The 144,179-nt window shown below is 43.7% G+C and overlaps 1 protein-coding gene across 1 annotated transcript; it reads left to right on the top strand.

Moving 5' to 3' along the window:
- The first annotated feature begins 58,093 nt into the window (after window positions 1-58,093).
- On the top strand, window positions 58,094-98,797 carry FGF3 (fibroblast growth factor 3). Its single transcript, XM_078684668.1, has 3 exons — window positions 58,094-58,385; window positions 95,381-95,484; window positions 98,465-98,797. Exons 1-3 carry the CDS (start codon window positions 58,094-58,096, stop codon window positions 98,795-98,797), a joined length of 729 nt encoding a protein of 242 aa, XP_078540794.1.
- The last annotated feature ends 45,382 nt before the right edge of the window (window positions 98,798-144,179 follow it).

Genomic DNA, 144,179 nt, shown 5'->3' with positions numbered 1-144,179 from the left:
ATCCCACCGTAGAGAGTGGACTGGGATAAGTTGACTGCATGTCGTCAGTAGAAGGATGAGAGTATGTCGGACTTCTTTACCAGATTAGAAGGGGTGTTTCTATATTTTAGTGGTCATGATTTGTCACAGAAGGGTGGTGTACGATTGTTCGTGAACAGATTTGTCACTAATTTGCTCCCTGAGATTGCATCACGGTTGCAGGCCTCGGAAAGTACCTGGACGACCTCCTCTCCATCGGTCATATTAAGTATGGCACGGTACTACGAGCATAGAGAGATGAGGACAAGGAAAAGGTAGAGAAGAAGTCGAAAGATTTGAAGACGAGGGTGTTGATGCAGTAAGTTGCGAGCGGCGGTAGAAGAAGACGAGATTCGGGTCCGGGCCCACGGCCACCCCGATCTAACAGGGGTGGTGCTTCAGGTGCACCTGTGGGACCCAATTAATGTGTGTACTGTAAGAAAGAGGGACAATGGCAGAACGAGTGTCCAGAATTGTTACAGAAAGGAGGGGCCTGAGGTTTTGGAGGACACGGAGGAGAAGGAGGCCGAGGAGGAATGCAGTCAGAGTACTCATTGTACAATAGGCAGAGCGGGAACTATTTTAACTACCCTCGAGGAAGGTGACTATGATATAGACAAAGTAACGGGGTTGTCTCACAGTTAGGACAGCCAGGGGCAGGGCAAGGGACCAGTTCCAGTGCCTGCAGATCAACGTGGAACCTACATAACTGCAGATCTACAAGGTACCTCCGAATTTTTTTCATTGACATAGGAGCTATGAATAGCTCTGTTTCCAATTCACTGGTCCCGGGGACAGCTATGTCTGACCAGAAAAATGTCTCGGTGGGTTTCTCAGCTGTGCCGGTTGTTAGCCCTATTTCCAAGCCTCTTGCTTTGACCATTGGCACCTTTACAGTTGACTCACCATTTTTACTGACATCAAACTGTGGGGAGAACTAACTAGGACTGGATCTGTTAGAAAGACTGCATGCGACAATAAATTACTACCCAGACGGTGTTTACATGACCGTTGGCCTGCAAGTGGCCCATGCAAAACAATGCTTTGCAATAGATTCTCCCCTCCCTACAGAGTTCAAAGTTGTGCCACGCACATTGTGGGCTATAGGGGACACAGATGTGGGGTTGCTTCAGATCCCACTGGTCTCTATCCAGATAAAGGACAATTCCAAATTGCCACGCATTCCCCAGTATAAGATTTCACAGGCCGGAGAAAATGCTTTATTAGAAATAATTCAGGATTTGATTGAGTCTGGTGTGGTTGAAGAGATAGTGGCGAATGTGTGTAATAGCCCTATTCTTCCTAATCTTAAAAAGACGCCCGTGGATTCTTCTGATGCTCACCCTGACGTTTACCGTTTTGTGATCGGCCTCAGAGTGGTAATGAAAATAGTGGTTCCACAGTGCCCTAGTACACGGCTCCTCAAGGCTACACAGAAAACCTTAGCATTTATACCCAAGCTTTGAAAGCTTAATTGGATTCCTTGGAGTTTCCGCCTGGTAATGTGCTGTTGCAGTATGTTGACAACCTCCTTGTGGCTATGGACACTGAGGATGGCTGCAAAAAAGCCACTGTTAAATTATTGTTGCATTTGGCTCATCATGGACACAAGGTGTCTCTTTCTAATTTTTTTTATTGTCGACAGGAGGTCACCTACTTAGGTTACGTACTGTCGAAGGAGGGTCGCAGACATTAGTCAGTCCAACACCCATCCTCCTCCAGACGTCCCGTCCTTTCCTCCCATATGGCCAGTCTATCTATAGTCACCTCTCTGTGAATCTCCCTAACGTTTTCCAATGTGTCCTCAAATATTTCATTGTCTGGAACCCACCTAGCGGGACCTGCCACAAATATCATATTCATCTTTGATCGAGCTGTCTCCTTAGCAGTCTGGTCTGCAAACGCATTTCCTCTCTCAACATCATCCGTTATGGCTTTATGAGCGATATATTTCACTATTGTTAACTTATTGGGAAGTGTCAATGTGGACAGCAATCTATGTATCAATGTGCCGTTCTGTATTCGCAGTCCGTGCAGAGTCAAGAACCCTCTCTCTGCCCAAAAGCTCCCAAAATTGTGGGCCACCCTGAAAGCGTACTAGCTGCCAGTGTAGACATTAACAGCCAGTCCCTCACTCAACTCACAGGCCCATAGGAGGGCTACTAACTCTGCATCTTGGGCAACATAATCCTGGGAAGGATACTCCTACACCTGAAGGTAACTGAGCACCGTCTTCTTTCCTTTTCGAGGTTCTCCAGATGGATTTCATCGAAATGGAATGAGTAAATAACCTGAAATATGTACTAGTGGTAGTTTGTGCATTCAGTAAAAGGATTGAGGCTTAGCCCACCACAGAGAATACTGCCATGGTGACAGTAAAGGCACTCTGAACGGAGAACTTTCCGCGCTATGGATTGCCAAGAGTGATCTGGAGTGACAATGGAAATCACTTTAATGCATAAGTCATTTATCTGGTGTGCAAGGGCATACAAATTAAGCAAATGTTTATGCTGCGAACAACCCCCTATCAGCAGAGGGTGGTCATTCCTGGACAGCGTAGGTAGGCTCAAAGAGAGAGAGAGAGAGAGAGTGCACAATAACTAGCTATCCAGTGCACTTACCACATAGAACAGTACAGGAGAATTCGCATAATAAGCACATAAGCCAAAGGAAAACATAAAACGCACAGTCTTTGTACAAACACATTACAGAATAGGACTCGACAATACATGTACCAAGCATAGAAACTGTAGAAAAACGCAGTGTTAGTTGCACAAAAGGACTTTTTCATACACGTCGTGCATCTCATAGTTCCCCCTTTTTGACAGTAGATGACCTAAGCAGGTGTCCTTCTTTTGAAAATACTTACTCTTTTTAATGGATGCATACAAGCACAGTCATACTAATACTCACAGTGGTGTCACCCAACATCTAGCAACAATAGTCCGAGTTGAGGTATAGGTGTAAAGTAGGGATGCCAGTCAGATGTGCAATGGTACAGCTCTTATGTTTCTATGTGGATGGAAGAAGAAGGGGTAAATCTGAAATATGATAATATCTCTAACTTCTGGGTGGAGGGAGATAGGATGAACCCCAGCCCAGGGAACCCTTCACTTCTCCATTTGGTCAGTACATAAATCAAATTCATCATTCTCACTAGTGTGTGTTACTTTGGTCTAAATAGGATAGAAAGTGTTCCTATGAAAAGTAAAAAGTCGCACACTTGTGATACCTGCTGGAGCTGGGCCCTTTGTACTGCAATAAACCTTCAGGCTCCTGATGTAAACTGCCCTCCCATTCACTGGCTTCCAGGAGACACATTTTTAGTAAGGGATGTGTCACATTTTAATAAAAATGCTATTTAACTTTTGCATGTGGGCACCATGTTCGGCCCTGTTTTTCACAACCCATTGGCCACCTGGTTAGCAACCCAGCCATACTAAAGCATTCTTATATTGACCCATATGCACATGACACGTACACATACATATTATACAAACATTTCACGCACTCATAGATAGTCTCTACCCACAATACACAATTTCATAACACTAGCCTATTTTCGCATTAAAGACAGTGTGCTAACCCTTTTCAATCTTCAGTTAAAACACCGCTATAACCTAAAGAAAAGGCGGGGCAGCATCTAAAGCACATCAATACGCGTGATGATGAAGATTTTTAACCCACCATGAATCAGACTCATCTCTGAGATGCAGTCCTTGGCACCTTGGTATTGAACCCAGAAAGACTGTTAGTGCGGCAAGGTTAACTAATGGCGAAACGTTCACTACATGGATCATTCAAGTGCAGCATTGCAGACCGCGTGGAGGAAAAGGTCAGATGCCAGAGGTATTCAGTATAAGGTAGGGGGATGATGGATTAATGCTTTCATTAAAAAAAAACTATCTACAGTGGTCTGGGGCTGTTACCATTCACAGAAAAGGGAAACTATAGGAGGTGGCAGGTTTCATTGGGTGCATATTTGTTTCTAAGGGTGTACATCTTGTCTACAGTGGCTAGACCACTAACTAACTCGTTTAATGTTTGCATGGAGATCAGTTTGCTGGCGGATGGGGGAAACAATGCAGCTCCAGTTCAAAAAACGTGGGGGCACAGCCTGGAAACCACGGATTTGTAACTGCCATGGCTGGCAGACCTACCCATGGAGTCCGGTCCAAACAAACAAACAATCTAGAGAAAACAGGCATGACGTATTTAGCGGTCAAAGTGAATATCTCAATTAATTTTAGACAAAAAGTCTGCACTACCTGTTCTACGCTGTCTGCAAAGAGAGAGAATATTCCTATTCTCTGTTGTTTGCAAGCAGAGAATGTCTCAAATAACTCAAAAAAGAATAATAGTATTCAATCAAACTATTCAATCAATCAATCAATCAATTTGTCGCTTTTTCACGACCTTACCCGGACCGTATGGACAGTTCTTCATCTTCCCCTTGAGGTTCTGTGAATTCTGAACCCATGGGTTCCATTTTGTGTATGGCAGCCATTTTGTGGTTGCCCTCACATAGGCCATGATTGTGGCTGAAACTAGTCTTTTGAGGACATGTACCCTTAGCTTGAGTTCATGCTGACTCCTGTTTGACCTGAGTGAACTGACCCTGTTGCCTGAAGCTGACCTTGTTGAACCAGTTCCTGCCCTTTAGCTGATCAAGATTGAGGATCAAAGCACAGGACATTGTAGAGTTTGGTATGCACACACACACCCCTTATCCTGCTTCTTATCTGTTTTCTGTTCCTTCTTTTATGGTCTGTTTATGATATGGGTTGTGGTCCTTTTTATTATGGGTTTGTCCGGCTTGTCCAAAGAAGAATGTTGGGTTTGTTCAAACTTGCATGTCCATGTTAGGCATTTTTTGCATGCTTGCAAAAGCTAGGACTGCCCCTTACTTGTATGCTGAAGTTTGTAACCCTAAGCATATAAAAGGCCTCTGTTTTCTGTATTCCTCAGACTACCTCATTCAGTTGCTACAGCTTCTGTGTGACGTGGCCTCACTAATTAAATTTAATAAAGATGTCTTTTCATATGTTCAGCTTCTGTGCCAAGTTCTTTTTTTTAGTAAGTATTCCCTGAGAATGAAGACAACATTTCTTCAAATGGCGCCCCACGTGGGGCTTCAACAGAGAAGTGACTTTCTGTGGGAGTGATCTTGTCATAAGACTGAAATCTACTGAGGAGGACAGGACGGGACTCTACTACTCTGTGCACAGGAATTCTGGAGATTCTTCGTCATTGCAGCCCAGTATATTTCTGCTCTTCCTGATTTTGATCCTCCACATGATGTCACTCCTGACTGAGAACCTTTTTGGCGTGAGTATTCTAAAAAAGACCGTTAGGTCATGTAGAACTTGACAGTTAGAATTTGGACAACCTTTTGATTAGTAAGAATAAGAAGTACAAGTGGGTCGCTCCCACGACTTTGTTTGGTTTCTTGGTTTTGATTTGGTTATTGGAATTACCAAAGCCGAGGGTTTGGTTTCTTGGTCTTGATTTGGTTATTGCAATTACCAAAGCCGAGGGTCTCGTATATTTGCGAGTATATCGTTTTTGATAACTCCTTGAAGTTTGAAGCTAGATTAGTGAGCTATAAGATGTCTGGTCTTAGCATATTTAGGACTGTAACTTTGGAACTTTGGAATTTGTGTTGGCCAACTTTGGATTTGTATAGGTTTGTATATGCGAATTGTAGTTTGTGTAGAACAGGTAATGAGGAGAATTTTCTCTATTTGGTTTAGTTGAACGGTGCATGTATGAAAAGTACATTAAGCACTACATTGATTATAATATTGTATATTTTGCAATATTTTTGGCATGCCTGTTTAAAAGCTCACATAAGAAGAATGTGTGGCTTTATTTGGAAGGTACCACAATGTGATGTGAAATTAATTAGCCGGCTCTCCTAGAAGGAATACTTAAATAGGTTTAAGTATACAAATATATTTCTTCCTTGGTGATTTTGTATCCCCAGGGAATTAAAATATGACATAATAAAAAACAAGGATCCTTTGTTCTGCGCAATTTTATAAATGAAGATATGCAGAGCGATTTTTTGGTGTTCTGCCAGCCACAGCTAGTGAATTAAGTGTGTTTTGGCTTCTTGGATATGCAGCAGTCTGTTTTTGCAGTCTTTTGGAACACTATTGAGAAGCGTTTCTTGTAAATATGACTTACAACTAGTATGTATAAATGGTTTGGTTTCAGTACAGTCTGTGGGCTGTCCTTTGTTTCAGTCCTAAGTATTGATCTGTGGGTTAAATGTATGTTTAAATGTCTATGTGGTTTTCCCATTAGTGCAATTTCTGTAAGTGAATAGCGTTGCCGCTATTTATGAAATGCATGGCTAAAGCGCGCCATATTGTGTGTCCTGAGTGTTTCACCCCTTTCTGTTTATGTCTGAAATAAGGGATGCAGCTTGCTTTTATATGTGAAATTAGCCAAAATGATTCGGTTTATTAAAAATAATTATGAAATTATGAAAAATAATTATTAAAAATAAGTGCTACAAAATTTGTTTTTTACTATTCATGAAGCTTAATGCTCATACTGTGACCTCCTAGCATTATAATTTAATTTGAGTTGTGTTGCACTGCATAATGAGGACATTAGCAAATGACATCTCACTTAGCGCAGGCGTAAAAACTAAGGATTTACATGAGATATGTCTAATGTCTAATATCTGCAATGTGTAAAGAACATTCTGAGGATGATTAATATGTAACATACTTATAGGATATTTATTTTTAAGTGCCCCAATTATCAAAGTCGAATTTAGGTATTTTTGCCATTTAAAATAGCTTTAAAGTGCCTTAGGCTTCAGTAAATGCATACATTTAGGTATAAAACACAAATTTGCAGGTTGTTCCCATTTGGGGATGCGTTTAATGGCTCAGTGAGCCAATGTGCCTGATGCAGAGGTTTGAGTTTAATATCAGGGTTGAAGGTTTTTAACTTTGGCTGGACCTAACTGATACCTTCATCTATTTAAGGTTGATGAAATGAGTATCATTGCAAACAAGCATTTGTTCTAAAAACTGGTATGTGTGTTATTATGTTCGGCGAATTATTAACAGTAAATGTTTTAATAATATAAGTATAGAAATAAATTATAGCCCCTAACAGGAGTAATATATATAACATGTGTTTTAAATAGAGTGAATTATTGCAGGTTAGGAGGAATCAGGAAGGCCTTTTGTCTTTGACAAACTTCTTAGTGAGCAGAAGCTGGGGGCTAGGACAGCTGCAGAGGCTGGCTCGAGTCGCGCTGAGGTGTTATCTTAAGTTTTCCTGTAAACAATCGAAGGAGGCTGTCATGTTGACATTTGTGACCTTTAAATAGGGCCTTGTCTCTGTGAAATGCAGAATGACCTTGCTAAACAGGCCTCTAAAAGGAGGGGTTTCTGGTTTCTCCACAAAATTAAAGAACTTAATTCCAAAGGGAAAATATGAAAAAGGTTTCTTTGAAAGTCCCAACACATGCTAAATGCTCTGCAGAAATGATATATTTGTATCTCTGCCTCTAAAAAATAATGTTTGCTAGTTGCTTTTATTTGACCAAAAATGAAGCATTGCATTAAGTCTTAGACAGTAAATAAGACAAAGCTTTTTATTGAAATTTTGAATGCTACATGCCTAAGTGAGAACGATTTTCCAATTAAGAATTATTTTTTACAGTGGAAATTGTAGCCCAAAGATAACATGGAGTGTCAGTGAAAGAATTTTACTTTTGGAAAGTTAAAATGGCTTAATGTTGCAAGCTGACTGACAAGATGGTAACAGTTAAGTAATGGAAACTTATTTTTGTGTCTGTTCATGTGTATTATGTTTTGTCTTCTGATTAAAAGTTATAATTGATGTCTGTTTGTTATGAGAAATGTCTCTCTTTTGTGTGTTGTGTATTTTTTTTTTGCTTCTGCCCACAGATCATCCATGGATTGTTCTGGGTGATTTTAAGGCTGACAAGACACGTGAGTTTGGTTGGTTGAAATGAGATGTGTTTTTGAGTAACTCCTTTGGAAAGAAATGTCCATGCGTTTTTCATGTTTGTGTATTTGGTTCTATCATGAATTGTTCTTGCTGGTTCTGTGTGTCTGAAAGTTGTATTTGACAGCAGATATCCACTAATTGGTGATCTACTGACAAACCGCTGATTTATATATGCTATTGTTTTGTCTATGCTTTTTGTGCTTGATATACAGCAAGTATATCTGATGGCTTGACATGTCCGTTTTGTGCGTTTTTTTGCATGTTTTTTGTTTTATGTTTCTGCTTATGATACTATTACAAGTTTACCTGTGTTGTGAAGGGATATATATGACGATGTGTATCCTGCAAACAGTTGGGTAGATTTGCTTTGACACTAAATTTCACAGAATGACAGACAACACTTCATCAGTGTATGTCAAATTTGGCTTTAATGGTATTTGAAGGAAAATAAAAAAGAGATATACAGAATCAAAGTGTGTCACATGCTGTTAGTCACGTACTGCCCCTCCCCTTAAGGAACAGGCAGCCCTAAATTTATGTATCCTGAATTGGATGTAAGGATAAATTATAGATCTGTGACTTTTGTGCATGGTGACCTAATTTTTAGGTTTCGCTGGAGGGCGGAGCTCTTAGCTCCGCCTCCAGAGAAATCTCTTGATTTCAGTAAGGAAAATGGAATACGCCCCCCTGTCCCATTGGCTAGCTCCATAAATGGAGGCTAGCCATTGGAACAGAGATCTGTCCGTCAAGGCCGGACCAGATTCGGGGGCGTTCCCGAGATTTTTTCCCAGGGCGGAGTTACGTTTTTTCCCGTTCCCTCCCCTTTCACTGAAAGTCTGTCCATTCCCGCCCCCTCCGTGTGCCTTTCCGCCCCCCCCTCGCTGTCCTGTGCACGTTTCCCGCCGTCCGTGTCCTCTCCCGCCCCCTCCCGCCGTCCGTGTCCTCTCCCGCCCCCTCCCGCCGTCCGTGTCCACTCCCGCCCCCTCCCGCCGTCCGTGTCCACTCCCGCCCCCTCCCGCCGTCCGTGTCCACTCCCGCCCCCTCCCGCCCCCTCCCGCCCCCTCCCGCCGTCCGTGTCCACTCCCGCCTCCTCCCGCCCCCTGGTCAGATGCCGGTCCTGCATACATAGTCTGCTTGTATTTTTTGCAAAGTACTGTCGCGCCACTGGTGTCCAGCCCGATGCCGCTTCTGGTGGATGGGGCGCACAGTGGAGTAAGTGCAGCTAGGGCAGGAGAGGCCGTCCGTGTCCTCTCCCGCCGTCCGTGTCCACTCCCGCTCCCTCCCGCCGTCCGTGTCCACTCCCGCCCCCTCCCGCCGTCCGTGTCCACTCCCGCCCCCTCCCGCCCCCTCCCGCCGTCCGTGTCCACTCCCGCCCCCTCCCGCCCCCTGGTCAGATGCCGGTCCTGCATACATAGTCTGCTTGTATTTTTTGCAAAGTACTGTCGCGCCACTGGTGTCCAGCACGATGCCGCTTCTGGTGGATGGGGCGCACAGTGGAGTAAGTGCAGCTAGGGCAGGAGAGGCCGTCCGTGTCCTCTCCCGCCGTCCGTGTCCACTCCCGCCCCCTCCCGCCGTCCGTGTCCACTCCCGCCCCCTCCCGCCGTCCGTGTCCACTCCCGCCCCCTCCCGCCCCCTCCCGCCGTCCGTGTCCACTCCCGCCCCCTCCCGCCCCCTGGTCAGATGCCGGTCCTGCATACATAGTCTGCTTGTATTTTTTGCAAAGTACTGTCGCGCCACTGGTGTCCAGCCCGATGCCGCTTCTGGTGGATGGGGCGCACAGTGGAGTAAGTGCAGCTAGGGCAGGAGAGGCCGTTCGTGTCCTCTCCCGCCATCCGTGTCCACTCCCGCCCCCTCCCGCCGTCCGTGTCCACTCCCGCCTCCTCCCGCCGTCCGTGTCCACTCCCGCCCCCTCCCGCCCCCTCCCGCCGTCCGTGTCCACTCCCGCCCCCTCCCGCCCCCTGGTCAGATGCCGGTCCTGCATACATAGTCTGCTTGTTTTTTTTGCAAAGTACTGTCGCGCCACTGGTGTCCAGCCCGATGCCGCTTCTGGTGGATGGGGCGCACAGTGGAGTAAGTGCAGCTAGGGCAGGAGAGGCCGACAGGCCGCCACGTTCCCTGTCTCAAACTTACCTGGAGGTGGCTGGCTCACCATTCTTATTTTTGGGGGTGCCTTGCTGGGGGGGCAGCCATTAGGTCATCCTCATTTCCTGGTGAATTCCGGGTCCCACAATTCCCACCACAGAAAATATCCAGCCCAATGTAAGCTGGCCGCCCTGCTTTCTTCTCCTACCAGATTATCCCATCCTAAAATGGCCATGCCCGCTTTGATGCAATTTCCTGTTTTCAAGAGTATACATTGAAGCCTGTCCATCCTCATTCACGTTGCAACGCTGCCTAGTGTTCGGTGCGTTTCTTTGCTGCTGTTTCCTGTCCAGACCACTGCGTTTCTTCCTGGAGATTTTGCTTCCTGCTCTTTCAGTTTCTTCTCCTGCGAGCTTGCTTCCTGTTTATGGCGTTGCCCTGCTCCTCCACCGCCGGATGTGTTGCTGTCACCTGGAGATTTTTTGCCTTTGGGCTTTTTCCTACGTCTGGGGCTCCTTCCTGGAGGCACTACCTGCCAGGCGCTACCTAGAGTCTCCGGTATCCTGTCTGCTGAGAGGGGTGGCTCTTATCTCTGGCAGACAAAAACAGCCAATGTCGGAGCCCTTCAGTCTCTTCATCGTAAACACCCCCCAGACACGCGTTTAGAGCCTGACAAGTGCTGCTTTACAGTGAGAATGATTGATGCTGGCTGGTGCTACTGCAGGTTTAAATGTTTCTCGTGTGTGTGTGTTGGGTCATATCTCTGGGCTGAGCGTTGTATGTCAATTGTTAGTGAGTCACCTTTCCCGAGCTACTTCGGGTATTTCTGAGGGACATGGGAGTGAAAGGTGACCTTGTAAGTTTTCTGCAAGGGGCGAGAGATGACCTGATTTTCTAGCGAGTGCCAATGTGAGATGCAAGATGGTGTGTGAGCAGATATGCCCTCTAAATATGTTTGAATGCATGTCTGAGAGATGCCCTTCTTGTATTGTTGTATGAGCATCTGCCAGATTCCCTGTTGTGTGTGAGGATGAGATGACTGAGTGATATTGTTACATGTGGGTTTGAGACACACCCTGCTGAAATGTATGCTTGTGGGTAAGAGTGGTGCCCTTTTGAAATTGTTGCATGCCCTCTTGAAAGATGCATTGATGATACTTTTGCATATTGGTACGAAAGATGCCATGTTCCTGTTTTTACTTGCGGGTACCAGTCGCGACCGGTGCAGGTGAGAGCTGTGGGGTGTGGTGGGGGAGGAAGTCAACAGATGACAGAATAGGAAAAAAGAAATTAAAAAAAGAAATAAAACTACTTACCACTCGGCCGCATCGCCGACTCCAAGTAAGTGGTTTTATTTATTTTTTACATTTTAATTTCCACATTCTGTTGTCTGTCGACTCCCCCCTTTGCCCTGCCTCACCACTCTTACCTGCACTGGCCGCGAATGTCAGGTACGCGACATACCCTTCCTTTATTGTTGTAGGCGGATATGACAGATGCCCTTTGAAGCTGTTGTGTGTGAGTATGAGATGCACTTTTGGTATTGCTACAAGTGTGTATTAGACACGCCCGATTGAAATTGCTACTTGGCCGTATGAGTGATGCCCTTTCATTTGTATGAAAGATGCTGGGGTATATTCTTGCATATGGGTATGAGAGATGCGATTTTGTTATTGTTACGTAACTGGTATGAGAGCCTCCCTCCTACTAACGTCGAATGCAGGTGCGACAGATGCCCTGTAGATATTGTTACGTGTGGGTATGAAAGATGTCTTGTTGATATTCTTACATGCCACTGTGAGAGATGTCGTAAACATGTTGTTGCATGCCACATGGCCTGTCGACATTGTTACATGCCAGTATGAGAAACTCCCTGTTGATATTCATATATGGTGATGTTATTGCAGACAGGTATGAGAGATACCCTATCCATATTGTTACATTCAGGAATGAGAGATGCCTTCTGACACATGTAGAAGTGATGCTGTGTCTATATTGTTACATGGGGATGTGAGAGGTACCCTATAGATATTGTTAGAGACAGAATCGGAGATGCACCTTGTGTGGTTGCATGGAGGTGTGAGGGCTGTCCTATGGATCTTTTCACCTGGCGGTATGAGATATCCCGTAGATATCATTACAGGTAGGTATGTTGGACACCTGATAATGTTATATTGTTGAATATAGTTTTATATATTGATGTATAGCGGCATGGTCCGGCCGCAATTCTGCACCACCAGCAAGTGCTCCATTACTACCTTTGAGGACCGCTTTTGGAGGAGAGTCGTGAAGCGACACAAGGCAGAGGAGCCGCCGTAAGTCACCGCGGCTTGGATCTATATAGCCCGTATGTTACGGAGCTGTGAAATAGAACGATATTGGGGCCGCTACCTTTCAAAAGTATTTTATGTGGCCCACTGGGGCTAAAAAACTGTTTAACACTACAAAGACCATCATGCACTTCAACCCACGAGGATAACCACAAGGGGGCGCTCATTAAATATGGAATAGAACTTTGGTGTCATTTAAATAAGAGTGCCGTTACTTGTGAACAAGGTCAGATGAGACCGAAATGCATCGGGTAATTACAGCTGGTGACTTGATTTAAATAAAAGGATTTCCATGGCCATATCGTGAGTGCAGACTCCTTTCTTCTTTTGGAGGGAAATTTGCTTGAGATATATCTATATATATATATATATATATATTTACCAAAGTTGCGCCGTCTGGACTGCTTGTGGCCCCGTGGGAGGTGGCGCGCACTCCGGCGGAGCACGCCAGAATTCAAATTCCAAAACAACGACGTGATCAAGGCTTGTCAAAGCCGAAACATGTTGTAGGTGTAATAAACACCCTTGGACTTTGATCTAGTGCGTGACGTTTGGATTTCTGAGAGCGTTGCTATTGGAAAAAAATTTTGGGAATATATATATATATATATATATATATATATATATATATATATATATATATATATATATATATATATATATATATATTCATATTCACAAATCCACATATATATAGTCCTGTAGGCGCGTCATGTGCTCAAGGCCTGCATAGGCCGAAACGCTTCATGGCGGCACAGCGCACAAAGCAAAAGAAACAATAAAAGGTTTGCACAAAATAAGAGGTGTCCGTTTCTGTTTCTGGTTCCGAAGGCATTGAAGCGATTAAGAACAAGCATTTACAATGCAACGGTTTCGCCTTTGGAAAAGTTTGAGCTATTGGCATTGTAAATGACAACATTTGTATTCATGTGTTGGTTTTGAAAACAGATAAATAAATGGCATTGTCATTTACATTGCAAATAGCTTTAACATTTCTAAAGGCGAAACCGTTGCATTGTAAATGCTTGTTATATTACTTTAGTCAGTTTTGTTCTGCTTCCTGAATAGTATAAGGCCTTGTACCATAAAGGAAACAAGGTTTAATTTTTTTCCCTGAAAAAGGAACTGGAACATTAGCTGAGATTACCGTATATGGTGTAGCGGCCAGCGGTAGAGCTAACATTCACTCAAGTAATTTCTTGTTCTTCCTATAGATTTTTCTTTCATCACTTCTCCCCTGATTGGTGTTGCATCGTGCCTAGTAATTGGGGATTTTAGCTGTGTCCTAGTCCCATTTTTCCTTTTCCATATTCCTTTCACCAGTTAGCCTTCTTTTATTATTATTATTGTATTAGGTTCACACTTCCAGATTACAGTAATGTACCAGAAACCCCTATATTATGTATAATTCCCTTTTGTATGACCAGACTGTTTTTAAGAATTTTCTTTAGGCCTACTTCATGTCCCTGATAATCTGGATTATGCGATTTTTCTTTTGAGATGTTCTAGATAAGGAATTTAGGAACACCTAGACTTAATAATTGAGAGAAAAAATGTGTTTACTCCATTAGACGATGTCACTATGTGTGAGGACATCCATTTAGATCAAATTCTCATATAGTTATCTACCCTTAGATGGTAGAGGATATGCTCTCACATGGAAACCCAATTGAAGAAATTAGAGGCACTGTTTTGCTTATTGCCTTTGTCTTTGTACTCTATGAGAATGATAGTGTGTTCTAGACCAGAATTGTCTCATGGCGTATGGCCACTCCCTCGCAGATTGCAGGCCACCTGCTGGCAATCCTCTTGTTAAACACAAACTGTTTTGTACTAAATTGAAGGAAAATAACAAATGCGTCCCATTTCCTACATCACTAGGTTCTGTGGGATTAAGTCATAATAACCTGCGGACCTTTGATGAAAAGCTAATTCCCATCAGTGACAGTTCCAGCACCCAGACAGTGATCGCCAGCGTGTCATCAGTGATATCTCCAACGTATTGCACTTGCTTCATCAGAAGGCGTTGAACATCAGAAAAGAAGGAGGAGCTGGTTTTGCCACAGAACCAGAGTTTCAGTGCAAAAGAGCGAAAGAGAAGGATTCCAGTAATTTTAAGTTTTTAGTTTTTCACCTGTCATGTGCTGGTAACCTCTGAAAATAGGCAGTCCATTGAGCCCCTTGGCCTGAGTTTTGGCCACACACCCCCCCTTTTCTTTGCTCCAACGGAAAGGCAGTGCACCAGAGATTCCAGGATTGGAAAAAGGCACTACATTGTGGTACCTATGATTAAATGGAAGAGCAGCCCGAGCATCCTCTGACACTGAAAAAAGCGAGTGTTGGAGTCTGAAAGTGTTGCTGAGTATGAAAGCCTGTTGCTCTTTCCTGATTAATAGTACTTGGGTCTGCATGAGATGATATATGCCCATGATCAATGGAGAGCACACTAACTGTAATGCCTGCCGCAGAGGAGAGATATTGGTGCACTGCCTTGAGACATTGAGACTGTCAAATAAGCTGCGAGTGTTTGCCAGGAGGGCACTCCAACGGATACTGAGAAGGACCATTTTTATGAAAGGCCTGAACGAAGAGGCCCATGCGGAAGAAAACAACAGAAAAGGATTTGATGAACAATAGTAGCTTGCCGGAGAGGCTTGGACGGACTCTGGGTATTTCCCGTGCGATTGCATAAAATGGGTATTAGGAGACTGATTTTTGCTGTTTTGCTGGCATTTTTTTAAAAGTAGTATTCTGTTTAGTAAAAGCAGAATAAAGTCCATTCTCTGTGGAAGAGTTTCCCTTTTCATCTGAGAGCATTAATAAGGATCACCACTGTTTCACCTGAACATATAATAGGTTACTGAAATGCATAGGAGCCATAAAAAATGTTACTAGATAATTTTAGGATTTGCTTTCTGCTTAGAGTTGTGAAAAATTATAATTTTGTTTGTAATAGTGGTTATTATTTTCTCCTGTTGTCCATATGTTCTTAATAACATGTTTTCTAGTATTTTTAAGCATGAAGTTGTCTTTTGTGGGTTGGATTGTTTTCACTACCCAATTGACTTCTGCACCCACCTCCCAACCTATGTCTTTTCCTACTACTACTTCTTTGCATTCTTTTCATATCTTACCTGAACACGAGCAGATTAGAAAGTCGGAATTTGTGAATAATTCCTTTGTACAGTTTCAGCATCAATACCAGTTAGTAATGAACACTACTAATTGTTGGGTGTGTGGTCTTATGCCACATACTACAGATAGAGGTATTCCCTATTTGGTTCTGTCATTTAGTTACAATGGGTCTGTATGGGCATATCAGACGATGTTTATTTATGCCAACGAAGTCTATCCCTTGCGTTCCATGAAAGATAACTCAAGTAATAATGCCTTAGTGAAGGGAATAACGGATAATATTGACATCGATTCAGATACAGACTGAGTGATTGCCTATGTAAGGGCAAAAGGAGGGTCTGAGGTGCTGTGAATTCTGAACCCATGGGTTCCATTTTGTGTATGGCAGCCATTTTGTGGTTTCCCTCACATAGGCCATGATTGTGGCTGAAACTAGCCTTTTGAGGACATGTACACCTTAGATCGAGTTCATGCTGACTCCTGTTTGACCTGAGTGAAGCTGACCTTGTTAAACCAGTTTCTGCCCTTTAGCTGATCAAGATTGAGGATCAAAGCACAGGACATTGTAGAGTTTGGTATGCACACACACCCCTTGTCCTGCTTCTTATCTGTTTTCTGTTCCTTCTTTTATGGTCTGTTTATGATATGGGTTGTGGTCCTTTTTATTATGGGTTTGTCCGGCTTGTCTAAAGAAGAATGTTGGGTTTGTTCAAACTTGCATGTCCATGTTAGGCATTTTTTGCATGCTTGCAAAAGCTAGGACTGCCCCTTACTTGTATGCTGAAGTTTGTAACCCTGAGCATATAAAAGGCCTCTGTTTTCTGTATTCCTCAGACTACCTCATTCAGTTGCTACGGCTTCTGTGTGACGTGGCCTCACTTATTACATTTAATAAAGATGTCTTTTCATATTTTCAGCTTCTGTGCCAAGTACTTTTTTTATTCGTAAGTATTCCCTGAGAATGAAGACTACATTTCTTCACCCTTCCAGCACCTGTTTGTCCTCTCACTCCAATATCAATACAGCACTCCTCTAAGGACCCAGTCAGGACCGCAGGTCACTTGAGAGAGGTCCGTTCGGAACCTGTGAAGTTCAGTTGATCAGCAGCCAGACGAGGGTCTTATCAGGGCAGGTTAACTCCACTCGTTAGATGTTCACTCCATCATTAGGACCTCTTTCACCGGACCCACTTGTTGCTGATAGTCCCCACATTTGGGACGCCAATTTGTGAAAAGCAGCGAGTCTCCTAAGACCCCTAATGCTGCCCAGCGCAGGGTCACCTTTAATTCACTTTGGATTCGCTATCAAAATAATGAGGCAGGCGCTGGACACTGGAAGACAAGAAAAAGGTTTATTTCTTATGAGGAGAACCTGTCAACTGACACTGTGGCAATCTGCTGAGGAGTTCTGCTGGTAACTGCTTTGGCTCTTCTTTGGAGTCTCCGCCCTGGGCAGGTTGTCACACAAGCCCAACATTGTTTCATGAACATGGTTACACAAGCCCAACATTGTTTCATGAACATGGTTACACAAGCCCAACATTAATTCTCCTCCCATTCAGGTCAAAACAGACAATTTTATCTTGCAGCTGGACCTTGCTTCAGGGTCTAAAACATGTGAGACCGGCCAAATCTAAGAGTCAGTTTTGTTGATAAACACAGGTCCCATTGTTGGCAAAAACAAGTCTTGCTGTGTGCAGTGCAATAAACCATGTTTGCAAGAGTCTGTTTGGTATTTGGAACCTGTTTGTGTAGGAGTATCCATGGGTTTGTCTGTAAACAGAGATGAGAGGAAAAACGAGTTTGTGGCAGCAGGTGGTGTTGATGTTTGTCGTCACAATAGTTTTTAGCCCCCAGCACAACTATCAGGTTTGGTCAGAGAGTCAGAAGGATGCTAACAAGGACAGGGCAAAACGAAGGTGACCAACAGAGTACAAAATGGCTGAGGTTGGTCAGAATGACTGAAGTTTATGTGCATGTAGGAACTTTCATCAGACAAGATGGCGCAGACAATGTTCATGATTGTCGTTTTGCTTTTAACAGTCTGGTACTTAGAGGAACAACACCCTGTGCATACTCTGCTAGGGTCTACCCCAGCTCCAGTTGAGCATTCATATATTACATTGTCCCCGCATAAAGAAATACATAGACAGACATACCCAAAATGCATTTATCCAGATGCTCCACCCGGTACACAGCACCATTAATGTCACGAAGTGTTGGGTGTGTGGGCTACTCCCCTCAGTTATGCATAAAAACGACTTACTGGTGTCATTGCCCTAATCATATTTAGGTAGATATGAAGCCTAGTTTCAACTGCTTTCTATGGTCTACATGCATTACTATGCTGATGCGATGAAAATGACACAGGCTGATTATGAGGCAGTTTTAGAATATATAGTGATACATCAGGGATATACGCCTTGGGTGAAAGCAAAGGAGGGTACTGGCGCATGTATGAATGTATTTATAACTCATGAAAATATTACTTGATTGCAAAATGAAGTACTAAACTTCTAAGTATTCAATGTCACTGAATATTTTAAATTTTTCCAGGAGCGTAATATTACTGAAGAAAAACTATGCCCGTTCCAGTGATAAACGCAACAGCTAGTGTTTGTGTTTAAGGGTAAGGTAATGTTTCAGTAGGACAGAGTTATTGTTACTACACATATCTATTGAATACTACCAGTAGTCCATACTTACTTACACCACCGAATGTATATTTCATCTGTGTAAAACAAGCTTATACTAGGCTTCCAAGTGGGTGGTCTGGCCAATGTTATATCTCCTTCCTCTTGCCTCCCGTTTATATTGCACTGGCCAATTAGCATAAAGATCAAAAATTGCACCGTATGGATATTCATGTACATCAAGTTAAGAGAGTTGTTAATCCACATGATATTGATCAAACAGATACCTCCCTACAGCTATTCACTTATATAAGGAAGGGTATTGTACCGTTTTTGGGTCCCATGTTCAACAGCCGCAACATTCGTCGTCTTGCAAGAGTAGTTCAGTGAGTCATCAATACTACTGCCGGTATATTAACTAATATTACAGTTGAGCTCCTAGCTACAAGGCTCGTTTCAGTTCAAAATCAGTTGGTTTTCAGCGTCATCCTAGCTGATAGGGGTGGAGCTTGCCGCGTCATCGGCAGCAGTTGTTGTGTTTACAAACCAGATAGTGCCCCTACTGTATATTCTGCAATACAGAAATAGCACAAGTTTGCTTCAGATATTCATCAGGATAACGGTTCATGGTCCGCGTAGGGTGGCTCTGGGGTCTACTGGCTACGTGGGGTTAGAAAATATTTCTTGTCCTAATAGCCATCGCAGAGGTCATATTTACCTGTTGTTTGTGCATCAATTGCCTCCCAGCCTGTTGCGACTATTGTGTGAGTAAACTCACCCCTAACATTACACTGCCCAACCAAGATAATAAGAGTTCCCCTAAGATAATGCAGGAAATTTAGTCCATTATGTAGATCGATGAGGATATCTTTGAATATTAACTAAATTTGTTTGATGCTCGCATTTTGCTCTGTTTTACTTTGCAATATAATTGATTATGCAATTCCTCTCCTCCCAATTAGAATTGTAAAGACCGTGCTGGATTGCAATAAAGCTTTTAGCCACATATACTAAAAGAAGGGTCTGTTAGGTTCAAAATACCTCTCTCTATAATTCACTTGTCTATGCTATATTAGATTAGCAATATATGGCTAAATAGATGTCATTTGTGTTCACGTTATGCAACCCACTGAGGTATCCCTGTAACATATAAGCTTTCATAAGCCCGTGTGACTCCATTTTGTATTTCATAATCGGTATTAGACTACTAGGACTCTGCTCGTACTAGGTCTTAGTATTTAGAATTGCCTGCCATCCGCAAAACTCTGTACTACGTTATTATTTTCTCTCTGGTTCAAGGTTGCTACCTGAGCAATTATTCTGCTTCTGCATACCAATCTCAATGTGCAACTCTGCTCCCACATTAGGAGATGCAGAGACTCAGTATAGTGTCCTTGGACTACTGAAAGAATGTACCTATCAGGCAGCTGTTAGCTCATCTCTGTGCCTCCTTTGTCTATGCCCAGCCCAGGATGGTAGTTTTCCACTAGAGGCGTGGCCGAAGTCTCCATAAGAGGGTTTATCATGTATTAGCATACGTAGGGGAGTTAGTCCCTCAGCAAACACCTTAGGTTGCAGGTCATGATGGACTCCTCCGCAGAGTATTGCCAATAAACGTTAGTTTGTATTCTCTACCGGCTGACCGACTCTTCATTTTGGGAAGGCAGAGCAGGTAGTTGTAAGTAACCTGTGTGGCCGTAGAGGGCCCCGTCCTTCACTACTTAGAAGTAATAGCCAAATCTATCCTTTAAACCACATATAAAAACTACCAGTCATCTTAGTAACTACACTAAAGTCCACCAAAAAATGTAAATACTTTTCTCTAATGCAAATAAAATATTATTAAATCAGTATGAAATAATACTTCATTTTCCATACTCACTGAGTTAATAAAAATATTAATACTAACATTTAAAATCTATTATTGAAAAAATAAAACTCCCAAAGTAACTACACAGAATTAAATACATCACATACTTCCAGTAAAACAACATAATAAATATATCAACATAACATTATTTTAAATATATCACATTTTCTACCCACATTAAATTACTAAAATGAACTTACGAGTTTGTGGCTGCACATTTCTCTCCAAATCCACATAGTTTAAAAGAGTAATGTACCAAAAAGTAGTTTAAATTATAGTAAAAAGCGCCTAAAAGAAAACATTCCCTTGAAGCAGTCCATAGTCTGTGGGTTTCATTAAAAATCAGAATTATTCTGTTTTTTGTAGTACTTCTCGAGTAGATGCAAAAAACTAGGAAATCTATTTATAAAAAATTCCATGAAAAAACAGGACGTCTGACTTTTCTTTGAAACGTCCCGTAAACAGAAACCTGCAACAAATAGATAAAACACCCACCTGCACAAAACACTACTTTCCCAGCTTTATAAACAAATAACATTAAACTACACAAAAATAGTTATCAATAAATGTACTACACATAACTTACAAAACAAAACACTATACTTGCTAAAACAAATAATAAAACAATGCAACACCAATTAGCATAAAAAAATAAAACACACAATACACTTTCCAATGACACCACACTCATCATATACACAACCTTCCTACATCCCCCCAACCTTACAACCACCTTAAAAATCTGTAAAAATTAACTAACCTTTACCTATGAGCAGCAGCACCCATCAGTGATTTCTTTCTACCAGAAACGATCCAAAATAACACCAATAGACTATTAAATTTAGTTAGCTGTAGAAACAAATGGTCGCATAATAACGGTAAAAAAATAAATATCTCCCCATAGGATCGAATGGGAAAAATAGAAAACATGTTATACAAATGTTTAATAAAATGTTTAAAAATTTTAATAAATATTACACATGTACTACAATGCTTAAAAAAGTTCATATAAAAAAGTATGTATTAAACAATATTATAAAATACATAAAATTATGTTATATATTAATATTATTAATGTTAAATAATACTATGAAAATGGCTGTAAAATATGTTTGTAAAAAATATTTTAAAAATGTACAATGTTAAAAAATTATTGTAATGTATTTTACTGAAAAACATTGTTTTTTGTATTTGTTTAACAACTAATAAAAAATATGGTATATATTCAATACAAAATTGACAATTTTTGTACCTACTAAATAGATTTAAACATTTTAAAAAAATAGCAATAAGTATTATTTTTAAAGATAAAAATATAAAAATATACAAGTGTGTTGTGTTCGTCTAATACTTATTAACATCGAAAATAATGATGAATTACAAACATTAAGCTATTTTACCATACCAATACAAACATATAGTTTTACAAAGTATTACATTCTACAAACATAACACATACTAATTCCACCTCACTACAAACAAAGTAAACACATATCTGTAACGCTAAGAGCGTGATTATGAGTTTGGCAATTCCACCGTCATTGTTGCATTGAATTAGGTTGCCGTCTGCCATATTACGATATTATCAGATTGCTGTTCGAAAGACTGCCAGAGCACCACCAACACCAACAGCACTTCACAGTCTGCCTCAACGGTGGTCGGGGGAAAGCAGCTGTCATAGGGTGGTACAGAGAAGTTCCACCACCGACCGAATTATGAGTTGGATTTCCGACGACCCGACCGTGGCAGTGGTGCCGTCAGCTTTGGATCAGTGAACTCTAAGGAAGGGGAGTGCATTTTTACCTATTTCCTTTTCTTCCCTTCAGTCTCCAACATGGATCCCTTTCTCAAGTTCCCGCTTCATAGCAGCATCATGACCCCATAAGAAAATTACACTTTTAACGCCGAAAATCAGGTAAGTCCGTTTTGTACTATTAATCCTTTGACTGGACAGCGCACATATAGTCCAGACTCCAGCAATGGGAGAGTAATCGCAGTAGGTATTTTTTCACGTGTCATGTATATGTGTACACTGCGATCAACATATAAACACCAGCAACAACATATATGTAAAAATACACACCACCTCCAGAACCAATGCCACGGGGCCAGCAGTTACATTGTGTATATTTTGATCGCTAATCAGACCCACAGCCCAGCTGTTTTCTCTCTAAATTGATACCATGTACTTTAGGTACATACCTGATTGGGTATTGGGTCACCTCTGTGAGCCCCTGTATAGTGTACCATAGGTACCCAGGGCATAGGTGCATCCAAGTACTACCAGGGGCTGCAGCATGTATAATGCCACCCTTGGCTGGCCATCCAAACTGACACCACAGGCTGATCACTCAGCTTGGGTAAGGTGGTGTAATCACCCTTTACTTAGATATAGTATATCTATATCTACCTTATATATAGACACATATAACCTATAAGTCATTCCTATGGCAGGCCTTAACAATCCTGGAGGAAGAGTGCTTGGTTTTATGTGAGAGGGTGCCCTAGCATGAGCTGAGTCCCTCTGCAGCTTTTGGAACCATGTCCTTATAGCTGTTCTATGATATAGCCATACCATATACTCTTAAATTCAATATAATCCTCGCGGTTAATGCTAACTTTGGTTTGGCTTTATCAAAACATGTCGTGTAAGGTGTCAAACACTTTGGAATACTACGCCCACCCCCCGCCAATTCTGGCAGCGGGGGTAGCATTCCACCCTTTTAGAGGGAGAAGACATGTAGTTACTGCTTTACACGGTTAAAGTTAAACAGAGCCTCAGCATCACAAAATGGATGCTGCTGTCACAGACACGAGTTTGACCTCCTACAGCTGGACGAAACTCCAGCAAGGGAGGCTTGGACAATAGGTTTCCTGTCAAGGGAGGTGCTAGCACCTCCCAAGACAACCTGTAGTGCATTGGGGCAGGGTGGGTTGAATGGAAAGATGCTTTTCCGGACACTGCCTGGGGCACACAAGGTGCTCCATTCATAGCCCGGTTCAAACCAGTTGCTGGGGCACTCCAGCCCTGCTCTGGCGTGAAACTGGACAAAGAGAAAGGGGTGTAACCACCCCCTGCTCAGGGTCCACCCATAGGAGGGACCTAGCAGGTAATCCAGGCCCTAGAATCAGTATAAAGATAGGAGCTGTGTCTAGAGACATTAGATTATCCTGGACTGAAACTCTGAAATGAAACTCTTGGACCTTCGACGTTCTATACCTACTAGAAGACTGAAGACATCTCCCTTGTGGTCAAGGAGTGACCACCCTTTGCAAACAGGCACCACCAGTAACTTGCCAGTGTGCTTTGTCGATACTCCTGCAAGAACCCGTAGACTCAGGGCCAGATGTGGGTAATTCCGATTTACCTACTCTTAAATACCGAATCATACCGATTCGGTATTTAAGAGTAGGTAAATTGGAAGTAGGCAGATGTAGGTAATTTTTATTTTTCAATTACCGAATCTCTGACCTCATAACGAGTTCAGAGGGGTTGTGTTAGAAATAAATAATATATATTTGATATATACCTTGTGTGGTGTCCTTTCATTTGGTATTCAAGGGATTATATTTGGTAAGACAGCTGGCTTCACATGCTCTCTGAAGTTTTAGCCTAAGACTGCTGGTCCATGCTACCACTAGGATAGCTTGTCTATAAGGTTGACTTTACAACCACCATCAATAAGGGTCGTTTAGACTGGTGCAAGGTGCCCACTAGAATAGTGGACATCATATGCCAGGCTAACTTCTCACATTCACTATTCCCACACCAATATAAAGTAAGTCATGGAAATTGATAGACACTAAAGGTGCAAAATGTACTATCTCCATTCAAATCTTTCTTATGACTACGGTGGTCCATCAGCCTGCTACGGTAGTGGTGCAGGCACTGCCGCACCAGCAGTGCGACCGTCCCATTACAACTTGGGCAGCCGTATCACATTGGCACAGCTGCAATCGCCAGGAATCAGTGATCTCTGGCGGTGTTGCGGCAGACTTGAGGCTACAATATGCTTGGTAGGACGTGCAGCCCCGCCAAGCACAATACGAGTTTCCTCACCACAGTGCTACCGCCATGAAAAGTGTGGCAGTGTGGAAATAAAGGGTGCCATACAGGACCTCCTTGTGCCTCTGTACCATGGGGTGCATGCAGAGTTGCACATATTGTGCCCCCCTGTCTGCATGCACCCCCAATTCTTGTGGGCAGGGACTAAATAGTCCATACCCTGCAGGCACTGCCTGCCAGAGACTTTAAAAGTCATAGGTGGTGGGCCCGCTCATAGACCGGCGAAATCATAATAAGGCACTAAAGTGGCGAAATTGACCATTTCCAATTCAATACAACTTATCGCAGGGAAAAGTTTGGACATTTTTATTTATTTATTTATTCGTTGTTTTATAAAGTGCGAACATGGCCCTTTGGGTATCAGAGCTGTAGAAATCAAAAATCCACTTCTCAGAGGTTCCACTGATACTTAGTCCTTTTAAACTCACAAAGAAGAACTTGACACAGAAGCTGGAATATAAAAGTACATTTTTATTAACCTCAAATGAGTGAGACTACGTCACACAGAAGCCTTAGCAACTGAATGAGGCAGTCTGCTAGAATGGTCTTACTTCACGTCTTATATACTCTTTATCCTGCCCCAGGCATGTAATGGAGTTGTACCAATTACATTCCTAAACAAATGGAAAATCTGGAGGGTCAGCAGGATATGGGCAAAACATTATAATTATATAGTTCACAAAAGTTAATATGATTAGATGGCACTGCTTGGCATGGCATGATTACATGTACAGTATCCCAACCCAAAAGTTAATCATTAGGAATGTCCCAAATTCAATCTCCAAAAGCCGGACAAACCTATAATTGAAAGCATAACCCATGTAATGGAGAAACATAAAAAGAAACAGTAACAGATGATGAACAAGATAAGGCATGTGCAAGGAAACTAAAAGTTAACGATGTCCTGAACATTGATTGGCAATCTCAGACAAAGATCGATCAGGGAAATTGGCTTTGCGAGGTCAGTTTCAGGTGAAGAGGTCAGTTTCTTACAGTTCATTCCAGAGTCAGAAAGAAACCTTAGTTAATGTATACATGAACTAAGAAGGCCAGGCCACTTTATTCGCCAGGCTTCCTTCACAGGCCTACATGAGGGCAACACAAAATGGTGGCACAGAACAAAATGGAGTCAGACTCGAGAATTACAGAACCTCAGAGCTCTTCACGATTACAAAGTATCAAATGTTGTGACAATCATTGAGAGAAGGCATCCAACACGTAGATTAAACTAATAATTTGAGCAGTCTGAGTAAAACCGCTACCATCCACATGTGACATGTAGACTGAATGACAGTAATAATATTAAAGTTCACTCAAATGTTCTTAGAAAAGACACAATAATATATAATAATGACGTACTGGGCATATACTACTTACTGGTTATTTTGTGAGTAACTCCCCGATAAATTGGAAAGTTCTGTTATGCTCTGTTATGGGCTCTTCTATTATGCTAGAACATGGCCACTGATGGAGAGAGCAGATTCCATTAGGAGGCTGATGCACTAATAGGCATCGAGTTCATTAAAATACCGTTGGCTATGTTAGGAATTTACTCATTAGAAAGATCTTTGCTACCTTCTTGAAAACTGATGTGGTTGGAATTCTTCTAATGTTAGGAGAAAGCAAGTACCAGATTCTCTGTCATACATTTTCTTCTTCTGAAAGATGGGTGGTTTCAGCAATAGGTCCATGGTGCTCTGAGATGGTCTGCCTCCCCCAGATATCTCAATTCAATTCAATTCATTACTTTATATCGGTCTACTTTGGACCATAAAGGTGCATGAGAAAAAAAATACAATACATTGTTTTGTTTTTTTTAAATTATTTTTATTGGCATTTTTAAAACAATGCGATACAGTGTCATATAGAAACACAAAAGAAGTTAGGCACAGTAGTTCGGCAACAGAAACCAGCGAGAGTACTTCATTAACACAGGAGCATTTTTGTCTACCAATCAGAACATGGGTTGTTAACCAAGATTGAGGTTCCAAAGCTCTACTCCGTATCAGAGCTAGAGCTGTTCGTATCGGAATAATACATTGTTTTTTAAAAATCATCAATACAACAATTTACAGAGATTATAGCATTCGTGGTGAATATACCGAGTAACGATGAAGGGGGAATTATTTCCATATTTCATTAATAAATTACATGTAAAATCAATTATATATATATTTTTTTTAAAAAGGAATACAATAAATTATTTAAATAATTGTTAAAATGATCAGAGATATAAAAGTTAAGGGGATACATTCCATAAAAGATTTTTTAGTATACAAGCAAGTAATCACAGCTTAACTTCTTTAGTGCATACTCAAGAGAAAAAAAGAAAGTGGCGAAAAAACATTAAAGATAGAAGTTAGTTTTCCTTCTTATAACAGTTCAGATAAAATACTGCTGCTGCTACAACTTTAAGCCTCTTTTGGCTCTAAAAAGCTTCACATTCATAAGAAAACTAGACACACAGAATACTATCAATTGAGTAGTTTCAGAGCGTAAAATGCGTTTTGCCTGTCTGAAATGCCTAAGGTTAAGATTGTTACATAAGGGTTAATCCATCTTTCTCTTGTGTACCGATATGCCGGACAGAAAAATAAGATATGTGTATCATTTTCTGTAGCAGATGTGAAATTTTTGCAGAAACCACATTTATCCAAATCTTTATCATGTGTATTATTGTCCCATCTAGCTTTCTTATCCTTTGTCTGCAGAACCCCGTATCTGAATTTAAGATATAAAGATTTTGCTACCCCGGGGTTGATCTCATCCAAAAATGTTTCGAATTTAGGAGTATCTTTAAATTGGAGAAATCTTATCGTCAACTAACCTAATTTGGAATCTTGCAACAGTACATTACTTAAATAGTTCCAAAACAAGCATTTTACTATTTTATTACAAGTTTTTGTTAACTCATGCGGTTTTTCCCAATAGTTTGGCAGACCAATTTTTTTAAACCAAGAGGCAATGTGTTTAAACCATAAAATATTTTTTTGAATTCCAAAGGGCATTATCTCTTGTAATGCCGTTCTGTAGTGGATAAGTTCTTCTGTAGTCCAAATTCTTATCCAATACATAAGAGGGCGTAACGCAGCAAGATTATCAGTACGTTTTAGATTAGTATCCAAAAAGACCGGTGTCATCGGTGACCGGTGTCATCGGAGTTCTGTTGGGTAAGTATATTAATCTACGTAAAAAATTGTTTTCGTCCACTTCAAAGTTGCACTTACAATGTGGACCCCAAATTTCTGCTCCATAGAGGGCCTTAATTTTAAAGCCCTCAATAGCAGGTGATGCAGCCTTAGAAGTGCTCTCTCTATGTTTCTTTAAAATAGGCATAGAGTTTTGGAGCAGTACTAATTTTGTTTTTAGCAATTGGGGTTTCCATGATAATTTGGAGTCCAGCGTGATACCTAAATAGTTAAAATTATTCACATATTCTAATCTTTCCCCTTGTAATTCCAGTTTTTTCCTGAAAGTTTTACAAGGGTTGAGGGACATATATTTTGTTTTACTAGGGTTGATTTCAAGTCCTTTTTGGTACAATATGAGTGGAAGCTATTAATCAGATTTTGCAGCCCTCCCGGAGTCTGAGAAATTAAAATGGCGTCGTCAGCGAAGAGCAATGCGGAAATCACATCACCTCCCAACCTCGGCGAATCATTCTTACTTCCCTCGAGGAAGGAGGGGATGTCATTAACGTATAAAGAGAACAAGGTTGGTGCCAGCACGCAACCTTGTCCTACTCCACGCCTCACTGGAATTTCTCTCGTAAGTTCACCCCTTGGTCCCCATCTTACTTTCACATAGTTGTTTTCATGCATCCTAATGAGCTGAACTAACAATTCATTGGGTACCCCAAGTTCTTTCATGTGGGTCCAAAGGCTAGTTCTGGGGACCAGCTCGAAAGCAGCTCTAAGATCCATGAATGCTACATACAGTGTTCTTTGTCTGATTGTAATGTTCATTCCAGCATAAACATTGAAATCTAAAGACCTGGTCAGTAGTGCTGATCTTTTTTCTGAACCCTGCTTGGAATTTTGTTAATATATCTACTTCTTCCATCCAAGATCAAAGACGCAACAGTATATGTCTAGCAAATATTTTCTGTGGAATGTCTATCAGACTGATCGGTCGATAGTTAGCCGGATCAAGTCTGTCCCCCTTTTTAAAAACCGTAGTAATTTCAGCCCCCTTCCATGTACTAGGAATTTGTTCAAAATTTGCTATAGCATTACATAAAGCATTCATATAAGGCGCCCAAACTGACAAATCATGTTTTAGTAAATCACCAGGGATTCTATCAGGACCAGGGGCCTTATTTGGTTTTATTGTTTGTAATACGTAATTAGTTTCTTTTATAGAAAAACATAGATTAGCTGTCTTTGCTAACTTAAATCATTTTGCACGTAAGTGTTGGGCCATTGATATTAGGTTCAGTAATGGGTTTAGAGAAGAGCCCGGAGAAATGATCAACCCAGGTATCTTCATCCAAGTAAAGATCTCTTAGTTCTGTACCTGTCCTGTTACCTTTTGAATATAAATTCCAAAATTCTACTTGATCCTTTCTCTTAGCAGCATTTATAAGTCCTGTCCATATTTCCTCGTCCAAGACTTTCTTGGCACCAGCAAACTATAGGCACGCCTTTTTTCCCTAGTTTTGTCTATATCTTTACTTTTTATCGCTTTTATTAACTCGATTTTTGCAGTTCGACAGTCCTTGTTAAACCATGGTTTTCCATGGTTCACCCTTTCTGTTGGTTCTCCCAACTTCCTATGAATTGTTTTACTTAGTATAGGACCTAGAGCTTCAACCAATTTGCCATGGATCTCTGTAAATGCAGATAACGGGGCATTACTTTCATTATACGGAGTTAAAATATCTGTGAAAGTAAGATATATATTAGTCATGGCCTTTTTGTCCTCCAAAATTTGTGGCCATTTCACTACTCGATTATTTCTTTTTAACACAATCTGATCATCTATAGGGTCATAATTCGCATTTGCTAATTCTGATGTAGTAAGAATTTCTATTGAGGCCCTCAAGCACAAAGGCAAGTGGTCACTCTCTGTTCTGGAGATTATTTTAAGATCGCACAGAAAACTCCAGCTACTTAATGACACCATTATATCATCTATATAGCTTTGTGAAGTGTTGTTTCTCCGAAACGTATGGGCTTTAGGTCTATCAGACGGAAGACGTCCGTTACATGATCTCATACTATGTGTCAACGTAAAACCTAGCAGTTGAGTCACAGCGATTGTACATTTCACTTCTTTATCGCTAGCCAATTATCGTATATTATATGCTTGGTCTTGCGACTCCATCAATTCTCCAAAACCTAGTACTGGCTCATAGTTACAATTAAAGTCACCAGCTATAAGTATACCTGAGCTGTGGGCCAATGTTTTAAGGACATTGTCCAACAAATCAATAACTGGTGATAGACCTTTTTTAGAAGATGGTCTATTATAAACATTAAAAAGAAGTGTAACTTTATCATCTTTTCCTTTTAGTTTTAAGCCCAGTATATCTAATGGGGTGATCGTAACTTGTAGGGAGACACGGATCCATATAATCAGTCCTCCCGACGGTCTTCCTTTGACAGATGGAGATGCCCCCACCCAGTATGATTTGTAACCTACTCTATGGGCACATTCTAAAATCCATGATTCTTGAAAAACAATTATATAATAAAGTCCAATAAATGTGTGCCAAGTAGGGTCGGGGAGATTTCTTTTTAGACCTGTGATATTCCTGGAGATAATTTTTAAATCATGATCATTATTATATTGGCCCGGACAAGGAGAATCAGTTCTTGGTACTTCCACATTTGAATGTGGATTTAATTTTATATTGGAACCTGATGAAGTGTGATAAACCTGGGTATCAGTCATTTGTTTAGTCTCAGGGTTTTCTGCCCCGCCTATATGAGATATATCCAGATCACTTCTTTCTATGTTATCCTCCCTCAAAGGTTGGAGTGGGTACGATTTGTGATCTCTTTGGGAGTCATATTTCTTGGATGGCAGTCAATCAACTCCCTCCAGCCCCATGAGGGAAGAAAAGCGATTTGAAATAGGCATATTAAACATGGGGGGCAGAAACGGGCGAGATCTAAAGTTCCCAGGTATCCAAGGATTTTCAATTAAAGTTTTCGGGTAGAAGTAACTTAGATCTCTAGGGGTGATACCTCCCTCAAAACCAGCAGGGAACAAGTCTCGTATATGGTTAATCACTCTTCGATCTCTAAAGTTTATGACAATTATATCTCCCGGGATATCCTTTGGTCTTTTCCCGATCCAGTCTAGCCTTCTAACATTGAGAATTACTCCATCTAAATGTGCGGGTAATGGTCTAATTGCTCTCAGCCAGTACATGGCTTTGTTCTTGACGGTCTGGTAACTTTCAAATCTCCCTGGTGGCAACTCAGGGACCCCTGTTAACACAATAACAAGTGGTTCTGCTTCTGATGGAAGATCGATGTGTTTTGCTGGACCCATAACCTGTTTGTCTTTATTTGGAGTCCTTTGTGGAATAGCCTGTTTCCCCAGAGTCTTCTCTTTTGGTTGCCTATTTTCTAATGGAACTTTTAGGGTATTAGAATCAATATCTGTGTTCTTTGACTGTGTACCTGTTAAATTATTGTGAGCTGTTGATGTCAACTTATTACTAGATTCCTTGTTAGTTTGTATGGACTCTGTCCTTGTCTCAGAATTGGTTAAAGGAAGCGTCTTAGGTATCACTTCTTTCAATAGGTTGGAGTTGGTAGTTCCAATATTTATAATGGACCCTAATTGTTCATTTATACGCTTGACCCTCTCTACTATTGGTAATAGCAAGGCAGTAATCAAATGTTCGATGTTTGTCATTAGAGTTTTTTCAAGGAATGCAGCAGAATAGCCATGATTAACCCCATTGGTTTGAGGACCTTTAAGTATAATATTTTTGGCTTATAGCAGGCCTGCGACTTTTTGCTCGATTACCCTTTTGTGTCACACCACTTCTCTTTCTTTTTGCTGAGGTGCATAGCCCTGGTACTTTGGTGTTGGTAATAATTTTCTCAGGAGTGGAATTAAGGGAAGTGGAAGGTAGTGATATTTCCGAGGACAGTTCTAATTGGCAATCTGAACTGGTGTCAGAAATAATTGGATTCTCCTGGGTCGTTAAGTGCGCTGATAGATCCTGGAGCTGTGGGGGAATACCTATGTCATCTAATTGTTCATTAGTAGTACTTTTCAATGAATGTGTTCTTGCTGATTGAATGGCCCCCGTGGATGAGCGTTTGTTTTGCCATTCTGAAGAGATACGTCTCTAAGTTAACGCAATTTCCTTTTCTAAAACTGAAGCGTCCCTTGTAATAAAAGCATCTAGAGTCACTCTCACAGAGCCTCCCACTGATGATTTCCGTCCTAGGCTCTGGATGTTATTCATATTTAGTTAACAATGGACTTTAACAAGTGGACAAAGAGGAATTGCAGTGGGATGCCTTTGATAGTTTTTGCCTTACTTCGTTTCTCGTGGGGTCAATCAAAGGGGGATGGCCCAGCCCAGCCTTGGCCGGCCCCGGACGGCCACAGACGGCCCGCCCTTTGCCCGGGCTTAGCCCGGCGTCGCAGACGTGCGTTCCGTGACGCGGAAGGAGCTCTGCTCTTTTCAGCGCCTTCCGGGCGCGTCAGTGGGCGGGAAGGGGCGGAACCAACAAGCAGGGGATTGTGGGGCTGGAGTCCCCCTGCTCGGCAGACGCGTGGTGTTCCTGTCGCCATGGCGGGGGGGACCAACAGCCGGTAAAGATACAAGCGCTGAATGCACTATTGCCAGCAAATTTCCCCAAGTCAAAAAGTTCTGCTGCCCAAGGTGAGTTTGTGCCGATTTCAGTAAGGTCGCCCTATCTCAATTGTTTGAGCTAGGTACATCAGCATTTTGTAGTGGAGCACTCTGTGTGTACTACATGCCATTTTAAGTAGAAATCTGGCTTCATATGGTAGCCAGTTTGAGCCTTCAGTTGTGGGGAGATGTGTTCGAATTTATTATATACAACATGATTATCCTCTACTTAGACTCCTTCCAAGATTGGTACGGTGGATCTAGAGTCAGAGAGCCCTGCTGATCCTAGTGTAACAGTTATGGTCACAGTTGTAACTCAGTTATCGGTGAATCAAACTTTTAGATTCCTCTTCAACCACTTCAACTCCAGTACTCACATCTTTCAATATTCCAGCTACATCTTCTACATCTAATGGCCAGGGAATTGAGATGTTTGGGCTCAAGGAGTTAGGTTACTCGAAAAAACTAGCATATGGCCTACAAGCTACCAAAAATCAACTATTTCACCATATTCCAAGCACAATCTCAATTTCAAAACTTCGAAAAAATGGTACCACTGTTCTTTCAATCCTCAGACTGTGGTGACCTTCGTTCTATGTTAGAAATATTTTATTTAGAAAAAATGAAACATTAAGAATTTTCCTATCTTTGTTTGTATCTTACCGCCCAATAAGTAAGGGAGAGAAAGCAACAACAACTACAATAAGCAAATGGGTTAGGCAGGCAATCACCCAAGTTTATATTGCAGTAGGGCAGGATTTCTCTGAAAAAGTTGTCAGTAGATCAATAATAGCAGCGCCAACTTCATGGGCAATTGCAGCTGGTGTGTCTCTATAAGTAATAAGTAAATCAGTGACATGGTCAACAGCAAACTCTTGTTTGTCTCAATATTGTTTGGATTTGTTTTCTAGTAAGTGGAAAATGTTGGAGCTACTGTTTTAAATGATCAATTAAGTAACTGCTGAAATTAAAATTCAGCTTTAACATAGCATAATATAATTGTATTTGGAGTCAATTTCTTGGGTATACCCTCATGGCTAATTACTGTGATGAGGAGGAATGAAGAGGTAATGAACCTATTACTTATTGGTAATCTTCATTACTCAGGCTAAATCCTCCTCATCATAGTTACATCCCTCATCCCTCATTCCTCTTAAGATTATTCATGCCACCTGGAACCCAGTTATATCAACTTTGATGTAAGCAGGAATTACGGCAGGTAGTAGGGCATCTTAAAGGAATGACATAGAATTAATAGACGAAAATAGTATAAATAGTTACAAAATATATTTGTATTATTGCGTACCAGTTCTGTCTGGGCCAGCTGCTGCCTCACATGTAATTAGAGTGAAGAGGAGGACATAGCCTAGGGTTAAAGAACTCTTAAACCTCTTGAACCTTTCTCCCCTTCCAATCAAGCTCCTTCCTCACTACAATTCTGGCACCCCTTACTGTTCCCTTCTGACCAACAGTGCCGGAAATCCTCCTCAGGCGGCAGCCCCCTCCTCAACATCCCTTTTCTTGTGACACACCTACCTCCACCCTAGTGAATGACCCTCCTCCTCCGCTCCCCAAGTGCTATGTTCCTCAATCCGGTCCAGGCTCTATACTCATGGAAATAAACCAAGAGCTTCTAAATCTCAAAACAGACAAACAAAACATCATAAACATCACCTTGGAGCTGTCCCTTGACCTATCTTCCAACAAGACCTCGTGGGTGATCCTGCAAATGAACAACCAATACCCTAAATTACCAACTCCTTCCACTATGTTATCGAGTGACCTTTGGCATAATTCGCCTGTCCAGAACTGGAGTGCCACTCTCTACCCTAGCGCCTAGACACACCAGATCCAAAAATCGACTATCAGAACCTGACATTCTCTCCTTAATCTGTCATCCCAATCTCTTCTGGATCCTCGCAAACTTCCCCTCTAAACTCTCCTGAAGCAAAGCTACCCGTCACAAGCAAAGCATAGCGGAGACTATACAAACTATTCCATCTAACCCTCATAGCGCTCCCAGGCCCAACGCTAATGCCTTAAACATTGCTAACCTTCTGCAAGTCCCCATTACACAGCCTACTCTCACTGACCATGAATCACACACGAAATGCATGTTGCTTAACTGTAGATAAGCTGTGAAACATGCCACAGACCTTGCTGATCTCATCCTAGATCAGGAACTAGACCTCCTAATCCTCACTGAAACTTGGCATAGCAACTCCTTAGATCCTATCATTGACATCCTAGTCTCTTTGAGCCACAACATTATCAGACTCTATCAAATTAGGAGAACGGTGGGAGGCATAGCCTGTATTTACCACAACAGCCTCTAAGCAAAACAGTCCCCTTCTGCAATTCTCGCATCCTGTGAATATTTGTGCATAGACATCATTAGCACACATAGACCCTTATGCAACCTGCACATCTTTTACCACCTTCCTGGAGACAACCTCCCTCTGATCGTATAAACTATGGAAACCATCTCGTCCAACCAAGAGTCTCCACTGCCCCAGATCTTCCTTGTTGACTTCAATTTTCACTGGAATTACCCTATTGATCAGACGGTGAACAGTCTAAAAAAATCATAATTGACCTCAACCTGACTCAATTCTGTGACAGTCCAACGTACAACTTAGGCTCGACCCTCGATCTAATCATCTCCAATCCCAACTCCATTCAGCTTGACTCTATTGTCTCTTGTGACTGATCGGATCATCACTATATCACCTTCAGTAGCCTAGAAAGAAGGAACTACAAAAGATTACTGCCAGTAAAACAAAAACATTTGAAAGGAACGCTCCAAAACAAAAATGTAAATTAGCTCATATCTTAATGAAATCTGTGTCTCCTGCCTTCATGTCCGACGTTCATGAACTCACTGAATACTACAACAACTCCATGTTGACAGCCCTGAATGCAATTGCCCCTCTACAACTAAAAAGAAAGTGCAACAAAGATTCAAAACTATTGTTCAATGACAGCTAAAACGCAGACAGACGCAACCTGAGACTAACTGAACGCTCTAGTAGATTCGCTCCATCTATTGATCTCCTTAAGATTTTAAGACTGAAAAGGAGTAGGTACAACAAACTCATCAGATCAGCCAAAGGAACCTTCAAATCCCAACATGACAAAGCCAAAAATCGTCCAAAAAGGCTGAGCTGATTAAGCTTCAATCCAATAACAACTCTATCCAATCACCTCTCATCTTCTGCCCTCAGCCAAACTGCGATGACTTTGCTGACTTCTTCCTTGAAAAAGCGAGCAACATTGTATCTGGTCTAAGGTCTGCCCTGATCGACCTATCACTCTCTCCTGACTCCTCCTAACCCTCGCTCCATATTATTATTATGCCCTCTGTCTGTCCCCTAAAAACAGTGCTGCTTGGAGTCAATTCACACCCCTCAACAACACATCTATCTTCAACATTCTCTTGACCCTGAAATCTTCATATCAAGATGATCTCCTTCCCCACAACTACTTTAAAGAAATGATAAGATCACTTGTCCCGCTACCAAAATTAGAAGCAGTGAGTACTAGTACCTCACATTAAAGGGCGAGCCACACACAACAAAAGAAAGTTGTTCTGTTATGTTATAAGGGAATTTATGAAAGTGCACGTACACCAAAGGTCTCTTGGCGCTAAGTTAAGAACCACCACAGAAGTTATATCTAGCAATAGGCCTGAGTGAAAAGCCAGGTTTTCAGTTTTTTTCTAAAACACATATAATCAGTCGTCTTTCTGTTCTCGATCGGCATGGAGTTCAGGAGTTCGGGACCCAATTTACAGAATCGTGAGCCGCCCATTCTTTTGCGTTTAAATCTTGGGACTGTCAACAAGTTCATTTGTGCTGATCTGAGATTCCGTTTTGGGTAGTAAGGATGAACCTGGTGTTAATTGCCTTGAAGATAATACAGCATGTCTTAAACATTGACCGTTGAACTACGGAAAGCCAATGGAGCTACTTCATTAATGGCTTCGTATGACAGTGCCTGGGTTGTTGGAAGATGACTCTGGCAGCTTGATTTTGTATCAACTGAAGCTTATAAGTATGATTACCATGCTTGCCTCCCAAGTGAAAATCGTACTCATCTTTCTGAAGTTTCTCACTTGAAAAAGGCAGGATCATATAACCATGTTTATCTGTGACTTCATAGAAAGGGTAGCGGCAATTTGGATGCCTAGGCTGTTTACAGTCGATGGCGGCATAGAAAAGTTGAGCAACATGTGCCTCAAGAATATTTGCAGGGTAAGGCAGAAGCGAGATTGGTCTATAGTTACCTAACAGTAAGGGATCCATACCAGCTTTCTTTTGAAGTGGGATTATAACTGCTTCTTTGAAAGCACCACACTTTGCATAAGTGAAAGATTGAGCAAGGTGAGGGAGCATGGCAGCATCGTTCAAGATGCAGAGCAGTGAGTCGAGATGCATATAAACACAATTGTATGGGGCAAAAATAGTGTGGGGCGAGCTACGTACAACAAAAGAAAGGGTTGCAGCAGCCATTGTCAAAGATGACCAGACAAAAACTGAAGGTTGGCTCGCACGCTAAGCAACGAAAACCAATTAAAAACACAACCACAATTAAACGAACAACGTAACTGATTATACAAACAATGTGTCCAGAAAGCACGTAGCTGTCCTACCTGCAATACCAGCTGCTGCAACACCAGGTACAAAAAAGTGATCAACAAAAGACTGCTGAAATACTATAAAAAAACATAAGGAATAACATTACATATAACAGGGGCATTTCTCATGGGAGGTTACAACAGTAGAAAGGTAGGGACTAAGGAGAAACTGCTAAACCTATTAACCAATGAAAAAGTAGCATTTACAAAAGACATTCAAAGTAACCAATTGAAACATGGGTGGGAAATGGGTGGAGCTTAAAGCCAACATTCTGAACACAACATGTCTCAAAGAGAAAGCGCAAGCACTGCCTACGCGAGACCTAGAAAATTGTACCGATGCTCTTCTGCCTCACTTTGCTGCGACACTCCTGCAGTGAGAGATCTTCTACTTCAAGTCCTGCAAGCTGACTGCCCAGAGAAGGCCTCCACTTTCCTCATTGCGGTCGCTATCTTCAGGAAAGCTTCTTCTCTTGTAGCTGTACTACATGAAAAAGACTAAAGATATGATGACTCAATAAACTAAGAGTTTGGTTAGACTTTTTACCGCTTATGAAGCATCTCACCTGCAGTGCTCCTGAAAGCAAGGAGAAAAGAAAAGTTTGTGAACATACCAAAATCAAAGTAGGTATTTGATGGCAGGGGATTGCTACCAAAAAACTCAAAGACTTGGTTATTGTTATAGCAGGTAAAGAAAGTAAGAGACAACATATAAACTTAAAGTGTAGATCGTCTTTTCAATTCACCCCTTAGAGAAAAGATGTTTCTTGTTGCTCCCCAAGAAACAACTCTAGCTCCAAGGTAATGCCAGGGGGAGTAAGGGTGGGTGCAGAAGGGAATAGTTTTTGGTTTGCTTAGTAAATGTCCTAACTGCTCATGTCCCTAGATTTTTAGGATAAGGAATACTGGCACATATTACCCATCTTTGCAGATCAAGATAACCCTCCCTGTAGTAATCCCCATCCAGGACTGAAGTAAAAGTACTGTAGCACCATACACTGAAATGTAAATCGTGGTTATGACTTAGAACATAGAATATAGAAAAAGGAGGAATAAAAAAGAATTATAGAGGGGACAGACCAAGGCATTATTCTCTCCGTGGTTTCTCCCTCGAACAGTGCTCTGCACATGTCAACCTCTACTCGCCACACAGACCGGGCAAGATCAGCACATTGAGAGCCTCCAATGGACGTCAGTCAAGACTTAGTCTCTCTCTCTTCTCTGTTTTTCCCCTTCCCCTCAGAGACTTCTGGTAATGCATACTCTTTTGGCTACTGCAGTGAGCGTTTAGTCAACAGGGGTATCAGTGGTATACTCTTTGTCTCTTTCAACTACCTTTATCCCAGGTTAGTGGAAACTGGTTCTAACACTTGAAGTGTGTTGTAACTTGCTTGCCCTTTTATCCACATGTGAATACTACCATGTCAGCATCAGAACACATTGACCTCATTAGATGAGAGTCATCTGTAGCATCCGACTGCTGGCATGGACTTCTCGGTGGGTGTACAAGAAAACGATCTTGAAGTTCCCATGGAGATTCCTCATTTTATTACTGGCGACGACTTGAAGAACACCGTATACCCACCAAAAGAACCCTGCATGAGTTTTCAAGCTTCACCAAGTCTCTTTCCAGATTTCCGACATTCAAGCTTTGTCAAGATTTACTTTCATATTACCAACATTGAATTTGCGCAACATAGGAGCTTTGTGCTGCGCAACCTTTTTTTGGACTTTGCCTTTGTTAAGAATTTATATTTAATAAAATTTGCCTTTACAAGAAGTTGCCTGTTACCGTTGTGGCGCTCGAGCACACTATTTGAGTAGAAACTACTCATCGCGTGGCCATCAGCATTGTTCTAGCGCATGAGTCTCTTCGGCTCTGTCACGTAACTGGAACTGCAGCATCTTATGCGACGATGTTACATGTTGTCACACGTCTGTGCCAGTGTTAGACAAAGACTAGAGTGAGAACTGTCAAACCTTCATTTCCGCAACCTCCGCTAGCACACAAACTCAGTCTATTCAGCTGTTTGTCTTCCCACTACAGTGTGTGCAAGGTGTTTTCCTGCACTCAAGCCAAGAGGGAAAGAGCTGGCAACTATGTGGCTGCATAAAAATTACCCACCCAGTCTTGTGACTTCGAACAGTTGACTGACTCTCTCATTTGTGACCAACTGGTGCGATGCACGAATGATCCGAAAATTCAGGAAGAACTGCTGGCCAAGAACCCAATCTTAAGGAGGCAATCACCATCGAGGAAAGCATAGAATATACTACCCACTGGGTGAAGGTAATTCGTATCTCTAGTGCAACCGCAGATAAGAGCACTAACACTATTAGAGGTGATTCTGATGATCTATATAGAGAAACTGCAATTGCTCCTGTGTCCAAGCCCTCTGTGAAAATTGAAAAGGGCATCAGCAAAACCAATAAATTAAAATTTGTTTAGAGCTGGAACAGAGATGGTAAGACAAAATTCCCGAGATGTGGAGGTATCAGCCATGGTCCCAACTGTCCGAACTATTTTGCCAGAAGCACCAATTACAATGAATGTGGAAAAAAGGTCACCTCTGGCTGCATGTGTAGGACTGGAAAAATTTGCATGTTCGAGGTTGATGAACTGTCTTCACAGACCATTTATTGCAACACTGATACCAATGACTAACCAGTTTACGACGTTAAAGGTGTTGACACCGACAGTATCTCCATGTCAAAATGTGACATAGTTGTTGGGAATGTGTTAGTTCCTATACTTGCTGATTCTGGTTCGCCTTACACCTTAATTATCGACAAATTTTGGAATGCGACGCCTACCTACAAAGATGTTAAACTCTTGCCTCCTGACATTAACCCAGTGAGTTATGGTGGCCAGAGTATAAATCTTTTTGGATTTTCCGTTCATACCATTTCATTCAAAGACAGAGAGACTGTTGGCAAAGTGGGTGCAGTGGGCAGGTTGCTAAGCGTAGTGACAATCTTTTGGGCTGGGGTCACCAACGTGATCTAGGAATCATTCTTAATCCTAATGCTCCCAACCAAATGTTGTTGCTGACTACCCACAGTGATCAACCAGATATTATAGAAAAGTATCCGAAAGTCTTCAGTGAGAATTTAGGTCTTCTTAATGGTTTGAAACATAAGATAATCCTAAAAGACACTGCAACTCCAGTTGTACACAAGGTCAGGAAGGTCCCAAATCTCATGGTCAAGCCACTACAGGAGGAACTAAACAGATTACTCCATTTAGGTGTCATTGAGGAGATTGAATCTACAGAGTGGTTGGCCCCCATCGTTTTGGCTCCAAAAGCCAAAGGCACCAAGATTCACATGTGTGTGGATTTGAAAAGCCTCAAAACTGCATCTGGGTCGATAGGCAACCTTGCCTGACATCAACGAAGCTCTGACTAAGTTAGGTGGCGCCTGTCTCTTCAGTGTAATGGACTTGTCGTCAGCCTATCATCAGGTCATGCTCCATGAGGACTCTAAGGCCCTTACTTTATTTGTAACACCATTGGGTGCCTATAGGTTTATTAGGATGCCTTTTGGGTTAGCAAGCGCTGCTGCATGCTTTCAGAGAATCATGAAGGATGTACTTTCAGGTATAGATACAGTCCTATTCTTCCAAGATGAAATTCTGGTTTTTGGGAAGAATAGAAACAAGCATCACAAAGTTCTATGAAAAGTATTGTCTATATACTCTAGGAACGGGGGCTCACTCTCAAGAGAGAGAAATGCAAATTCAGAGTCAACTCTGTATTGTATCTGGGTCACTCTTTATTGTATCTGGGTCACTCTATTTCTAGTGAGGGCATCAGTCCCAAAATTGACCTTGCTGAAGAAATTTTGCAGGCTACAGCTCCCTCAAACAAATACCAAGTCAGACCTTTCCATGGTTTGTCCGAGTTTTACTCAAAGTTTATCTACAATTTTGCCAGTGTTTACATGCCTTAAGTTTAATACTTAAAAAGGGGGTTGATTTTGAATGGTCTGAGGATTGTGAAATTGCGTTCAAAATTGTCAAAGGTGAGATTGCTAGCATGCCTAACCTAGGCCATTTTGTTGTACGGAAGAAAACCATTCTAACCACTGATGCCAGTTTACGAGGTTTGGGTGCTGTCCTGTCCCAGGTGGTTGGTGGCAATGAGAAGGTCATTGGGTACACCTCGCGCTCGCTCGAAGGGAGCTCAAGAGCTGCTATTCAGTGATTGAACACGAGGCATTGGCTTGCACATGGGCCATCAACCATTTCAGGTGCTACCTGGTGGGTTTACCGTTTCTGTTTCGCACTGACCATAAACCCCTGGTAGATATGTTTGCGTGCAGGAATGGCGAATGGCGAATGCACTACCCCCAGAATCAAAAGGTGGATTGGAGGCCTCTGGGAGTATAATTTTACAATTGAATATTTTCCTGGGCTCAGGAATGTCCCTACAGATTTTCTTTCCAGGATGCCGCTTGAAAAAATACACATGCCCATTCTTCCGGGTTGCAGACCGGGTTGCAGACCGGAGGAGCTGTGAATACATTTAAAACACATGCCCATTCTACCGCGCAGTATTCTTCATAGGAATGATTGGGAAATAACGATTTGGTAAATGCCTAAATACCGAATCGGAAAAAGAAGAAAAGTGAAACTTAGGAGTCAGCCAATCAGGTGCTAACACCCACCCCCTCCCAACCAGGAAGTGGCTACACCCAGGCAGCTAGTAGTAATTAGAAGCTTCTGGAGAGGCTGTGCAAGCGGAGCTGAGTCCCTGAGCCACATGAAAACTCTGAAGAAATGAAAATCTTCATTCTCAGGGAATACTTACTAATATAACAAAGAACTTGGCACAGAAGCTGAAATATGAAAAGACATCTTTATTAAATTTTAATAAGTGAGGCTACATCACCCAGCTGCCTTAGCAACTGAATGAGGCAGTCTGAGGAATACAGAGGACAGAGGCCTTTTATATGTTTTAGGGTTACATGACGCAGCACAAAGGTAAGGGGCAGTCCTCGCTTTTGCAAGCATGCAAAAAATCCAACATTCCTTCTTACACAAGCTGTACAAACCCATAATAAAAGACCACAACCCATATCGTAAACAGGTCATAAAGAGAAGGAACAGAAACAGATGAGAAGCAAGATAGAAGGGTGTGTGCATGTACCATAAACTCAGCAATGTCCTGCTCTTTGATCTCTATCTTGATCAGCTAAAGGGCAAAAACTGGTTTGGCAAGGTCAGCTTCAGGCAACAGGGTCAGTTCACTCAGGTCATCAAAGAGTCAGCTAAAATCAACGGCCTATGTGAGGGCAACCACAAAATGGCTGCCATGCACAAAATGGAACCCAAAGGTTCAGAACGAAATCTTCAAATACACAGTGAATCCATCGGAGTAACATAACGAAAACACTCATGGTTGCTGAGCTCACTGTTTACGGTTCGCTGTTACCAAAATCGTAACAGAACCACGACCTTTATGATCTAGGTTCAGAATTCATGGAACCTCAACTCTTGTGCTTTTAAAGTTTGAAAATGGCAAGCAGCAGTGAAAAGGAACTTCCAGAGAGGAAGAGAAAAATAAAATTTAGCACCATGGAACAGCAGGTCCTCGTGGAGGAGGTGGTTAAAGAACACCAGAAATTGTTTGGATAGCAGTCCCTGACTGTGGCTAAATCTGCCAAAAGAAAGATTTGGCTGGAAATACAGTCGAAGGTGAATGCTGTAGGAGTGACTCCAAGGGACATAGATGACCTGAAAAAGAGATGGTATGACCTCAGGAGCATGACTAAAAAGAATATTCCAGAGCTCCACAAAGAGGCAAACAAAACTGGAGAAGGGAAGAACCGTGCTCCTCCCCTGACTGAGCTGGAGGAGCTGTTGGGGTCCACCATTGAACCAGAGAGCGTCTGTGGACTGGCAGATGCAGACAGCTCAGCCAGAGCTGCCACCAGAAAAGATAAGATGCATGGATAGCAATCATCCCCACCCCATCACCTTCCCTTTTCCCTATGTGGCAAAGTTACCCCACTCCAGTAGAGGTAGCACTATACAGGAGCAATGCATTATGGGACATGTAGTCATTGAAAGACCTACCATGTCATACAGCCCAGCAAGCAACAAGTTAGGCAAAACATATCAGTCATAATCAAGCTGAGGCAATATGTGCAGTGTTTCAGTGTGATTAATTTAATTGTAGAAGCAGTGAAGCAGGAGCGCAGAGCTAATGTATGCTTTTATGTCCACAGATGATACATCTCGCAGGCGTACCAGGTAGAAGGAAGGCACTGCACCACAGAGGGATGACAGCCAGGAGGCAGGCACAAGTGCAGAGAATGTCACAGAGGACACTGGTGCATCAGCACCACTGCCACCATCCCAAAGATCTTGAAATGGCTCCACATTTGCAGGCATCCCCAGAACGTTCAGGATCCCTTCTGCTACTGTCCTCACCTGCACTGCCTGCGTCACTGCCGCAAACAACACCTGCACCTCAAAAGAGCAGGAGGCAAGCAGTAGCTCCACTGGTAGAAATGGAAACTTCAGCAGGTGAAATGGAGGGGGGTGACACTCAAACCTTAGCTGGGGAAGGAAGCACTGCCACACAGCAGTCCAGTGCAGAGGATGCCCGTACAGGTACCAGACGCCGCAGGCCCAGAGATAGCAGTGCTGCACAACATGTGGAGGGTCCCAGTGTTTTCCGTGGGCTGGAGGGTAGCATGGTGAAGATCCAAAGAATGCAGGGGAAGGCCATCCAGTCTGTGCAACGCCAGATGAGGCACCTGAATTCAAATATGGAAAACATAGGGAAGGGCATCAGTGCACTGGCTGAGGAGAACAAAGAGATGGGATCAGGTATGAGGGAGAAGGCTGCAGGGATGCGGGAGATGGCCTCAGGTGTGCGGGACATGACACAATCGGTACAGCTTCTGTGCACTAATCTGGGCCAGGACAGGTTAGCAAGGCGCAGGTACAGGCAGCAGGCGCAGCAACAAGCTAAGGCAATGAACCACCTGGCCACAGCCACTACCCTTCTATGCAGACAATGCATCAACATGTAAGAGGGACTAACACACAGCAGCAATGAGGTGTCTATAGGCCTTGCAAGGGTGACCAGTGCTGTAGAGGTGCTGATTAATGCACAGACTGCACAAACAGCTGCTCTGGATGTACCAGAAAGTGAGGTAAGCACCAGTAGGAGCAGCATGACAAGCCCCCTTGTTGTTGAGGCACGGAGGAGCAGCAGGCGCCATGGTGAGCCAACAGCCTAAACACCCAGTGAAGACAGCCAGCCACTTTCATCTGGCACTGGTAGGCGTGGCCGGAAATGACTTGTACAGCCCACACTCCATGACCTTAAATGGGGAAGTGAGCCAGGACTACCATTATTAAATGGATGACATTTGTGTTGCACATTTGTGCTTTGGAGTACCTGCGTAGTGCCAAATAATAAACTACGTTGGGTGCATACTCCACCTGCTTGTGTCTCTTTACTTACTCACAAAAAGTTCCTTGTGATCTCTGCCCGTCTCTGTCTGCCATCTGTTGGTGTCGCAACTCCTGCTGTGTTTGGTTCAGGCAGTGCATGTTCATCATCGTGGTCCTCATAGTCGCTCAATTCCACCTCTGTGCCCTTCTTTGTAGCAAGGTTGTGCAACTTGCACAAGTTGCAATTATCTTACAGCAGATGATTGGCGAGTACTGCCGTGCCCCTCCACTTTTGTGGAGGCAGCAGAACCTGCTTTTTAACAACCCAAAGGTGCGCTCCACAACGTTCCTAGTGGATTTGTATGCCACGTTGTATCGTCTCTGGCTGGGGGTTGAAGGGTTGAGGTAGGGTGTCAGGATGAATGAGCGGACGGCATATACACTATCCCCTATTTGTAGATGAGAAAGCCATTACTCACATGCACACATACACGTACATCGGCAATATCTATCAGGGTGTGTCACAGTGTTTTACCTAGCAGGTATCCTTCGCTGAATTCCCCCGCTGTCAGGCGTGTGTAGATCTCACTGTTCTGAAAAATGTAGGAGTCGTGGGTACTTCCTGGGAACTTGGCCACAATGTCTGTGATTATGTTGTTGGCATCACAGATTACCTGTACATTGATAGAGTGGGTTGACTTCCTGTTTCTGTATTTGTACTCTGTGGCAGCAGGTGGACATATAGGGATGTGGGTGCCATCGATACAGCCGATGACATGTGGGGACTATGCAAATTGATTAAAGTCAGTCTTGTTCTTCAGCAGTTCCGTGTGTGTGTTTGGGAAGCAGATGTAATGATGCATCCTCTGCATCATAGTCTCTAAGAACTTACTGAAAAATGGGACAGGCAGCTCTGTGACATACCACTTACCACAGCAATCACCCCCTGGTATCTCCCAGATGCAAGCAGGTGTGGACTACAGAGCACCTGCACATGGGGTGGGATGGCATGCGCCCTTGGGGTTGGGTGCTCCAAAAGTGAGTGGAGGTCCCTGATCAAGTCTAGGATGGTTTGGGGTATAGCCTGTACCTTTGCAGTATCTCTGGCTCAGTGAGTTGAAAGAGAGTTATCCTCTGTCTGTACACTTGCTCCTCCCTTCTCCAGACCCTCTCTCCTGCTGCCTGTAGCCGTGGCTGCCTTGCTATCACGTAGAATGCCACCATTCTGGTCACACTGTTGCATTTTGGGGCATCTTTTATAGCCTGCACCTGGTTACCACCTACTTTCAATACTGACTCTTAAATACCGAATTACATGAAATTCGGTATTTTAGAAGTTTCCTACATCTCAAAACTCATTTTTTACCATTTCTTATTTACTGAATCGGTAAATAAGAATTTGGTAATTTCCGACTCGGTAATTTACGAATCGGTAAATTCCGAATCGGTAAATTCCGATTCGGTAATTTTCGATTCGGTAAATTCTGATTCGGTAAATTACCGACTCGTATTGACTGAATCGGTCTTTTTTGGACCCCTACATCTCAAAAGTCAAATACCGGTCGGTAACGGACGAAATTCAATATTTTCGGCCGTTACCGACCGGTATTTGGCTACCTACATATGGCCCTAGATCTTATAAACTCGAAATTAAACTGGCCCAAGCTATCTTCTATGAAGAAAAAATTAATTCAGCTGCTAAATTCCCCAAAGAAATTTTCCGCATCGCCAAAACCCTTACTTAACTGCCTCAGAAACAGCCCTCGTTGGATGGTGCTAACTCTCGCTGTAATAGCTTGGCGGAATTTTTCTCTCACAAGGTCCAAAACATTTATGTTTCATTCCCAACTCCTCCGAACTATCCTGTGGTGTTATCTATGCCAGACTCCCAACTTGGAATCCAAGTTTCCTTGAACAATTCCCCCCTCTAGATTCTGCACCACTGGGGTCAATTATTCCGAAACTCAAATCTGGTTCCCCGACAGACCCTGCTCCCCCGTAGATCCTTACGTTAGCTAGTGATCTCATCTGCCCGGTCATTCTGGACCCTATGAACTCCTTCATTTCATCGAGCATCGTTCCCTCAGTCTGAAAGTGTGCCATGGTTACAGCTATCCCAAAGAAACTCAACTTAAATCAGGATGACCTTTCCAACTATCTGCCTATTTCCCTTCTTCCCTGGGTGAACAAGATCCTCGAGAAACACATCAACACTACTCTGGTGGATCACCTGGAGTCAAACAATTTACTCCATCCCTCCCAGACCAGTTTTTCCCCCCATTTTGGAACTGAAACTCGCTTGCTCGTAGCTACTGAGGAGGCAAGGAGGATTTTGGATGGAGAAGGTAATGTTGCACTTATCCTCCTCGACCTCAGTGCCGCTTTCGACACTGTAAACCATAATACCCTCATCCTCCGACTTAAAGAACTGGGAGTATCCGGTACTGCTCTAACATGGATGCAATCCTTTTTAAATGAGCTGTCATTTCAGGTTTTTGAAGGCGATGCGGTGTCCAATCAATGGCCTCTTAACTGTGGGGTGCCTCAGGGCTCCTCTCTGAGCCCTACACTGTTTAACGTGTACATGAAGCTCCTTGAAGAGATTGTCTATCCATTTGGTATAAAAATCATCACCTACGCTGATGACACTCAACTTGTGGTGGCGTTTAACCACCACAAGCAGTCATCCAGCGCCCTAGGCAGCTGCTTAGAGGAGGTTGCCAAATCAATGGAGCTCTTACTTAATGGGGACAAGACGGAGCTTATGCTCCTGGGCAACTCCACCACAGTTAACATTTAACTCTGCCCTCCTCTGGCCCAAATGCCTCGGACCCGCACCAGACCCAAAAGAGCAGATTAAGAGTCTGGGCATGTGACTGTGAGCGTAATTCGTCTGTGTCAGGATGCAAAGAGGGGACCACCTATATGTCCATCTAGGAGAAATCCTTGGTCAGTATTGAAAGTAATGAAGAACCGGGTTTTCAGAACTCAGCGGCGCCAGGGGCACGCCCAAAGTCTTCGGATTCACCTGTCTTGGTATACAGAGACACGGAATACTTCTAGGTAGCGTCAGAGATCAAATTTATTAGCTGCAGCTAGTAACAGTAATCCCAGCAATACAACACGGTGTACAACTCAGGAAACTGCTCAAATTCGTAGAGCAAGACATCACTTTTTATCCACATTTTACTCATTATAAATGCACACCCACTGCGACAAATACTGACAAATGAAATACATTTTCCCACACATTATCACATTGCAAAAAGCTCAGTTTACATTGTACCAACCCACAAGTTAATTATTAGGAATGTCCCAAATTCAATTTCCACAGGCCGGACAAACCCATAATTGAAAGCACTACCCATGTAATGAAAAGTCGTAACAAAAGAAACAATTCAGATGCTGAATAGGATAAGATATGTGCAAGGAAACTAAAGTTAACGATCTCCTGAACATTGATTGGCAATCTCAGACAACGAACAGCTAGAGAAATTGGCTTCGCAAAAGGGTCAGTTTCAGGTGACGAGGTCAGCGTCCTGCAGTTCACTCACAAGTCAGAAAAGGCCTAGTTAATGCGTACATGAACAACGAAGCCCATGCAACATTGTTAGTTCGGTTACCTCCACGGCCTACGTGAGGGCAACACAAAATGGCGTCACGAACAACTCAAACAAAATGGAGTCTGGTCCCGAGAATCACGGAACCTCAGTAATACAAACATTTATCCTCAATGTAAAAGTAAATTTGTTAGCAAAGGCTGTGTAGCTTGAAGACCATGTCCAGTGGCATCTTGTCTCGGCGAGAGGGTGTATTCCTCTAATCTTCACGTCCCGACATGGACGGATTATGCTCACAGCGTTCTACAAATATCAGTACACTTAGTGAGACAACAGTAACCTTACCTTTGCCCTGAAGAAGCCCTTGTTTTGGGAGAATGTCTATTTCTGTAACTCAAGCATACTTGAAATAAAGACTCACAAAGACAACTACAACAACGTCTACTCATTGCTTTCTCAAATCGTAAACATTAATTTTCTTATCTTTTTCAGTATATATTGCATCTCCTATCCCCCCTGTGCATGTTCAACCTTATGACCAAGTAGCAGCTGACCATTTGCGGCGTGCAATAGCCAGTACCTACGTGACTAAGCCAGGCAGTGCAGTCTTCTCTAACCTAGCTGCCATCTCTTTTCTGATTAGCATTTTGAATTCTATCTGAATAGTATTTATTGTTAGCTTTTTTGATTGCTGACTTGTAAAATCTGTTATGTTTCTGTAGGAGCAGTACGTCTTGATTGGTGTTTGTTTTGAGCCAGGCCCATTGTAGCACTCTAATTTGCTGTTTTATCTGTTTTAGCTCAGTATTTCTCCAAGGTGCCTTTTTTCTTTTGTTCTGTTGTTATGTTCTTAGTGGAATTTGGATATCAGAAGCTTCTTCTAGCCACTCACATAGTTTCTGAACGGAATTTATTGTGTCTAGATCTGTACTGGATGTTTGTTGTGTTTCTAAGTGTTCATAATTGAATTTTTTACACGCTCGAAAGGTGGATGCATGTAAGGTGGTGTTAGGTGTGTTGCTTTCTGTTGTTTTATGTTGGAAAGCAATCAAATGGTGGTCTCGCCATGTGATTGGAGTCATTGTTTGAAAGGTAACTAGTTTTGTATTTGCAAAAATTACATCTAAGATATGTCCAGCGATGTGTGTGGACTATTGGACGATCTGATGCAGGTTCAGTGCGCCTAGTCCAGTGATGATATATATATATAGGAATATTGGGTGTGTCAAACCAAAGGTTTAGGTCACCCAGAATGCATAGGCTGTGGTAAAGTGTAATCAGGTTTGAAACTGTGTTTAAACGTGTGTCTGGGAATGTAGCATCGCTAGGTAGACTTCTATAAAGGAGCAGGAAGTTACAGAAGGAAGATAGTGTAGGGTTGCATCTAGTGAAAAGGGTCTCACAAACTGAGAAACATCCTTTACAACGCAACTTTTACCACGCAGTGCCTTTACGACGCAACTTTTACAACGCAAACCATTACAACGCATTGCGTTGGGGGGTGCTCTAGGATAGGGAATAAGTTTAATTTACTATCCAACACCTTCCCTAGTGTCCACGGGGACTGGAGTTGGTATAGTAAATTAAACTATTCACTATCCAGCACCCCAAAGCGCTATGCGTTGTAAAGGTTTGCGTTGTAAAAAACGTGTTGTAAAGGCATGCGTGGTAAAAGCATGCGTTGTAATGTCATACATCCCACAAACTTGTATGGAGACGTCGTCAGCTTTAGTGAGATTTAATGTTTGCTTGAAAACAACAACTATGCCACATCCTCTTTTGCCTATACCATTTTGAGTGATAGTTAGATAGCCTAGAGGAATTGCTACATGCAACACTGGTGTCATGTCACCTCCTAGCCATGTTTCAGTTATGAAGAGTAAGGGTTACGAATAGTACGCTAGATGGTATGTCAGTAAGAAGGTTGTAGTTGTAATGCATGATTTTGAGATTGATCAAGCATTTATTTGTAGACAGTTTAGAGAATGTGCTTTGGTGATGGTGTGACTTTGTTTTGTAGAAGAATGAGCAGTATTTTGTGGGCATATAGCAACTGTGTCTGCAGTGCTGGTATTAGCTGTATGATGATAGCAATAGGGTAGCTGTTCTGTATCGTGTTCCTCATCCAGCATCCTAAGAAAGCAATTTGATGGGTCTGCGTGTGTAGGTCGGGGAGATGGTGGCTTAGAGTAAGTTGGTGAGCTATGTTATTTTTGTAGAGGCTTGCTGTGCAGTAGAGATGCATAGTTGTGGAGTGTGGCTTGTTGCTTTTTTTGTTTGCATCTGTTCAGGGTGGTGGTGCAGAATGTGTGTCATGTTCTAAGGGTCTAAATTGTCCAATGGATGAGAGGCAGTTAAAAGAGAGCTGCTGTGTTGCTGTACATGTGTTAGGTGTGGTGGAAGAGAGAAAGCTTGCCAGTGGAGTTAATTTAGGGTGTGTATTATGTGTGTGGTCAGGAAGGGGAGAGTGTGTGTATGTTTGTAATTGGTCATGGAAAGTATTATGAGGTGTTGTATGTATGAGATTTTGATGTGCTGGTTTCTGTGTTATGTTTTGTTTTTGAGGAGTAGTGAGAGGAGGTGATGACGTATTTGTTTTCTGAGAAGAATCTGCATGTAACATGTGAAAGCTGCAAGGTAAAGTGGGTGGTGATGAATTTCGGAAAAGAATGTATGTGTTCTGTGAGAGGGGATGGACAAGAGTTAAGAGTGTTTGACATATCAGACAATAATCCTGTGCCCAATAGAAAACCAGGTAGAGCCACCAATCAGTGCACTGATTTAACGTCCAATAGCAGCGTACATAAGGTGTGTGTAACCTCAAGCACAGGCTGCAGGGCAGGGGGCTAGGAGCTGCTCCTCAATTGAGAATCTCCTTTGAGAATGGTGCAGACTCGTTTGGCGCACATGTCGGGAACAGGGAGACCTGTTTTCCAACTAGCCTGCTGGATTTGAGCAACGATTTGAGATAGAACCACCGTCTTACGCAAATGATAAAGAAACTCCCAATACATAGACCCCTACTATGGTATAACTCTACCAGACAGACTGAAACCCTATTTGGGTTGGAAATATCACCGAAAATAAGAAACTACAAAAGATAGATTGTAGCCCTGTGGAAGCCGCGGGGTAATCCCATGTAACAGCGACAAAACACGTGGTGGCTAAGAAACTGACTACGTAAAGCACACGACGGACTTCAGGTGTAGAAGAAACCGAATAAATCCTTTGAAAAACACAAGACAAACCTTATTGTGCCTTATAAATGCAACTACATGTACTAATATTTCAAACGTGTGCAGAGGAATGGTATTTGTTTGAGACAGACATGTACAGATTTTCAGTTTACGTGTTTTTAAAGCACGCCATCCCACATCAGTCACGCCCCTATGAGACACCCCACAGTTTTTTCATCCCACTTAATGCCCTGAATATAATGTTGTCTTGCTTCCTCCTATTGGCTGACTGATGTTCATAGGTTTGTTAACACATAGGTAGCAGCCTATTAGGCATTCTCCTATTGGCTGACTGATGTTCATAGGTTTGTTTACACATAGGTAGCAGCCTATTAGGCATTCTTTGGTTTTAAGCACTGTGATGTCATCATTGTACATGATTAATAACTAGCATATTCTTGGGTGTGGGCTGGGTGTCTATTTGTCATTTCAGGACGTATGGGGTGCATGTCCCTACACCTTTTGGTGGCATCCGTTATAGTCCACATGGCAGGGGTACAAATCTAGCATAGAGCATTTAGCACTAATGCCTGCCTACACTGCCCCTAAATAAGCACTTAATGCCAGTCTCGGCACTGGATCCCAGTTTGCTGATGCATTATAATTTAGATTATAATTTTCTTGCTGAACAGTACATCGGGTATATGGATTTCTTTGCAATTTTGTAGAAGTCAATATTTCATAAGTGATAAGTTTGGGGTTTCTGGATATACTGCTGTGTAATCACATTTATATAGTGCTTACTACCTCTAACTAAGAATTGGAGGAGCAACCCTTGACCCTGCGTGCAGGCCAGGTCGCTCCCACGCCGCACAGCACCACCGGTGTGTCTGGGCCCTCCCGCGTGCTGCCGATTTTGCCGCGAGTTCGCAGCTGCTGTCCCCTGTGCCCATGCCGCCTGGTTTGCACTGTAACTGCTTTTTCTGCCATTACTGTACTGTAACTGTATTTTCCACTGTACCGCTCTGCCCCTTCGTGTTCCCATTCACCACCTCGCTCCCGCCTCCCTGCTGCTCCTCCCTCCCTCCTCGCCCTAAATGGCAGCCGCAGTGCGGCCTCGTCGCTGGCGCGCCAGAGGCGCGCCAGGGGCAAGCCCATCTGTGCCCATCCCCACCTGGACCGCGCCTAGCGCCAGAACCCTTGGACTCCGTGAACTCCACGCCACCAGACTCCGATACGATGCCACCACCCTCCTCGCACTCAACATCAGCCAATACCACACCTGCTTCCAGGCTGCCCCGAAACGGACCCATAGACCCTTCTCCTGCCACACCTGCAGCTTCACCTGCAACAGAACCTCCAAACCTCCAAGGACTGGACCCAACCACCTCCGCTGGTAACAGGGAGATTGGACTATACTTATTCAGGCAAAGATGGTCTCACTTTGCCTTTTTTAGAAGGAACTTGACCACCGCATGCTTCCATTGTGGAGTGACCTGTTCACTGGTGGGAGAATGAGTCAGCAAATCCACCAGAATGGGAACAATGCTGTTGGAACTTTGACAAAAAATATGAAGGGGGCTGGGTCCAAAGGGGAACCTGGATTTGCCCACTTAATGAGATATGTGCAGTAAGATTAGGAAAGGGTGAGAGGGTTCCTTCTGACTTGTGCTTACCATAACCATTTAGGGGAGAGCACAGAAACTGGGGTTCTGGATAACAGGATCTCAGTCAGACTAGTCAAAAACAGCTTAGCACCAGGCACTAAGTGGGGGAAACCATAAAAGCAGCTCCTACTTTCAATACACAACCCCCTCAAACTCCTCAACACCCGCTCCGCACGCAAACACGCCGTCGAGCTCTGGGATCTGATCGACACCTCCGCCCTAGACGCGGCCTTCCTGACCGAGACCTGTTGGAATGACTCCTCGGCACCCGACATCGCCATAGATATCCCGTACGGCTACAAGGTCACCCGCAGGGAACGCGCCAATGGAACCGGAGGTGGAATAGCCATTGTCCACAAGTCCACCCTCAAGGTCACCACCCACGCAGATGACACCCTCAACACCGCCGAACACCGGCACTTCCGGATCCACACCGACCCCTACACCACCCTCAGAGGAACACTCATCTACAGACCCCCCCAGACCCCGGGCTCAGTTCAGCGACTCCATCGCCGACCTCGCCAGCACCCACGCACTCGCCTCCACGGACTACATCCTCCTCGAGTACCTGAACTTCCACCTCAAGAACAACAACGTCGCCAACTCCGCCACCCTGGTCGACAACCTCGCCAACCTCGGCCTCAGACAACTCGTCACCGCACCCACCCAGCCGCCGGCTACACGCTGGACCTCGTCTTCTCCACAGGCTCCTACGTCACCTTCGACCACACCACCAAACTCCACTGGACCGACCACCGCTGCAGCCATTTCACCTTCAAGAAACCAACCACGCACCACCGCACCCAACAGCCAACTCACCGCTGCTGGAGCAAAGTCACCGAAGACCAGCTGATCACCACCCTCACCCAGAACCCACCAACCGACCCCACCAACCCAGACGCCGCAGCCCGCAACAACAGACAGTGGATCGACGACTGCGCCAACACCCTCGCCCTGCTCAAGAGACCCTCCAACAGCCACGCCAGCAAGAGAGCCACCTGGTTCACCGACGAGCTCCAGACCTCCAAACGCGCATGCCGGAAACTGGAGAAGATATGGCTCCACGATCGCACACCGGACAACCACGCAACACACAAGGACCCCACCCGCAGACATCACCACCTCATCAGACTAGCCAAGAGTTCCTCCTTCAAAGACCACTTGGATAACAATGCACACAACAGCAAAGAGCTCTTCAGCATCATAAAGGTACTCTCCAACCCCTGCGCCAACGCCAATGACATTCCGCCCTCACAAGAACTATGCGACTCTCTAGCCATCTTCTTCCACCGCCGACATCCACGACAGCTTCAACATCACGACTGCCCCAACCACGCCAGACTCCACCTCCCATGTCAACACCACCAGCACCGTCCGCCTGACCTCCCGGTCCAGCGTCAACGACGAAGAGACGCGCACATTCATGTACTCCATCCACTCAGGATCTCCATCAGACCCATGCCAACACAACATATTCAACAAAGCGGACGCAGCCATCGCACCCCAACTACGGAAGTTCATCAACATCTCCTTCCAAACAGCTACATTCCCAGAAAGCAGGTAGCACGCCGAAATCAATGCCCTCCTCAAGAAGCCCAAGGCGGACCCCAAGTACCTCAAGAACTTCCGGCCCATCTCCCTGCTCCCGTTCCCTGCAAAGGTAATCAAGAAAATCGTCAACATGCAAATAACCTGCTACCTCGTAGAAAGCAACATCCTGGACCTGTCCCAGTCCGGATTCAGACGCAACCACAGCACCGAGACAGCCCTCATTGCCGCCACAGACGACATCAGGCGCCAACTAGACAACTGCAAAACATCAGTCCTCATCCTCCTAGACCTGTCGGTCGCCTTCAACATGGTCTGCCATCGTACTGTAAAGACACGCTTCCTAGAAGCCAGAATCCAAGAAAAGGCCCTTGACTGGACCACATCCTTCCTCTCCGGGATAACCCAGAGCATCCGCCTCCCACCCTTCCGATCCGAAGCCTACAACTTCATCTGCGGCATCCCCCAGGGCTCATCCCTCAGCACGACGCTGTTCAACATCTACATGGCCCCCCTCGCACAAGTGGCCCGCCACCACAACCTCTACATCATCTCCTACGCTGATGACACCCAGTTCATCCTCTCCCTCACCAAGGACCCACACACCGCCAAAACCAACCTCCACGAGGGAATGAAGGCCGTCGCTGACTGGATGAGGAGCAGCTGTCTGAAGCTGAACTTGGACAAGACGGAGGTCCTCATCCTCGGACCCACCCCCTTCGCATGGGACGACTCCTGGTGGCCAACCACACTGGGAACAGCACCAACACCCACCAACCATGCTCGCAACCTAGGATTAATCCTTGATTCCTCCCTCTCCATGTCCAAGCAGGTCAACGCCGTCTCCTCCTGCTACAACCCCCTCCTCCTGCTCCGCAGGATCTACAAGTGGATCCCAACTGAAACAAAAATAACGGTGACACAGGCCCTCGTCAGCAGCAGATTGGACTACGGCAACGCACTCTACGCAGGAATCCCAGCCAAACATCTACAACGCATCCAAAACGCCTCCGCCCGACTGATCGTCAATATCCCCCACTGCAGCCACATCACCCCCCACCTGAGAGACCTACACTGGCTCCCCGTCGACAAAAGGAGCACCTCCAAGCTCCTCACCCACACACACAAAGCACTCCACAACTCCAGACCAGCCTACCTGAACTGCAGACTCAGCTACCACACCCCCACCCGCCAGCTCCGCTCCGCCAGCCTCGCTCTCGCCGCTGTCCCCCGCATCCAACGTGTGACATACGGCGGCAGATGCTTCTCCTACCTCGCCGCCAAGACCTGGAACACCCTCCCTACCCACTTACGGCAGACCCAAGACCTACTCGCCATCAGAAGACTCCTCAAGACCTGGCTCTACGAAGAGTAGCAGCACCCCCACTCCCCTCAGCGCTTGAGACCCTCACGGGTAAGTAGCGTGCTTTACAAATACCCTGATTGATTGATTGATTGATTTAGGAGCTATAGGGCATGTAGCACGCAACTCCAAATTCAGTTGTTAATATTTTTGTGTGCTTTCTGCATCGCCTATAGTTTTACCTGTGTTTGCCTAGCTGTGCAAATTATAGGCCTAATTTTCGTTTCCACACACGTCACTGTATAAATACAGTTGCTTTGTGCTACATTGTACTTTCACAAGGAAACTGCATTTGTTTTTGCATTCTATTCTTTTCCTGGGATTTAGTCTGAGCACCACTAACAACGTCATACAACAGTGTCCCTTGTTATTCTTTCTGGCCAGGCACTAGGACCTAGTCATAACACAAGATTTCACCTATTGTTTATCTACACACGTCCTGGTATATAGATGAGTAGATGAGCCACAGACCAAAACATGGAACGAGAGTTCTAAGACAAAAGCACTGAGTCTGCTGAGATGTGGAGCGTCTATCTGTGAATGCTAAGGTACGGTGTCTGCCGATAATCCCAGAACTCTTTTATATATTAATTTGCCTTCACTCACAGGGTAGAGGGTTTAGGTTACTCTGTCTTATAAAATGACAGCACTTTTCATGGTATATGGTTTAATTACTATGCTAACAGTATTTCTATTATGCATTTGTTTTCTAATTTGTCACGTTTACCACACTTCAGAGCACATTAGTGTAATAAATATTCTAAACTCTCTTGGCTATCTTGTTGTGGGCAAGTACGAGTGAGAGAGCGAAAGGGTGTGTCCTGTTTCCTTGATCCCTGAGAGGATTGAGAGTGCTGAGTTCTGGGGTGTCCATTCCCTTGCACCTATGGTATGGTTAGGAGGACAAGTGAGGCACTATAGCTAGTCGGACTCTGGCTCACCGATAGGTTGTGGTATGGTTGCTTACCCTCTACATGCAGATGTGCTATGGTCCCAAGCATATTACTGCTCCAGAACACAATCTCCGGAACAATATTAATGTCATAAAATCTTCATGTTTCATACGTTTGATGTACAATATGTGCGGCCCAAACCTTCACCACAAAAATGACGTGGTCTGTAAGGCCGTATTTTCATCAGCCCACGGCCTGCAGGGGGACTGGCCACTGCTTCAGTTCAAGCACGGAAACTACATGAAGCTGGGCATGAGACGGCGTCCCCCCACTTATTTTACCGGGAACTCGATAACTATAAACTGCAACTGAGTGCAAGCCACCTTTAGTGACGTCACATCCTGTTGTGACGTCAGCGTAACCCCACTTCTTTTTTTAGGACTTGTGCCCTGACAGGACGTAACCATTATCTGTACCTCCCATTCCAAAAATGTGCTGCTCTAACTTCCGTCCTGGCAAAATGAGTGTCCGAGGCAATGTCCATGTGCGAAGTAAAAGTAAGTCTCAGTTATGGCTCGTCGATGCAAAGGAGGTTCTGTCCTCTGTGAACTGACACTTTTCACCTGTTTACTTATTCTTCTACTTAGCATTTAGAACACATCAAAGGAGTACCAAGCCTGTCTGGAACAATGTAACTTTGATCAACACTTATTCAATGAGCACCCGCTATTTATCTACTACATCGTTGTGTGATAGCCCATGAAAATCGATCCACGTTGCTGCTGAGCACTTTTCTACCAGAAAATTGTCTTTGTTGTCAGAAAAGACAGAAAAGCTATCTCAAGAATACTTGGGAAAGAAACAAAAGGTGTCCTCTTGTGTCCACACCTCCAGTAAGGAAAGCAAGGGTATCGTTATGGTACATATGAATCTGTTAAAGGCATTTAACAAATAACCGAGTGTATCAAAAGGACAATCAGAGTAGGCTGCGCTGCAACGACCACTATCCTGCATTATAGAGCGCGGGACAGAAGCGTCACTCGTGTGGAAGCTTGCGTCTGAGGTCTCAGCCGAACGGCAGTGACAGGACCTGTCTCCTGAAAAACGCACTCGCTGTGCGTTTGTTTAACAAAAGGCGCCCACTACAGGGGTGTGAGTAAATCACTTTCCAGAGCCAACTTGAGTTTTCAGCGAGCCCCAGAGGGTCGAGCCGGCCCCTTTCATATGTGCATATGAGGTGGAAGTCGCAACTCCGAGGTTGCATTTCGGGCATCGCTCAGCCCAGGCTGGCAGGTACTCCGCAGCCGGGTGGGAGGGGGCAGTGGCAGGGGCCGTCTGGTGATTGCCACATAATTGCCCTCTGCGGCTCCCTCCTATGAGGAGGCCGGGCCCTGCCCCCTCGGAGGGTCCCTGCGCTCTCTTTGTATTCCGCCTCTGTAATCCTAGCCATGCTCTCTGGAACTTCACACGGGCCGGATACCTTGCCGGGCTCCCTTTATCAATTGGTCGGGAGCGGCGCATTGTTTTAGGAGGGGAGGCGCCCTCTCCTCCAGCGGGCGCTCTCTATCCACCTCCAGTGCCCGGCCGGTGTCCTGGGTGGCAGTCAGTGGCGCTCCAGCCCTCCCCTGCTCTTGGTTTTGTTGTCTCTTTGGCCTGTTGTTTTCCCGGAACGGCCTGCAGCCCACCCCCTGACGCTGCGCGGGTCTGGTGGTTTTGGAGATGCGGATGAGTTAAGCAGGAACTCGGACCCCGCCTGGCAGAGCCGGCCAGCGCCTTCTGCGGAACCTGCGACCGGGCCACGCGTCTTTGATGGGACCCCTTGCGCGCCTGGCCCCCCGCGCTGACCCGCCCCGAGGAGCCCGGGGTCCGGCCATGCCACAATGCTCATAGTGTGGATTCTGCTGCTGGGGCTGGTGTGTTCCAGCTGGCAGGGGGTCGCCCCATCCGTGCCCAGGACCAAGGGGCAGCGGGGAGCCGCGTCCAGGGTGCCCTGCGTCAAGGGCCAGTCCTGCGACCCCCGGCTGCGCAGGGACGCCGGCGGCCGCGGGGGAGTCTACGAGCACCTGGGGGGCGCGCCCAGGCGCCGGAAGCTCTACTGCGCCACCAAGTACCACCTGCAGATACACCTGAATGGGAAGGTCAACGGGAGCCTGGAGAAGAACAGCGTATTCAGTGAGTACCAGGGTGGAAGCACCTGCCACCGTGCACTCTTAGTAGTGATAGCTCGGTGGGTTGCGCGCGCTGCTGAGATCCGTACATGGTCTGAACCCTAGAACAGAGAGTGGTTTGTCTAACATTTAACCTCCACCTTTTCAGCGCTCCATGTCAGTAATGTAGCTCAGCGAACAATAGGTGCGCACACGATAATAGTTATCTCGAATTTCACACCCTCCATCAATTCCCTGTTCTATTTGTCATCATCTATGTCAGCAGGGTAGCGCAGTGGGTTTGTCGCGTACTGCAACCCTCTAAACACAGACATGAACAGTAGTGCATACTGTCGACCATTTTTCATATATACCTACGCGTTCAAAATTGCTTTTCTTGACAGCGTCAGGATATCTCGGCTGGCCCTGCTGAAATCTATGTGCAACATACAAGACTCGGGTATAAAACCCAGAAATATTTGGTAGGACTCAGGGCCCCTTCCCTCATTCTCTGAGCTTTTAGCACCCCTATATCTAAGAGTGGGTCGAGCTCCCATCTAGTCACCCCTTCACCTTTTCACTGCGCACGAACGCTCAGTGGGTTAAGCGCCCACCGCGGAGGATGGATCCTGGAGTCCGTTAAGACTTTCATCCTTCCGGTGTGGATGAAACAACAGCGGTACCAAGCGCCACTGCTTTCCTAGTGCATGTCCCACCATGGTGTCCGTAGAGGCAGCACCGCAGCCCAGACTAGTGCATCCTTAGAGACAGCACTGCAGCCCAGACTAGTGCATCCTTAGAGACATCACTATAGCCCAGACTAGTGCATCCTTAGAGACATCACTATAGCCCAGACTAGTGCATCCTTAGAGACAGCACCGCAGCTCAGACTAGTGCATCCTTGGAGACAGCACTGCAGCCCAGACTATTGCATCCTTAGAGACAGCACCGCAGCGCAGACTAGTGCATCCTTAGAGACATCACTATAGCCCAGACTAGTGCATCCTTAGAGACAGCACCGCAGCCCAGACTAGTGCATCCTTAGAGACATCACTATCGCCCAGACTAGTGCATCCTTAGAGACATCACTATAGCCCAGACTAGTGCATCCTTAGAGACAGCACTGCAGCCCACACTAGTGCATCCTTAGAGACAGCACCGCAGCCCAGACTAGTGCATCCTTAGAGACATCACTATAGCCCAGACTAGTGCATCCTTAGAGACAGCACCGCAGCCCAGACTAGTGCATCCTTAGAGACAGCACCGCAGCCCAGACTAGTGCATCCTTAGAGACATCACTATAGCCCAGACTAGTGCATCCTTAGAGACATCACTATAGCCCAGACTAGTGCATCCTTAGAGACAGCACCGCAGCCCAGACTAGTGCATCCTTAGAGACAGCACCGCAGCCCAGACTAGTGCATCCTTAGAGACATCACTATAGCCCAGACTAGTGCATCCTTAGAGACAGCACCGCAGCCCAGACTAGTGCATCCTTAGAGACAGCACCGCAGCCCAGACTAGTGCATCCTTAGAGACAGCACCGCAGCCCCGACTAGTGCATCCTTAGAGACAGCACCGCAGCCCAGACTAGTGCATCCTTAGAGACAGCACCGCAGCCCAGACTAGTGCATCCTTAGAGACAGCACCGCAGCCCAGACAAGTGCATCCTTAGAGACAGCACCGCAGCCCAGACTAGTGCATCCTTAGAGACATCACTATAGCCCAGACTAGTGCATCCTTAGAGACAGCACCGCAGCCCAGACTAGTGCATCCTTAGAGGCAGCACTATAGCCCAGACTAGTGCATCCTTAGAGACATCACTATAGCCCAGACTAGTGCATCCTTAGAGACATCACTATAGCCCAGACTAGTGCATCCTTAGAGACATCACTATAGCCCAGACTAGTGCATCCTTAGAGACAGCACCGCAGCCCAGACTAGTGCATCCTTAGAGACATCACTATAGCCCAGACTAGTGCATCCTTAGAGACATCACTATAGCCCAGACTAGTGCATCCTTAGAGACAGCACCACAGCCCAGACTAGTGCATCCTTAGAGGCAGCACTATAGCCCAGACTAGTGCATCCTTAGAGACATCACTATAGCCCAGACTAGTGCATCCTTAGAGACATCACTATAGCCCAGACTAGTGCATCCTTAAAGACATCACTATAGCCCAGACTAGTGCATCCTTAGAGACATCACTATAGCCCAGACTAGTGCATCCTTAGAGACATCACTATAGCCCAGAATAGTGCATCCTTAGAGACATCACTATAGCCCAGACTAGTGCATCCTTAGAGACATCACTATAGCCCAGACTAGTGCATCCTTAGAGACAGCACCGCAGCCCAGACTAGTGCATCCTTAGAGGCAGCACTATAGCCCAGACTAGTGCATCCTTAGAGACATCACTATAGCCCAGACTAGTGCATCCTTAGAGACATCACTATAGCCCAGACTAGTGCATCCTTAGAGACATCACTATAGCCCAGACTAGTGCATCCTTAGAGACAGCACCGCAGCCCAGACTAGTGCATCCTTAGAGGCTGCACTATAGCCCAGACTAGTGCATCCTTAGAGACATCACTATAGCCCAGACTAGTGCATCCTTAGAGACATCACTATAGCCCAGACTAGTGCATCCTTAAAGACATCACTATAGCCCAGACTAGTGCATCCTTAGAGACATCACTGCAGCCCAGACTAGTGCATCCTTAGAGACATCACTATAGCCCAGACTAGTGCATCCTTAGAGACAGCACCGCAGCCCAGACTAGTGCATCCTTAGAGGCAGCACTATAGCCCAGACTAGTGCATCCTTAGTGGCAGCACTATAGCCCAGACTAGTCCATCCTTAGAGACATCACTGCCACCCAGACTAGTGCATCCTTAGAGACATCACTATATCCCAGACTAGTGCATCCTTAGAGGCATCACTATAGCCCAGACTAGTGCATCCTTAGAGACAGCACCGCAGCCCAGACTAGTGCATCCTTAGAGGCAGCACTATAGCCCAGACTAGTGCATCCTTAGAGGCAGCACTATAGCCCAGACTAGTGCATCCTTAGAGACATCACTGCCGCCCAGACTAGTGCATCCTTAGAGACATCACTATAGCCCAGACTAGTGCATCCTTAAAGACATCACTATAGCCCAGACTAGTGCATCCTTAGAGACAGCACCGCAGCCCAGACTAGTGCATCCTTAGAGGCAGCACTATAGCCCAGACTAGTGCATCCTTAGAGACATCACTATAGCCCAGACTAGTGCATCCTTAGAGACATCACTATAGCCCAGACTAGTGCATCCTTAAAGACATTACTATAGCCCAGACTAGTGCATCCTTAGAGACATCACTGCAGCCCAGACTAGTGCATCCTTAGAGACATCACTATAGCCCAGACTAGTGCATCCTTAGAGACAGCACCGCAGCCCAGACTAGTGAATCCTTAGAGGTAGCACTATAGCCCAGACTAGTGCATCCTTAGAGACATCACTATAGCCCAGACTAGTGCATCCTTAGAGACATCACTATAGCCCAGACTAGTGCATCCTTAGAGACATCACTATAGCCCAGACTAGTGCATCCTTAAAGACATCACTATAGCCCAGACTAGTGCATCCTTAGAGACATCACTGCAGCCCAGACTAGTGCATCCTTAGAGACATCACTATAGCCCAGACTAGTGCATCCTTAGAGACAGCACCGCAGCCCAGACTAGTGCATCCTTAGAGGCAGCACTATAGCCCAGACTAGTGCATCCTTAAAGACAGCACCGCAGCCCAGACTAGTGCATCCTTAAAGACATCACTATAGCCCAGACTAGTGCATCCTTAGAGACATCACTATAGCCCAGACTAGTGCATCCTTAGAGACATCACTATAGCCCAGACTAGTGCATCCTTAGAGGCAGCACTATAGCCCAGACTAGTGCATCCTTAGAGGCATCACTGCAGCCCAGACTAGTGCATCCTTAGAGACAGCACTGCAGCCCAGACTAGTGCATCCTTAAAGACATCACTATAGCCCAGACTAGTGCATCCTTAGAGACATCACTATAGCCCAGACTAGTGCATCCTTAGAGGCATCACTATAGCCCAGACTAGTGCATCCTTAGAGGCAGCACTATAGCCCAGACTAGTGCATCCTTAGAGGCATCACTGCAGCCCAGACTAGTGCATCCTTAGAGACAGCACTGCAGCCCAGACTAGTGCATCCTTAAAGACATCACTATAGCCCAGACTAGTGCATCCTTAGAGACATCACTATAGCCCAGACTAGTGCATCCTTAGAGACATCACTATAGCCCAGACTAGTGCATCCTTAGAGGCATCACTATAGCCCAGACTAGTGCATCCTTAGAGACAGCACCGCAGCCCAGACTAGTGCATCCTTAGAGACATCACTATAGCCCAGACTAGTGCATCCTTAGAGGCATCACTGCAGCCCAGACTAGTGCATCCTTAGAGACATCACTATAGCCCAGACTAGTGCATCCTTAGAGACATCACTATAGCCCAGACTAGTGCATCCTTAGAGACAGCACTATAGCCCAGACTAGTGCATCCTTAGAGGCATCACTACAGCCCAGACTAGTGCATCCTTAGAGACAGCACTGCAGCCCAGACTAGTGCATCCTTAAAGACATCACTATAGCCCAGACTAGTGCATCCTTAGAGACATCACTATAGCCCAGACTAGTGCATCCTTAAAGACATCACTATAGCCCAGACTAGTGCATCCTTAGAGACAGCACTATAGCCCAGACTAGTGCATCCTTAGAGGCATCACTGCAGCCCAGACTAGTGCATCCTTAGAGACAGCACTGCAGCCCAGACTAGTGCATCCTTAAAGACATCACTATAGCCCAGACTAGTGCATCCTTAGAGACATCACTATAGCCCAGACTAGTGCATCCTTAGAGACATCACTATAGCCCAGACTAGTGCATCCTTAGAGGCAGCACCGCAGCCCAGACTAGTGCATCCTTAGAAACATCACTATAGCCCAGACTAGTGCATCCTTAGAGACAGCACCGCAGCCCAGACTAGTGCATCCTTAGAGACATCACTATAGCCCAGACTAGTGCATCCTTAGAAGCATCACTGCAGCCCAGACTAGTGCATCCTTAGAGACATCACTATAGCCCAGACTAGTGCATCCTTAGAGACATCACTATAGCCCAGACTAGTGCATCCTTAGAGGCAGCACTATAGCCCAGACTAGTGCATCCTTAGAGGCATCACTGCAGCCCAGACTAGTGCATCCTTAGAGACAGCACTGCAGCCCAGACTAGTGCATCCTTAAAGACATCACTATAGCCCAGACTAGTGCATCCTTAGAGACATCACTATAGCCCAGACTAGTGCATCCTTAAAGACATCACTATAGCCCAGACTAGTGCATCCTTAGAGGCAGCACTATAGCCCAGACTAGTGCATCCTTAGAGGCATCACTGCAGCCCAGACTAGTGCGTCCTTAGAGACAGCACTGCAGCCCAGACTAGTGCATCCTTAAAGACATCACTATAGCCCAGACTAGTGCATCCTTAAAAACATCACTATAGCCCAGACTAGTGCATCCTTAGAGACATCACTATAGCCCAGACTAGTGCATCCTTAGAGGCAGCACTATAGCCCAGACTAGTGCATCCTTAGAGGCATCACTATAGCCCAGACTAGTGCATCCTTAGAGACATCACTATAGCCCAGACTAGTGCATCCTTAGAGGCATCACTATAGCCCAGACTAGTGCATCCTTAGAGGCAGCACTATAGCCCAGACTAGTGCATCCTTAGAGACATCACTATAGCCCAGACTAGTGCATCCTTAGAGACATCACTATAGCCCAGACTAGTGCATCCTTAGAGACAGCACCGCAGCCCAGACTAGTGCATCCTTAGAGGCATCACTATAGCCCAGACTAGTGCATCCTTAGAGACAGCACCGCAGCCCAGACTAGTGCATCCTTAGAGACATCACTATAGCCCAGACTAGTGCATCCTTAGAGACATCACTATAGCCCAGACTAGTGCATCCTTAGAGACATCACTATAGCCCAAACTAGTGCATCCTTAGAGGCAGCACCGCAGCCCAGACTAGTGCATCCTTAGAGACATCACTATAGCCCAGACTAGTGCATCCTTAGAGGCAGCACTATAGCCCAGACTAGTGCATCCTTAGAGGCATCACTATAGCCCAGACTAGTGCATCCTTAGAGACATCACTATAGCCCAGACTAGTGCATCCTTAGAGACATCACTATAGCCCAGACTAGTGCATCACTATAGCCCAGACTAGTGCATCCTTAGAGACATCACTATAGCCCAGCCTAGTGCATCCTTAGAGGCAGCATTATAGCCCAGACTAGTGCAACCTTAGAGGCATCACTATAGCCCAGACTAGTGCATCCTTAGAGACATCACTATAGCCCAGACTAGTGCATCCTTAGAGGCATCACTATAGCCCAGACTAGTGCATCCTTAGAGACATCACTATAGCCCAGACTAGTGCATCCTTAGAGACAGCACCGCAGCCCAGACTAGTGCATCCTTAGAGACATCACTATAGCCCAGACTAGTGCATCCTTAGAGACATCACTATAGCCCAGACTAGTGCATCCTTAGAGACAGCACTGCAGCCCAGACTAGTGCATCCTTAGAGGCATCACTATAGCCCAGACTAGTGCATCCTTAGAGGCAGCACTATAGCCCAGACTAGTGCATCCTTAGAGGCAGCACTATAGCCCAGACTAGTGCATCCTTAAAGACATCACTATAGCCCAGACTAGTGCATCCTTGGAGACAGCACTATAGCCCAGACTAGTGCATCCTTAGAGACAGCACTGCAGCCCAGACTAGTGCATCCTTAGAGACATCACTATAGCCCAGACTAGTGCATCCTTAGAGACATCACTATAGCCCAGACTAGTGCATCCTTAGAGACATCACTATAGCCCAGACTAGTGCATCCTTAGAGGCAGCACTGCAGCGCAGACTAGTGCATCCTTAGAGACATCACTATAGCCCAGACTAGTGCATCCTTAGAGACAGCACCGCAGCCCAGACTAGTGCATCCTTAGAGACATCACTATAGCCCAGACTAGTGCATCCTTAGAGGCAGCACTATTGCCCAGACTAGTGCATCCTTAGAGACATCACTATAGCCCAGACTAGTGCATCCTTGGAGACATCACCGCAGCCCAGACTAGTGCATCCTTAGAGACAGCACCGCAGCCCAGACTAGTGCATCCTTAGAGACATCACTATAGCCCAGACTAGTGCATCCTTAGAGACATCACTATAGCCCAGACTAGTGCATCCTTAGAGACATCACTGCAGCCCAGACTAGTGCATCCTTAGAGACATCACTATAGCCCAGACTAGTGCATCCTTAGAGACATCACTATAGCCCAGACTAGTGCATCCTTAGAGACATCACTATAGCCCAGACTAGTGCATCCTTAGAGACAGCACCGCAGCCCAGACTAGTGCATCCTTAGAGGCAGCACTATAGCCCAGACTAGTGCATCCTTAAAGACAGCACCGCAGCCCAGACTAGTGCATCCTTAGAGACAGCACCACAGCCTACCCTAGTGCATCCTTAGAGACATCACTATAGCCCAGACTAGTGCATCCTTAGAGACAGCACCGCAGCCCAGACTAGTGCATCCTTAGAGACATCACTATAGCCCAGACTAGTGCATCCTTAGAGACATCACTATAGCCCAGACTAGTGCATCCTTAGATACATCACTGCAGCCCAGACTAGTGCATCCTTAGAGACATCACTATAGCCCAGACTAGTGCATCCTTAGAGACATCACTATAGCCCAGACTAGTGCATTCTTAAAGACATCACTATAGCCCAGGCTAGTGCATCCTTAGAGACATCACTATAGCCCAGACTAGTGCATCCTTAGAGACATCACTATAGCCCAGACTAGTGCATTCTTAAAGACATCACTATAGCCCAGACTAGTGCATCCTTAGAGACATCACTATAGCCCAGACTAGTGCATTCTTAAAGACATCACTATAGCCCAGACTAGTGCATCCTTAGAGACATCACTGCAGCCCAGACTAGTGCATCCTTAGAGACGTCACTATAGCACAGACTAGTGCATCCTTAGAGACATCACTATAGCCCAGACTAGTGCATCCTTAGAGACAGCACCGCAGCCCAGACTAGTGCATCCTTAAAGACATCACTATAGCCCAGACTAGTGCATCCTTAGAGACATCACTATAGCCCAGACTAGTGCATCCTTAGAGACAGCACCGCAGCGCAGACTAGTGCATCTTGACGGTGTCCCTGCACCTCCCCATTACTTGCAGGGTATCATTGTGCCCAGAAGCATCCTGTGTTAATTTACTTTATGCAACCCTGCCCGGCAATGTGTCCTGCCATGACGCGCGCATCTTCCATGGCGCTGGAACAAGTGTGCGCGAGAAGACGTTGGCACTGCACAGACGGCAAAGACGTGCACGCACCGGCCTATTGGCCGTGCAGGACAGACACCTAATGGAAATATGTTGTATTGGGAGAAAGATGCTCACTGCCCCCCCCCCCCCCCCCCCCGCCAACACACACACACACAATCCATGATGAAATGGAACGCGTCGACCTCAATAAATGCATAAACATTTAAAACAACGTGAAATAAAACAGGTGCTTAAGTAACAGGTACATTGCAAAGAAAGGCTATCTAGCCGCCCCCCAAAAGGGCAAGGCGCCGATCAGACCAGGAGAGCAGAGATTTGAAAGCATCTGTAGAGAGCGATTGGTTTAGTTTCTGTTGGGTTTAAACCATATATGTATTGGGCATCAAAAGACGCGAGAAGGCCCCTAAGAGGAAAACTCAGCTTTGAGAAAAAAAGAAATGGAGAACAGCGCAATAAAATGTGCGATTAAACATATATTTATGACCTGGCACTTTTTGTTTATTTTCCCGGATACATTTCAAATACTTTGGCTAAGATCACATGCATATACCCCCTCGCCCCTCCCCGACCCTCCTTTTGACACACTGCACAATGTTTCACGGTTTTGTCTTTTTTTTGCAGAGCAGGTTTCTGGGCTCGAGTTACCCGCGCCCCAGCTCAGCATGTGCACGGCGCGCTTTGAAGCGAGCCCGCCAGGCGCTAAACTTGAAAGCAGCGCAACGCGGGAGGGGGGGTGCACCTGAACCAGGACAGAGTGACGCCCCTATAGTCTCCGCATGCCCTCCTTCCGTGGCTACCTCAGCCATTTTGGGGTGCACGTAAAGACACCCCTCTAGCCCCCCTCCGCCAGAGGTGCATAGAAAGACTCTCCACCAGCGTCAGCCTCTGCCGTCCAGGGGTGCAGGTAAAGACCACTCTGTAAACAGGGGGGCCTGTACGGCCACCCCTGTAACTCCCCCCCCCCCCCCCCCCCCTCAGTCTCTGCAGTCCAGGGGCGCACGTGAAGTCCTCTTTTCTCCTTCACGTGCGTGCCGCAGAACAAACAGCGGGGCTGTCTGCGGCGGTGAGCGCCGGGACAATAGGAGCGCATTTTCCATCAGCTACAAAGGATGGCGAGCGCGGCGTTTCAAGTTGTCTCTGGTTTCAGGAAGTTCAGGGGATGAATGGGGCGCCCCGCCTAGGGAGCCTCGCGTGGCCACAGAGCTACGAGATAAAGCACTCGAGGGGTGTGGGGGCGGTAAGTAGTGAGGGGGCATCCTTAACCCCCCCGCCTTGTACCCGCTACTACCATTCCTACTCAGGCCGCTGAAAGTATGCATGAGGTAGGTAGGGGGGGGGGCTTGGGGGAAAAAGCCCCCACCCTCAGCAAACTGTCACTTTGGTTAACAATCCGGGTGACGGTCGCAGGGTTTATGTTCACACGCGTCACTTCCCTTCAAAGGTCACTCATCTCGGCCAACTCGTCCTCCACCCCGAGGTGGGGGGAGCATGGACTGGACACACTTCTCTGTGTTTGGGAAACATTTTAAACACATTTTATATATTGCTATTCCGTGTGTGTACATTCACGCACTGCTGCTGGGGATGCCTGGAACCTTCTACAGGGTGGTGGCAGGTCAGAATATTGTAATAAACTGCTCACTACTACCCGCTATTGCCTGCAGCACACTGTCATAAATAACACATGCATCTGTAGACGGTCGACTACCACATGTAACCATCCGTTTATGAGCCACGTTTGACCCCCTCCCCCTCCCCCAAAGCAGATCTGTGAGTTAAGGATGTCTCCTCACACATCCTCTTTTGTACGGAGGTTGAACGGGCGTTCTCAACACCCAGCTAAACAGCACTCAAGTTGTCCAATTCAGGAAGGATGAAAGGCGGAGTTGTTCCTGCAACAATCAAAACAAGGAACTTGCTACTCGCTCAGTGATCACAGCAGCGGGCGTTTAGCACAACAGGCTGTCTTTAAGAATGTAATCTGGCCTATTGGTTAAATGCGTCATGTAATTATGAGATGAACCGTGTATACATGTTTGTATCATATACATATATGTCATGTGCCTGTTGGTTCAGATGCTTCCTATATTTAAGGTGTGAACCCCACACACACACAAACACATGTCGGGCGCCATACAATGTCACTTATTCACACACAAACACATACATACAAATTAATTGTTTGGATTTATGCAGCACTTGTGAAGCCAGATGCTGCTATTTCCTAGCACATTGAAAAGCACTTCATACAGTTAGTTGATGGAACTTGTGAAATGATTCCCAAAAGGAAAAAAGATTGTGTGTGTGGACATATGTGTGTGTGTATATATATATATATATATATATATAAAAATATATATATATTTATCTTTTTTATACATACAAACATGCATAGTACTAGAAGGCAGCGTAGCGCCACATTTATATGTCAGACCCCCAGTGGAGCATGCGGCATGCAACTTGCACGGCATTTCACTGCTGAGTCAGTGTTGATAGTTCTCTACGAGCAGTGACGTGCGGGTGATATTGCACTGTCGCTGCCTCCTACGTTTCTCCCGTCGTTCGAGGCGAGCAATAACTTTATTTGTATTTCACACCCCATATCCCAGCCTCAGAGTGATTGCTTATAGTCGAGATGTGTATATTTATTCCTAGAGTAACCGATCGTCGTTTCGCAGCAGTGTGGTGTACATATCCCTATCGGCATACTATGTAAAATTATGTGGCATACCCACACACGGCTACTTGGCCTTTGTCACTTTAGCTATGCACTTCATTTGAGGTACCTCTGTAGCGTTATAACTGCATTGTATTGTAGAACTTGTATAGCGCTTCCTAAACTTATTTGAGGCACTATATCGCGTAACCACAAGGCATCATTGCGTTGCAGCGCTCGGAGGACCCGGGTGAGAAGGAAGGCTCAGAGATCATATTTGACATTATTGTGTTATATGGTTACATCTATAGCGCCTCATACCTCTTACGAGGCGCCGTAGAGGATTTTGGTGGATGCCTCGCAGAGGCTGTTTGTTGGAAGAGTGACGTAAGATAGGAGTGTTGGGGTATCGCGCATGTTCACCATGGTGATAGGGCGTCGAGGCGCTAGCTGGCTGGGTGAAGATAACTCCGCCCGTGACGGCGCCTTTAGCTGCCCAGACGAGCCGGGTGTAGACAGTTTGTTTACCGCCAGTTTATCACATAGCGCACAGAGGACCTCATTCCTTACCGCGGGCACTTTGCATCTATGGGTCATGAATATATTCGTGGGAGCAACAGCAGTTTGGCACAGGAAAAGGGGGCGTGGCTACCGCACCAAATTCCGAATGAATACCCAGATGATGCGAAATTAAAATTCTACACGAATATTATGGGGCACAGGAACGGAAGGGCACGTGTCACTGTAGTGCCACGCGGCAAGGAAAGCGCCTAGATCCGAAGAAAATAAAGGGTTCTCTGCATCTGTTCTGGGTCACGCACCTGTCTGAATCCTAAACCCGGGGCTCCTTGTACCCTACGTCCACTCTAGTGAGACTCCAGACACACGCATAATCCCTGTTACAATAAACTACTCTGGATAGCCCTGGCTTTGTCAATTCCAAAAGTGTAAAACACTGCATTAACCCACGGGACTATCGCGTGGGTGTCTTAGAAAGGTGGGCGTTAGATGTAGATATGCACGTGCAGAGCTCTCGTGGCTGGGAGCGGACTGCACGCGCATGCATGCGTCTGTGAGTCCAGCCCGTGGCCGCATCTCCTGTCTATGAGGCTGGTGCCGTGAGCGCGAGTTTGATGAATACACGACTACCCACGCATATTCAGGCGAGAGACTTGCACCTGCTAAATCAGGTATTTAAAGTTGAAAGGACGAGGGTGGCACATGCTGAATGTCTGTCGTGGCATTGGCCGTGGGCAAGGAGTTGAAAGGGACAGCGTGAGAAGAGGCTGGGCCAGCTGGACCCTGTGACAGTGTATGAAACGGAGCCATCAGAAGAGCTCCATAGTCTGATGTATATAAAGGACCAGAAACGCTTAGAGTTTGTGGGATCAGTCAGTCAGTCCGTCCAACCCACCAACCCATCCATTCATCCATCCATCCATCCATCCATCCAACCCCATCCATCCATCCAAACATCCATCCATCCAAACATCCATCCATCCATCCATCCAAACATCCATCCATCCATCCATCCATCCATCCATCCATCCATCCATCCATCCATCCCATTCACCCACTCAGCCACCCACCCATCCATCCACCAACCCATCCATCCATCCATCCATCCATCCATCCATCCACCCATCCACCCACCCAGCCAGCCATCCATCCATCCACCCACCCATCCATCCATCCATCCACCCACCCACCCACCCACCCACCTACCCAACAACCCATCCATACAGGAACTTTGTTAAAACCATACATCTGAAAGCTTTTGATGGACAATGAAGATATAGGTATCCTATGGGTATGTCTGACTGTAAGCTCGGAGTGAGACTATAGAAATGGCGCCTTGAGAAGAGTCATAATGCCCATATGTACAATTGTGTTACCATCAATTCCCGAGTGATGGTACCAGGGGATGTTTCATGCACCCGCAGAGGTGTCTGCCACAAGGCAGACTTGGCATCAATGTTCGGTCAGTTGTAAGGGCCATCCTCTCACTATGATTCGGACATAGGAAGTGTAGGTGCGGGAGATGTGCGGACACTGCTTTCCATATTCAAGGTGCGTTTCATAGAAAGGTGCTTGAAGGTGGATTTTTTTTTAAAGCATGTGTGAGAAGCAAATGCAAATCGGAGTCTTAAGCGTCTGTGTTTATCGCTGGATTTCAGTTATTGTGTTAGGTAAAGAGAGGCGGGCCATTAAGTGTATGCCTTGTGTGTGAGACTCATTGTCTGCTAAGGTGGGTGAGTTTCATGTGCGAGCCATTTTACAGAGTTTGGACCACAAGTAATTAGGTCAGATTTTCTTACCTCAATCAATAGGGCAGCAGAATTATTTTTTCCGGTTTACCCCTAGACGCATATTTGAGATACAACAATCTACCCACCCACCCATCCATCCATCCATCCATCCATCCATCCACTAACCCACCCATCCACAAATCCATCCACCCATCCACCCATCCCCAATCATCCTTCCATCCATCCTTTCATCCACCTACCCGTTCATACATCTACCTACCCATTCAGCCATCCACCTACCCATTCATCCACCCACATACCCATCCATCCACCCACACATCCAACCACCCACCCACCCACCCATCCACACACCCATCCACACACCCACCCACCTATCCACCCACCCACCTATCCATCCACCCACCCATTCATCTGTCTGTCCGTCCATCCTTCCATTCATCCATCTACCTACCCATTCATCCACCCACACACCCATCCATCCAGCCACGCATCCACACACCCACCCATCCATCCATCCATCCATCCATCCAACCATCCATCTGTCCGTCCATCCATTCATCCGCTCTTGTCGTAGATGTGCATTTCTATGTACTAATCTATCCGTATAGTCATGAATTTATAGAAAACTACCCGTGGGACACAATGCGTTCATCTAGTGGGGAAGTGTTGTAAAGCATTCAAGCCCAGCACTGTGCTCCTGCCTGCATTATCTGATAAACCAGTCCAGTGCACACCATATATTGTCTGACATGAAATAGGGAACGCTCTTTCTTTAAGTTAATTGTTGTTTTAATTTAGAGTTTAGGCAGCCGAGTGGCTGCTTCAGAGCACTTTTCGAGAGAGGGGTGATTGTCCACCGTTAGACAGATAGTGGGCACACGAGGGGGAGATGCAGTCCAGTCTGAGCAGTAAGGCTCTTTAGTCCTAGTTACATTTCTTCAAACTAAGGATTACATTCAAATGGATCAGTTAATAAATGCAATGAACACTTCTCGTTCTTTTCAACCATTTATTAGAAGCATACCATAAAATGAAACAATGTCTTCATAAAGTGAGACTTTGCGGTGTTCTTAACATTAGGTGCCAAACTGGTATGGACATGTACTGTGTACAAAAAAAACGGGTTACCAAAACACATAAAATGAAAAGAAGCTAAAAAGCCAAGGGGGAAATGATGAAAACAAACCAAATGACAGACAAAAGCCTGATGAATAATCAAAGAGCAGGAGAAAGAACAGGAAGTGTCTGTAGACTACTGAAGAGGTCATCCTTTTGAGTATGGGCAACTCTAGGGGACGAAGCATTAACATTTATTCATACAAAGTTTTGGAAAGTGCTGGCACAACTGCCAGACACTTTCCAGTACTGACAAGCAAATACAAACTAAAGGAAAGATGGGTTAGAGATGAGAATCCCTGACCCAGCCCCCTTCAATCTCTACCCTGGTACTCATGCTTCGAGCTCAGAGCTGCTCTGAACACCTCTGTTCCCTACAGTCTCCTGAGTTGGAGGGAGCTGCCTTCTGCTCGGACCCAGAGGCGATGGTGGCCCCTAGTTTTAGGCCCTTAACTAGGATGTTCTGTCGTGTTTGAGTCTCTTGAAGGGGTGTTGTTGGTTCAGCTGAGGCAAGTGATGGGCTGGCACATAGCAGAGGCCACTGTCAGTAGGTACTCAGGACCCGTGCCCTCATAGTCTTCATGTCTGCATGGATTTTGATTTTACCTGGGCTTCACCCTGTGCGCTGGGCTCTGTCAGGACCAGCTCCATGTGCTTGTGAGAATGAGGCAAAAGATAGCTGCCTGGCTCTGTACTAGGCTCTTCTAGACGACATTCCAATAACCCAGCCATGCCACCGCCGGAGCCTGCATGAGCTCCCTGCTGGCATCAGTCTGAACCTAGGAATGTCCACAAAGACTTCTCCACTCCCTTGCCTGGCTTGAAGTCGTGGACTAGAGGGGTCCGCTTAAGCATGGGTACCACGCAGCTCATGTCCTCATCAACTTTGGGTCCGGTTATGGGTTTCATATAACCCTACCAAAGAGCCATGCACATATACAACCACCTGCAAGCCATGCCTACCGTACATATGTGTAGAGTCTGTTCGATGAAGGACTCAGAACCCTTCTACTCAAAGATAGCAGCATAAACCAGGAACTAGGACATTTCTCTTGCACCAAATCATTAAATCTGAGCGCCTGGGGTCCTTTCTTTGACCACAGGCGTTCAGACATCCCATTAGGACACGTGATTTATGGCTAACATGCCAGGACAACATAACACAACAAAGCATAAATGAATCTAGATAACATCAGATGACATCAGTTCACTTCTCCGAGCCAGTTTCACTTTAATCCTTGCAACGTTTTTCTTTTAAATGTGTCTCTAACATGGGTTTAAGAAGAATATATCTGCTCTTCCTTCCAGATGGGGCAGTATTTTCAGTTTACTGTTTTAGTGCTGGTCCAGAGATAGATTATCTGCTCTTTCTAGGTAAAAATTTTTCCTTTTCTGTAAGTTCATAAAACTGCTCACATAGGGTTGAGGAATGTGAAGAGGCAGAGTTCCCACTTTGTTATGTGGGGTTCTGTGCCCTAAAGCATTTTAAGAATTAGCTGAGGTGTCAGTTTTGTAGTTCCATGGTACAAGATGCAATGTATGTGCTACTTTTTGTCTGGGTCTTATATATATATATATATATATATATCCAATTTAGGGGAAATGTGCATAAGCAACAGCTGAGGAAGCATTAATCCTTAAAATGAAGCCCCACTCTGTAAATGTTAGCTATAGGCTGAAGGTTTTTTTTTGGGTCCTTTCTAAAATTGTAATAGGACATTTATGGTTTTATTGAAATTGCTCATGGGAGGTGCATTTCCACTTTTTAAAATTGTGAGATTATCATTGGTATTTTTTGTTGTTGATGTGTCTTTGTTTTTTGGGACAGTAGTCTTTCAGTAGCATTCCTGTGGATTCACTATTGAATTTAATGCATAAATAAAATAATAAAATCCCTAAAAAATTGTGTACCATTTAGATAACAGAGAGCCTATCATGGGTAGTTACCATTAGGTGTAAGGCAGTATTAACAGATGATCACTTTTTATCCTGCCTTGCTACTCCAACGTTCCTACTCCTGGGCAGATCACAAGGAGTGAGCGTGACCCAACCTTTCCAGTCTTGGCATGCCATTTCGTAATTCCACGCTTTTTGGGGGTTCTAGCTCGAGTTTGACTAGAAAGAAGCAACTGGACTCATTCACCTGCAAACAATGATTTGGAAAAGAAAGTCAAGAACTAAGTGACAGTGTGTCCTGCCAACATGGAGCAATCTGCCAACATCACATGTGCCATTGCAGATTCTGCCTGCATTGAAGCGCCAAGAAGCTTTTGCCTACTTCCAGTCAGGACACTTGATCTTGCCTCATAGCCATCAACAGAGATTGATACAACTCTTCTGTAGTAAACACACATGGATGATTGACAGCTGTCGGGCAACCCCTCTCTTGGAGATGTCACTGTGCAGCCTGCAAGTGACAGCAGCGCCCCCCCAGAGGACCGACCTGTTATCCTTGCACCTGTGGGACTGAGAGCTGGGCTCCAGGGCCATTGAAACCCAATCTGGATTCCAAGTTACTAACATTGAAGTTGGCAAATAAAAATGCACTAAGGAATAGTTTCATTAAGGATAATTATTATATTAGTTAATAGTGCTAAAGCCCTGAACGTCTGGTACTTGGTGGCCTAACGGTGCCTAGAAGGCTGTCTAAAGGCAGTCTTTGCAGCAACTAGTATTTACAACAGAGGAGAGACTGAAATAGTTTTATGACCAACAACACATAGTGCTTTTTATCGAAATACATCCAAATGGAACATGGGACAACAATGTAAGCATTTAGGTTAGCAACCAGAGGTGAGCAACTCACTAACAATATGTATGGTAGTGCTTAAATCTGGGTTCCTAGCACTTTATTCTGGGTGGATAGGCAACCAAGGCACAGGGACAGGGTGTTATTTACTAAACTGCATATTTTGGTCACAGCTACAACTGCTGGCTCTTTAGCCTCTGAAATACTGCACTACCATTAAATAGAGGAGGAGACCAATATTGTGATTTTAGCACCCTGTGTGATACTAGTGACAGGCGCAGGTAAAACCTTCACCCTCAAACACTGGAAATTGGAAAAGTTCCTCTGAGCTGGACTGAGTTTTCTGACTACTTACAATCTCACCAATGGAACGCTTCTCACTGGGTGACCTGGTCAAACAAGAAGTTTTGCCATCTGCAGGAAGTCCCACCCACAAAGGGCGGGACATCCTGTGTCAGTTCCATATCTAAAATTGGAATGATGGTTGAGTGGTAGATGGAGTCTGAAGTCGTGGGAACATTGCACAGCCAGAAGGCGTCCATGAAAAAGGAACCTAGCTAGTGTGGATGGTGCCTAACACTGTAGGTGAGGATGTGTGTGTGTGGGGCAGGAGACGTGCAGGTGAAAGGTTTTGAGAGCCTAGCAGCACCATCTCTCCAGCTGCTTGTCATGGTCACTCGCTGCAGAAGCAACGGATGCAAAAAACGCAGAATCTGGCCATCTATGGTTTTTTTTGTTAGCTTTGCACTTCTGTAACAATTTGAAGTTGTAATTTGCTAATTTTGTGACTGCATGCATGCATGCCTACTAGATGCAGTGTGTGATCTTGAACTTACATAGTTGTCCAAAGTACCTTGTTCCAAATTATGAATACTGGAATTGTTGGGAACAAGTGCCCCGCAGCCTATGTCAAGCTCCACATTATATAAAATCAAAGTGACGTTTTCAGCTCCAGCCTGGCATCTTGCTAAAGGGCAGAATTGTTGAAGGTTTGTAGAGCCAGTTACAGGCCAGGCTGTGTTTCTGAAAAGCTGAATGTGTTCGGGAGAAACAGCCACCTGTGTGTGGGGCCTGTGCCTCTGAAAGACTGGTTGGGTTTAGACAGTCAGTCCCACAGGGGCACGTCACACCCTCCATAGACAGCAGCACAGGGGTTCTTGACCCAGACGGTGGGCCTGCTCTGGCCCAGACACTTTGCCAAACCTCGGCCCCTCCGGCCACAAGGACTTCGGAAGCGCTGAGGCCGTGGCTTGCTTTGATGGCGGCGAGAGATTTGCAAAACATCGGAGGTTATTGATGTCGATTGCGGAAGCCGCGATTTCCTCCTGGAGGGAAGCGCTGCTTATCAAAGGCCCTGGCAGGCCCTCTCAGGCCGCGACGACCAGCGGAGGGGGCGTCATTCCAACCAGCTGACCCTCGTTTGGCTAATTGTCCGGGGCTGCTTGGAAGTGGCGGCCGGGGCAGAGGGGGCACGGATGGCCCCGACAGGCCAGGAAGCCGCCGCTCTGCCCCAGGCCCTGGGATTAGAGCATGGCCGCGGTTACCCATCACTGAGGCCGCTGTCCTCCTGGCGGGAGGTTCACACGGCTCTCGGCGGGACCCCTCTACTCTGGGCTGACTGGAGGCTTCCTGACGTCAGCTTCGGACGAAACACGCAACCCACCCCCTCTCGGGTTCGCAAGCAGTGGGCGGGCTGCTTCCTTCACCTTAACACAGGTCGGGAGCGTTGTGACGTCACTACTCACGTGTAATACATTATTACAAACGTTTAGAGAACTGCTTTTCATATTGCATCTGAGTGAGATCCTACAACCCAACAGCCCTGAAATAAGAAGATAATATATGGGACTTTACACAGAAAAGTAATAATGACAACAATATTAATAGGCATTTTTATAATAGCAATAACGATAACACTTTAAATTCTGAAAACCACAGAGTAGTTACAATACAACCAAAAATACACATTTTATTATCAGCATTGCTGTTAGCAATACTACTACTATTTAAACTCTGATATGAATAATAAAAAAAAGTCTACGAGCAGGAGTACTTATACAACTACTCCCAGAACTGAAGTCATAAGTAGTAATAAAAATAGCACTACAATATTTCAAGAATTAGTAGTATAGGTAGCGGTTAAATGGTAATATTGCAATGACTATTACTAATAGAAGTACTTAGACTAATAACATGTACACAGTAGTACCTGTAATATTGCTAATATTATCAAAATATTGTAAAAGAAATTTCGATAATAACAAAAATAATGGGTCATATTACAGTACTTGAACTTAATACTCTCTCTTCTAATTTATTCAATATGTGCGTAGATAGAAATATATGTATACATATATCTATATATTTATTTATATATTAAATATATGCATGAGTGTGTCTCTCTGTATATATATATATATAGAGAGAGAGTATATGTATACACACACCGACACACACACCGACACACACATATATATATATATACACACTCTTTCTTTTTTTCACTCATTCATTTCGGAAAATGTGCTCAGCCACATTGGACAGGACTCGACTGATTGGTTCAAGGAGAGCTGTGAAGTCTTTGTGATATACATCACCAAACACAACAGTAACTTAGGCGAGCCACTCCATAGTTGCTTGAAAATACTATTTAAGGTTACATAGTGCTACACTGAAGATGTGACACTTTTCAACCAGGAAAGGTGTTCACATGATTGTGCTTGCGTTTCCATAGTGATTTATGCGAACTTCATCATAGAAGCAGAAAAAAAGTTTTTAACCTATGGAGAACCATTGCCATGGACATTTTAGTGTGCAAGAACCAACCACAAAGACCAGAAAATAAAAATATATGTAAGGCATACCTTGCGTCTAAATGTCAACTTAATCACCAACATAGATTGTTCCATGTCTTTTTCTTAATTCAATGGTGGAGGTAACTTTAGAGTGCCTCGAAAATATATGTCCAATCCCACTCTATTGCTTGCTCCCCATCGTGTACTATATATATATATATATATATATATATATATATATATTACCTACTGGCGGTCGCCAGTAGGTATATATAGTTAGGATTTTTTCTCTATGGGTTTTTTGAAAATTCTATGTCTAATAACTTTGGCGTTTGTGGACGGAATCGGCTGAAATTTTCAGGAAAATGGCACATTTTGTTTCTGAGCAGCCCTTGAAAATTTGGGGGGGGTTCGTCCAGTGGGGGCCGAGAAAAAAGGGGGGTCCCAAAACGTGTTTTTAACATTGAGTTTTCCATAGGGCGGTTGGCCTCACTTTTAGCCCGAACGGCTGAATGGATTTGCACGAAACTTGGCAAAATTGTAGGGACTGGTAGCCCGATGTGCCTTTTGTAGGTCTCAATATATGTGCTCCAGTGGATTTTGAGAAATTAACGTTTAAAAAAAGATATATATCTGTAACAGCGGACCGGTTAGCGCTCTGGTTCGCGGACTTTTCGCGCAACGGAGCTTTGTGAAGCGAAGCTGATTGGTTCTCCGGCGTCTGTCAACATTCCAAACAGTCCGTAGCGGCCGCCATCTTGTCTCTCGGTAGGATCGAGAGACAAGAGGAGGTCAAAACAAAGGGGGAAATAACTATAAGGGGGCATAGTAGATCCTCGCTGACCCCCTAGGTTTGATGTGGAGGTTTTAAAAGGGCCCCGCGGGGCAAAAAAAAAACAAAATAATAATAATCGAACGGCTGAATGGATTTGCACGAAACTTGGCAAAATATTAGGGACTGGTAGCCCGATGTGCCTTTGCTAGGTCTCAATATATGTGCTCCAGTGGATTTTGAGAAATTAACGTTGAAAAAAAGATATATATCTGTAACAGCGCTCCGCTTCGCGTACTTTTCGCGTTACGGAGCTTTGCGAAGCTGATTGGTTCTCCGGCGTCTGTCAACATTCCAAACAGTCCGTAGCGGCCGCCATCTTGTCCCTCGGTAGGATTGAGAGACAAGAGGAGGCCAAAGCGAAGGGGGAAATGACCATAAGGGGGCATAGTAGATCCTTCCTGACCTCTTAGGTTTGATGTACCATTTTGCCAAGTTTGGTGTAATTCCGTTCAGCCATTCAGGCTGTAGACGTATGTAAATGTCCTATGGAAAATTGCATGGGGAAAACACATTTGAAAGTGTTGAAATTTAGAACCAATTAAAATGTTACTTTGGTTTTGTATTTGTGTGTGATGAAAGTTAATTGGTTATGTATATATGTCAAATGAGAGGAAACCACAGCCATTTTGTGATACTACTGTCTGAGGTACATTTGTGAGGAATTTTTGGTGGTGAATTTCTGGTGTTTGATTTACACAGTACTAACACTTCTGCTACTTTTAAAAAGGTGAGTTGTTAATTTGTAAGGGGAACTATGTTGTACACTTGAAGATAATTTGAAAAATGTTTTCTGTTATTTATTTGCAGTCCTTCTGTTATACTAAATACTTGATGAAGTTAGTTTTATATTATGTATTACTAAAAACGATAAATGAAAGTGATTATTTTTTTCTGCAATTTACAGCAAGCAATTTCAAAATAAAATGGCTCACAATGAAGAGACCGTGGCAATTTCTTTTGAATTGTCCACTACATTGATTGAAATTGAGAGCACCAATAATGAAATATTGTCACAAGGAGGACATGACTTGTATGATTCCATTAGATTGATTGAAATGGACAGCACCAAGAATGAAATATTGTCACAAGGAGATGACTTGAATGATTCCACTACATTGATTGAAATTGAGAGCACCAATAATGAAATATTGTCACAAGGAGGAGATGGCTTGTATGATTCCATTAGATTGATTGAAATGGACAGCACCAATAATGAAATATTGTCACAAGGAGGAGATGACTTGAATGATTCCACTACATTGATTGAAATTGAGAGCACCAATAATGAAATATTGTCACGAGGAGATGACTTGAATGATTCCACTACATTGATTGAAATGGACAGCACCAATAATGAAATATTGTCAGAAGGAGGAGATGACTTGAATGATTTTTTTGATCAATCTCTTGATGGCGAATTTATCGAGTGTTTGGAGACCATAGAGTTACAAGAATCATCATTGCAGACTTTTAATGAGGAGATTCCAGATGAGATGATTGAAGAGGAAATTACTGATGAGGACATGTTACTAGTTGTTTCAAATTTAGAAAATTCTGAAGAATAAATTTATATTTAGAAATCAAAAATTGTTTGAGACATTATTTATTTTTATTTTTAATTTATGAGGTTGTAGCGAAGTGATTGTAGTATAAAATGAGACTTATAGTATAGAGTGCAACATTTTTATGTTACATGGTAAGTTTACTCATATTTACTTCCCTTCTGCCACTATATTATCTCCAATGTGTATTTGACATCTCTTCTTCATCTCCGGCCTCCTTTCTCTCACTGTGTGTCTCCGATGCATCTTATCGCTGCTATTTTGTGTAATTACAGAAGAGAGTAAAATAAAATAGTTCGGAACGTGAAAAGGGGGCAAAGTAGAGTACTCCTCACCCCCTAGGCCTTTTTAGGCGGTCCCAAAAGGATCAGTTTCTGCTTTCCTGAGAGATTATGGTATGAGTTCCATATACCACAATAACTTGCATTACAACATGCAAGATATCTATCTCCTATTACCAACTTTTGGAGATATTCGCGCTAAGCGCGAATATCTCCAAAAAGTAACACCTGCCCTGAGCAGTTCTTAGCCATGTTATCCAATGGGAGGTGGATAACATGGCTAAGAGTATTAGCTCGGTAATGCATGAATATCGCTGAGTTTTTAGCGATATTCATGCATTGCGGCCGTTTATTATCGCATTTGCGATAAACCTTGATAATAGTAAGGTTTATCTTCGATAATTTCTGACGATGCTTAGTGGTATAAAATTGGTTGGTAAGCATCGTTAGCGATAAATATCGCTTAACTTTGGTAATATGCCCCAACGTCTGTTAACGTTCGATTCGAAGGAAATGAGGAAGTGTTGAAAAACATTGTCTGCGCCATCTTGCCTTTTTTGAAATGCCACACTTTTGTCGTGCACGGCAGCCATTTTAGATGTCTTGACCAGACCCACTCTCTGCACGCTGTCGATTCGTAGCATGGCTCCTCACCCTCGTAAGCATCTCCCCCAGGCACTGGTCACCACCGCTCTCTGTCTTATGCATGGGCAATAAACCTTCCCCCATCTGCGCTGCTCTTCCCTGAGAATCACACTCTGTGCCCGCCCGACACCTCCCTTTCGCCCTATTCACTACCGCACCCTCTGACACTCCTCTTCCTCTGTGTCCGAATGTCCAGGCCGGTCCTAGGCTATCAGCTAGCCCTGCAGATGTAGTTTATGGCCCCAGCTGTAAAGAATCACCCCTCTTCAAAGGAGTTATAGTAGATCAAGGCCCACACCCGATGTGATCCGTCACAGCACACGCGTTCCTACTATCTGAAAACCATCCTGTATTGTGATTGGGGAGGGGACCGAGCCTGAAGCGGAAGATTCCAGGAATGACTCTTTGTACATCAAAGTTTTTACAATTATGTGTCACATTAAAAATATATAGCACTCCAACAAAGTAGTAGGAATATAAAACTTTAATAACATATAAATATATACAACAAAACAAAAACAGTAAAAACATTTAAACAACGAAGAGACCGTGGCAATTTCTTTTTAATTATCCAATAGATTTATTGAAATTGACAGCACCAATAATGAAATATTCTTGTCAGTAGCGGTCTGTTGTGCGAATAGTTCCAAGGCAGCAGAACGCGCTGAAATCTAGATGGCACGAAAGTGATGTCTAGTAAGTTGCCGCCCAGCAAAAAACGGCGTGGGGCGCCGCGGGGGTGAGTGAGTCCAGTAGGCACCACAGCTATTCTTACCGGCATTGCAGAATTACTGCTGGGGACAATGCCTGTGCTGTAGCAGGGTCACAGCAGAAACAAAAAGGATTCTGTTGAAGATGTTGTTGGTTTCAATTTGAAAACAGTTCTGGTGTCAACTGCTATGCTAATGTAGTGGTTAATGTTTTGTTTTCTCTAGAAAATGTAAAAGAGGGGGAGGCAGTCCAAAGTTCCGTTAAAAGGGCAAAGGAAAGGATCGGTGGTTTGAACTATCAGTCAAAAAGGGGAGGGGGTGCAATAATTTTTCCTACCGGGTCACACTGTGCTTTCACCGGAAGTGAGGTCTGCAGGATTGTAGTAATTCAAAGTGAGGCTGGCGCCAGCATGGGAGCGCCGACGTCCCGCGGATACAGTTTCGTCACTCCACGGGCGATCATGGCAGTCATTCCCCATCGGGGGTCGGAGACTCCCGCGGCTCCTCTAGAATCTTCAAGGTCGTGGAGGACTACGGTGGTGGAGTCAACCAGTGACCGGGCCATTTCTTTATGTTGGGCCCGCTCTTGCCAGGTCGACAGCCATTTTGAGAGTTCGGCAGCTACCGGCGATCGCGGGGTCACATGAGCGGACGGGCTCCACCCTGCCGGGCGAGACGTTGCAGCATGGCCACAGTGGAAGAACCGTTATCTAGGTCGTTCCGAAACTGTGCAGCACTGTAGTTGTTAGGATGCCACCGCCTGGAGCGCTGAGGGTGCAGCTGGGAAGCCTCCACCTGGGGAGGCGGGAGAGGCCTGTTCGCACCGTCTCTCCCTCCCAGTGCACCCCACGGCGTCTCGCTTGAGATTTGTTATGGCCGGACCAGGCGATGAGGACGAGGGGGGGGTCGGAGGCATGTGCAAGACATCCCCCTCCAGTGTTGTCGCAGCCATTATAAAAGAAAGAAGTGTCCCGTCCGTCTTCGGGCCGGGCTTCCGGTGGATGTCAGCCGGACGCCCCTGGCTCTGGCCCCATGAACGGGTTTCTTGGTTTATCGGCTGCAGCCGGATCCCGTCGGCCTCGGCCCCCCGACCGTTGGTGGTCGGACCGGAAGAGCATGTGGCGGGACTACCTGCAACTCTCAAGGGCCACCGCGGCCGGACTGGGAGAGAGAGGGGAGGGTCGAGGAGACATTCCCCCCCCCTGCAACTGTTCAGCGTTGTAAAGGCAATCCCCTGGCCGGGTCCCGCTGGTCTCGGCCTCTCCTCCGGCTACACCCTACGTTAGGATCTCCTGGCCGAGGCGTGGCAGCAGGACCTGCCTTATATGGGCTGCTCCCGGCTGGGCGTAGCCGGAACCCTGCCCCACCTTGGAAGTTTCCAGAGTGGGGGTGGATGTTCTACTGACTTGCATTTTCCCTAGTCTATCGATTTTTTTGGCGTGGCAGGCGGTGGGACAGCGAGGGGTGATTTGGTTTCTCTTACTGTTTTTCTGGTCTCTCACCACTGGCATATTTTAACGTTTTCTTGTTTCTAGGACATTAATAGGTTTTATCATTACGTTATGTTATCGTTTCTTTGTTCGTTGTTTAATAAAAGTTCATGTTCATCAGTGGCCTACTGATTTTCGTTTTCCTATTTTTTTCTTTCCAGGTTGTTTCATGGTAAAGTTTCTGTTAACAGGATACAGTGATCACTTCGTTATTATTGCATATGTCCTTTTCACTAGGGGTGCTCTCTGGTCGGGCCAGATGACGTATCTCTAGTAAATGGTCCGGGTGAAAAAGGTGCATCAATCAGTGGGGAGTAGATAGGCATGACAGATTACAACGGGGGAGAACGGTCCGCATTACGTACCCTTTCACTACTTGCAAAGATTTTCCTACGTTTATTTGCAAACAGGGAATACCTCCAAAAAGAACTAATTCCCAAACAGTCAATGTTCGGACAATCAATCAATCAATGAGGAATGAAATAGGTACGACGTGTTAAAGGCTTGCGTTACCTACCCTTCACTATCTGCAAAGGGAGATAGAATATTCCTATTCTTCCTCGTTTGCAGGTAGAGAAGATCGTTAAGAGAATTAACTTCGAACAATTCAATGCTCGATTGAAACAATCAACAAGCGGTACTGTGAACACAAATGAACGCCGCTTATATACATACGCATTGCTATTTTCAACAGGTTGTTCCTAATGTTTCTATTTTAGCGAGGTCAAAAGAGATCCCATTAGTGGCCTACTGATTTTGCTCGATTCCTTTTGTTTTTTTACACGATTTTTCGCTATCTGCAAAGACTAAACAGAGTATTGCGACTCTGTGCTTGTTTGTAAATAGAGAATGAACCAAAGAGAACAATCAATCAAATGGAGAGAGAAGCAGGCACGACGGATTACAAAGGGGGAAAGGGCTGCGTTAACTACCCTTCACTATCTGCAAAGAGAGAGTACTCCTAATAGAAATGAGGGGTGGGGGGCAGCAATCAAAGCAGATCAGTGTGCATAAACACGAAAAAAAAAAATCTTACCACGTACTTGACATTCGACAGCTTATGATATTTGCTATTAAAAAACCATTGAAATTCACTGAAAAAACCATAGGTTATAGACCATATATAGTTAGGAATTAGCATTTACAAAACCTTGAAAATTCACTGAAAAAACCATAGGTTATAGACCATATATAGTTAGGAATTAGCATTTAAAAAACCTTATTTTACTCACACAAAACCATTGAAATTCCATATATAGTTAGTTGCACTAACTATATATTGCGCACCCGCAATCCACTGCTGATGATGTCACATATTACATCATTCATGACATGGTCAGTGACATCACTGATGACATCACTGATGACATCTCAAATGACATCACTGATGACATCTCATTTGACATCAATGACCACATCACTGATGATATCATTCATGTGACAATACAATGCATCTCCTCACATTTTAATATAACCTCTGTTTCACCCAGTGTTAAAAACAGAGTATAATTTTTGAAACCATTGACACACCAATACTAGTTACTACATACGTACTCACTGATTCCTACGTCTACACACACATTCACTCATTCACCCATACAATCATTCATACATACAATCACTCATGTTTACAACACAATCATATGCACTCATACACCTATACAGACACTCACACTCTGCCACTCATCCATGGAGTTACTCACACACCTAGTCAGTCCTGTAAAGAATCAATCACACTTCCATTTTCTACTCTATACAGTTAAACATAGAGCACCTTACGTTTTCAACCATATACTAACACATACTTACTCTCTTATACAATCATTGATACAAGTACACATTGATCTGTACAGAGTCACACACCTCCCATCCAGCCACACACACACTCAGTCTCCCATGCAAATACTTGGGCAATCAATCAATAACCCATATAGTTACTCATATAGCTACTGATCAACACATGCAGCAGTTTACAGAACAACAGACATAATGATGCACAAATTAAGACAGTTTAGTCACTAACCCATGCACTCAGTGAGACACATTTAATCACTCACTCATACATTCAGTCATGCACCTACTAAATCCTTCGTCCAGACACTTATACATCCACTCATTCTTCAATATGTAAGACATATTTTAACTTTACAGAAACATAGTCACTGGATGTTGTCATCAGTGATGTCACTGACCATGTCATGAATGATGTAATATGTGACATCATCAGCAGTGGATTGCGGGTGCGCAATATATAGTTAGTGCAACTAACTATATATGGAATTTCAATGGTTTTGTGTGAGTAAAATAAGGTTTTTTAAATGCTAATTCCTAACTATATATGGTCTATAACCTATGGTTTTTTCAGTGAATATATATATATATATATATATATATATATATATATATGATATATATATATATATATATATATATATATATATATATATATATATATATATATATATATGAATATATCTATACATATTTAGCTAGACATATAAACAATATAAGCTTTCAACTGTTTCCCTTATAGCATTATTCATCTTTTGTAATATGTCTTCTTTTACGCCACCCTCCCTGCTCGTAGTTCTCTTTCTAGACATTTTTTGAGATTTGATATATTAGTATAGATCTCCTTTCCTAAACCTGAATCTTTTTTACAGCAAGATAGCTTAGCGTTTTCATGCAGTGGTCAGTTCCCATGTTTAATTTTACTTCCCAGCTGGGCTGACTCAGCCAGTCATCCTTGTTGATAAAAGGGGTACCATGCACCTGCCAGTAGTAATTATTTATAGCTGCAATTTGGCATACTCTTCCCTAGCGGGAACTCAATTATTAAACACAATAATATGAGTGCTTGGCATCAGTGCTTATTTTGTAGACAAATAAGTTCCAGAACCCTTGTCAGGAGGTCATTTCAGCTTGCCCCTCACATTGCACATGCCAGTGCTGCCAATGACAGTACCAATACAACTACTAACCACCACACTCATCCATGTGTGACAGTATACACTTTTAGTATACATTAACCATGGCTAATACCTGCCGCCAGAGCTATTCTAATTGCTTTGGGTGGAAGTTATAAGAATTTTAAAAAATAAATATTTAATTATTAAAGAACTGTTGTTGTGCTCATTACTATTTAAGATAAACAGCACCACCATGTGGCTGGCTGTCAAAACTGCGAGTGTTGACAATTCAGAGCCGGTGAAGAGCACCGGCTGAAGAGCACTGGCTCAAATTAAGCACTGCCCGGGTATTCAGCTTTCATCTTGAAGTGGTATGTATCATGTGTACTCCAAGGATTACCTACACACTGCATGCATGGCACTCACTCCAGGCCAGTCCCCTCCTCACAGGAGTATCTCCTGCAGCTCGCAGCTGGGGCCTTTAAGGATGAATTTCACGGCTGCTGAAACCACATTTCTCGGAGACACGTGACAGAATTCTGAGATAGCAGGATGTGTTGTACCAGTACTGTGGCCTAAGCTTGCATCGAGTTCCTAGACGTTTGCTCTGGGTGTGTACTTCCTAAACTCTTGGATCTGGCTTAAGAGTACCTTCCAATGAAAATGAACTTTTGTTCATAAAAGAACAACATATATCAGTATAAGAATAGAACTCTGACAATGCTGCCTGGCATTCAGCTGCATTTTATTGTCCACAGTTTGTGTCACTCATGGTTAGGTGGTGTGTGCCTCCAGCTGAAAAACGTGTTCTCTTAACTATTCAGGGTTTGAAAGAGAAAGTGAACAGTAAATACAAACTGAACAAACTGCCTCTGCTCTGCTAGCAGGTTTCTGGGGTGCATTTTTATTTAGAGCTGGCGAAATAGTACAAAAGCACAAGATGATTAGAAGTCAGCAAAAACACAACTCTGTGTTGCATTATGTCGCCATAATGCTGATGGAGACCACCTAACTGGCCGTCTGCCACCCCGCACACTGCATGTCCACTTCAACTTCACCTTTGCACTGCCTTTTTCAGTATCATGACTATGTGTAGAAAAATAAGCCTTCATTAGAATTATAAAATGTGCTGTAGCCTACATAATAACAAAACCAGAGCTTCTTCTTTTAAACAAAGATGACAGTAGGGTGCTTGGCAAATAGCTGCTACATGGAGTCACAATCTTACACAAAACGAAACACAAAATAAATTATCACACTAGAGATTCACTGTAACACAATGCCAGATACACAAAACGACTTTCTCAAGGTATTACTTCCTAGCATCAAGCTTCAAATGTGGGCCTGCTTGGAAACACCGATACACACTTCTAAAAGCCTAGGTGGGATGGGGAATGATCACAAGGACTGAGATAGAAGAAACCCTCAGCCATAAGGCTGGCAACGTGGCTCACTGGGTTGTGTGGCTGCTGCTGAGATATGTGTGTAACGTAAATATCAGAATTTAGAAGTCCTTCATCATTTGAAGGTGACCATAAGCAGTGACATTTAGTCGAGCAGTAACTAATAATACGATTTATTGTATACTGTGCATTGAATAAAAACTCACTATTATCATATATCTCAAATTGCCCCATCACATGGGTGAGCAGCCCACAAAATACTCTTTTTGGCAGTCGGGTTCTTGCAGGTTTGCCGTCCCTTTTAAGCATTAGAGACTACAGGTACCATAATGCACTGCTCGAGCACTCACCGCTGGCCTGGGACATGGGAATGGCGGCCGTGTAAGTGTGAAGGTGCATTTCCCCCTCACATGCTCTCGCCCAGCCCTGTCAGGCAGCTGCCAGAGGCCCCTGGATGACAAACCGGCCGGATTATGCGCTTGACTCCGGCCGCCCTGCATGGCAGTTTAGCCCCTGCAGACCCCGGCAGCAGCTTTGTCCCGAGACAGAAACAGCCGGCATTGTTACTGCTTTTTTCTTCCCCCCCTTAAAGCTCCGTGTCGCTCTACAACCTCCCTCTGAAAGGCATTAGCAGGGATTTAGGTCTTTCTTTTTCATGGGATTAAACGAACTTCTAGTTCAATGGTATTTTCTTTCATTCAGAAACTGTTCAATCGCCAGCAAGGCTGGCATTTGTTTGAGGATGTTTTAAAACTTGTTAAGGGGCTGTAATGTGCCCCTAAATTGTGCTGCTAGCACAATTGTTGTTCTACCTCTTATGGTCAAACCCCATTCATGTCACGAAACATTTAGTAAAGTAAACAGGCATTGGTTTGTGTGTGTGTGTATACATACATTTGGACATAGATGTTTTTCTTCTGAAGATGCACCATTCGTAAAAGTCTGTGGACTTATCTGCAGCTTAGCATAGTTTTTCTCTTTGAGACTCCAGCGTAACAATTGTGACTTTTGGGACTATAAAAGTCACACAAACACTTATCTCAGATTGACAGAATGGTTCTGCAAAGGAAAACGTCTCACAAAATAATCTTCTTCTGCTTCCTAATACCACTGTGCATAAACGAGCCACACAAAAGGTAAACTTGTGGAAGAATTGTCCAATACAATTTGACATTATGTGTAGACAAGTCTTGCAAGAGGAAACCTTAAACATACAAAAAATAAATATGTGTATCTCATCTTTACTCGGTTCAGTCGGTTAGTGCGACACTTTTCTCTATGTGCAGTAAAATTATCTTGCAACACAAAATAACTTAACAACGGTAAGGCAGTACATTTTGCTTTGTGGTTGAAATGAAACTTTGATCAGCCCCAGTATGGGCTTGGGCTTATGCATGTAGCTGGGTATGCTGCTTAAAATACAGAGAAAGAGCGGCGTTGGGGTTAGAAAGCCTCACAACATATGTAATTTGCCTCTTAGTCAATGGTAACCCCCCCCTGCCCCCCCCAAAAAGGAGCATTTATGCGGCCACTGCTGGTGGTGCGTCGGTGTGGTGGACGAAGGGAGGGCTGGTATGCCAGCTGACCAATGCCATGTCAGTATCAGCACCGTAAACACCCTTATATGTAAATATGAACACTTCATTTTAATCTATGTTTTAACAATATTAGGTGTCTCTGCATTTACATTTGTAGATACATAGATAAACAGGCAGACAACAAGACAGTCAGACAGACAGACAGATAGATAGATAGATAGATAGATAGATAGATAGATAGATAGATAGATAGATAGATAGATAGATAGATAGATAGATAGATAGATAGATAGATAGATAGATAGATAGATAGATAGATAGATAGATAGATAGATAGATAGGTAGATAGGTAGGTGGATGGATGGATGGATGGATGGATGGATGGATGGATGGATGGATGGATGGATGGATGGATGGATGGATAGATAGATAGATAGATAGATAGATAGATAGAAAGATAGATAGATAGATAGATAGATAGATAGATAGATAGATAGATAGATAGATAGATGGAAAGATAGATAGATAGATAGATAGATAGATAGATAGATAGATAGATAGATAGATAGATAGATAGATAGATAGATAGATAGACAGAGAGAGAGATAGATGACAGTCACACTGATATATTAGGTATTCCAATTCATACTCAACGTCGACATACAACTTAAATGACCATTTCTACTTTATGAAGATGCAGAAACGTAACCCTTACGAAGGCCCTGCTAACAGTTTGATTTTACGCAAAAAAGTTTGTTCCCCATGGTTAAACCATTTGCCATTTTAAAGACGTGTTAAGTAATGTAGTTCGTCTTCACAAGTGTGCACAAAACTGATATTATGGACCGCGCTTTCACAACTATAGCCATCTTGGTTTTGATTGGATTGCACTTCTCTCACCTTGACGTCATCATAGTGCTGCAGTCAGGCTGTACCTGGGATGAGGCTAAGACCAGTGCCCTGGCGCCAGCATCACACTCCATTGGCTTCCTGTAAATGTCTGACCAGCATGCTGATTCCCCTACAAATGCACCCACATTAAACTGGCAATGACCACAATAACTAAATAAAATGTTTTTTTATCTTCTCCACCAACCAAAATTAACTCCACCTCCACACCGGCAGACCACGCTTCAGCTTCAAAGAATATTGCGACTCTGGCCACACTACATACTTTTCTACCATATTGAGTGGTAGGGAACCTTCTGGGCCCAGTCGACATAAACAACCCGACTAGTGCTATATCTTCGGTCTGGGCTACTTTACACCAGGTATTATTTATTAGGAGAATGCAAGTTGGGAAGACCTAGGACTGACAACTTTGCATTAATTGTGTTTAAAAATTCACAAATTTTGCAAAATTACAAAAATGAAAAAATTATAATTAAAGGTTCTGTACGACAGTAGACAAGTTCCTGCAGTCATTTCGGCTGCACATCGTTTAGTGGTTGGCAGTCGTGTACTATTGTTTTCCCCCTGCAAGTGCTTGAAATAGAAATATAGAAGTACAGGTACTCCACACCCCAGACTACCTGTTTGCTGCTGAGAAGTCGTAGTAGTGTTCCATAAAAAGCATTGGAGCAGTGCGGATAAAAGCCAGTACTCTCCTTTCCAAATTAAAGAGGTGCAAGTACTGGGTTCCTGATAGCACCTGCCCACTTAAAGCACTGCTATCAGTGACACCCTGAAGTGCACAAGCTATGCTCCCCCTGAGTGGTTGCAAGTTAATCTATCCCATCTGCTGCCATTGTGACACTATCCTGTAGCTGAAAGTTCGGCCCCAGTTGGGCGTGGCATCCAGAGCAGGGCGGGGCATCCGAAGGCAGGAAGATGTGCCAGTGAAGAAAGACTTTACTCTGGGCGAAGTTGAGTTAAATCAAGGAAGTTTGCCTGTCGTCACGAACATTACAAATTGATAGCTACACCTCACTTCACAGGCGTACTTGTAACTCCACGCACCTGTAATAGCCAACACAATCTCATATAGTTGTAACTTGTGCTATTTTTCGCCATTTATTTTTTGTAGCAATAAAATATGTTTGGCAAGAGCACAAATACATGTTTATATTTGCATATTGCCTTATTTTGCTTGTCACTTCCCTCTAACCACTGCACTCTACCTAATGATCTGATCATGTTCCACTTTAATCTCTGCTGCAACAAAACTTTATCACTGACTAAAGAACCAAGGCAAAACAGCACACTTTAAATATGTATATCATGGTGAGCAGTAGTACCTTGGTACAGATGAGCTCAGACCAAAGAAATTTACAACAGCTGACTTGTTTAAAAATTATGAATCTAGGTTTTAATAAAAACTCGGAAAGCGTGCTTGTAAAACTTTGTGCCACCATTCCTCCAGCTATGAGGTGCCCAGAGGCAATTAAGTCTACTGTGTACAAGACATAGTTATTCTAAACAGAGACCCTCTTCTGTGAAAACCAAAAGCCCAAAATTATCCATTGTTTTCTAGTACCCATGTACTTGTGTGACAATCTATACAGAAAAGTTATGCTTTTCAGTTCCTATCTACATATTTTTTTTACCCCTATGTTGAAACCAAACCCACTCTCTTATTTTTCTTTGTACTGTAAACAGGGCAATTAGCCAGAACCCTTCACTTTATGCACCCTTGAGCATCGGAATGGACTTCATTCCAAGAACTGAACCATTTTACCCTATGAATTCTTAAAACAGTTAATTTGGCTTTCATGTGCAAGGAATCCGATTAAAGATTAGACTTTTTAAACTGAAAACAGATGTTCTATCAAATTCAGACAGCAGGTCTGAGCGATCCAATGAGACCAGGAGATGTATTATTAGAGGTTAATGTAATCACAGGCAGTTGTTGCCTATGTATAGAATTCGAAACAACAATTTTATCTCACCGGACCATGCCTTTATCGCAGTAAAGGTATATACAGCTATGCGTATATAGACAGACAGATACAGTGTATACCTTATCTTATGAAATGTGGCCAAAAGCAGTATGCCATATGTATACATTGTGGACTATCAGACAAATAGAGGAGATTAAAACACAAGATTATTGCTACGTCCATGACCAGTGAGTAGGATCCCAAAAGTGCTGAGGTCTTACTTCAGCAACAGGATTTGAAATCTCACTTCGAATAATTTATAGATGGTGTTTGTAGCAAAGAGAAGGCCTGACATTCATTAGAAATGACCTTTTAAAGGTAGTACCAATATTTTGTTACAGTGCAAATGGGATATTTTGGGACAGTGTACACATTGCAGGAGAGGGTAGAGAACTACACTAATACCTCCGTGCTCCTTCCCTGCCCTTCAATCACTTGTTCTAAGTGTTTGCCACATTGTTGAAAAACAAAGTAAACACATTAAAAAACAAAGACACTAAACTGCTATTGTGAAGCACAGTCGAGATTTGCCATTCCATAAAAAATGCCATCACAAGCGAGCGATGCACCGCAGTGCTGTTGACTGCAAGTATGTTACGCCGAATGCGTACATATGGCAGCCAATGTGTTTCTATATATACAGTGCTATGTGTAAAGTGCATTCAGCATATGTTTCTTAATTTATTAATTTCCTTAATGGAAATCTCCACAATCAAAGGCGTTAATACAATATGTAGAAGGAAACATAGTCTGACATGGTATTGTGTGGTTTATATAGAGGAAAATGTGGAAACTGGCATGACAATAGATGGTTTTCATTCTGTAAAATTTGGGAAAATCGTCATGGTAATGTTGGCTTTAGAGACTTGTCCTGGGCAATGAGAAACTGTATTGGCAATATGGCCATCAGTACTGTGGCAAAGTGAAAATTCATCAATTCATCATTTTAATTTGATGGATAGCTCTGCTGTTTGTCATCTGAACCTATAAAATAAAAAATCTCAGTATTAGCAGTAACCTACCCCTATCCCATTGCGAGGAACAGCTTGGCACCCAGAGCAGATGCCGCGCCCAACCAGCAGCCCTGCGTTATTTGAGCAAAGCTAAAACATATTGAGCAATTTTGGCAGAAATGAGCATCAACCATGGCAAGTTGGTAGCTTTGCATTTTTAAGAGCAGCACATGTAATATTTTAGCAGACACATAACAAATTACTATCGGCTCCCTGACATGTTGTTTCTGATACAGACTATATATGGTATTTTTTCTCTTGGCACAGAATTATTTTAATCTCAATTTTGTCTGTGGAGATCCCTGTAGCAGACAGACACTGAATCGCCTGGGGCACAAAGGTGTTCACCTGCTGGGCGTTAATGGGCGTTAATTGACCAAAATGCCAAGGGTAGTTGTAGTGACCATTTGCCCATTACTTGGAGCCACACACACATGTCTAAACTTTGAGTCACACACACATGCTTAAACATACACACTCTTAGATAAACACATTCACCTACAAGCATGTAAACAACATACATTTAAAAGCATTTTTTTCTTACCTTAGCAGTCATATATGGTCTTATTCCAGCTCATTACACTCCTTTTGTATTACACTAATAGTGAATCATACTATTCCCTATTAGTGTAATTATAATTTTGCATAACACCATGAAAATAGTGCTCCAAACGACGTCCATTAGGAAGAGCTGCTCCTGTGTCCCAGGCACTGATTTTGGCACCTCTGAGACTAGGGGTCGCAAAGGCAGTAGCAGGGGTAGCAAGGGGCAAGCCTGTGGTCGCAGCTGCGACCCTTGGCAACCCTTAAATTACGTCCATACGTGTGCCCAGTGTTACTCTGGCTTATATTCGCTCATCGATTCCTAGAAAAGTGAGTTCCAGCCATCCTTCTTTATGACATAAGGTCATTGTGCATTATGGAGGTGGTATGGCACATTTTGCTAGGAGAGCCTTTACAGCACTGGCACATGGCGGTCTGACCTGCTCTGTCTGAAAAGGAGTCCCCAAGTTTGCCATCACAAGCTGAGATACTGTGGCTACAGTGGGTGGCCTGTAATAGGCCTTGTGGTTGTAGCACTCTGGGCTGAAGAGCTTACATCTTGTGGTTATGATAGTGTGGGAGTCAGGGGTAAGGTTTTTGGAAGTGTTGTGGTTAAGACACCCAGTTTGGCTTGAGGAGCTCAGGTCCTGTGGTAAAGGTAGTTGGTATGGAATCTGGGTTAAGTGTTTTTGGATAGGACACTCAGTTTGGCATTATAATTGTCACTACTCTGAAATAGTTATTAGGTTTGCAGTGAGGATTATGCCATTTGTAGTTATTAATTTTAGTTTGCGGCCCTGTGATCTCTGCACCCAGTTATTGTCTTCTGCTCGGATGCCTGTATTTACAGGCTGATAATAGTCGCCTTCATGCAATAACTCAGGTGAAATATTATAATCCAAAAGAGATTCAGCCAACATTCAATCCGATTCACTCAAAAATGAAATGGAAAAATCACCAGTGACACATCTACTTGTGGGCACATGTGGTCAGAACATAAAATGAAAAATAAATAGACATATTTCATACTCACTCTTATAAAATATTCAAGTTGCTTTCTAAAGCCTATCTGGGGGGGGGGCGTGCTGTGCGGGGTAACCTTTTTCTCCAGCTAGGAGCTGCTCTTTTGATGGTGTGCTCTATACTCAGGCTTGTTTCTTTGCCCTCTTTTGCAGGCATACTGGAGATAACAGCGGTGGACGTTGGCATTGTGGCCATCAAAGGCTTGTTCTCCGGCCGGTACCTGGCGATGAACCAGAAGGGGAGACTCTACGCTTCGGTAAGCCTTGTGCTCCTAAAACTACACCTGGATTCTGTATGCACTAACAATGTGCCTGGCGGCCAGGCACCTCAACGAGCTCTATGTGTCGAACAAACCTTTACACTAACCACTGATAGACCATGGAAGTGGCAATTCCTGTTGTTCTTTAATAATCCCTGTTACAAAAAATGCAACTTGCTTTCTATTGACTTCTTTTTGCTACAAGTGAGTGAGTGTGAAGCCAATAATCTATAAGGAGGCCGACAATTAGTATTGTTAGTAAAGAACATTAGAGGCACATGAATGTCTAAATAAGATTTAGAGCCAGAACGGGTGTATTTTCTTAGAATGCACACCGGACCTTGTGTATCAAACTATTTTGTATTTGCAAACAGTGTGAATCACTAATTTTGTCCAATTGTAAATCCAAAATAGTCCTTTCAAGATGTATGAAAGGCTTTGTAGTCACACTTTTAGGTAATTGCAAAATAGCGATTATCAAACATAGCGAGTACACATAGCGAATCGCAATTTGCGATTCTCTTAGCACATGTATGAAGCATTTTTTAAATGCAAACTGTGCATGTAGGAAAATGCTATTACCATCGACTCCTAGTCGATGGTAACCATGAGCAAATTTAGAAATCAACACAAAAATGCATTTTTCAAAGTGCCATGTAGTGCATAACTGCCTCTAGGGAATGTGCGCACTTTATATGTACACATTTCTTATTTTTTGGTGGTGCTTCAGGGGGGTCATAGGTTCCCAAGCACCCGTACCTAATGTACATTACTTAATTTGCAATTACCAATTAGGTAATCGCAAATTAGCTAATGCAAAACCATTTGGGCCCATAGGAACGAATGGAGTAGTATTACCTAATAGTGATTACCTATTTAGCGTATCCCTATTTGGTAATATTAATTGATTGCTAAATCTTTGGCGATTCCTTAGAAACATAGCATTTTGCGTTACCAAATACCTATTCGTTAAAAATCGCAATTTGGTAAAAGCAAACTGCCATTTTGGTACATGTGGCACACTGTCTTTATAATGATGGTATGGTATGTAACGTTTACAACAACATTTTTACAACACACTACCATTACAACGCAGTCATTACCACGCATACAATTACAACGCATTGCGCTGGGGGGCGCTCTAGGATAGGGAATACGTTTAATTTTCTATCCAACACCTTCCCTAGTGTCCACGGGGACTGGAGTTGGAATAGAAAATTATACTTACCACTATCCAGCACCTCTAAGCGCTATGCGTTGTAATGGTATGCGTGGTAAAAACCGCGTTGTAAAGGTATGCGTGGTAAAAGTATGCGTTGTAACGTCATACATCCGATGGTATAATACAAACTGTAGACAATTTGCATGTCCTTTAGTTTCTTATTTTTAGATCAGCATGAACTACATAGGTAGATGGTCAGTAGAACCCCCGACCACTACCAACCGGCAGAGGAAGGACACTCCCCTGAATGGGCCTGGAGGGGTCCTAGCAGGATACGAAACTGATTTAATTCTCACCTCTACTAAAGAGGTAGAAATTAAGCCATATACACAGGTATTCATGCTATGCTGGTCTGTAGAAAATCTCCTTTTGTCTGCGGGAATAGCATCTTCGACTATGCCAGGCCTACTTGCTACTGAGGAGGAAAGTGCTAAGGTGAGCACAGAATTATGCACATCCCTAAGTGGCTCACGCTTGCACATACCCGTGTATCCTGTAAACCAGAGACAACATCCCTGCACACATGATTTACTAAGGAACCCATCGCCAACTTAATATATAAATTAGTTTTTGCAAGCGATATGCATAAATGCATCAACTGGTTAGCCAACCAGGGTGCAACAACTTTTTTAACCTGGCCCAATGAGTCGAATACAGGTTCCAGGAGAGAATGTCTGAGCCTGCTTTCTTTTCTGTGCCACATCTGGAAATACTGGGTTAGAACTGGGTACCTGAACTCGACAGCACTTCTGCTGCAATTCACGAACACAGTTCATTCATTGCACAGTGATTGTTTCACATTTCATTTCAATGCCTCGTGCATGCAGTTGCATCATGTGCAGGGAGGTCCTTAATAGTGAGAAAATCTGTAAAACCAGTAGCAGTCCGAAAGTAAATAGTACATTTCATTATTTATTGATTGATTGATTTGTTAAACGTGCATTTTACAGACTCAACTATAGCAGAGTGATGTGCATTGCATTTACAGGAACATAGAGGACCACAACTGATTGTAGAGTATTGATCAGAAATGTACTGGACTATCCGCCATAATTGACAATTTCGACCAATACCACATACTCAGTATCCGCTAGGCAAGCCTCTTCCAAGATCCTTCTGTTCATAATTTAACAAAGACCAGGAAAACTAAATTAATTATATTTGTATGTGCTTATCCATGTACTTTTGCCTCTTTATGTAGCATCAATAGGGTGCAGTGTTTAAGTTGTCCAATAGATGTCACTTACGTTTTGTTCACATTTTTCGTGGTTACTAGTAAACCAACACTATAAAAATTAATTTAAAACAGTTCCAAGTCCTTGCTTGCAAGGAGTTTGGAACTATGTGGCCTGGTTCACATTCAGTCTAAGCGCAGAACTCCTGTATAGGCGACAGGGCCAAGTGGTCAGCCTTTGGGACAAAGTCCCTGCTAATTATGTGTATCCTATGAGGCTCCTTGTTATGTCTGGTGACTTGCATGTACTTAGCTGTCTTAGGATCACATCCACAGCTTGAGCTCACCTTGTTTGTGTGTAATTCTGACACAGAGCTTTACAAATAGCAGAGCTGGTGTCCATTGCCTGTTTCCTTTCCCAGACGGATAATTGCATATGCAGTCTATATATGGCACGGATCCTCCTAGGCAGGATGTGTACAGTCTGCTAGAGCAAGTAGAAAGGTGTTTACTCTTTAAGTTAATCTGTGTCCTCACAACAATACACACTTATGTCTCCCCCTTTCTCTTCTCCCTATTAGGAGACCTACAATGCAGAATGTGAGTTTGTGGAGAGGATTCATGAACTGGGGTACAACACGTATGCTTCCCGGATCTACCGGACAGTTCCTACCGGAGCTGGGACTAAGCGTAAAGCCAGTGCAGAAAGGCTCTGGTATGTTTCCATCAATGGCAAAGGGCGGCCCAGACGTGGATTCAAAACACGCAGGACACAAAAATCTTCCCTGTTCCTGCCCAGGGTGTTGGACAATAAGGACCACGACACAGTACGACTATTTCACACAAACGCTGGATTCAGAGAAAGTATCGTAAAGCCGTCCAATAGAAATGAGCGGAAAAAGAGAGGCCACTGAAGAGGATTTGAGGAACGAACTTGGCTCTGACGAGGATGCCTGCGTGGACAACTCTGCATCGTGGACAACTTTGCAATTGTAGATCATAACATTAACATCGGCATTATGGTGCGAGGATGGCCATGCTATGAAAACTATATAGTATTAGATATTTTAGAAACATGTTGTCTAAAAGTCTTATAGCATGGAAGAGGGATAAGGAATTCCAAAGTAATCCTTGCCACCATGTCATCAATGTCTTCTCATCTGTGGGTCTCTTTATTTCTGGAGTGTTCCATGGTGGAGTTGGTTGTCTACACGGCTTGTGAAGTAATAAAGTGAGAAGCTGTATCATGAGAGCATAGCACTTTCTCAGTCCACTCATCTGATCCACAGCAGGGACAAGACAATATTACAGAGAACGTAAACCAGAGACTACCTTTGAGCTACTGTATACGCTGCAGCTAAGTTTGAAATGTATATGGACAAAGGCATCAGAAAGTGACTAAATGAAGCTAGAACTAAGTGGGGCATCCCCAGAAGCAGACCACTTTTTATCTAATACGTATTTATTTTTTTGTACTGTTCTCGCGATTACTTCAGCCACTGCATCAGTCCTGATTTCCCATGAAATTACAATAGACTGACATGAAAAGGATTAGTAGAAGTAATATGTTCTATCAGTTATAAAAAATATTAGAATTTGTAAATTAAAACTCAAAGACATTGCATATTGTCTTGATGTGTTATTTAAAGAAGCCACTGTAAAAAGAATAGGAAGAATATTATGTTCAATTTATTAAAATAGATTATAAATTCCATGCAAAGTTTTGGAGAAAGTAATTATTAATGTACAGGCCATTTTTGTATGACTGAAGATGCACCCGATAGAAATATACATTGATATATAATTGAGGAGTTAACAGAAAGTTGGCGTGTTTGCTATCCTCTGATCCCCAAAGTGAATACTGATGTGAAAACAAACACCCACTTTATTGGCTCAACAGGCGCCAATAAAAAGAAAATCCCGCAAGAGAGGTGCTACCACTGACAATCACTCTTATAAAATGTGTTCTCCAAAGTTTGCTACAACTCTGCTGCACTCTTGGGGGATCAGCGGTCATGCTACATTTCGAAGATTCAGATTGCCGTACTCTTATTTACACCAACACATTGGCCTACAGCATGAATAGCGGCAGAATAACTTCAGGGTGCATGCTTGCTGATTAACTTAGCTCTATGGCAAATAAGAAGAGCACACCTATTACACTTTTAAAAGACAAACATTTGGAAACAGAGGTTTCTTGAAATAATTGAAGGACTCTCAGACCAAGTTCAAAGGTAGCATGTGCTGATCCTAGATGTAAGCAGTTATTTTATAGAGCAGTACACCCTGTTGCTGTGTTGCCACTGCATTGATGTATGCTGTATATACAGTATTGAGACAGTTTACTGGGTGTCTCAGGACATTTAGAGAAAGGGTGTACAACGCTGGTCATCGATGAGTGATCTATAACAGATTGTCATGATGTCTGCAAGAGGCAAATTTACATGCAATGAATTTAAATGGAAATTGGTTACATGGTCAGTGGTAATCCTGAAAAGGTGGCATAGATCTAAACTTTGCAGCCCAAACTTACACACCCTTGAGTTTAGGTATTTATATAAAGAAAGAAGTTAATATGAAGGTGTTCAAGAATTTCAATTATATTCTATAAGCTATTGTCCGAATGACATGATTGTTTTATGTATCCTGAAGGTCAGTAGATGGAAAGGGTACCTTACTGGTGAAAAGAGCCTTTATGAAATGTTTCGGATGAGCTACAGAAGATTCTAGATGGAGGGTATTTTATGTGGGCAAGAGGCATCTTGTCCTACAGTGAAATGTGGAGATTTTTAATGTCTGTGCCAAAATACCACAAAATGATTTCAAGATATAAAATATACCAGTGCATTCAGTCTGGCTTCTCCCACGCCCTATTGTGTCTTCTGTGTTGGATTCTCAAGCAAACTCCCTTCTTCTAACCCCTACTTTTTAAACTTTTGCTACATGGAAATATGCCTTAGAGCAATTTGTTCGTCCCGGTTTTTTTTATGTATTTATTTTGCAAAATAGGAAACAGGTCCTTACTACTTTTTCTTAAAAATTTGGCAAGGTCACTACATTCTCTATAAAGTGTACATTTGTCATGATAATCTAATAATTGATGCGTATGAAAACTACCCAGAAACACGATTGGAACTGGGCCCCTAATTTAGTGGGAAACACTCAATTTATCATTGTATATCCACTGTATGCCACTTTTCACAAAAAAATAAACAACTTCCTGTTTCAATGTTTTTGTTCTATTTTTCTCACCTTTGTTTGTAGAAGACCAGCAGCCCTGAAATACTGGAAGGGCCGTAGCAGGGTCAGTCTTTTGCTTTCACTGTAGCCCAGTCCACATTGGCTCTTTAGAAACACAAACTGCATATCCCTCAAGCAGGCCATTTCACAAATGAACTTCCCAGCATGAAAACCATCACTGCTTCTGGAGTCCTTATAGTGTCTATGAAGCTTATTCATCAGTTAAAAAAGATGTTTGTGTCTGGAGACACAAATGTGCAAATGTAAGAATATATTTTACCCACAGCAGTGTAAAGGACCAGTGATGTACCGCACAACCTAGACCTGGCATTGTTCTGTAATCGATGGCATTATGTATGACATGTCCCTGTGTCCTTACCACAGAAAATACTCATAAATGTACCTCAGCAATGTAGGAGTATTGTTGAGGGCAGTCTACTCAATTTTTTGTACGTATGACCTAACTAACGTACTAAGCACTTCATTGTAGCTATACCATAGGCCTGCTGCTGTTGCTGCAGGCCCTCTGAAAATATTTCTGGAGTGAAAGCATGTCATTACTGATGGTTTTCATGATGTCATGCATGATGTAATCAATGCAGACAATGGTGGAATGTTGAGAAGGAGTGGCTTCTTAGGGTTAAAGTTAAGGACAATGTATTATTTCCTAGTAAGAAATGTCCATCCTCATGATTGGACGAAGCAGATATCTTTGTGCATGTTTGATTGTGAAATGTTTTTTGATACATTTTTTCCTGACTACATAATGTCTGAGAAACGTTGTGCCCAGAAACATCCCAATGGCACCTTCACTACGAAAAGCATAACATGGTAGCATGCGGATATCTGTTGTCAATTCATCTTCAGTTTCCAAATGTTTAATGAAAAATAAAACATTTTCCAGTCACTAAATGTATGTGAATTTTCATTGTATATCTAATCTGTTACAACATGAATTTGCACTTTTCAACACAATTCTCGTCAGAGTGTGCTGTTTGCGGGATAATGTGACAATAAAAGATGACAAGCGCATACTATTTCAACATTAAAACATTTTGTAGACTGTTCAAAAATCATTACCAGTGTTAAATCCTAGAAGGAAGGCCATTTTGGGGTCACTGATGATAGTCTTAGCTGGCTATGTACAGGTTAGGATCATTTGCCCTGTGCTGTTAAAGCCATATACATTCCCTAAATCATGAGATGTTTTTAAGTGGGCATTACATACTTTGCAATGTTAAAAAAGGATGGTGAAACCCAACGCCGGTTAAGTCAAACTCAACTTTTTAAGGCTCAGCATGTCACTGCCTATGACATACGTGAACATACGTGAACATAAAGATCTGGCAAATGCCATGTGTGGGAGCTCTTCTGTAATCATGCGCCTACTTTGTGGGAATTTCAACTGGATTCTTGTCCATCCCTGTAGGACCATCATAGAGGTACTTATTACATGGGTTTATGTCGGTTTATAATACAGTCGGCCCATCCTCAGGAACAAAGTCTGTTTACATAGACCCTCTAGAGCACACAGATCAGCTAATAGGACCACACAGATCAGCTTCAAGACCTATCTCGAAGGCCAGAACTTGCAGTCGATCTTTTACCTATTTGGCAGTCATTCGGTGGAAGGCCCCTCATTGAACCTCCGTTTGACGCCGAAACTCACCGTATTTTGGAAATTATTGAAGACAAGGCTGTCTCTAGCTAGCAACTTGTCTCTTCTTTATATGTTCTGTCTCCTTATTGTACTTGAATTCAGTCCAGTGCTTTCTTGCTCTTGATCTTATCCAGCCCCGGGTGGGATATCCCTTGGAGAGGAGTGTGTGCTTTGGAATATTCTTAAAACAATCTCTTGGTTTTACGTTTTCTTTAAAGAGAGTGACGAGACCAAGGGTCACACTTGGTAAATTGGAGGAGTGGCAGAGGTCATTGAAACTCAGATTTGAAGTGGGCATTGTACAAAATGCACATGTCACTCATGGCATGGAACAGCATGTATCATGGGTATTTCATACATCCAAGTCCAAAAGTGCGAGAACATCCTATATTCTTTTCTGCGGGAAGAAGAACAGTTTTTTATTGGTTTATAGAATTTGTTGTGTCCTGTTGCTTAGAGTGTACTCGTTACTTTACTGCCGACGTGTTGCTTTGGGGCACAGCATGTTAAAACGACTATTTAAAAGTAAGGAGATGGCTACCAATGGAAAACATGTTAATTCCCAAGGCATGAACATGATTAATTTGTGATGGCCTGGAGACTTTACACTGTGCATCTTTTATGGGGACCAGTGAACTTTAGCAATGCCCTACCTGAAGAGCGTTCTAATGCTGTTGCCAAGAATGCTGAGTTCATGTGCTACTGGCCTCATACCTGCTGTTGGGATACAGTTGTCTATGGCTTTTAGGGAATAGAATGGGAATTTGCCCCTCAATATGTACTTTGAGTTGTAGATAATGTCTTTGCACTTGACAACATCTACTCTGATGATCTCCCAAGAAATGTGCATATTCACTTTTTTCCCCAAAACACTTGTATCTGGCGAGGAGATGCACAGTCTTTCTTTTAGTAGCCAGCTTTCAGTGTCTGAATGTTTGGTAAATTACACACTTCAGCTAGAACTATTCAGATATTGCTAATGTGCACCTTTGCAAACTTTGTTTTATAACAGTCACAAGATTCAACAAGTGCTGCGCTTGCAAGAAAAAAGGCAGATTTGGGCAGCTGTTCAGGGTTCATGGGAAACCATTCCCTTCTTTCACCAGGATTGGACTGGCCATACGGCTACTGTGGCATGTTTCCTGTAGGCTGTAGGCCAGGGGTCTACTCTCAGAGCAGGAAGGGCTGCCTTGATCTACCTCTGTTCCAAACGACCCAATCTATTCAAGGCCTCCAGTAGAGTGAATTTGGTATGAACATTTTTACCAGGGCTGATAGTTAATTCCCACTCTGGCTCTGCCTGGCCTGCCATGAAGGATCTCTCGGGCCAGCTGGTGGACTGCCACAACTCAGCAGCTTTCCCAGTTCGGATGGTACACTTCAGGCGTGTTAGCATCACAGAGCAGAAAGCACACTATCCCTTGCTCTAAAACCCATCCACCTCCCAAAGCCTAGCTCAGTACCCCAGAGTACAGGCCTACATGCCCAAGCCCTGCAGTGTCTCTGCCCCCTGCCATACCTGTCCAGCTGGAGGATGCGTGACACATCCTGTGGCTGGAAATCATCCCCATGGGCAGGAATGGGCTGTTTAGATTCCACCTGGAGCTGTGCCAGGCACCCTTGCCACCTTCGTGATGGACACCATTTCCCCATTTCATGAGTAAAGTACAAACGTCACCCTTCCCTAGCTATAACCAGCATAACTATTACATCACTTGAATAACTGCTACACCACTACCACCACAATTCTGATACTTTTCTTGATCGACTATGGAAGGAGGGCAGATGGAGCTAATTTTTAATAACTTAAGGTAAAAGTAAAGTAGCATTGCTCTGGAGGAGCGATAAAGACACGAAGAGGTAGGAGAAGCCATCGAGTAAGGATCAGTGAGTTGAGACAGACAAGAAAGCTATTCAATCATGAGCAAAGGGTGACTCCAATCACACTTAGACCAATAGGTCTTTGACAACAATAGACATTTAATGTTATCCCAATGCAAGGCCTAAAAATAAATCACAGGACCACCAAACAATGGCTAAATCTTAAAGTCTTAGCGTGAGTATTCAAAATGAGCAGACAGAGCTCAACAACTAGGAAAGGAACATTGACAGAACTAAGGGGCATATTATCAAGGGGGTTTATCTCCGCTTTTTTGGCTTTAAAAGCCAAGAAAGCGGAGATCAAATTATCTCCCTATTACCTAGCTGTCGCTAACACCAGTTAGCGATAGCTAGTAGGAGATAGCGACCATCTTGGGACCCGCTTTGCATGTCAGTGATATTTATCACTAATGACAAGCAAAGTGGGCGTACCCAGATGTTAGCGACTGGAAACAGTCGCTAACATCACTATCTCCTATTACCAACTTTTGGAGATATTCGCGCTAAGCTGTCCCTGAGCAGTTCTTAGCCATGTTATCCAATGGTAGGTGGATAACATGGCTAAGAGCATTAGCTCGGTAATGCATGAATATCGCTGACTTTTCAGCGATATTCATGCATTTCGGCCGATTTTTATCGCTTAGGAGATAAACCTTGATAATAGCAAGGTTCCTAAGCGATAAAAATCGCCGCAGCTCGGCGATAAAAATATCGCCGCTAAACCAACATAGCGATAATTATCGCTAGTTGTTGGTAATATGCGCCTAAGTGCTTTGCAGACCCTAACATTCGTCCCTCTCTGTGTGGCTTGTGATTGGCAGGGCCACTAGAATTACATGGCAGGGGAGGGTCAAATTATGCGGCAGGGGTGAGTAAAATATGCATCAAGAAAAGGCAAATTAGGTTGCATCATACGACACATTTTGTGGTAGCTGTACTTCATTATTTAGTCAATTTTGAACTTAACACTGTCTAAGTAATAGTGGTACCTCATTAGTACCAGTTAACCCTTTCAAAGCTTTCACTACGCGGCAACACATTTAATTGCATTTTGGCTAACTTTTGAACCCTATGAGCTAGAAATAACTTTTGTGTTTTGTTAAAATCTGCAGATTATGCGGCAGATGATGCAAATGTTATCCCAATGCAAGGCCTAAAAATAAATCACAGGACCACCAAACAATGGCTAAATCTTAAAGTCTTAGCGTGAGTATTCAAAATGAGCAGACAGAGCTCAACAACTAGGAAAGGAACATTGACAGAACTAAGGGGCATAGGTAGGTGGATTTGAGGTGAATGCGGCAAATTTACAATGATGCAAAAATCGCAGAGACCACAAAATCGCATACTTCCAGTGGCCCTGGTCATTGGCATACATTTGGACAATAGAGTGTAGTGCTGATAAGAATGTGAATAAGAACATTGGTATCACAACCCACTCACCACAGTCCAAAAGGATATCCTTAGTGTAGAAGATGCACTGGCAGGCAGTGTGAGGACTAGAGCCCATTAGAGGTAGAATGCCGCAACCTACCCAGTAGGAGACAGTCATAGAAGACATATGTTCGGACTGTTCATCAAACTTGACAACATGAAGTAGCATGGATATTTCTACTAGTCATTTACCATCTTATTTACTATTCAGAAATCATTATCACACGCAAAAACATAGAATTAGGGCTTTCGCTATTTTGGTAGGTTTTTTCACATTTCCATCTGTCTTTCTCCATATTTATTTATTGTCATTTTATTGGTGAAAAAATTAAGTTGCACCTAGTATTTCCACATATACTTAAGTGTTCAATAAATGAACATTCATACTCCAATGTTTGTAGGGCTTCAGTGCACTGAGTCGTCATAATTAATACAATAATACAAAAAAAATAGTGGCAAACAATCGCCAAGTCTAGAGTGGGCATGACTGGCAGAGTTGTCACTTCCTATGCAGAGATACCGCAATGAAAGACTGCCATGAAAAGTCAGTAGAGTGACTAACATGCTGGGTATTACAACACACCATCTTGGAAGACTAGATAAGTGGGCACTAATAATTTATATTCCACTTTATGTGCACATATACAGTTAGAACATTTCCTGCTAGAATTCTACTATCAAAGATAGACATTTTGGCTGATTTCCCCCCAGTGAGTTCGTCACCAAATGGCTGTTCCAATAGAAAATTAAGCAGAACCAGGGGAAAACCTCTGATAAATCTAATAACGAGGGATTTTCCTCAGTGCTGTGAAAGAGAGGGCACATCTATTACAGAGACAGATAGAAAATCCACCCCTCAACTCTAAAACATGTCCTGTACATGACCAAATGACATTTCAGGTGTTTCATAAACAGATGTGCAGCTATTATAGACTCCCCTCACACCCAACATGATTTACCCCAACTTCACAATGGTGCAAGAGAGCTGCTGTGACCAGTGAAGCACCACGCTGGACCTGCCATGGTTGGCCATTCTCACAAATCCTACCTTGAGACCTTGGCTTTCTGCTGTTTGTGCTGCCAGCTGTCTACCAATAAGTAGCGCCCACACCATCAAACTTATTTACTGCCTACTCTCTACACCCTCATTCGCTGGACCTCGTTCCTCTACATTTACTCGCCCAGAAGATTGATAAAGATAGGGTTGACATAAAGCCCTATACAGAAAGCACTACTAATGGCGTGGTTTAGGAATGTATACTCATACTTTCTATTCACAAAATGAAAATTTACACTTGTAAAGTAATCTACTCAGACAAATTATTACTCCAGCATGGTGTAATATTACTTGTGAATATACCTGCTCGCATGGATGGGGAGAGGGTACACCAGAGCTGGCATGGATTATAAAATTGCAGTTGTAAAGATTTGTAAAGGTCAGTACCAGCCTGTGGTGTTTTGTATGTATATTCCTTTAAAGGAGTGTATGAAGTTTTTATTAGAGCCGTGTAGTCTCATTAAGTTCCCAAATTTTGCCTTCACTGCATTCCATGGAGTTTCCTTCTTTTCCCACACCTACGCACATGCAGAGTTTTCCTTCACGAGTAGTAACTGGTGCTTGGCACTATTAACTCACCCGCGTTTCGCCTACAAGAATAGCAGCATAACGCGCAACGTTGAGGGCCCCTGCGGAATGTTGCAGGGAGGCCCCCCCACTTTTCGTTACGCCAGTGTGCAGGGCCCTTCAATCTCTCTTATCTCGCGGATAATCATTGGCCTTGGGCTGAATGGGGGCCCAAAAGGATTGCCTTGCACTGCCGCAGGAAGGCAGCAAGGGCCTATGTTATGCCCAGGGTAACACAAAGGTAGGAGTAAGCTAACAAGATTGAATGAGCCGAGACCACTGTGTGCTATGTCACAAATGGCTGCGGAATGTGTACAGGGGGTGTTAAAAAATAGTACAAAGTAGTAAAGTGTTGCGTGGCAGTTCTGTACAGTAGGGAGCTATGCAGGAAAGGTCGACCAAGATATATAGAGATAAGTCTGGGGAGGGGGGTGAGCATGGGAATCCTTCAAATGCCAGATCTGCCCCCACCACCACAACAAGAATGCAAGTATAATAAAGCTGAATGGCTCCAATACGGGGGCAATTGCTTGTCCAATTCCCATAACAACTTCCTTTCCAAGTCTGGAACAACTTTTAGTATTTCATTGACGAAATGCTCTCCACACTATGCAGCCATTGATCTCGGAGACCCCCATTTTCGGAGGTCTTTGAACCGCTCAGCACGGACCAAGTTCAAATAGCTCTTGTTTCCTTTCGGGATGTTTGAAGCACTGTGAAGCGATGAGGGCGCAAGATACGCGGTATAATTAAAGAACAGTCGAACGCAGCTCCTTTGCGGTTGTCTGTAAGGCCCATTTCACGGGTCACCTCCGAGAGCCAAACACGCACGAAAACTATGCATCGTTTGCGGGTCTGCACCGTGCACAGACTACTGGAAACATCATCGGGGCACAATTTAATCTCAAACTTGCAAATACCAGCAGCGCACGCCAAGGGGGCTGGTTTCCACCCCGAGCGCCAAGCCGACGTACAGACACGTTCTACCACGGCTGCGTCACGCTCTGCGGAGGCCATTTTGAAAAGCTCTGACTGTGCATGATACACAGCCCCTCACTCCAGACAGCAGCTCAGTGTGCGCGCTTTTTAAACTGTTACGACCAGATCTGTTCAGAAATGCCATTGTATTTGCAAAACTAAACATTCAGGTCGACCCGGCTAAGTCTTTTTTTCTTTCTTCTGACACACAATGAAGGGAGTGCAATTATGGAGTCGTGGACGAATCCGAACCTCTCAAAGAGGAGACACTGGCTTAAAAGGCAGCAGCCGGGGCACCGATGAATGGGTCTAGCTCGCTTTCAATAGGGCTCCCGAGGGCCACGTCTATGGCGCATACAAACTGGGAAAGGACCCCCTCGGGGCACGGTGTGACTGCGCTTGCAGGCCCGCCCCGCGAGTCAGCTTGCAAAGTGCCTTCTGTGGTAATTCTTTTAATACCATTAATTTTGTTCGACTGCGCCATGCAGGTGTTAAGTTAAAGTCTTCGAAGATTATTTTACTTTCATAGCAAGCCGCTTCCCACTGCTGCCATTATCTAATAGTACAAGCGGCCTTGTAAGAACACATCGCGTATTGATGCTATACATATCTGAAGTCTGTTCCACGTACGGCTAAGGAGATGCTTTGCAACATGCTGAGAAATAATTGTAGATAGCAATAGTCCTCACCATCTACAGAGGCTTAGCAAAGAAACCATACACCGAATTTCAAAGAGAAAAAGGAAAAGTCCTTTTGTACACTTATCCATGCTCAAACCACACTGCAAATATCCTTACCTAGATCCCCTATATCATCATTGACACTTTAATGGCCGCAGTAGCACATTCCACGGATTAGTCCCTACATTTCTAGTCATTTATTAGCGTGCCTTCCCCGAATTGAATTGATTGCATATTTGCACTGTGCTTATTGAGAAGACGCAGGTGAGGCATGCCATGCTGATGATATTTCTCAATGGCAAATGTGTATGTGTGATCCTGGGCTAAACCAAACAAAGATTGGGAAACATTTGTACTTTCTCCTGGCCCCAGTACTTTTGAGTGGTGCACTCAAGCTGAATGTCTTCCTTCTTTAGGCAGGAATAGATATTGTGAACTCCTAACCTAACATGAATAAATCTGAGTTATATAATGGAACATCACTCCTGGAGGCCCGACAGGGGCCCATGTCGTACAGCCACCCACCTGAACTGTCAGCTTAGCTATGGCAGTGTACTGTTGACACTCACTATTCGGTGCTATGGTGAATGGATGTAGACAGACTGACAGATAGAAAGAATGACAGGCAGACCAACAGAAAAATATTTAGACCAAAACACTTCTGCACAGGGAGAAATACATAGGGGCATAGTAGCAAGAACCTCGTTAAAATAATGTCCTGCACATCTAAACTGGGCTTCTATTGGAATTCTGTAACGCATATTAGCAAGATCATTATCGCCATTTTAGCAGCAGTTTCCTGCCACTAAAACAGGCATTAATTTTAACGAGGTTCTTGCTAATATGCTCCATAGCGCTGCTACTTGTAACTGATGGTGTGCAGCTCTGTGTAACGAATAAGAGGTCACTCTGGGGCATATTGGCAACGCTTTACGATAAATATCGCAAAGTGTGCTTAGCGAGTATTGTTTCATCGCCGGCTATCGCTGGATCCATCGCCGAGATAGCACCTTATTAGCAACGGCTATCTCCACGGCGATGGAAAACCCAGCGATAGAGGCGAAGAACGGACCCGGCCTTAGGGGGGTGGTTGGTCATTCCATGGCCATGGTCCCCTCATCCACACAATCCACCTCCCCCATTGAGTTGAATGGACAAGTCAGGTTTTGAGCAGGTGTAAAAAACCTGTGATAACTGCGGTTAGCGCCACTTTCATCGTTGCTAACCGGGTCCCAGGGTCTTATTGCTGATAGGAGTTAGGTGTGTTTACAAGTGGATTCTTGTTGTTTTTTGTGGGGCATGCCTACTTTGCATGTCATTAGCGATAAATATCGCTGACATGCAAAGTGGCAAGGTAAACGGTCGCTGTCACTGGAGAGCTGTCGCTAACAGCTGTTAGCGACAGCTTGTTAATTGGGTGATAATAATATTGCCGCTTTAGCGGCAGAAAGTGCTTCTAAAGCGGCGTAAATGCCCTTGCTAATATGCCCCTCTGTTCTCTGTGATGAGTGAGGGATATGTACGATGTCTGCACTAAGCGAGAGATAAAGTAACTGGCAAAGCATGGCTCTCATTGGTAATGGGCAATTAGATCTGCTGTTGGGCCGGTGATAGTTTATTCGTGTTTCAATGCTGGTGAGGGCTCAGTATTATACTTGGGAGAGCTGCACGGACAGACAGTCTGCGTCCTTTCACTAATACATACCTGGAGTGACTGCTAGGCTTCCTGGAATTAATCAATACATTTTTCTGTAGCATCCAGAGTTACAGAGACACAAAGGAGGCCTAGTCACACATTTCTCTACAGAATTTGGGATGTGAGAGTAGATTTAGCCAGGATTTGGGATATAAGTCATCATAGGATTGTTAAGAGACAGACACTTTCCCATCCGAGGGATGAAGGTCCAGGGTCCTGACCCATTAGTCAGTTGTTGTCTAGGCCAACCAAGACTCGGGCAGAGCACAGTTGTGCACACTCTGGGAGGCACTGGAAAGGGAAAAGAGGGCTGAATTCAAACTTCTGCTTCTTTCACTCAAGTATCTCTGAGAATATGGATCAATCGTGATCATTAATTAGGACCAACCTTGGGAAGTATCTGCTACCCTTGGTTGCCCTTTGGTACCCCTAGCACTGCCCTTGTTGCCACTTGTCATGAACATAGTGTTACGGACAGAAATGAAATAGGGCTATAGATGCCATATATCCTTCCTATAATTTCTAATGCTTGCCATATCTCCTCAGAAACAAATGTGAGGCTACTGAGGGTCAAAGGTCGGATTAGGGGATCACCTAGTGAAATTAGGAAGGGGGGAATGATGTGGGTTCCTCTACCACTTCTATTCTGGTGGACCAACATTCATTAGGTCACCAGTTTGTGCAACCCCATGTAGGAACTAATACTAGTAAAGGAAGACACAACCAGTGGACCATGAGAGTCAGTACCAATGAAACAGACAGGCACTGTCATTGGAATAGGCATTACATACAAAGAGACAGATATTACACATTCAAAGGAACAGACAAGCTATTGGTAGTGAGAGAAGAAATATACAGGCACTGACCCTTTTTGCCTGTTTATCCCCACTTGGTTGCTGAATCTTTCGACTCTGAACACAAGGTACTTCTTTCCGGTACCCAGTGTATGTGATGTAACCTCTAAATCACTTAAAAAGTAGCTAATTCCTGATTGACCTATTTCACTTTCTTGTGAGGCCACAGTACAGCGGGTAGAAACAAAACCTATAGCATGGAACGTTAAATGCCACCGTTCGACTATAGCACTAATTGTTGCATCCACGAATGTGACACAGGAATATATGGCTTCAGACCTACTACTAAAGCCTAACTGCTACAGTTGAAAACAACAGTCTGACTTACCTTTTATTATTGATATCACCCAAAGTAAGCCTTTAGCCCACAAGGTAGGGTATACAATATTTAAAAGTGGGGCATGTAGCAATGTAATATTTCCCTGTCCCTACAGTGACACGCCCCAAAATCTATTGTCACTATAGAGGGCTCTGGCTGTTCTTTGAGGAAAACTAGAGTAGAGATGACCATTTTAATTCTGTTATATCGAGGTGGAGACAGGTTTGAGGAATAGTTTAACTACTATTTTTAATCTCAATATAAATCTAATTCAATGGGGAAGCAAGATTTTTACTAACTATTTAGGAAACATGACTTTTAGAATGCTACTTTTTTCCTTGTCAGAAGCTTAATTTGCTTCAGCTACCAGCAGCTGCCCTGTCAGTGCTAGGCCTTAATGAGGTGTGAACACAGCTTTCAGAGCTTTTCAGGACTGTGACTTAGGCCTGGTGACAGAACAAGGTATATGATCCATATCAGCTCAGGTAAGTTAGCTGATGAGAGCCCACACATTTCATTAATGTTAAAGAGACAAAGATCAAAGATGAAGCCTTGCCATTCTTAGTTTAGTGAAAGGGGCAACCCCAGGATGAAAAGTCTTTAAATTTTTAGACCCAAGGTAGCCAGATTGGTCTAGATTAGGAAGAGGGAACTGCTAATTTTTCCACACACACCCATGCCTGGCACTGAACCTTCCTTCAAGGACAGAAGGCCTGTGTCCTCTTGGATTCCTCCTAGTGCAATCTGGGATATTTGCAGTAAAACACAAAGGATGTTCTGCAAAAGGGGGTGGGGTTGCCCCTTGGAACGGGCCCAAAATGTCTGGCTGATGAAGACTTCCCTCAGGTAACCTCACATGCAAGTAAGTAAGAAGTTGTCTTTTTCAAGGGATTTAATTATGATCTCATATCAGAGAAATCAGAGGGCAGAGGGACTTCACATGTTATTTTGCAAAAAAAGGAGGGGTGTGGTTGCAAGAATAGAATGAAGGTTTAATGCTTCCTATGGCAAGTTTAAGAGTGACTTCTAAGACAGGTCTATAGCAAACCCATGATACGTTTTAGGATTGGTTGGATGTCAGAAGACGGTAGAAGTCAATCAATCTCATCACTTTATTTCTGGATTCTTTCGAGTAAAATAATAATATGGTCCTGTTTGTGGAAGATAAAAAGAATATAATATTTGTTTTACGCAGTCTGGATTTTGTATCTAAAATTTTTTGTTTTAGCCCGATAGAGGCGATACTTGTACGCCTACCTCACTTATCTCAAGGTGGCAAGTTTAGTTGTGGAAACAGAGTTGTTTCAATAAATCCTTATTGAATCAGGAGACTGTCTTTTTCACAGATTTAAGTTTGGTTTTAGTAGGTAGTGTATTTTTCCTGCTATAATGAACAACTAAGTGTGATGGGTAGGATAGTTATGGTTGTCTAGTTTGAATGATTGGAGCAGCATCCAATAGGTTGGAGCCCTTAAAGGGCGCAACATCCATTTGAAATGTAGGGGTTAGTTCTCTTAGAGGGTAATGAGAGTTTTTGATGTCAAAAGGGATGTAGCAGTGGAGTGACAGTCTACAGTGAAATAAGCATAGATCTGTAATTGTCTGCATGAAGTAAAAATATATAAATGCATGCGGTAAAAATAGGTAATATTGGGAATGTATATTATTTTCTGGTACAATGCAGTAGTGCAATGGTTTTTAACTAACTAGTGATATGAGAATCCCTGGAGCCTGCAAACTCTACTCCAGGGGTCCATGACTCCTTTGAAAAGTAAAACATATTAACAGACTAATCAAGTGTATATGACTAAAAAAGCAAAAAGTACAGTAGAACATTTTAGAACATTGTGTAAATGTGAAGGAATTTAAAATTGGATGATAAAAATTAAGTATCTGCAGATTGATGCATGGGAGCTGAGCAAGTGCAATAAACAGAATATAGTATGATTTTGATTTTTTGTATTTGTTTATGAATTAAATAAAATATTTCATCATTTTTGTATTTGTTTGATAAATGCAAATTTTTGTATTTATTGTGTACTGTTTTTAGGTACAAATCATTAAAAATGTTTAGGCCGGGGACCTTGGCTCCCAGTAATGACTCAGTGGGGGTCCGCAGATTCCAATAATGATTCAGTGGGGTCCAAGTCATCTAATAATGATTAAGTGAGGCTCAACATACATCAAAAGATAAGAACCATTGCAGTAGAGCAACCAAATGTTCTTCAATGCATTGCACAAGGAGAAGAAAGCAGCATAGTGTAATATTTATTAAAATGTCTTGCTGTTGTCATCCTCTACCCTGACACACAAACAGCCTACCTTGTGCCACTCACAACCTGTGACCGATGGTATAGAGCAGCGTATGTGCTCTGTAGCATAGGATTTGTACTGGAAGCAAGCCCTTAAGCCTAGAGAAATTCTGAAGCACCAAACGCATTGTATGTCTACTGTGCAAGTCAAAGCAAATGCAGTGTGTGGAACATCTGGACAAATTAAAACATTTCTCCTTATTGGCACCTGCTTTCAGGAGGAAGTATATTTGATGCAAAGCCTAGTCTACCTGCAGTAGTAGATTTGTTTTTGTGGTTAAAACTATGGGTGTTTGTGCTGAACGTCCCAAGTTACATCCAAGTAGAGACCCTTAGTGCAAAGTGTCACTGAGCAGCGCAGAGGGCTATTTGTGCTGAGAAAAGGGCACCTTTATAGTGCAAAATATCTTTTACTGTGGAATTTAAATATACCTGGACGAGATTGCATCACTTTGTATCACTTTGTATGCCTTTGCCCAGCTATCCCCTGTAACTTTTGCAGCCATCAGGTAACATTAACAGAGTCCAAGTCTTTCATTATACATTTTCTGGACGTCCTGCTTCACCAGTAAGTGAGTGTTTGCGACTACATTGGCATTATCCCACCAGTGGAGCGGCATGCATAAAACTGCTCTAAGTAAAAATTATCAGAATGGTACAAAATCTGGCACTATTTCCTTCCTGGGCAGTAAGGAGAATATGTCCGAGTAGAGTCAATAATTTCTGGGTGAAAGAATTCATTTACAAACGTAGCGCTGGAATGTTTTAAAGAGCTAGAGAATACAGATTGATGGCCTTTTAAACTTCCTATGCCATATATGAATCGCCTCTTATATATGTGTGCTTACTGTGCCTGGTTACCATGTGCCCTCGCTCGGCTTGTTGTTGCTGAATAAAATACAAACACACCCTGCTAAGCTTTCAGTGCATTCTCGCTTGCTGCTGTGGGGGCACTGTCTACTATGAAATGAACAAAACGGAGAATCTTCTGTACTTTAAGGGAAAATAGCAGCTTTGCAGGAGTTTGTTTTCATGGTTGGAGACGAATTCTTTATTTCATGATGTTACCTCCATTGCATCTGAAAAAATCTCAACAACGTGTACGTTGTTTAGTAAGGAAAGGCTATAATACTTGAGAAGGGATGATGAAAAAGTGCAAAGAGAACAAGGAGGGCAGAGGTGTTCTTGCTTAAAAGTGCTAGACAGAGGGAAAGACAATGGTGGCAAAGTGCCCAAAGAGAACAATGCTGCTCTTAGAGGGCCTCATTTATGAAAAGTGACGCATCGCTGTGTGAAAACAACGATGCGTCACTTTTCACTGCGCACTCCTTGCGACACCATTGATGCGTCATATTTACAGTATGACGCATCATGGCGCAAGGAGTTACAGATACGTCAGTATTTCTGACGTATCTGTATGGAGCAAAAGTAACGCATTGCTGGAGTGTGTCATAAAAGTGACGCAACTCCAGCAATGTGTCCTTTCACATGGAGCAAGCCCTATGAGAAAGGACTTGCGTCAGTCTTACGCCTGCTGTGAGGCGGGCGTAAGAAATTGACGCATTTGTGTGCTAGAAGTGGCACAGTGAAATCTTATAGATTTCACTGCGTCACTTCTATGACCCTTTCTTGCATCAGAACGCCCCCCCCTTGCATACATTATACCTGGCGCAGGTATAATGTGGTGCAGGGGTTTACAAAGTGACGCATCTACCTAGATGCGTCATTTGTAAATATGGTGCAACAAGGCACATTATTTATGCTGCTGGTGCGTCACAAAAAATGACGCACCGGCTGCGTAAAAGTGACGTATGGGCTCATAAATGAGGCCCAGAGTACTTAGGGGCAAGCAAAACACAAGTGCCACTAGAATTATGCGGAAGTGTAGGGCCAAATTATATGTCAGGGTTGACTTAATTATGTAGCACGAAAAAAAAATTCCACAGATTATCACGCCACATTTCGTGATAGTATTATTTCAATATTTTGTCTTTATTACACTTATTAACAATGTCTAGGCTTGCATATCATTGGTAGAAGTTTAACACTAAAGCAAGAAAGAAAGATGACAAGTTAATCTTTGAAAAGGGCCTTTCTCTGCCCTGCAACGGTAAACACCCATTATTCCGCAACTTTCTTCCCGCATACCATCACTCCGCATACTTTTATTACGAAAGTACCATGACTCCGCAATGCCATTATAACGCATGGCATTACATTTTATATGCTTTTACCACGCATTCATTTACAACGAAATTCGTTGTAAATGCATGAATGGTAAAAGCATGTTTTTTTAATGTTAGGATAAGGTAAGTATGGGTATAGGGGTATATGTTTTGGGGTACTGATAAGCCAGATTGGATCTCCCTTGTTGACCCTTTTGGGATCTGCATCCTACAAGAAACTTGGTGCTTGGAGCCCCTCCACAGGGTAGGTTTTACGACCTACACCGTGCCAGCATCCAAACCACAGGGCAGCAAAGGCCGCCCATCGGGTGGCCTTCTTATCTGGGTCAGTATTGCTCTGGGATTATCTATAAAACAGATAAACACCCACTCTCCTGACCTCATGAGACTCACTATACAGTGTCCCGGGGGCAGGAAGTTAGAAGTGTTTAACCTTTATCTAAGGGGGGCCAGGGGGGGGAATTCCTTGCTATCCTCAACTGGAGTTGAAGAGGAGCTTAGCGCCTGCAATATTGACTCTCTTGTTGTCCTGGCTGGAGACCTTAACTGTTGTTTTGAACCGTTAGCCAGCGAAGACATCCTGGACATCTGGGAAGACGATGTTAAGAGAGGTATTCCTTTGCTCGCTCTTGATCCGGTTAAAAAATGGACCCAGAGTGTTATTGATCTCAACTCACTCTGTTTAGAACACGATCTTAGAGCCACCAATGGTCGATCTAAATCAGATTCTGGGGGTGCGCACACCTATAACAGGGTGGGTCACACCTCTAGAATTGATTATATATTGCTAAATCATAATCTATGGCAGTACTTCCGTGACATGGAAGTCTTACAAACATCCGATAGCGACCATAATCCCTTGGTCCTAACCCTCACCCTTCCGTGGGAAGAAGGGAATTTAACTTCGTCTCGATCCTTCTGGAAATCTTCCCACGAAGTTGTACCATCTAATTGCGGTAGGCGATTAAAATGGGCTAAGGTTGTTGCGGACGAGGGGAGATTGGCTCAAGCTGAGATCATAATGTCAAACGTAAAGCGCCATCTTGGCGCATCGGACTTTTCTAACGATGTCCTTACGGCATTCACAGAGACTATCGCAACCCTGAGTAATTTGTTTATAGTCCCTCAGGGTAGGGCCAGGGCTTTTGGGAGAACGGCATCCAAGGGTAGAGACCAATGGTACTCCTCTGCTTGCCGTGCTGCTAAAAGTGAACTTATCCGGGCGGTGGAAATTAAAGACTCAGTTCAAATCAGACTCGCTAGGAAAAGTTACAAAAAAACCCAAGCTGTGGCAAGGGAAGCTCATGAAACCAATTTTTGGAGAGACCTAATGGACGCTAGCTCCAAAAAAGATACGAAGGGTTTCTGGGATTTGCTCAGAGGTAGGGATAGGCCTGTCGACTCCCAACTGACTTGCAACATCACAGGGGAGGCCTGGTTTGCGCATTTTTCCAAGCTCTACTCCATTCCATCAGGGGTTCCAGGACAGAATAGGGGTCCCAGGCATAGAGTGTCGACCGTTAATACAGACAATGACCATACCTTTGCACCCAAGGAGGTTGAAGGAGCAATTAGGTGTCTTGTTGCTAACAAGGCTGCAGGTCCAGACGGTATCCCGGGTGATCTGCTTCGGGTTTAACATAGAGGTGTGGAGCACACTCATCGCCCTACTTCTGAATGAGGTCATGTCTGGTGGATGTTTTCCGGACTCGTGGATGGGCGCGGAAGTTGTCCCGATTTTTAAAAAAGGCTGTAGGGACGACCCTGCTAACTATCGTCCTATAAGCCTGCTTGATTCTACCCAGAAGGTTGCAGACAAAGTAGTCCTAGGAAGGATCTTGCAGTGGGCCGAAGAAAATCAGGTTCTGTCTGACTTCCAGGCCGGTTTTAGATCAGGAACAGGCACTATTGAACAGACATTCCGATTTTTAATGCTCTATTGGAAAGTGGTCGTACTGGGCAAAGGCAGTCTGTATCTCGCATTCATAGACCTGCGGACTGCCTTTGACCTAGTCCCACGTGACCAATTGTGGGATGTCTTAGAGGGTTTGGGTATCCCCACGTACTTGCTGGCTTTGCTTATTAAGTTCCACGAAAGCAACTTTGCACAAATCAGATGGGGCGAACAGGGCCAAAAAACATCTCGCATCTCTGTAGACAGGGGTGTCCGCCAGGGCTGCGTCCTAGCCCCCACTCTGTTTTCACTCTATCTAAACGAAGTGGTGGAGCATCTTCTTAAACATCCAGCAGATGCACCCTCCCTGGCGGGCAGGAAGATACCAACTCTCCTGTTTGCAGATGATACCCTGCTGATTTCGAAAACTCCGGTAGGCCTTCAAACGTTGCTTTCTAGGTTCCAGGGCTTTTGTGATTCCAGGGGTCTGGTGATTAACATAAGCAAGACCAAATTCCTGGTCTTGAATCCCCCCAGGAAGCCAGTCCATTCTCCAACCCTAGATTCAGTCCCACTTGAAAGGGTAAGGGAATTCGACTACCTAGGTATTCGACTCTGCGACTCTATGAGTTGGAAGGCTCACCATCAAAAAATCATTCTGACTCATAGGAGGGTTACAGGGGCATTATTAAAAGAACATCGCGCCTCACCCCTCAAACCCATTGGGGTGATATTAGATATTTACAGGGCAAAGGCGGTGAGTGCGGCGCTGTATGGGGCTGAACTGTGGGGTACGCAGAGATTTGATGCCTTGACCCACCTTGAGAACAAATTTCATAAAGAGTTAATGAGGCTACCTCACAGCACTCCCACTCTCCCTCTGTTATTTGACGCAGGTACACGTCCCATATCCGAGCAAATAAAGCTACGTCCTCTCTTATTGTGGGCTCGAATATGGAATGTACCAGAACTCTCAAGTTACGTAGAAGCCCTACGTGAACTCCTCTCAACCCCGGGCTGGCATAAGGTTGGTTGGCTCACGGAAGTAAAGCGCCTCCTTTGTGAACTGGGCTTGGGAGACGCTTGGGCCAACAGAACATCCCACCTAAACAGCTGCTAAAGAAAATATTTTGGTCTTGGGTGGCAAACGACAGAGCGAGTAACTCCAAACTATGCAGATCTGCCGTTGAGTTCTTGCTTATTAAAGATCTCCCTTTTAGAGAACCTTACCTGGACTTGATCTCCAACCCGATGGATAGGTCATTGTATTTTAAATTTAGGGTGGGAGTTCTGCCTCTAGGAATGTGGACAGCAAGCTGGAAACCACCTTTGCAAACTATATCGTCCTGCCCTTTTTGTGTCAATAGGGTCGAGTCTATTGCCCATCTAATGTTTGAGTGCCCAGCGTATGTAGCACCTCGCCGTAGATGGCTGAAATCTCTTTGCATAAGTCTGGGCACTCACTCACACTTGGAGGCTCTACAGATTTTAAGATCGGACGCTCGTCCTCTGTTTGCATGCTGCCTGGCAACATTTCTGGGCTGGGTTTGGAGGATAAGATCTGTGAGGAAATTGCTCCTCCAGTAAGGCTATCCTCCTAGACTTAACTTGTTTTAACCATCTGATGCTTTGTTTCCCATCCCTTACCATTTTACCAATGAGTGTATATTACTGTTTATTGTTCAAAATGTTTAGAGGGTCTAATTGCCAAATTGTTTTATATTTTTATCTGGTTTTTGTACTGTAATGCTTTTATGAAATGATAAATATTTCGAAATAAAGCTATACAACAACAACAACATTATAACGCATGGCATTACATTTTATATGCTTTTACCACGCATTCATTTACAACGAAATTCGTTGTAAATGCATGAATGGTAAAAGCATGTTTTTTTAATGTTAGGATAAGGTAAGTATGGGTATAGGGGTATATGTTTTGGGGTACTGAGGTATATGTTTTGGGGTGTTTGGGTATTTTAAGGGTTCAGATATAGTTTTGGGTTATGGGGTACAGGGGTATTTTTAAGGTTTAGGGATAGGTATGGGTTTTGGGGTACAGGGGTATTTTTAGGGTTCAGGGCTAGGTTTGGGTTTTGGGATACAGGGGTATTTTTAGGGTTCAGGGGTAGGTTTGGGTTTTGGGGTACAGGGGTATTTTTAGGGTTCAGGGGTAGGTTTGGGTTTTGGGGTACAGGGGTATTTTAGGGTTCAGGGCTAGGTTTGGGTTTTGGGATACAGGGGTATTTTTAGGGTTCAGGGGTAGGTTTGGGTTTTGGGGTAGAGTGGTATTTTTAGGGTTATAGGGTAGGTTTGGGTTTTGGGGTACAGGGGTATTTTAGGGTTCAAGTATAGGTTTGGGTTTTGGGGTACAGAGGTATTTTTAGGGTTCAGGGCTAGGTTTGGGTTTTGGGGTACAGGGGTAGTTTTAGGGTTCAGGGATAGGTTTTGGATTTTGGGTGCAGGGTATGTTTATAGGGTTAAGATGGGTTAGTGTTTAAGGGTGTTGGGGTTTTTTGAGGTGTAAGGGGTGGGTGATGATTATGGGGTGCAGGGGTATTTAAAGTGACCAGGGTGGGATTAGTTTTTAAGGTGTAAAGGGTAATTATAAAAATAAATAATAAATAAATAAAAATAATATAAATAATGCAATTTAAAAGAATAAATGTTTTATTTAAAAAAAATGTGTACATATATATATATATATATTAATGCCAATCCTGGTGCAGAAATGAAACACAGGCGCTGACTCCGTGGGTAAAGTTCAAGGATAAATGTTTATTCCTTGGTGATGGACGACGCGTTTCGGCGGACGTGCCCGCCTTGCTCACAACATCGACATTTACTATAGTGCAACAATATATAGAAACAAGGTGTATACCAAAAGATACGTAGTCATGGAAACCGCCAGATACAACCATAGCAATGGAAAAGGTACATCAGCCTGAGGAATGCTCGGTCATGGTGAGTACATACAGTATTTCTTCCAATTCATAAGCAAATAATATTATCATATGTAAAATAACATGTACCTACAGCAATTATGTATGAAGTAAAATAATGTTGTAGACGGTGTGTTATAAATCTTACACACTGTGCTGTTCAGCAGTAATACATATAAATATACAAGAAATCTCCATATTGTCAGTAAAGACATTGGCAGTCACACAGTTATATGTCTTGCGTGACAACTTGTGTTTATGCTGTACATTCCACCATGTTACTCTGCATGTTATTGCTATTACTAGGGGGTATTCGTAGAAATATATGTCAAATGCTCCATGTGGAGCCGAGGGTTCAGGGCTAGGTTTGGGTTTTGGGGAACAGGGGTATTTTTAGGGTTCAGGGCTAGGTTTGAGTTTTGGGGTACAGGGGTATTTTTAGGGTTCAGGGCTAGGTTTTAGTTTTGGAGTACAGGGGTATTTTTAGGGTTCAGGGCTAGGTTTTAGTTTTGGAGTACAGGGGTATTTTTAGGGTACAGGGTTAGGTTTGGGTTTTGGGGTACAGGGGTATTTTTAGAGTTCACGGCTAGGTTTGGGTTTTGGGGTAGAGGGGTATTTTAGGATTCAGGGATAGGTTTGGGTTTCGGGGTACAGGGGTATTTTTAGGGTTCAGGGCTAAGTTTGTGTTTTGGGGTACAGGGGTAGTTTTAGGGTTCAGGGATAGGTTTTGGATTTTGGGTGCAGGGTATATTTATAGGGTTAAGATTTATTTATTTATTTATTTATTTCAAAGGTTTTATATATCGCTTCTGGACCCGAGAGTATCAGAGCGCTTTACAAGGCAGGTGAAAAACAAACAATGAAATAGACTAAAATTTAAGCGAGAACGAGTTACAAAATGATAGTGTAGCCAGCATGTCTAAAGGGGCAGAGAGAATAGAGATAGAGATTAAGATGGAAATGGAAAAAGAAAGTTAGGAGAGGGAGGGGGCTGAAGAGAGGGGAAGTAAGAGTACGAGGGTATAGAGAGGGGGAGTTAGGAGGAGTGCATAGTAGAGAAGAGGGGAGTGAACAGGTAAGGAGTCATTAACATTAGAAATCACAATATTTGGAACATGTACAGTGTCAGTAACATTAGATACCCCAATATTTGTTGAGAAGTAGTATTTTTAGTTCTTTTTTGAAGAGAGGGTAGGAGGGGAAACATCCTTTACAACGCAACTTTTACCACGCAGTGCCATTACAACGCAGGTTTTACAACGAAAACCATTACAACGCATTGCGCTGGGGGGCACTCTAGGATAGGGAATAGATTTAATTTACTATCCAACACCTTCCCTAGTGTCCACAGGGACTGGAGTTGGAACAGTAAAAAAAACTATTCACTATCCAGCACCCCAAAGCGCTATGCGTTGTAACGGTATGCGTTGTAAAAACCGCGTTGTAAAATCATGCGTGGTAAAAGCATGCGTTGTAACGTCATACATCCTTGTAGGAGGGGTTGCAACGGATATCTTTTGGGATAGAGTTCCAGATAGTGGGAGCGTTACCAGAGAACGCACGGGATTGGGTTTTTTAACATTTTAGTCTAGGAGGGATGAGGACAAGGGAGTTTGTGCTCCTCAGGGATCTAGAACAACCTGCTTTGTGTAGTTTTGTTGCAAGGTAGGAAGGGGTGTTTTGGTGGAGAGCTTTGTGAGTGATGCAGGCAATCTTGTAGGTGGATCTACCTTCTATTGGGAGCCACTTGAGATTTTTGAGGACGGGGGAGATGTGATCAAATTTTCTACAATCAGAGATGAGTCTAGCAGCAAGGCTGAGTACAGATTTAATTGGAGCAAGATGGATTTTAGGGATGCCAGCCAAAGTGGCATTGCCATCGTCAATCCTGGAGAGGACCACCGATTTGACAACAAGTTTGAAATCTTCTGCAGGAATAAAAGGTTTAAGTTTCTTGAGGTGGAGAAGGATGACAAGAGTGCTTTTGGATGCATTTTTAATGTGAGGGATGAGATTAAGATTCTGGTCAATACTGATGCCTAGGTATTTGACAGAATTTGAGGTGGAGAGAGGGCAGTTAAGAGTGTTGATGTCATTTAACCAAAGTTGAATGGGAAGATAATTATTTTTGGGGGAGAAAATTATGATTTCTGTTTTTTTGGGTTCAGTTTGAGATGGTTCAGATGGAACCAGGTTTGAATATTTTTCAGGGTCTCATTGAGGTGAAGGATGTCTTTGTGAGATTTGATCTTGTAGTATAATTGGGTGTCGTCAGCAAAGAGGTGGTAATTGATATTAGAATGTTTGAAGATGAGGGTGAGCGGTTCCATGAACAGATTGAATAGGGTAGGGGAGAGAATGGATCCTTGAGGGACGCCGAGAGAGACAGGTTGAGGTTTAGAGAGGAAATGGCTAAGCTTGATTTGTTGAGATCTATTTTGTATGAATGAGGAGAACCATTTGTAAATGGTGCCTTCCAAACCAAATCGATCTTTGATGGTGTTGAGAAGGATGGGGTCGTGGACGGTATCAAATGCAGCTGAGTGGTCTAGAAGGATTAGTACTGAGGATTCTCATTTGTCAGGGGAACGATGAATGTCATCAATGATATTAAGCATAGCAGTTTCTGTACTGCATCCCTTTCTAAAGCCAGACTGGAAGACATCAAGGAGGTTGAAGGAGACGATATGTTTCTCAAGTTGTAATAGGACATATTTTTCAAGGGCTTTGGATAGGAATGGAAGGTTAGAGATTGGACGAAGGTTGTTAGGATCATTGGGGTCAGCTGCGGTGTTTTTGAGAATAGGCGAGATTTGACCAAGTTGAGGGGAGGCAGGGACACATCCAGTGGAAAGAGAGGAGTTGATAATTTTAGTCCATATGGGGGCAATGATGGATTTAAGTTCTTGAACCAGAGGGGCGGGGAGAGGATCTTGGGAGTGGGCAGAAGGATTCAGCTTGGCAATGATATTAGTGATCATAGATTCTGTTACTGGACTGAAATCGCTCCAGGAGGCATTGTTTTTAGCAGTGGGGTTTGTTTTTGGAAGGGTATCCTGTTGGAGTAGAGCAAGGAGGGGAACGGAGGTATCGAGCGGTGCAGAAAAGGTGGTTGAAGGAGAGTTATGAGTGTTGGGGAGGGTGTGTAGGATGGTGGAAGGTTGGAGTGATGGTGGGAGGGAAGAGAACGAAAGTTCGATCATGTTGATTCTGTTTGTAAAGAAGCTGGCAATTTCTTCGCATTTATCAATGGAGGCTAATATTTTAGGAGGGCCAATTTGGTCAAGGGTTTCAAGAATAGAATTGTTATAATGGTTAGTAAGGTCAATGGTGCTGTCAGAGAGAGGGGGGAGTGCTAAGTGAGCCTTAATTGCGGTTTCCAATTCGCCCGGAGGAATAAGGTGAAGGTTGCGGGTGGATTTCTTGGATAGTATGCTGGTGGGGGTGGGGGGAGTAATGGATTTAGTCATGGTGAAAAGGATACGGTAGTGGTCAGACCAATCTACAGGAAGAATATTAGAGAGGGAGGATAGATCTTTGTTCGTTATAATAGCATCAAGGGTGGCACCTTTGTTATGTGGAGTATGGCAGAGTTGGGACATATTGGTGATGTCCATGGTATCATTAAGTATTGATGACAGAAGGATCAACACTATTGTTCCAATGGGTGTTGTAATCACAGAGGAAGAGATTTTTAGAATGTGAGAGTGACGATTGTATGATAAGATCAGTCAACTCTTCCGTAAAGGGGATGTTGTTTCCAGGGGGGTGGTAGATAGCATGTAACCGGGTAGTGGGGGAGTCAGATATGATGAGATCGGCGCAAAGGCATTCAAAGGATGAAGGGTCTTGTAGATTGACTAGTGAGATGTTAAGTTCAGCTTTAAAAATTATGGCGAGACCACCGCCTGTTTGGTCGATTCTATCTTTTCTAATGATAGAATAACCAGGGGGGATAAGCAAGTCGAGGATGGGAATGGAGTGGGAGGTGAGCCATGATTCGGTTAGGAAAGCAATGTCAATGTTTTCACTGAGAATGATTTCAGCGATTTCAGTGGCGTGACAGGAGGCAGATCTGCAGTTAATCAACATGCAGCAAAGGGGGGTGGGGACTGGTGGAAGGGAGGGGGGACAAGTAGGGATAGGTGTGAGTAGTTGGGGTGGTCTGGGGGAGGAAGGAGGAAGGGAGAGTTTGCTTGTTCCTAATAGAACTGGAATAGTAGACAGATGCGTGGGGCAGGAGGCGGATCGGCAGTTAGTCAACGTGCAACATAGGGGAGTGGGATCGGGCGATTGAGAGGGGGAACAAGGTGGGATAGATCTGAGATGTTGGGGTGGTCTAGGGGAGGAGGGCGGAAGGGGGAGTCTTCTAGTTCCTAAGAGAACTGGGATGGAAGATTTATGAATAGAGGGTAAATTGGATGACGGTGGTGGTGGAGAGATAGTTAAGTTTGAGGAATTGTTAGCTTTGGAGGATAGAGATGGAGAGATAGATAGGTTAGAGGAACTGTTAGCTTCAGAGGTTGTTGGTTGAGTTCCACTTTGTGGTTCATTGGACATGTTGGTGTTATATGGGGTCGCGACTTGTGAGGGTTGATTGGGTAATGTGTAGGTTGTGTGGTTGTTAGAAGGAGGAGTGATTCTGTAGGTGATAGGGTTATGGTGAGAGTATGTGGGTGTGCTGAGGAGGGTGTCAATGTGTGAGGAGATAGTTTTAGAAAGGAGTGAGATATCGCTTCTAAGAGAGGAGAGTTCTAAGATGAGGGACAAAAGGATAAGTTCAATGGTTGGGGAAACTAGAGAATGAGTTGATGGGTGCGGAGGGTCTGTGCTTATTGGACTGTTCGTCGAGTTAGGGTTGTTTAGTGGGGGAATAAAGTGTGGAGGAAGAGGTGAAAAGCCAGGAGGGGGTGGGAGGGAGTTATGTGTGTTTTTGGAATCGGGGGAGATCAGGGGGGTAAGAGGGGGATGTAGGAGGTAGTGTTTGTATGTAAGAAGTATTGCAAGGAGGGGGGAGGTTGAAAGGTGAGGGGTGGGCAAAGGAGGGTAGCGAAGTAGGAAGAGGCGATAAGGGGGGGAGAAATGAGGGTAGATGGAGAGGGAGGTGTAGGAGGTAAAGTTGTTAGGGTGTAAGAAGTGTTGCAAGGGGGGAATGTTGGGGGGAGGTAGAAAGGAGAGGCGTGCGTAACAGAGCATAGCGAGTAGGGAAGTAGGGAAGTGGGGATAAGGGTGTGTGAGGAGAGAGGGTAGATGCACGTGATAAGAGATGGGGAGGGTCGTGGGTGAGAGGTAAGAGGGACGGGGATGAGATGGGGAGTGATGAAACTAGGGGTAAAAGGGATGAGAGGGCAGTGTTCAAGGATTGAGTGATGGTTTGGGATAGACTGCTAATTTGTTGTTTATTGGGTACCGGAGAGGGAAGGGGAGAATCAGGAGGGAGCGATAGGGGGGAGGGAGAAGTATGGGGGGATGTATGCAATAAAAGTCGGGGACGGTCAGAGGAACAAGGTAAGAGGGAGGAGGATGGAGTGGGGGTTTGGGATGTAGTGCTAAAGTATTTTTCATTGGGAGTAGGAGAGGGAGGGGTAGATTTGTGAGGGAGCGATGGGGGGAGAGAGGAATGAAGGCAGATAAAGGCGCTGGTTGGGATAGGTCAGAGAGGTGAGGTAAGTAGGAAGAGGATGGAATGGGGGTGATGGATCTAGGGCTAGATGGGGTGAGGGGGCAGTGTTCGGGATTGAGTGGTAGTCAGGGATGAGGTGCTAATATGTTGTTCATTGGAAGTGGGAGAGGAAGGGGGGGAATCAGGATGAAACGATAGGGGGGAGAGAGGAATGAGGGGAGATACAGGCATTAGAATTTGGGATTGGTCGGAGAGACAAGACATTGGTGATGGGGAAGAGAGGGGGGGAGGTGCGTCAAAGGGAAGAGGTTTGTAGCGGGCAGGATTCAAGGGTTCAATGAGGGTTAATGATAAGGTGTTGAAGTGTTGTTCAAAGATGTCGAGGTGTTTTTTACAGATGCTTGGATAAGTAGGGTACCCGATTTGAAGATGGAGATATCTATTTCGCCAGGAAAGGAAGAAGATGGTGTGGTGGAGAGTTTAAAACCGTAAGGGATGTAACATGAATTAGAGATCAGGAAGTGACCTAGGAATATGCTTTTCCATTTAGAGGGGCGTTTAGTGAAGAAGATGAAGTTGGTGACAAGTGAAGAGTTAAGGCTGTTATGGTGATCAGCGAATAAGATTTCAGGGTGGAGACAGATAAGTTTGTGTTTGAGTTTTTTTTTACCATGTTTAGAGAGACGAGGTGGGTAGATGATAGACCAAGAGTTAGGGCCAAATTTGGAGATGTGGGGGGTTGAGATTGAAGGTGGTGATGGATCTAGGGCTAGATGGGGTGAGGGGGCAGTGATCAGGATTGAGTGGTAGTCAGGGATGAGGTGCTAATATGTTGTTCATTGGAAGTGGGAGAGGAAGGGGGGGAATCAGGATGAAACGATAGGGGGAGAGAGGAATGAGGGGAGATACAGGCATTAGAATTTGGGATTGGTCGGAGAGACAAGACATTGGTGATGGGGAAGAGAGGGGGGGAGGTGCGTCAAAGGGAAGAGGTTTGTAGCGGGCAGGATTCAAGGGTTCAATGAGGGTTAATGATAAGGTGTTGAAGTGTTGTTCAAAGATGTCGAGGTGTTTTTCAGATGCCTGGATAAGTATGGTACCCGATTTGAAGATGGAGATATCTATTTCGCCAGGAAAGGAAGAAGATGGTGTGGTGGAGAGTTTAAAACCGTAAGGGATGTAACATGAATTAGAGATCAGGAAGTGACCTAGGAATATGCTTTTCCATTTAGAGGGGCGTTTAGTGAAGAAGATGGAGTTGGTGACAAGTGAAGAGTTAAGGCTGTTATGGTGATCAGCGAATAAGGTTTCAGGGTGGAGACAGATAAGTTTGTGTTTGAGTTTTTTTTTACCATGTTTAGAGAGACGGGGTGGGTAGATGATAGACCAAGAGTTAGGGCCAAATTTGGAGATGTGAGGGGTTGAGATTGAAGGTGGAAGGGTGAGAGGAGGCATGGTTTAGAGAAAAGTAGGAGAGGAGAGAAAGCACACTGGAGTAAGTACGCACTGGTCTTCCAAGGGAGTGTGGAGGAAGGTGCTAAGGGAAGAGGGGGGTAAAATAAGTGAGATCAAAGCTGGTTCATCCTGAAAGTTTAGTGGGTGGAATATAGCTTAATCACAAAAGGTGAGGGGGTAATGTAGTCGTAGGAGATAACATTTCAACAAGTGGGGATGTAAACATAAGTTCAATGTGTGAGGTGTTGACGTAAGTATATAAATTACAGTTCAAGGTGAAGGAGGGGCAGCCCAGAGAATTGAAGGATTAAAGGGTTAAACATAGAGAGCAGTCAGTAGAGTATCGTGAGACATAATACAATGATCAACAGTGAGGGTGGACTAAGCAGAGGAGTATCAAAGTATACAATATGACAGAGTATATAATAAAAAGAGGATATAGCATAATGAACAGTCCTGTTTACATTGAAATAAAGTAGAGAGCGTAACAATAAAATAACATAACCAAACGATATAAAAGAAGTGCAAATATAAAACATTGTAAACTGAATATGATCGAATAGCTGTGGGATGGGTGATAAAATTGAGGGAGGTGGTAAAGGTAAAGTAATGAAAATAAGTAGTGTAATTGAGTAGGGAGAAGAATAAGTGAAAGGCGGAATAAAAGAAGGAAAGTAGAGAAAGGCAAGTAAGAGGGAGTTATAGTTATAGATAGTAGGGGGTAATATATACTAAGATAGAGTGCAGGGGAGAGAGGGACATATCATCAAGAACAGTAGCTTAAATAAAGAGAATTGAAATTGAAAGGAATGACATATAAATTAAGAGAACATGATCAAAATAAAATATTTAAACGGAGGAAGGACTAATAATAATAAACAGTAATAAAATAAAAGAATAAAGGCGATGAAAGATATGCAGTGCAGAATTGAGAAAGAACAGTGAAATAATTAATTCAAACATAAATTAATAAAGTGCACACAGTAAACAACAGTGAAATAACAATCCAAGCATAAATTTGTAAAGTGCACAAAGTAATAAGGTAGAGAGTAGTGTGCATATCACAGGGCAATCTAGTAGGGGGTGGAGATAAAATCACAGATAAAAAGGTGTAACATATAGTGTGAACAACTAGTGGAGAAGGGGGTATAGTAAGGTGAAAAATGGGGTGAGGAGTGGTAAAGAGAGGATATAAGTGGGTATAAGTGAGCGGGGCTGCATTCAAAGATGTGCAGGGTTGTGGGATGAAAGTTTAAGTGATAAAAAAGTGATGTTGGGGCTACTATCAAGATGGCCGCCGAGTTAGTGTAGGTGATGATAGTCCTTTCACAGTATCTATAACTCAGATGGGCAGGAAGGAGCAACAAAATGGTGGCTCAGTTAAAAGTTGTTGATTGACCGAGAGTAAACAAAAGATAAAATGGGTTCCAATTAGTTAGTTCTCTCTAAGGAAAAGTAAAAATAGTGAGAAATCATGCCCTGTCCATAGATTACAGGGAAGTAAGATGTATGATCACAGGCTCTGCTTCAGAAGTCATCTAGTCCAGGATTTAAACTCCTTAGGTAAAGATGAGAGCGAACTATATGCTTCCTAGCGCTCCTGTTCGCTTCTTACCGTGCTATATCCCGCGGTCCTACCGATGCTCATGCATCTCGCGGTACGGGGTTGGTAGGGATGAGTACGCGGCGAACGGTGTAGGCGGTTCGTAGCCTACAGCCTCAATCCAGTTTATTGGAAAACAACAGGCGTACAGGCTCGTTGGGAGGAAAGCGCATCAGCAGAGTATAGCACTCATGTTTCAATGCAACTGGACTCAAAGGCGTTCAGCAGAGGCATGTAGCGCACCGAGCGCTTCGTGCAATCATTCCTTCAGGGCTCTCTCACCTTCCCGAGCCGCCGTGCGCTGGTTCCCTGTAAGCGGCAGAGGCAGGTCGATTCAAGTTCCAGGCGATATCGAAGGAGCCAAAGTTTAGGCTCAGTGCAGACCAGTGCAGATGGGTTAGTGTTTAAGCGTGTTGGGTTATTTTAAGGTGTACGGGTGGGTGATGATTATGGGATGCAGGGGTATTTAAAGGGACCAGGGTGGGATTAGTTTTTAGGGTGTAAAGGGTAATTAAAAAAATAAAAATAACAATAATATAAATAATGCAATTTAAAAGAATAAATGTTTTATTTAATTTAAAAAAATGTGTACATATATATATATATATATATATATATATATATATATATATATATATATATATATATATATATATATATACACAAACATAAATATATTTTTTTAATAATGTACTTTTACAATGTATATGACTTTAGCACACATGCATTTGTGTTGTAATGGCATGCGTGATCAAGTCATATGTGTTGTAAAAGTTTTAGGAATTATGGTTTTGCGGAGTAATAGTCCTGCGTTATAAAAATTGCGGAGTGATGGTATGCGGGATGTTGGATTGCGGAATATCGTCACATATTCCCCTGCAACATGTGTTACAGTATTTATAACTATTTGAGCTAGTAGCATCCTTTTTTTGTTAAAATCTGCAGATTAGGCAGTAGCTGATTGATTAGGGGAGAGGTGTGGCACCGCGGCCAGGGCGACTGACGCTGGAATCTGGGGATCAGGGTTCGATCCCCGGCTCCGGTGGCAGGTTAGCCCAGCACCATGTGACTCTGGGCAATAGCTCGCTTAATCTTCCCGATGGCCCCCAGCGCCTAGAGACCCTTATGGGTGATTGTGCGCTTAACAAATGTGGATTATTATTATTATTATTGTTTTGCAAATTCGGCTAATAAACATGCGAAAAACGCAGCGAATGTATAATCACAGATTTCCAGTGGTCCTGTTCTTAGGGGATGGGGAGTACTTGAGCACAGTTCTGACTGATTTCTCAGGTGCTGTGGTATTTTCTGTTTGTTTTTGAGTAGTCCTAAATTTAAAGAAAAGAAGTGCAGGTCCCAAACCTTGTTTTTGAGTTCACTGCCAGAACTGCCACATGCCATGGTTGCCAGGGAAGACATGGCTTGGCAGTTTGGGCTGGACTATTCCCATGAGGCACAGGGTCAGACTGATTTGCATATGGCCATGTCTGAACTGGGGTGGCTGAGTGAGCTAAAGAATGGTGATGGATTAAACCCAGATCAGTTGACTGGGGGTGAGTGTTTGCTTTGCTCAAATGCTCCGTCCATCATCCCCTTTTGTATCGCTTTGTTCGCCCTAAGTGTGGCAGGGTATGCTCAGACGTGAGTCCCTTGCTCACTTGGCCACTGGATTCAAGATAGTCTGGCTGATGAGGATTATGAATCTGAAACCAGTCCCAGAATGCTTGTTTCCGGTCCAGGGAAGACATGGCTTGGCAGTTCGGGCTGGACTATTCCCATGAGGAACAGGGTCAGACTGATTTGCATATGGCCATGTCTGAACTGGGGTGGCTGAGTGAGCTAAAGATTGGTGATGGATTAAAGCCAGATCAGTTGACTGGGGGTGAGTGTTTGCTTTGCTCAAACGCTCCGTCCATAATCCCCATTTGTAACCCCATGGTTGCCAAAACGCCAAAGCTGCTGAGTTTGTATTCCTTCTAATGTCTCTATCTATCGCTACCTTATACTACAAGTAGAAATGCTACCATTATGACATCACATAAGTTATATTGTGATTCATTACATCGAGGTAGGTTTTCTAATCTTTTAACAATCATTTCTTAAGGAAGTTTTACAGCTGTGAATCCATCAAGATAGAAATATGTCCTTATTTTACCTTGCAAGAGCATTAACCAATGTTTCCATGACAAGACAAAACCCCTCATTTTCATCATTTCTTGAATGAAATGTGTTGTTATCAATATTTAGAAGCCGGGTAGGTTAATTGGATCATAGTTACAAGTAAGTCAGTTGATGGTACAGCCCCACCAGGAGCTGCATCATGCTGCTCAGCCCATCTCCAACTGACCTCGCCCACTAACACTTTCTACATTCTAGATGACCTCACACACTGGCAGAGCAGCAGGGGCCTGGAACTCTGGGGAGGATGCATAGCAACCAGAGCAAGTCACAACACTTCTTCCCTTCTTCAGGAAACATTAGAACATATATAAAACAAAAGGTCCCACGAATCAAAAGGACAAGAGATGTCACACTGCACGAGTGCAGTTACCCTAAATCATGGAAACTATTTTCCGTTCCCCTGACGAAACCTACTCACACCAGGACCAGCCCGTATCCTTCATAACACTGAAACGAGTATAGTTGGGCTAAAAATCATACTTCACAACAATAAAGCTACACACCCACTTCTCCTGCATCACAAACAGGATATGGGAAGGGTGATAACCCTGGGTTAAACAAAATGCCCTTTCACCCTTAAATCCTTAGGAAGGGTGGTAACCTTAGGTTACATAAAATGCCCCTTCACCATTAACTCCTTACGAAGGGTGGTAACCTTGGGCTGAACAAAATGCCCCCTCATCCTTAACCCCTTAGGAAGGGTGGTACCTTTAACCCAGAACCTCAGCAAAAACGTATCCTTCACCACATCACATTCCCACACTCTCTGGGAAACTCTGAAAAACATGTAGCAAAAGGTATCTATAAACCCACAATATCACAGGGAATCTGTAAACTCATTACAATCACAGGGTATGTTTAAACCGATTACATTCCCATTCACACAGGAAAACTCAGAAAAACAGCAAAAGAATGATCTTTCACCCCAAACAAATGGATATCTATCAACCCACCTCACCTCACTCTTAGGGCCACTCTCACAGGGTATCTCTCAACCCTTCAAACCACCTCGCCCCACACTCACGGCTACTCTCACACGGCATCTCTCAACCCTAAAACAATGGGTATCTCTCAACCCACCTCTCCTCACACTCAGGTCAACCCTCACAGAGCATCTTTAAATAGAGAAAAGCAGATTAAATGTATGTAGTGAAGCATAACACCACCAGCAAACTTAGAATGGAAAGGAAGAAAATCACCATAAACTTCCATTTTACATTTGTTTATTGATGTCCTATAAATACCGCAGTACTCCCACGAGACCCACAGAGCCAGTGGCAGGAGTACTGAGGAAACCAGAAATAAAAAAAATTGTTTTTACCATGAAGGATCGAATTAATTTTAAGTTTAAACCTGGTTGTTATCTCACAGGCACAAATAACTATAATGTCATAGTTTTTATCAACTTTTCTGTGATATGGGGTATTGTGATACATGTAGATGGGACTGCAGTACCCCCAACTAACTGTCAAACTGCATTTCATTGGCTGGTGTGATTGTGTTGGTGGATTTTGTAAGGGTTCCCACCCTATTGCTATTATTACGAGTTACATCAGAATGTCTGTACATCCTCTGCACTCTCTTCTCTGATTTTTCAGTGTTTTTCCATTTTTGGGGGATTCAAACAAAAAAACAGAGCAGGCATCTGGAGAACACCAAAGAGGAGAAGAGGAGCTAAGGAGACCCAGAAAGAAGCCAAGATCCTCACCATAGTCCACTGTTTGGAATTTCTTCTATTTAGGGGGGAAAGTATCTGCACATGTGGGTATCTACAACTTATGTGTCAGAGAATTTTCCAGGAGTACTGACAAAAAGCAGAGAATATGTGATGAAAATGAGGGAGTGTCAACATCTTCTGCTCCAGTCCAGAGTCTCCAACCTGGTGATTCTGTCCCTTCAGAGGTTGCTGCCAATCAGACTCGAGATGGGAACCCTCTGTATTCTAATATTGTATTGTACTGCATGAAGTGTGCAAAAACATATATGGTGGAGAACAGAACACAACACCTAGAGACAGCAGTTTGCTGCTTACTAAGCAACCTGCAACAAACTAGGGGCCATATTATCAAGGTAGCTGCGGTAGTTTATCGCTGCTTTACCGGCAGGAAACTGCCGATAGAGCGGCGATAATGGCCTTGTTAATATGCGATTCAAATTATAATCGATGCCCAGGTTAGATGTGACTGGTTGATCTTGATTATCACCACAGCCAAAAGAGTGGCAGATGCCATCTTGATAGAAATACAAACCCTAGAGGCGAAAATCAAGACCACTTTAACCAATACTGTCTTAAAGAAAAATTCTGATGAAACTACCAAAGCAAACAAGGAGTACAAAGAGTCTATACTTTTTTCCAAAATTGAAAAATTTCGTAAAGATCTGGCCAAATTTTCTTTAGAGAAAATTTACCCATACAAAAGCGACACCTATAACCCTCCAGATTACAACAAGAAGGGGAAACGGCATGGGTCTAACTATTCTACATCTTCCTCAGACCCACACTTCAGTGACTCAGACTCACCGCGTAGTAGTACATCAACGGGGCAGGGAAGAGGTCGTTTCAATAGGCCCAATCGTAGGGGGGCCAGACAAGGAGGTAATTTTTACCAACAAGGTCCCTGGTGGCCTCCGGCAGCTTGGGGATATCATCAGCCACAATTCCCGCAACCAATTCCCAATTTTCAGCCTCCACCACAATAGTTTAATGACCAGGCTGTTTCAGGACAGGGCGGTGGATGGAGCAGAGGCAGAAGGAGAGGCCAGCCCCAGTTTCATTGGGAAGACTAACCATCCTTTCCCTACACCCGAAGCAGGAAGGGCCATCTGCAGCAACAACAACAAGCAGGACCCAGCACAGAGGGGAGAGTCTCATAGTGATTATTAGCTCCTGGACCCTCAGTGACCCTGTGGTACAAGTTCTTAATAGAGTACCTAGGTTTGTACTCACCAACATGGGTGATCCCTTTCAGTCTGTGCAGGTCTTCCTACGAAACTACTCAGAACTATTTTATAATTGGCTGATACTGCAGTTTCCACTACGGTCCTACAGCTACCCTGTGTGTGGGCTGGTCCAAGTACCGTGGCACACTTCCTTTGAGAAGCAGCCACTTACTGTTCTAGTAAAAACGATTCCATTGGCTGATACTGCAGTTTCCACTCTGGTCCTACAGCTATGGAGCATCCTCATTGGCCCATGTAACACATATTAACTTCCTCTCTGTTCCAGGCAAGTAAAAACGATTCCATTGGCTGATAATGCAGTTTCCTTTTCCTGTTTTAGTAAAAACAATTCCATTGGCTGATACTGCAGTTTCCACTCTGGTCCTACAGCTATTGAGCATCCTCATTGGCCCATGTAACACTTATTAACACTTATCAACTTCCTCCCTGTTCCAGTCAAGTAAAAACGATTTCATTGGCTGACAACACAGTTTCCACTCTGGTCCTACAGCTACGGAGCATCCCCATTGGCCCATGTAACATATATTAACTTCCTCCCTGATCCAGTGGGTACCTCCCCCTCGGCTCAGGATCAGTCCAGGGGTACCGACGGACAGGTGAGGAAGCGACGCCAGCCAAGCTCATGCAGCTCTCTAAAGTGAAGCGGTTTCCTACTTCATACTTAGGAGAGCGCTCATTTTCCAGCTTTACACAGCGAAGCGTTTCTCTATTTTCATTCTCAGGAGAGCGCTCTGGATATCAGCATACAGGCTGTTGGATTACAATTACAAAGCGGAGTTTGATGAGCTCCTTATGAATTATTGTTACTAAATGAACTAGGTTCGCTATCAGCCAGCCTTGAAGAGCCTTTCTCACTGCTCTTACATTGATATATTGTTAGAATCAGGGATCTGTTACTAACTGTGTCTCACTCTCACTGCACCCTTGCAGTTGCTGCCTGTCATGTACTCAGAAACAACGCCTAGGTTTTTAGTACTTTCTGCCAGTGAATCATTAGTATGGATGTGATCTAACCAGACACCCACTATTTTATTTCACGAATTAGAGCGGGGCCTCCAACCCTGAGCAGTGGCCAGGAAGAGGTGAGGCTTTCACCTAAGAATTTTTGGGTGAGTAAAAATAAATAAAAAACATATCTCTATCGTTTTTGAGAATGACCTATTGGCATAAAGAAACATTTGGCGCGAAAACAAATAAAAAATGTGTGTCTGTGTTCTACCTATTTATTGTCCCTTGTTGTGTATCTTCCTTTTTAGGAAAGAATCCTAAATACTTTATGAAGCAGGCAACCCCCGTCTGGAAAATCCAATGTACGGTAGGATGTTTGGTATCATTTATTTGTGTTATTTTTTGCTTTTTTCACTACACTAAGCTCAGGTTAAGCTTAATTGCAGTAGTGTTTAAGAGGTCCTGACGAAAGCCCGGTAGGCTTAACTTTCCTACAATGGCTGAAACATGTTGACCATACCATCCTTAATAGACAGTTATTGTGTCAAACTGTCTCACACTCATTTTAATTTTGATACCATGATTTTCCCTAATAAAGTTTTCCTTAAATCATGGTAGCCAATTTTACATCTCACTTTTTGATTCTTTTTGCACACATTTTTTCTCACTGCAATTTAACATCCCACACCATTCCAAACTGATTTGATTTTTGGTATGATCCATCACTGGTGGTTCCTTGGGTTTGGAGAAGCACATAATTCCAACAGGTGTGTAAAAGTAAAGTAAAGTCCACATTTGTAAAGCGCACAATCACCCGTAAGGGTCTCTAGGCGCTGGGGGCCGTCGGGAAGATTAAGCGAGCTATTGCCCAGAGTCACATGGTGCTGGGCTAACCTGCTGCCGGAGCCGGGGATCGAACCGTGGTCCCCAGATTCCAGCGTCAGTCGCCCTGGCCGCGGCGCCACACCTCTCCCCTGGCTCCCTAACCGGACCATCTTTGGTTCTATCCCAGATGATGAAGCTCTGCCATATGGGTGGGCTGATGGGATTAATTTCCTTTTTGTTGTACACACTTTACAGGTAGACACAGAGTCCGTCACATTATTCTTTGCCCCCATAAGTTGTACAGGCCATTGACAGTCCTTTTGTGTTGTTATTTAGAAGGGAAACCTTGCGGGTAATGGAGGCCTGCCTTAGTAGCAACAATTGCTGCCAAAATGTCATTATCAATCTTAATTTTGGATCTTGTAACGGCTGCTATGAAACACGTCGCTACTGCAGATTTGGCTGCTTCATCAGTCAAACAATTCCCAACAGCGTGCGCTCCCACACGCTGGTGGCCAAGAGTATGTATAACAAGTGTGAGTGGCAGACGCTGTTTAAGATCTGCCACTCTAACCCAAAGCGTTTTATGATTAATTGTGCTGCCTTTAGAATCTCGTTAATCATTTTGAGACTATAAGAATAAGTTGTCATTGAAAGACTGAACACAGTAATAAGAGTCCCAGACAATGAGAGTCGAAACATGTGGATCAGCAAACACGAGAGTATGCACTATGGAAGATTTGAACTCTCCATTAACCATTGTACCTGCTACATTGGCACAAGCTGCTGAGTGTGTTTAGAACCCATGGCCGGTTGCACCGAGCCATCGGTGTAAATGATCCATGTGTACTCCTCCAATGGAAGCAAAGACAGGGGAGGTGGATGAACATGTTCATACAGCAAGAACTCCTGTGTCTGAAGAGAGGGGTCAAAGATAAAGATGACATCAGGGGACATCAAGGAAGTAGCCCATGGTATCCAAAGGGGATGCAAGGCCTTTCAGTTTGGCACACTAGCCTTTGTCTTAGCTTCTAAAGCAGGGTAAGGTGTAACCAATAAATTGCATTTTCCCTGTGCCAGTGCGCGTTCCTTTAGGATCGCGATTTGCACAGCTGTCAAAACTTATTCAACAGTCGAAAATATCATTTTGGCCGAAGTGTACAAATGTGATATGTATGCGATAGGTACTGTGTCTCCTTCATTGTATGTCAAGTAAGTGAAACCCACTGCGTCTGGCACGATTCGTATCACCAGGTCAGTGTGATTATCCTGCGTCAACAAGTACTTAGATTCAAGCATATTAGATTGCAAAGAAAGTAAAACAGCAGAATGTTCCGGTAACCAGCTAGCTTTGAAAAAGTAGGTTGTATCAAGGCATAAAGTGGCTTGATGCGCTGGGCATATTCAGGAATATAAGAACGCCCGAAATTCAAAATTCCCATCAAAGACTGAAGTTTTTCAGGGTAGTCGGAGACTGCAAAAATGCGCATTTCTTCAGAAAGTGGGGAGCTAAAAAGAGCAACGCATAGCATGCAATGTGGGATTTGGCAAAATTTTATTTGTAGCCGTAGTCTGCAAATGCTAGAATTATGCAGTCAACACGGCACAGATGTGGCCATAATTCGTCTTCTGTGAGATAGATATCATCCACATACGAGTATGCATCTGGGTCTATGCTGTCCGACAGAGAGACAACATGTGCTGCGAAAATTCTGGGGCTGTTTTTATACCCCATAGGCTAACGCCGTTATTTTTTCTGTTTTCCACCGGTCATGAACGCGGTCCATTGACTGCATTCAGGGGTCAGGTGTGGTTATAAAAAACATTGGCAATATCAAGTGTGATTTTATATTTTTTACAAACTACGCTGTCTACTAAAGCAGAGCTATGGGTATCCTATATCGCAAAGGTCCGACAATGAGAGTACAAATGCCGGTAATCAAAAATTATGAGGTATGACCCATCAGGTTTGGATACAGTAAAGAGCGGATTATTCATCGGTGACACACATGTTTCAATCACTCCTTGATACTCCAACTGGGCGAGAATATCAGTTCCACACATCCAAAGAATGACTGCCGGCGGCAGATCATTCTCCCTCCTCGCCTCCAACACATGGACACTCTCCCCATCCACCTGTGGCAGACCCAGGACCGGCTGACCTTTAGGAGACATCTTAAGTCCTGGCTATTCCAGCAGTAGCAGCACCCCCCCCCCCCCCAGCGCCCTGAGACCCTCACGGGTGAGTCGTGTGCTCTACAAATGATTGATTTATTGATTGATTGAGTGACCTTTAAAGTACGTCACATGAAATGTATAACAGCTCTATGTACTCGAATCAGAGAATTATGCAACACTCGTTACTCTTGCAGCGTTGCTGCCATTAACCCACGCAGGTGAGTTGCATACCCAGCCAACACTGGCCATGTGGCCCCGTCTATTGATAAAGGACCTTAACGGACTGGCGTGAAAGTGTGAGGAAGGGCGCCATTAAACCAAATTCAGTGTTGCCAAGCTGTTAACAGAATCTCAAGGGTCCCATAAGGTTGATACGCAATCGGAAAAACCGCTGCAGTGTTTTCTTGAAACAGATTGTCTCCCCTGTCCACCACCGGAAAGGTGACCCAAGAGTAAAAGACCTCGAACAGGTATGCAGGATCTGCTTACACCACAAAATCAGATCCACACCAGTATCATTGACACCATAACCTTGCAAGTAATCCCTGAGTGGAGCACGATTGTGAACATCAATATTGTGCACCATCCGAAAAGAAAACAGAGCAACTTAAAAGTCATCAGCACAACAAGGTTTAAATAGAAAGAGAGAGAAACCTTTTTTTCTTTTTTAAACTTCAAACTTGAGAGAACCTATATAAATGTCAGTTTATGAGGTTGCACCATCACACTCCGGAGGCAGAAGTGAGAGTATTGCGGACAAGCACTAGCGTTACTCAAGCGTCTCGCAGATAAGAACCAGACCAAACATTGGCGGCGCCATGTTGCAGGGATTTTGCACATATACAGATCTTTGCACAGGAAAACAGGACCTCGGTGAATAGGGGTGTACCAACCTACCACATTACTACCCAAAATCCCAAACCGACTAGCAAAAGTGTTTAATTCGTTCTCCGTCTACAGCGAAGCTACCAGTGATTAGACAACCCAGAACACGTAACATTCTATATTGGGAAACGTGGTAGCCAGACACTCTTTCGCTCACTCACTCGTACTTGTCCACAATGTGAGTAATCTGAGACGTGGTATAGTTTAAAATGTTTATTCCAACTAACGCGCTCTATGGTGCAGTACACGAGCCAATACTAGCAGCAAAATGCATAAACACAATATAGTCAGCATTGTAACAGTACCATAAAATACAAACGGGGATATCATGTTATAAAAAAAAGTGAAAAAGGACTGAATGACCTAACCATCCACCCCATGGTAAGAGATAGTTTATTATAAAAAGAAGACCTCTGGGCTTTGTTAGCAGACCCCACACCCCAAGGCCGAGATGCAATCTTCACATCGCAGGACAAGAATAGCTCTTATCTCCGGAAAGGTGTCTCTCCAAGTGCCTCAATACTTGTTGCGCTCAAAATATTAAAGTACGAGATTTCCAATAGTGCAGCTGTGTGTAGCATGTTATGTCTAGGTGCGAGGGACTGACCAGAACGGAATAACAAGGGACATTGTTGTTTAACCTTAAACCGCATGTGCAGACTAACCTCAGAGCACAGCAGAGAATGTGCAAGGTAGACAGTTCTCATGTGAAAGGGGCACAAACAGGGTCTTGCGAAATATATGCATGCAGTATTGTGCGCCAAAAGTAGGCTTATGGCAGCGAAGCTCATGCTAACTTAGTAGATGTCTCGACAATGGACCTATAAGCCATACTACAGGTAGTGGATTTCTGTCATAAAATAGAGAACTCGGGGAGTACTTGAATAGATGTAGCTACATTGAAGAAGTCTAATCCATGCCACTACTGCAATAGGCTGGGGTATTGGGGGTGAGAATGATGTCTTAATCCAACATATCAGGGTCAAAATCTAGGGTTTGTACCACCTCAGTACAGTAATTCCATGCAACAACAGAATGTACCGAGACCTCGATCTCAGAATATTAAGGTGCCACAAGCCCCTGTGATGTAGGTACCCCAACTCCCAAAGCCGTAGCAAGCAGCTAATGTTCCCAGATTTTTTTCAAACTAGTTCCAGAATCAGAATGCTTTACAGAAAAATAATCCTTACCAAAAATTTCCCATGTTCGAGACAAGTGAAAGTTTTGGTATCGATCAGTCTTCCTGATGGTGCCTGAGGGGTAAGGAAGATTGCGTACTTGGCACAGTCTTTGTGGTAGATTATTGTTACCCATTTATAGATGATGAGGTAAATGGTTACAATGTATAATATTTTTGGTTGTTACTGGTGCTATCCGTTCTACTGTGAAATCAGTGGAAGTCCCAAGCCTACCCCCTCGAGAAGAAATATCCAAGTTGTTGGAGTTGTGTTATACATTATTCCTACCTTTGTTTCCTGCATTTTCTTACACATTATTCCTACCTTTGTTTCCTGTATTACATTACCTCATTGTATTCCAGAATGTATACAGTTCTGATCTCCTCTGGAGATTCTGAGTTGAGTCAGTTGTTCCTGACCAGCTCCTTGATGAAGATGCTTAATCTGTTTCCTGTGCATTAAACTACAACTATCCATATGACAGACTCCAGAGTATTTACCACAATTTATGGCGACGATTGTAGCTGGTCAGAGATACTCTAAGTGATCTACAACAGATTGTAAAAATGTTGGTCGTCATTGGGACAGCGCAGAGAAAACGACGAACAGAAGACTTCATCAAGGACAAAAAAAAAATGAACCCTACGAGTGCAGCCCCCCTGCCCTGCCAGCGTGTACCGAATTTGAGACATTTTCAGAGGAACCGTGAGTAAAAAACTTAACTGCAGCGCGAGCGCTCTCCAACCGATAGCGTTGCTAGGCACACTGTTCTCGCGCTCTCCTCACGAAGAGCAATAGGAAGCCCTGTGCGCATGCGCAACCAACGTGACGCCGGCGGTGTTGCTAAGCACCGCGAATGTAACCAAAGGAATTCTATACGCAAGAGCGTAATGATGCCTATGCGCTCCAAGCCTCGTTTGAAGCAATACACGCCTCGTTTTGGCCCGGCGGCCATTTTATAGTGCGTTTACAGTCTAAAGCGCATTTTCTTCGGTTTTCACGATCGACTGTCTAGAAAAAGTGCCTTCATCAACAGCCTGAATACAAATTACAAAAAACGAGTTATCTTATATACATTAGTTATATAAACCTACATTTTCTTATTAATATAACAATTATAACAATTTCAACATTTTATATTGACACTCAAATTTTACTTAATAAATCAAAATAACCAATATGGCACAACAAATATTAGTTACATTACCTCCTCAATTCCTACCTGAACCTGGTACACCCCAAATACCATGGGAAGATTGGTATATTATGTTCGACAACTACCTCGAGGCGCTTGATGGTCAAGAATTTTCTGCCAAGAGAAAAAAAAAGCCATCCTGTTGAGCACGCTAGGCAAAGAAGGGCAGAGGGTTTTCCGATATTTACCCATAGCTTTAAGAGCTAATGGACAAGACATGGATGATGAGTTCAAGGAAGCTGTAGCAAGGTTGGAAGTAAGATTCTCCAAGGAAGAGAATCTAGTCATGAACCGATATAAATTCTACACACAAAGACAAAAAGATTCAGAGTCCATAGATGATTTTGTGGCCCGACTCAGAGAGCTGTCTATCAAATGTAAATTCGGTATCATGAATGAGGAACTTATAAGGGACCAACTTATAGTACAATGTTCAAATAAGAAAATCCAGGAGAGATTATGGGCAGCAAAGAATCCCTCCCTCAAGGATGCTATAGACCTAGCAAAGGTCATTGAGGAATCAAGCAAGTGTATGAAGACACTGGATTCATACAAAGCGAGTCCACAACAAGAAGTTTCAGTAGTTTCGGATAAGAACAATTCTACTGAATGCGAGCATTGCGGGAGTGACAATGTTGCAGTAGTGAAAAACAAACCTAGATTTCCACAAAAGAAAAGTTTCATTGCCAGTAAACTATGCAGCAGATGTGGAAGCAATACCCACTCTTCGGAAGCAAAATTCTGTTTTGCGGCAAATAAAGAATGTCTCAAATGTGGTAAAATGGGACACTTCTCAAAGATGTGCAAGACTAAATCTAAGCAAAGAGTCGCTTTGGTTGAGGACTATCTACATGAGGATGATGCAGAAAGATTATTAGTAGTAGATGATATTGACATGGTTGATGATGATCCCAGGCAAAACAGACCAAAAGCTATCTTCACAATTGATTCCCACGAAGTATCATTGATGGTGGACACAGGGTCACGTCATACCATTATTCCTAAAATCACTTTTGACACTTTCTGGCAGGGAATGAAATTATATGAGAGTGACATTTCAGCTAAGGGTTTTAATGGCAAGAAAATTGATATTCTAGGGTTCTTTGAATCAGATATTTGCTTCGCGAAAAGATCCACTCAAGGGAAAGTATACGTTTCAATCGATGGCCCACCCATTCTTGGTTGGATCCACCAATATGATTTGTATATAGTTATCAACCCTAGAGCCAAGAACCAGATCATGGTAGTAGATGATGATTCCATCGAGTCCATCCTCAGTGAATTTAGTTCAGTATTTAAAGCCGAGCTTGGTGAGTTGAGAGGCTACTCTCATCTTATCAAACTGAAGAAGAATAGTCTACCCATACAGCACCGTGTCAGGAGAATTCCCATCTCTATTCGTGAAGATGTAAAGTTGTTGATTGAAGAAATGCTTCAGTCAGGAGTTATAGAACCAACAGAAGCGTCAGCCTGGATATCTCCTGTGGTTATTTCTAAGAAGGCTGATGGCAAGCTCAGGTTCTGTGTGGACCTTAGAGCCTTAAATAAGTGTGTTGTTGCCGAC

The sequence above is a fragment of the Lissotriton helveticus genome, chromosome 3_2, assembly GCF_964261635.1.
Source record: "Lissotriton helveticus chromosome 3_2, aLisHel1.1, whole genome shotgun sequence".
Lineage (NCBI taxonomy): Eukaryota > Metazoa > Chordata > Amphibia > Caudata > Salamandridae > Lissotriton > Lissotriton helveticus.
The sequence above is the reverse complement of the archived record's forward strand: the minus strand, read 5'-3'. Positions and strand labels throughout refer to the sequence as shown.

Excerpts from the sequence above, each read along its gene's own strand:
- FGF3 (XM_078684668.1), top strand. The coding sequence starts at position 58,094 with ATGCTCATAGTGTGGATTCTGCTGCTGGGGCTGGTGTGTTCCAGCTGG. Across the intron at positions 58,386-95,380 it reads GGAGAAGAACAGCGTATTCA|GCATACTGGAGATAACAGCG; the intron begins GTGAGTACCAGG and ends CCTCTTTTGCAG. Across the intron at positions 95,485-98,464 it reads AGGGGAGACTCTACGCTTCG|GAGACCTACAATGCAGAATG; the intron begins GTAAGCCTTGTG and ends TCTCCCTATTAG.